The 144,179-nt window shown below is 38.5% G+C and overlaps 1 long non-coding RNA gene across 1 annotated transcript; it reads right to left on the minus strand.

The window, feature by feature from the left end:
* Nucleotides 1-31,815: 31,815 nt before the first annotated feature.
* On the minus strand, nt 31,816-107,236 carry LOC128089424 (uncharacterized). The gene is made up of 3 exons (XR_008210507.1): nt 106,937-107,236; nt 58,717-58,862; nt 31,816-32,177 (listed from the first exon to the last, which is right to left on the minus strand). It is a non-coding gene; the product is annotated as an uncharacterized LOC128089424 (long non-coding RNA).
* Nucleotides 107,237-144,179: the final 36,943 nt, after the last annotated feature.

Genomic DNA, 144,179 nt, shown 5'->3' on the forward strand with positions numbered 1-144,179 from the left:
CCAAATCTTTACAGCTCAGGCTCTTCTTGAACCACATATAGCCTTTATTTAGTCAGCAAGTTCCATCAGGTTGCCTAAACCTTTGCAGCTTTCTTTTGGGTGCATATTTTCTCAGTGTCCACACAGTTTTTTGGCTAGGGGATTGATCCTTAGTTTGAAGAGAACTTCTTTCTCTTGCCAGTTTTCAATATGACATCTCCTAGCTTCTTTATTTCCTCCAGAGAATCCAGTAGAAGTTAGACAATATTAATTCTTCCAGTAATGTTTATAATTTCTCTGTCCATTTATTACTAGTATTCTTAACACTATGATATCTGATGAGGCACTTTCAGATCTCCTTTTGGTTTCCCAGGGACGTATTAGGAAACATAAGTGCTTTAATCCATCTGCATTCAGTAATAAGGTTGTGACCTTTATTCTCTCAGGCAGATCTCAAAGTTAACTAGGCATATTTGACCAAGAGATTCAATTGCAGCTAAGAGCTCTGAAGGAATTGCTCTCACAAAGCTCAATATGACAGTGCAAAATATATCAGACAGTGATGTGGTAGATCTGATACCACAGTTCTGTAGAGACATTAAGTTTCTCTCTGACTACAATACCCAGAGAAGAGCGAGGGGGAAGGATTTAATAACAGGTATCCTACATGCTGGTGTTTAATACATTTTTCTTTACTATTTCAATTAACAAAGTTTTCAATTCACAAATATTATTTCTAGGATTTGCAATATCACTTTATGGTTTAGAACTGCAAATACATTTAAAGTTCACTTGCTACTGAAATGGAATTTTTACTTTGAGAAAGCACTGTTCTTTCTGCTAGCAAGGCAGGCTGCATTATTAAGTGTTAATACACATTTAAAAACTCAGTTCTTTCCACATTTGTAGAAAAATGTATATGGCTAAGCCCCAGTATAAGAGAAAAGACATTTTCAAAAGTGAGTAGATTTAATTTACGGGAGGTGTTTGGAATCTCCTTTAAAATCTACTACATGACTCTAACATCTCTTGGGATCATAAACTTAGCCTAATGTACAGAAAACAGCAGTGATTTGATCAAGGATTTTGCTTTAAAATATTTGCTAGAGGTACAATCACTTATTGGTATTTTAAATAAACTGTCAGTCTTCACTATTTCCTAAAGCCTTTATTGGGTACTTTGTTCAAAAGATCATTTCCTAGAGGCTTTTATCATGTCTAGAAAGAGGGCATATTCACAGAGCATTATTCATGATTTGTCTTTAAGGTACATTCTATTTTTTTGAATAACGTCTTCTGTAGAAAAGTAAATAGTTCAAGACAGAGTACTTTGAACTTCAAACTGACTAAATTTCCCCATGCCACATGACAAATAAGTCAGCCTCATGTCTTTTGCTGTAAATATTTCAAAATATTCAGCAATGACTTGACCCATGAACAGTTCTGAAGAAACCCAGCTGCTAGTAATTCTGGCACTACAAAGTACTTTGCACCATTTCCCATGAAAATCAGAAGAAAACCAGATCTCAGGCATTAGTCTACATTCACTGGACTACAAAACCAAATCCTGAAGAGAACTGACATGACATCAGCAAGGAAATGAAAATGGTCATATTTAGCAACAGGCTCAGGACTCCATGTATTGATGTGTCATTTATAATGTACATGTCAAAGCTCAGATTTTAGCACTCATTGCTTTTCATCATGGGTCCAGAAGCTTAAAAATAATTCTTTTATTTTTTCAAATACCAAACAACTAATTTAGAGAAAAATCAATAGTTTACTCTTACCTTAAATATATGATCAGCTGTGTAGGAGCTACCCAGACATTTCTGAGATTTTTTTTTTTTTTTTTTCATTTCTTTCCCCATTTAATGGAAAGGATGTATAACTATTTGTTATGTATAACTATTTAGCTGTTCCAGAATTTGAGTAAGAAGCAGTAATCTACAAAATGAAAGCTATATTGCAGCAGATGGACAGAGATGGGAGAGAATGCAGGGACACTGAAGGTATCAGATGTACTTCTGAATATCTTGCACGTGTATGATGACTACCTAGCAAGTGACTTGTGCATAGGAGAGAAAACAAAATCACTCACTGAAGCAGGCATTGCAGGCCAAACTGTTCACTGTAATTCTGACTGAAAAAAAGAGAGAAAAATTTGTCTACCATTTTAGTGGCGAGAAACTTTACTGCCTTTGTTTCACCTGCAAGCATCACTGAGAAAAACGAGTCCATCAAACTAGCTTGTTTGGGGCTGACACCAATATAAACAATCTCATTTAGTTGATGGACTGGGAGGAGAAATAGACAGTTAGATCAACTCTAATCTTTTCCAGCCCAGAAACTGTATTTTACCTATGGTTGTCATTGAGGATATATGTGTCGTGTCATGGCTGAACATAAGGTCAAGTTGGTTACCAGGTTGGGAGTTGCATGTACACTAGATTAAATCTTTTCTAATACTTAATATAATACAAGGTTATGCCTTATCATATTATAAATAATAATAACATATTAAAAAAATCTCAGTAGCAGCAGTATTAAATGTCTTTCCAATTGTTTGTATTGTTCAGAACAAAACTTGCAGCGATCTGTTATCAGTTTTCTTTAGTGAAAGACCAGCTCCTCAAGCTCTGTAGCTCATTTGTGATCAGTGATCAGCTCATGTTGCATAATGTTTTTGTTCCTTCATGACTAAGCAGAGATTTCAGAAGCAAATGATCCTATGTGATGACTTTAAAACAATTTGTTAATATTGTACACCAGTTTAAAATACAAATATCATTGCTATTAGATATTAATCAAAAGTGATTCTACTTGAAAACCCGCAATCTCACTCCATATTTCAACCCTACTTTAACTTTAATGAAGGATGTAGCACAAAGGTAAGTGAAATCAGCTTGCTAAGGTAAAACTGATGTACAGTAGGAAAGACTTGTCATTACCAGAACTGACAAAATAGCTGCCATAAATTAAGCATTTATTGTGAGAAGTCATGAGAATTATTTTGCCAATTGTCAGCTAAGCATCGCGCATTTTCATGCTAACTTGGAAATAGCAGTCTCCATTGAGAAACCCCAGCAGCTGAAATCCTGCTATTCACAAGAAAATAATAAGAAAAAAACCCTTAGTAGACAATATTACTTTGTATTATCTACCAGACCCTATGCATAAGCTCTTCTCTTGAATATCCCCACTTTGTTTCACACTGATGTATTTAATAGCCTCATTTGTGTATTAGTTCACATTTTCATTATATTTTGCCATTTAGTATTCTCCATGATTGTGTTTTATTGAACAGATGCACTACAGTTTCTCTGCAGCAAATTCTATGATCCATAATTAGATGTCAATATGTTTTCTTGTAATGCTATTGTGAATTAAACACATTTTTAGTTACACGGACATTAATTAAAATCATATGCTGAATTGTTACATCTTTCCAAGCCAGTTGGAGAAAATATATCTGGTTTACTTCAGTGCTATAGAGCATTCCTTTTTATTTCTTCATTGCTTACCGCACTGGAAGATTCTACCCCCATCCCACCCCAAATGACGCAGTATTAACGTTTATAGCAAGATAAATCCTCCTGTGATGAGTGGATCTATGTGGTAAAGAATGCCCTCAATCATGTGCATTTACATGGGAGGTGAGGACACCCTCTCTAGGAATGGAGACCCACAACTCTTAAGGACGACAGAGGGAAAGGAAGATCCAGAGTTTGCCTTTTGCCCGTGGGGCACTGCCTATACAGGGGCACAGTGGTGAACAGATGCATAGGAGCACTGAAACATGAACTTAAGTAAAGAAAAATCTGGTCTTTAGTCCCCAGCTAACAGCCTGTAAGCAAAGTTTAGAAATCTGACGGCTGTTAACAGATAGGAGAAAAAGAGAGAATACGAATAGTACTGAGATCTTGCATAATCATTGACATGTTTTTTATATTAAATGATGTATTTTTTTTTTGCCTGTAGGGGAATCAGTTTTGATGGGCAGGAGCTAAGAATTTTCTTTAAAAAAAAATCTATAGCAGTAAGTTTTGGAGGAGGTTTCAAGCAGGTCCCAACAGAATGAATGGCATAAGGCTGGCATAAGATGTGTGAAATAACTGTAAACAGCTAGTGGGATGTGAGCTAGAGAGGAAAAGAGCAAAGAACAGCTTAAAATAATAAGGCGAGCCAGTGAGAACCAATATTCTTCCCTATTATTGTAGGTGGCACGTTCTTCCAAAAACACGCTTTTGGTTATTGTAACATTTATTTCAACTTCCTACTCACTGAGGGCAAGTTTTGCCTCCACTTCGCAGCTGCCAAAGTTTCCAAGGCATACTTGATGTGATTTTGCTCCAGAAGAATAAGAGAGAGATGAAGAAAGAAAGTCAGGGTTCATCTTCTCCTATGCTTAGTGGAGTTTTTCTCAGTGAAACATACTGTTAAAGACTGCAGAGCAGAAATAAACAGAAGAGGTGCCCTCTAGAAAATAAAATAATTAACTTGGTGGTTCCTTTACATAAACACCCCATGTAAAGCAAATTCTGTTCAAAATTGTTCAAAAATTGTTCAAGAGGAGGATTCTGCAGTGCCCTCTTTTACTTCCTTGCGATGGTACCTTCCCTGTTGCTCAGTTCTAGTTCTACAGTCTAGTTGCAGATGTGAATTTGCTCACAGAAAAATCAGTGACCTAGATAGCAGCCTACTACTAGCAACTTTTATGTGCTATTGTATGATGCACTACCATAAAAACATATACTGCAATATCTCAGTAACTTCCCAAGAAATGTCTAAGAGTTTTGGTAGGAACGTATGGCAGAACAAACAGGTGAGAAAATAAGTGAAACTAATCCAAGCTGCTACATGAGAATCTCCCATTTGTGGAAACTTAAATCTTTCCTGTGACATTTTAAAAGACCATAGGTGTTTTTCCATAGTGTGAACTCTTTGCTACTTGGGTACAAAAACAGTTTTCCTGCAGCGTTCTTTGTTCTCTGTCCTCCATCACTCCCTCCCATATACATCTGTATAGGAACATTTATAACCAGAAGTTGTAGTGATGGGCAATGTTCAGTATTTTCCAGAAGGTGGTAATTGATCAAAACTTGAATGATTAAAAGTTGGATATGTACAAATTGAGAAATTCAGAAAGGAAAGTAAAAATATCTTTATTTTATTTCATTGTAATTTTGCTGAGAAGTTCAAATTCTTAGCTTTCAGAAGATACAGAAGAACTTTTGTTTAAGCATAAAACTTGCGAGAGGCTGCCTTTTTCCAAGTTTTCAGGCTGTGAAAGTTAGATTGCAATTTCTCCTCCTGACTTAGCTCTATTTTCAGAGAGAGCACATGCGGTTCTAATGAGTGCCATTAGGTCCGTGACAAATTTTCTGAGTATCAGGACTACTTATGGCAAAACACAGACTTCACAAAATTAAAAATAGTGTATTGAGTTCTTAGGAGATTGAAAGGCAAACATTCTGAACTGTGAATAAGTCAATTTTTAAAAACCTGTAAGAAATCTCAAATTTAGAGAGGAGCTCAATTTGCATGCAAGATTTTCTGTAAATTTTAAACACAAATGTCATTGAAATGTTCACAGAATTAAGTTATACAAAAGACAGCTTCTGACTGAAGATTCTCTACTGTTTGCAACTATCACATAGGCAAATAGCTTAAGCAGTTGTAGGAGTTTAAAGTCTATAGATCAAGGCTTGGATTCTCTGAACACATCAAAAGTCTCATAGCAGCTCCCAAGGTTCTGCTGATTAACCCAGTAGGATATTAATTAAGAAAACATCTGCCATCCATACTCAGCATTCTCTTTCACCAATTAGGAGAGATCTGGGTAATTCAGACTTCTGAAGCACAGCTTTTCTTTTCCTCTCTCTCTCTCTTTTTTTTTTTAAATGCAGAATTAAGTCTATACAATACTAACTGAAATTAGCCAGTTTACTACTAAAACAGACTGTAATACTTACTGGAAGTAGCAGAATTGGAGAGGGAAAAAAAAGATTATCATTTTAAAAATAGTTCAAGCTATCTGACCCAGTTTTGTGTAGCTGCTGGATTCTCAAGCAGACATCTTCCTTTGCCACACACTGGAAGAAAAAAGGGGTTATGCAGTCACTTCACAGAGAAAAGTTAGAGAATAAAGCAAAACAATATAAAAGTTCAATGAAGCCTTACAAGACTAAAACCTAAATAAAGTCTTTTTTTTCCTGAAGTTATAGAAGAAGGGGTCAAATTTGGAGATGTGCTAATTGCTTCTCATGTTCTTTATCTGCCTTCATGTGATCCCACTGCTTTTATAATATTGATAGTGGCATTTGCAAGACTGCATCCAAAGGTACAGTATTGTTTTTATTATGCCTTTGTTCAAGAGATGAGTACACTTTGCATAAATACACACCTGAACATAGCAGATTGCCAGCTGGTCATTTTACAGCTCCCTTTAGTGAAGAACCTTGTCCAGTTTCCCCCTTTCCATCTTGACTACTCTAATCAAGGTCAGTCTTCTCCACTCCAACCTATATTACTCTCCCAGTGCTATCCCTAGTTTAACACTGATCACAACGAGTTCCTTGCAGTTCACATGCTCTTCTTCAGCCTTTTATGATCTTCAATATGTGTTCACCATTTCCATGGCTTAACCATGTCCCAGTTATCACTTCCCATACACTGCTGAGATGCTAAGGACTCCAATCAGTAAAAAACAGACACTTCCTTTGTGCTTTCACTCTCATTGCCAATGAGAACACAGGTGTCCCTGTAAACACACACACATACACATCCCAAAAAAACCCCTTTGTTTTCCTATTTTAAAACTAACCTTAAAAATTCTCCTATGCAATGATACTTTCTGAAAATTGTCCATGGTTAAGCATCTGGTGTGCCGAGACCACTGCCTACTGTGCCAGTCAATTTCCTCTTATTTTTAACATTCCCCATACAGGACCAGCCATCTGTTTCTTGTTCTATCCTTTGATTGCAATCTTTTGGGGATGGGTTTATTTCTGTACAGTTAACACCAGCCAGACTGGGGTCAGTGAACCCAGGCAGCCCCATTCAGTAGTATATAAATACACAGTACAGTCCTTCATACAGCAGTTGCAGAGATTTAGTTTGTTTTCCTTTTGCCATTGGAACAGGAATTAGTCCAACATTTTTCATTCAGTTCTTTTTATTTTTTTTTTTAATTCGAATTTTAAAAAAACAACGCCTCATACACAAAACAAAAAAAAAACAAATTATATCATCAGCTTTTTTTTTTTTTCTTTTTCACAGGTATGTCATATGGTAATACTATTTAAGAACACAATTGGTTACTGAATGCAACAATTTTGCAGTACACCTGTCTCCTTCTCCCAAAGCAATGCATGTTGCCTTAGGTTTAGTTGCTTAATTCTTAATTATCACTGAAACAGAATGTGTGGAACTGTGATCAGCACTATAACAAAAGAAGGAAAATACAGAAGAATTGGAGATGAAAAAAATCCCACTGTAAGTCTTGTAAGACTTTCTTCTAGTTTTTCTAAGGTAGATTCTAAAATGGATTAATGCAAATAGTTGTACAGAAACACCTGCTTTAAATCAATGAAAGATCTGCAGTTACATACAAATAGTACCCTCTGGGTTGGTACCATCTGAATCATTGCTAGATTGTAGGTTTTTTCAAATATGTACCAAGATTTTTCAACTTTTCAGACTTCACTGTCGTCAAAGAGGTTAATATTTTGTCTTCCTGCTTTGTATGTTAGGAGCATGGCAGGCAGCAGACCATGTTGTTAATAGACACAATTGTGGAAAGTGAGAAAGGCAATTTCAGACTTCTCTCTGACCTTATGAAGTTTTAATGCATTTTATCATGAAAGTGCTTTAAGTACCCAGAAACTGCCATATTTGTTGTGAAACTATGCCAGTGGCTTCTCCTTATGCTTTTCCATTACTTCATGGAGAATCAGATAGTTGTACCTCCAGTTCTACACCCTTCAGCAGTGGGCTGCTGTGTACTGTGTACCAGTCCTTCAATTTCCCTGTAACTTGTCCAGAATTCAGCATATCTTTTCATGTGAGAAAGTGTAGAAATACCTACTTTACAAGTATCAGAAGACTTTAAACATGTTAGTGAGCATTTCTCAGAACTGAAAAGTCTTAACTCAGTCCCAGTCACACCCGGATGTGAGGCTCTTACACAATTTTACTTCTGAAAGAACAGGATGGGAAAGATCTAAGTTTCAGAAGTTCCATGCTGAGAAGGTGGGTTTAATCATCGGAATTTTGGCCTGAGGTAGAGAATGGAGATTAATTGCCTAATCACATCATTTTTTTGCATCTTGTTATGTACACAACGTACTTCCATTACTAAAATCATCTTGTAGAAATGATGGCAGTATGGTATATGTAATATGTAGAAACAAGAAAGGTTAATTAACTAGTAAAAAGAAACAAACAAGCAAACAAGGAAACAAACAAACAAAATGAGTAATACAGAAGAGAATAGAGAGATGGGGGAAAAATAAAGCAGTGGCTAGTATGTCACTAATCTTGCTGTTTTTCTTGATTGATGAAATTCAAGAAAAAAGGATGCAAAATAATCTGTAGCTTGGATATTCACAGGTACTCTACTATACTCTACTCTGCTATAAGAGATGCCTTTAAGAATTTTCAGAGATTACTTCTCCCATAACTCTCCTTTCAATTTGAGATTCGTGAGAAGGAAAGACTAATAAAACTAGCCAGTCCACACTTGTAAAAAATCATTTAACATATCACACATTCACACAGCAAATCTCAAAACACAAAGGCACAATCCTGCAAACATTTGCTCAAGAAGGTCTTATTTCTGTAAAGACAGTCCTAGAATACAAATGCATATTATTTCACAAACACAACATATGTACTGCTTCATATCTGGAGCACTCTGGAGCAGAAGCTCAAATGTTCCAAGTTATGTGGTACTTTCTGTTGTAGCACATGTCTGCTAGCGATTTATAGGGGAAAATTTCGCCTTGTCAAGGGCGACAAACATGTACTAACAATACTTTTCCATCTCAAACATTCATTTTTCATGAGTAGATAGGGACTAACAAACTTATTCATTGGTGATCTAAACCAAAACATGAGCCCAGAAGTGAAACCCACTGTGCCAATAAATGACTTTTCCTATCCCGAATCTACAGGTTACAGAATAAAGGAATTAAAGCTATTATTCATTTTGGCTTGTTCCTAGTGTTACTGCATGAAAGCTATAGCTGATTAGCAGCTGCATCATCTTGGTGCAAACTCAGTGAATTTGCCCCAACATAAAGACAAATCTCTCCAGTTATTAAGAGCAAATACAAGCAGTCACTAGGAAAGGAGCTGATTATTCTACCATATTATACTATTCTCTCAAATGTCTTGATTTTGTTTGATATTTCCCCATCAAGTGCCAGAAAGAGTTGGCTGTCAACAACTCACAGGTTCCTTCTACAAAGCTGTAGATTTTCCAAGATTATGCACTAAACCAGAATTTGTGATGATTTACACCCACTCATGCTGTACATGTAGAAGGAAATCTGAACAATGAAACAAAGCCTGTATATATCCTTCCATTTGTAACTCAAAGTCACAAAATGTGGAGCACCCATCTGTAGAAGATGCTTTGTACAGGCTACTCTTTAAAGATTATTCTACAGCTCTCCCCTCAAAAAATTAATAAGTAGAAAAAATAGCAAACAAATAAATGATGTATCTAGTTCCTGACATTACTTACCACAGAAAGTATTCTATCCTTTTCTGAAAAGTAAGATGATTTCCTATGTGCTTTGGTGTCTTTCAATCTTATTTCTAAGTAATGAAATATCTTTGAGGTTTGGACAATGGAGAAGTCACCATTTCCTGTCTCTCAGGTTACACAATCTGTAGATGGCTTACTTCTTATCCGTGCTGATAGGTAGAAGCAAAGAAGCAAGTTTACCTTTCCTTACATATGCCACATTTGAATGTCCGGAGAGGGGAGAAGCAGTGTTGAAGGTTCCCCTTCAGAAAGTTCTTGGCTCTGGTTTTCATCAGTTTTCAGTCAATTCTTAATCTATTGATACTTAGAGGGACCCAGACCCATATTGTCAGGCTTTTCCCTCCTGTGATGAATGAATGTTGCTGAAGAATGAGGTTATACTATAAGCTATAAATCTAAGTGGATGAGTGCTTCTTAGCCAGCTGAATGTAGTCATTCAGCACATTACTAGCATAATAGACACAAACTTGCCCTAGGCACTTACCTGGGACATTTCTGAGTTTCTTGGAAAGAACTAACAACTTCTTGTGTTTTTTTCAGCTTTCTCAGGTATCCTATAATACTCCATCACCACTATTTGGTAATATCCCTGCTTTATCTGTTTAGAGTGGCACTTCACACTGTCTAATCCTAGACAATGTTTCTATCTGTATTATTCCAGGATTCAAAAGAATCACATGAAATAGAACTCAGCTCACAGACTTTGTTTCTGAAATGCAATAATATTAACATCTATTTTATATTACTATGAATAGTCAAACATAAAAAGCAGATTAAATAATTTAGATCTCTGATAATTATTTGGTTCACATTCCTATATTTTCCATAGATGTAGGAAGTGAGGAATGGTCATATATTTAAACAGTATCTTAATGCAGTCTTAATATTCCCAAGATTAAAATGATGACACTGAGTTAAGTAAATTGTGCTAAAGAGTGCTATTACATCTAGAAAGAGCAAAATATGTAATTCCAACCAAAAGTGAAGCAATTCCCTGATTCAGACTCTAAAGCACTCCATACTTCGAATATATTAGATATATCAAAAAAAGCTAAACAACTACATTTTGTATATCCTTTCTATTCTGAAATTATAAAATATTTCAAATATTTCAAATTCTGAAATAAGAAAAATCAAAGACTTTAAGTCATGGGAGATGTCAATCTAAGGTACACATATACTATAAGGATTTTCACAGCAATGACCATATCTACCTATGCAGAGTCCATTTCAAAGACCACCGTATGTCTGTTGGATCTCAGGATCAGCATAACCTAGGCTAATGTGGAGAAATCTAAGTGAGAAAGAGCCCAGATCCGAAATACTCGATATTTACATATATAGGCATTTTAGTTCAATGTTAAAAATGTGCTACAGTTAGGCTACGATGCTTATTATACTAAATAGGCTGTAAACTGATGTTCTTCATCTTGTCTAAGAGAGAAAGCCTGTGTTTAGAGAAAAACAATAACATTGAGTACTTAGAGTTTCTATGCCTGAAAGGTATTCCACATTTCTGTAACCCAGCTGGGGTGTGCACGTATTTTCTTGTACAGAAAAATATAGTAAGTACTATATACATTATACTATATATATATATACTATATAATAAGAACTAACGAGATATCAGAATATGCTGGTAAAAGGACACCAACAAATTTGACAGCCCCAGAGGTCTCTCTTTATTCTAAAGTGATGGCCCAATCATATAATCTATACAGAAGAAAAATTTTTCTGGGTACAATCATTGCTTCTCCTTTCCTTTACTTGCAATTCTACATGTCTACACATTTCTGGGAAGATTTGTCTATACAAGGTGCTGTGCTAGGAGGAATCCGCCTCAGCAGTGTGCAACACAGCCCCACTTCTCCTGCACTAGAAATGGAGAAGACTTTCAGAAGAACGAATTTCCCTTCCCAACGCATAAAATAGTAGTTGTTTATTCACTATCATAATCACTTTTGCAATTCTTCCTCACTCGGTTCTCTCAGTTTCTAGTCCATCGTCATTTCTCTGAAGAGACTTTTAGTACTTTCATAGCTTTTTGTATTAACTTGCAGTCTTTGGACTGTGGGTTCTTCCTGTGAAAATCAGGATATTGTGTTATTTCCTTCTGAAAGCTATTTCTTTCTGTCTGACAGATTGCTGTCAATGCGTGACAGTATTCTGAACTGGAAGAAGTTTCTATAGTTCAAAAAGCTGTTGGGTACCTCCCTCGTCCCTGTGCCCGTTACCACAATTTATTTTCACAGTTTGGTTTTTTGACTTTTTTGGTTGTATTTTTTTCCTGTGTTATTAGTGTTTTTTTTTTCCTTCACCTAAACATATCTTTACAAAACTGAGATTATAAAACAGAAAGGTGTTTTAAGCATGCTTTCATTATGTGCTGAGTCAGCCTACTTGCATTGAAAGCAGTTAAACAACCACAGTAAATTAGTAAAAGTTGTATACAAGAGAAACATGTAGATTACAGGTAGTTTTTGACTACATTCTGCCAGGGCAGTTAGGAAACTTGTCTGCATTGTGAATTTATGTCTTGAGCACCTAATTTAATAAAAAGTGGATAGTGCCTTGATTCATACACCTACCCTTGTCTCCTTAAAAGACTAAATACTATCATAGACCTCAACTCTAGCCAAAAGCAAACAAGTTCAGAAGGTCACCATGCTCTCTTTTGTTGAAGGACTTTATTGCAGATAATAAAATTAAATACATAGTACAGAAAGAACACAAAGGTTGTTTCATCATACGCAATCTGTGGGGATGATTGTTTAGTGTGACATTTCACAGAATCACAGAATCACAGAATTGTAGGGGTTGGAAGGTACCTCCAGAGATCATTGAGTCCAACCCCCTGCCAAAGCAGGTTCCCTACAGCAGGTCGCACAGGTAGGCATCCAGGCAGGTCTGGAACATCTCCAGAGAAGGAGACTCCACCACCTCCCTGGGCAGCCTGTTCCAGTGCTCCGTCACCTCACTGTAAAGAAGTTCTTGCCACATTTGTGCAGAACTTCCTATGCTGCAGTTTCCGGCCGTTTCCCCTTGTCCTGTCTCCACTCACCACTGAAAAGAGTCCGGCCTCGCCATTCTGCCCCCCACACCTCAGATATTTATAGACCTGGATCAGGTCCCCTCTCAGTCTTCTTTTCTCAAGGCTGAACAGATCCAGTTCACTCAGCCTTTCTTCATAGGAGAGATGCTCCAGGCCCTTCACCATCTTTGTGGCCCTCCGCTGGACTCTTTCCAAGAGATCCCTGTCTTTTTTGTACTGGGGAGCCCAGAACTGGACGCAGTACTGCAGATGAGGCCTCACCAGGGCAGAGTAGAGGGGGAGGATCACCTCCCTCGACCTGCTGGCCACGCTCTTTTTAATGCACCCCAGGATGCACGTTGGCCCTCTTGGCCACAAGGGCACACTGCTGGCTCATGGCCAACCTGTCATTTGCTTTTTATATACATATATAGGCAGTACATAATGCTTTATGAGAAAGAAGGGAATTAATTTCATTTTGTGAGAGCCTTGTTAATTAAAAGACAATTTTTTTTCAGTAATATTTAGATGCAGTTTAAACAACTCATTATTAGTAATGTCAATAAGTAGGGAAGAAGCAGCTTCTCCATCCCTTTGCTGCTGTCAGAGCAGGACATGGGTGCAAGCAGACATCAGCAGTCAGTGAGTAGATGATAACATCCTGCTTTAAAACAGGTTAACAAGATAGTATTATTGATCTAATGAACACCATGAAAGATATCCAAGGAAGCCTTCTACTTCTTACTCTTATCCTTTCTTACAGTGATGACAATGAGCAATTCAGGACTGAAATCTATGTGGATGACAAAGCAGGAAGTTCCACTTCAAGAGAATTTTGGACTGGTCATTTTTAGCCAGCCACAAACCCATGCCTTGTGCAGAGAACTGCAGAAATTCCTACCCAATGGCTTCATTAAAATCAATTAAAAAAAAAAAAAGAAGTTTGTCTCAGATTAGTTTTTGTCTAGCAAGGTGTAAAAATGCTATTGATCATATATGTCATTTTTTTCTAAATATGCTAGGTTTCAGTAGAGGATTCCTCTGAATTAAAAATTGGCAATTGATCTGATCTTGGCTTCTGAAAATGTGTAATGAAATACACATTGCACAATATGAAAAGCAACCACACTGGAGGCAAAGCAGGGGAGGGAAACACGTTTGCTGTTGTATATGAACATGCCAAACTGGATAGACAAACAGTGAATTTTCTTTAAAAAGATCATGATTTCTTTAGGTTTGCAATGGTGAAATTTTCATTTCATTTAGACAGAGACAGACAAATGTGCTGAAGGGAGTTAGAGAAACTTGGATATTGAAGGTACGGAAGCAATGTTTTCTTCTGGGAACGCCTTATTTTTTTGAAATTTATGATTTACAGTATAGCAATAGCCAATAGCAGTAGTATTACCACCATTTTTGAGTGCACAAAATTGTAGTGTTGTATATAAGGTTGGTTTTCCCATGAGACTGAAAGAGTCTCCTTCATCAGACATGGTTTCAACAACTAGGGTGAATCCTTCCTACTGGCAATACTGTGTCCAACACTTCCTAGTCACATTTATTCCCAAGCCTTCCAAATTCTTACAGGAAAACAAGTTGAACTACTTTACTATTCCAGTGCTCTGCTGTCAAACATCACCACATTTTTACCAACAGTAATGTCAATGTGAAAATTACCAAATTTTAAGTCAAAAATTTCAAACCCAAGGTTTTTTCTTTTACAAAAGCATTTAAAAAGCACTCAGCAAAATAGCTTTTACCCAATGAAAAGTATTATGTCAAGGAAAATCCTGGTCTGGTCTTTACCAATCTTTAAATATACTGAAGATAGTAGCAGGGCGCTATCGCCAATTGTATTCCATTCTTTCTTATTTGAATTGAATGATACAAATGCTTTCAGCTCTTCCTCTGATATGGTGCTCAGTGTCCCAGCTCATCCTTATCCATTTTCTATTCGATCAGTATTATGTTCCCATGAAGTTTAAAAAACTCCATTATGTAAATAAACTCATTTGTGATCTGATGTGGTAGAGGACAACGGTAATACACATTATTTAGTCTCGATTTAACAAAGCAGGCTGGATCATCTGCTAGGATTTATGGCTTACTGGTGCTCATAGTGACTCCAACAGATGAGCCCACTCAAGATAACAATTATAAAGAAACTTTCAAGGCTTGTACAATTGCTTCACTCATTTCACCCAAATGAATCAAACGTTTGATACAGAAAATATTGAAGAGGATTGAGTGGAGAAGGGGGAGAGCCAGAATTGCTCTTGCCAGGCATTGCCTGCCAAAAACAATAGGAAGATTTCTCTACATCTAATATTAGACAGCAGAACTGGACCTCTAGCTGCTGTCTCCAGAAACGCGCCCAGTGGGTACGAGCCTATCTCTGCAGGAAGTGACCTGAGGGCACACGCTTTGTGCCAGGCTATCACCCCGCCTCAGGCACATGACTGGAGATGATGCCAGCAGCTGGGTACTGCTGGAAGCAGCGTGCTTCACTTGCTGAAGTGACGCTCCTTTGGCAAAATACAGCCTGCAATGCTGCCATGGTTTTGAAAAGGTTTCTTTGATGCTGCCGGGGGGTAGGGCTGAGACAATAGCTCATTAACTAACTCTCTAAAATATATATAAAAAAATAGTTTCTAATTAAAAAAGATGCCAACTACAGAGAGAATGATCTGAAAATAACTCCCACTAAATCTCCCCAGCCCCCATTTCTTCAAGTTTCTTGGCTTTAAGACTTTCCACACTCCTCTCTCTGCTTCCCCCTCTCCCACCTCTCACCTCCTCCCCCTCCAATCTGGCTTCTCCGCCTCCCTTGGCAGGCTCTTTAGCTTTAATTCAATAGTCAAAAGGCTGAATCAAAAGTTGTATAATCCGTTTGAACCAACTTTAATTTCCTATCAGAAAAGGAGCAGTGGCTGAGGCTAGCCCAGCTGTGACTGAAAATTAATGGCAGTGACAAGCATGAGCTGCCGATATTTTTGCCTTATTTTGCATGTTTTATTTTCTAGCAGAGACACCCTACCTGCTCCACCACGTGCAGTTCATGGGCATCTCTGTGATGGGCGTAGAGCAAAGCAGAACTGCTCATCTGGCCACTCTTGTCTGAAATGTAACTGCTGTCACAGGAAACCTGGAAGTGGAAAATGTTTTAGGTTCAGCAGAAGGTGGATTTTGAAGAGAAAAAGACTGAATAAGTTAAGGGAGGGAGAGAGGCAGATGAAGAGAGGGTAGGCACAATTATGAAGAGACAAGAAAGACTGCCCAGTTTTACTCTTCTTGAATTATTGCTGAAATAGGTGCAGAACACACAGACAGGAATTAGAAGAAGCCTTTAAGCAAGAAAGACCAGAGGGTGCTTTGATGAGCTTGATAACAACTCTGATATGTGGAATGGCTGTGGTGTCTAACTGAAAAGAATGAATGCTGGTGGAGAGAAAAATCTCTTGGAGCTAGTAGATGGCATTAATGCAGAAACAAGTATAAATTCACTACAAATATATTTGGACAGAAGATAAGGAGTTATGTCATTAGAGCTGGGTGATCTCTGAGCAGAGCTACAGGAACAGGAGTTTACTACCTTTAGGGCATGGGTCAGTGGTATGCTAACAGACGTCTCCATCATAAGAGAGCAGAGTGAAAGACTGACTGGAGGGCAGTAAAGGAGAAAAGAGCTGCAAGGGCACGAACCAACTGGATTGCATCTGACAGTGACATGGTTGTCTTCAGCTCCAGTGTGGTGTGAGCCAGCTCCAGCACCCTGCCCTCCACATGCTGAGATTGATAACAAATTGTTACAGTCCTGGTAACACTGATAGTTGAGGCAGTCACAGCCTTGTCACAGGAGAAGCATAACCTTGTCTCTATCAGCAGCTGAGTAATTAGTTGTAACAAGCGTTGACCAACCAGGTGACGCAAACAGGAGTCTACCAGACAGCAGAGCAATGCCTGAAACTGCTGGAATTGTGTAGCTGAGTGCTGCCATGGGCTGATTTCATTGGTGGTCTATCTAGAAACTGGTACATATGATTTGGGGCTGGAAAAAATTTATTTACATGAAAAACCTTCATAGGTTTTAAATAATAATAGTAAAGTTATGCTGTATAATTCTATTAAAAGAAATAAAAACACTACACAGTGATTTTTCAGCATGTCGTGGAGAGCAGAGACAGGCTGATTTTTTCTCAAAGGCTAATATTGCACCATTTTAGTTTGATTTAATTAATTAATCTTGTGTGCTTAAACTCTTAAATTCAGTAAATGTTTCCTTTCACAAAAAAAGAGTCACACATTATGAGTAGTTGAGCCTGTCATCAGTTGTCTTTTAACTATGTCTTATTAGGTAAACGTTAAAAATAGAAATCTAGAATATAGGAATTCATTCCTTCTGCTCTTCTTGGTTGTTTCGTTGTTTTTGTTTTCATTGCTATGTTTTGGTTTGGTTCTTTTTCCCCCATCTATTTGAGGGTTTGAAAATGAACCGGGCATACTGCATCACTTGAGAAAAAGAAACTCTTAGATATAATGGGAAAATTTAAATTAAAAAAAAAAAGTAGGTTTTTAAAACCTGCAAGAGCATATGGCAATAGCACACACATCTTTACATGCATTGAATGCTGACACTTACGCAAGGCTGAATTTTAGCTGTAAGGGAGACCGTGAGAACCTTCTACTCTCCATGAAATGAGGTACACACCACAGCAAAAATGCTATTAATCTCCCAGATCTTCACCAAACCCAGACACATGGTTCTCTTGCTTTCAGTCTTGTGCAACCAAAATATTCAAATTACATATACTCCAAAACTCAAACTAAAGAATTTTACAAGTTGCTATCAGTACCACAACTATAATTCAGCCATTTCTTCTGTATTTCTCTGGATTCTTTTGACAGAACACTCTTGTTAAATGAAGTAACAAAATACAAATTATAACTTGTTATTTTTTGTGCGTGTGTGAGGTAGTGAAAAAAAAAAAAAAAAAAAAAAAAAAAAAAAAAAAGAGTACATTAGCTTAGAAAACACCTTTAATTTCAATAGTCACCATCACCCACAAAAAAAAAAAAAAAAAAAAAAAAAGAGCACTCCCACTCCTGCCCCCTCCTGCCAACTCCTACCCCCCCCCAAAAAAAAGATAAAAAGAATCCATGTTGTCATTACAGAGGGTTTTATGGCAAAATAAATAAATAAATAACTAAATAAAATTACATTCATTTCATCTCCCACAGTTCTTTCTTACACAATATCAACTCCCCTTGTGCACACCCATCCACCCTGCATACAGTGAGTGCATATGGGACATTGGAATAGCTGTGGGATAAGTGCAGTATTAGCACAGTATGGTAGCTTTGATATGTGATGCTCTGCAGGGCTGCCAGCAGAGTGACAGTCTCCTTCCTCTAATGCAAAGACTATTCATCTATTCAGCTCACTTGTAATAGTCTTATGTTGTCATTAGTGGCATGAAGCAGATTGTGCATTGCAATAGAAAGCTTTGCATCCCTGAGGATTAGTTCTTGCTTTTGAGTGCCAGTTCTGAGGCATTCAACAATTTTTATCAAATGAAAATAAGGGTCAAATACAAGCAAACGAAAAGAATAGAAAACAAACAGGCCAAAATAATACATAAGCAAGAATTTGTGCTCCTACTATATTCCAATGGGAATTTCTGTAGTAAGGTATTGTTCATATCAGCACAGTTAGGAGCTTATCTCTGATCACAGAAGAAAATCTACACTTTGAATTCAAATGCACAAATTGCAACAGTTAAACAATAAATGCTTTCTCCTTGAAAATAATAATAATAAAGGCCAGGTGTTGCTCCATGGAATCGCTTAGGAGCATTTAAATCCGTAAATTTTACTGAATTTAGGTAGTATAAAATTGTGAGAAATAGCTCAGAAAATAAAGGAGATCTGAGTGCCAATGACCCAATTCTGGTACCAGCACTCATGGTAAGTAGAATTTTTATTTGAGTGGGTTTGCAGATTCAAGGAGAGAAGGTGCCACAGAATTTGTCAGAGATGTTCCTGCTAAGGATAGAGGACCATTGTTCTAGGTGATACAGAAAAAAATCCATCTGGAAGGTTTACATTGCAAAGAAACCCCACATGACAAATAAGTAAGTTGCCTCTAGTAAAGCAGCAAGTCAGTGTTAGATCCAAGAACAGAGTAAAGGTCCCCAGTCCTAGTCTAGCAGTCTCTCCTTCCCCCTCCTTCCATGCCCTACTATGATATTACTGTGTTTTCAAGGACTAAATTTTAAGGCTTTGTATACCTGTAAATGTGGAAACATTCTGTGTGGAGGAGTGCTGGTAAAAGGCTATTTAAAAGAACAAAAATACCATATGCTTCCTGGATTAAACTTGAAACCTAACTAAAGTCAGTATAAAAGCCTAAGATCTACCTGTGATTTGGTGTGAATTTTCATTTGATCAGAGAGGAATGATATTCTTGTAAACAAAGTTGCTAATTTAACCCAACCCAGAATAAACGTGAGTGTAAACATGAAGTAATAGCACTGTACCTTGGGAGCAAACAGCCTAAGGAGATGCTGCCCTCTGAGTTTACTAACCTTAAATACTAATGGAAGCACATCAATTACTAACACAATAGAGAATGAAGAGCATTCATATTCTCCAGCCTCATATAAATGGTTTCCTCCTAAACTAGCAGCCATCTCTCCTGACTGGTGGTTTAAAACAGATGCCAGGCATACAGGCATGAATGAGAAAGTGTCAGTAGGGGTAGTAATCTTTGTGTCTGTTAACAGCAGATTATGTATTAAATAAGGCTACTATATTCAAACACTGCCATTTTATTCTTACTGCTAAGTATAGAAAATGTATGAGTAGCAAAGGCTGAGATTCCTCCCTGAAATATTCTAGTGACATCAGCCTTAATCCCTCTATTGATGAAGATCCAAAAAAAAAAAAAAAAAAAAAGCAGAAATAGAGTAATATTGTTAAGTAAAACCTAGTGACATAATTGTACTTCAATATTGGTTCTATAAATAGAATTATATTGATCTTAGTGAGCGCACACTGGATTTGTACGCTTTGAGAGGGGAAAAAAAAACCCACAAAAAAAAACCCTTTTAAATTCCAACCCAAATCCATAATACTCAATTTTCAAATCTCTGGCACTTATTTTCATGTTAACAAAACATTTTTCTTTCCTAAGGAGTACCAGAAAAAAAAAAATCAGAAAATTCAGAAGATATTACACCTGTATAATTTCTAATCTCCAAGGGTGTATTTCCTTGAATAACTATCCCAAAACTCATAACTTCTATTATTTGAAGACCAAGCATATATAGGAATTTAATTTAATCCCACAGATCACAGAACTATGTTTGATGCTGAAAAGATGGGCAAGAAAGGACACACATGATCAAAATTAATATATTTGTTTCTCTTAAACATTGTTTACTGAAAAATTGTCTTAATATTTTAATCATTAATAAGAGATTGGACCTCCTGACTTCAGTTTTAAATTGAATCCTTAAAACGAAAACTTCTGAAGTAATAATTAGAATAAAAAAGTACAGAAGGTGTCAGGTGATGAAGACAAATTTGATTTAAAATACTGCCAGAATCATAACTGGTCAATGTTTCTAGCATTCAAGTTTATGTGTATATGTATAATTAAATTTTTAATAATACTTTTACATTCATAACAGCTTGTAAGTTCTGTTTGTTAAATCTATAAGCAGCTGCACTTTCAGTCTAAAAAACATGGAGTGATAAACAGAATTATCTTAAAGAAATCTGCAACAGAGCTAAAGTTTTCCCAAGGAGCATATAGATGTTGGACATTTTTTTATAAGACCACCTCACTATTTCTTAGCACCTCTATATTTTTCCAACTAATTTCTTAAAAAAAAATAACGTAGGATAATTCCATTTGCTTCCAAATTTCTATCTATCCATGTATCTATCTATCTATCTATCTATCTATCTATCTATCTATCTATATAACATACACAATATATATATTTGTCCAGGATATGCTAACTTAGCCATGGCAGAATCATTTATTGCGGTAAAAAATCACTACTTTCCCTATGTAAGTAAATTTCATTTGCATTCAAGAATGAGGTCTGAAGGAAAATACTTCAACAGACCAATCCGATTGACTACACTTAGAGATTTGTTGTATTAGGTCCCCCTGAAGTCCTCTAAGATGCAATTCAAAGTGACATAAGATACGTGCTGTGAATATATACATCTACAGGTCATAATCTTGAACTCAAAACATCTGAATATGGCAGTATCTTGTCATCAACTGACAACTCTGTAGTTTTGGTATAAGAAATGTAATATCAGCATGAACTGCAGCTGTTTGATCTTCCTGACAAGCCCAGTTCTTTCTCATTACATATGGAACTTGTGAAAAATTTCCTCCCTAAGATCTGTAATTTGGGGCACTACACTGAAAGTTCATGGAATCTTTTCCAATATTTCCCTTTCCCTATGAAGCAGTTTTCCTTACTACAGCTTAAGTGTTTATTTTTTTACCTACTTTGTGCACACAGGTAAAACTTGTCACCTTTCATACTGACACAAGATTCTTCAAAGATACAGAAGCCCAATTCATTCAGTCTTGCATAGTAAGTCATATTTTCTCAATCTCCAGTCACTTTTCTTTAATCAGTCATGATTAAAGACATTCTTGGAGGAAGGAATTAAAAATTGGACTTTCCTTCAACTATGATATCATCATCTGGAATAGAATGGTTTCCTCATTTCTTATAGACAAGCTTTGTTTCATATAGATTTTCTTTTTCCTTTTTTTTTTTTTCCCATAAAAGGATAATGCAGGCAACTCTTTCCAGCTGACTGACCCCTCAACACTGTATCTCATTCTCCCCAGAAAGAAGGCTTGCATAGATATAGGATAACATAGGTTTCTGAGATTATCTTTGCTGAATTGCATCTTGGTTTTTCAGCTTAGCCAAGACTCTTTTCATTTCTGAACACCAGCCTTCAGCATACATCCAATCTCCCAATGTCATGCACATAACTATAGTGAACACAAAATGTGGTCATCTAAGATTTCAGAATTTTCATTAATACCAGATCACAAGTGAGACTCATTTTGACAGGAATTCATTGGCACTCATTTTGAATGTGATTTATCAAATAGATTTGATGCCTGATGCTTCAATTTAGAGAAATTGTAAGGAAATGTTAACAATCTCACTGTGCTCATGAGATATTTCTGCAACAATTAATGCATCTCTTGGTCCTTCTCCTCTAGCCAGAAGGTTAGCTACCTTACTATGGAATGGGTGGTCAGCGTGATAAAAAACTTGTCCCAAATTGTTTGTTAAATTAGAAAGCAGAAATTAAAGCCTTCTCTTCCCTTCTAAAACTGAAGAGAGGAAATATTTAGGAATCAAAAAAATAAAAATAAAAATAAGATATAATATTAAGATTTTTTTTTGTACCAAGAAGTACCCGGTTCTGTCCAGTTTTGAGTGGAGAGCTGCTGATAATACCACCTCAAGAAGAGATATGCAAAAGAAACTTTCAAAATGCATATGGATTTGTAAAGAACAGAGAAAAAGAAGCAGGAGAATTTCTAATTGAGCATGTTCCAACAAATGTAGGACAAGCTCGCAGTAATGGGAGGTTGGCAGGAGGGAAAAGAGAGGTGAGCAAACAGTCTAAATAATATACATCAAAGAAAGACAAAACACACTGCCACAGCATGAATAGGCATTGCCTCACAGGAATGCTTATTTCTCTGTATGTACCTAGGACACAAATAAATATATGGATAACAGAATAACCATTTCAGAATTAAAAACTAGAAATAAAGAGAAAGAACATTTTTGTTCTAACTTGATCAGTCAGTACAGGAGAAAAAGGGAAAAAAAGATTAATCAGCACAAACATGCCAAAAGTATAAACAAAGAAAAAGTATTTTTGAAACATAATTAACAGCTATTTGGGCATTGCTTTAAATGACTTTTTTTGATGAAATGTAAGCAAACATGAGGTTAAGCCTAATTACCAGTTCTTTGTAGATAAATCCCAAAGCCATTACCAAGCTTTGTTGGATTTAATCTACATAACTTTTCAAGGAACTCTTTAAGGAAATGGCTGAAAATGCTGCATGTTCCCCACCCACTTAGGGGGCCAGCAACACAAGAAATCACAGGACACATTCAGCACATATGCACTGGAGGATTTCCTATAGACAGATAAAACTGGGATGTTCAGAGGCTGTCTGCATGGACAGCAAACATGTTCTTGACTGTATCTCAAACACAAAAATAGAGATCCATCAGCAAACAGCAAGGATTCTACATGTTTTTTTTTCAAAGAGTCTGAAATTTGCCCCGCCATCCTTTTTTTCAACACAATCCCTGCTATATTAATGCTCATCTAGATCTTAAAATTTCTGGTGCTGAAGATCCAACTTTTTTTTTTTTTTTTTAAGTCTTATCAGTTCTCTTGAGCTATATAAATAATTGACAGTAATTAATTATTATTATAGCTACCCAAAAAATGAAGACAGTGATCTATATCCAAAAGTGGAAAATTACTATAAAGGCCATATGTCAGATAAAAAATAATCTCTCCTTCTGACTTTCTTTTTTTTCCCTGTGCTTTTAATTTTTTTATGAATGTATTAAATAGTACATTCTGCACCAAAAAATTTTACCACCCATTTTCACTGATATCCTGTTACGCAAGCAGCACCTGTCAGTACTCTCCTGTTGAGAGCCTCTGCTTGTAACGCCATGTATGCTTCAGAGGCTGGGATGATACTTCTTTTTGAATCTATAAGGAGTGTCAAGTCCAAAGTCACCACAGCTTTTCATTTTCATCTCCAGAACTCCCAACATGGACATTTTTAAAATAGAAAATCAAATGCAATTATCTCACAGCAAGAGGTTTCTTCTTTGCTAGAAAGAATGCAAGGAGATGCTATCCCACCAGGATGCTACCAAAGGGAGACAGAGACACAAACTACCTAAAGACACATTTCAACTAGTATGGGCATCTAAGTCATACTTCATTTACCATATTTGCATGCTAGTGCCTTTAGAGTCACATGGGATTCAGCTAAATGGAATTCACAGGAAAATTTCAGATAGTCTTTGTACTTTTCACAGTAGCACAGTTCCAGAACTTTTTCACAAAGGGTTTTATCTATAATTTTCTCCCAAAGAAACATGATGCAAATAATACTATGCTAGTGCAAGAACTGAGATTCTGCTAGAAAATCCCAACACTGCATACTACCAGAACAAAACTGTGTATGTAGTCCAGGTTTCAGAAGCCTCTTGCCTCTCAGGACAGTTTCTGCTCAGCCAAATCTACTAAGCATAGGTACGACTAGTAGAGGCGTGTACAAGGCAAGTGGAAGTTGAGGTAGACCAACAGAATCACAGAATCACAGAATTGTAGTGGTTGGAAGAGACCACTGGAGATCATCAAGTTCAATCCCTTGCTAAAGCAGTTTCCCTACAGTAGGTTGCACAAGAAAGTGTTCAAGGTGGGTCTTGAATATCTCCCAAGAAGGAGACTCTACAGCCTTTCTGGCAACCTGTTATAGGGATAACTATACAATCTTCTTTTCATATTTTAGACAATAACCAATTGTGTTCTCCGTGCTAAGGAAAAGTACAAGCATCTTCGGAGCTATTTACCTTCTGTGTATTTTGTGAAGTGTTTGTGCTCCCTCAGTGCTAAAGATTAACAAAAGATAGAGACATAGTTATTTTAATTGCTATGTATGCAGCAGAAAGCCCTTTGATTTCTCAGTGGTTTTTTTAAGCAAAATTTCTGCGTTGGTGTAAGGCAGATTTTCCAGGCTTCAACAAACCAGATGGCCATCCAAAAATGCGATATGAAATTTTTATAGGAAGCTAAGAGCTAACCCATCTCAGGGAGAGATTTTTCAGAGATTCCAAACTTTTAAAAATAAATATTACCACAGGATCTTATGTATCTGCATTTGAACTATAATGAATAAATAAATAGCCCCAGTGACAATTACCTAAATTTTATATTTAGAAGGGAAAGAACACGTGCAACAAACAATAGCACACTGTGATATTAATGAAGCACTTGCTTCCTCTAAATGTAGAAATTCAGCAATTATCACTAGAATTGGCATGTATAAAGGTGCTGGTGACAATTTTAAAAAGGCATATTGCTTATCTGATAGACCAGAATGCATGCTTTGGACCCGAAGCATTCTGTTACAAAGTGTTCAGTGACACAGTCCCACACGCAGCCAAGCTTATTCTCAGCTCAGAGATGGCTGTGGTGGAAAGAAAGAGGTGATTGCAAGTCTTCCTTCTGCTTGCCCCAACTTTGTGTTGGCTGGAGGCCAAGCCAGCCATCAGCACAAATTAGAGTTGCTATAAAGATGTTCTACTTTACACCAGCTAGTTTGGACCCCTGAGGAGTACAGCACTCAGACATCAGAGTTCATATTGAACTTCAGACCTTTCCCATCAAACCTCTGTCAGGCTCCTTCCCTGCTAAAAGGTAGCAGCTTTATGCTCTCAAGATTTTTGCCCTGTGCTTTTAGAGCACATCAGGAAAGCTGACAGAGCTGACCACACCAAGGTGAAAGGTCTCTGAGTCACAGGAGTCTTCAGTTGCCCTCTAAAGCTTTAAGGTCACTGCAGTGTAACCAAAGATGTGGCGTGGAGATCTTGCCAAAGAAATGCCTTCTGGAAGCTTTTCTCTCAAACAAGCTAACTCTACCTGAATCTCTTGTCCCAAGCAAACACAGAGCTAACCCGCTTTGCTCCCTCTTGAGCCTACGTATGCATCCTTAACCCTCTCCACCCCAATTTCCTGGGTGAAAAACACTGCTCTCCCATTTTTCATCAGACTTCTCAGTGCAGACCGTTACCTTGTGACCCTATTCTTATTCACTTGCAGAAAAAAAACAAAGTTAGCATGATGTGGGAAGGTGATAATTTACCACCTGGCTGACTACAAGGTCTCAGCTTTAGCTTTCCACCCTATTATATACCAAGTAAAGATAGTCACAGGATGAAGAATTTAGGCAGCAGATGAAATCTTTAAATCTCTGAGCAGTAAAGGCTTCATATTCAACTCTCTGCTTCCCAGTACACTTGTATAGAAAACACTGTTGAACACTGCTGAACTGCTAGGCCAAATTTCTTTTAAGTGACCAAACTGGAAAAGGATCTTGTGGCACATAGCACTTCACCCCAGCAATATTTTCAAGTGGCCAGAAAGCTCTCTTTGTATTTTGGAATTTGGCACAAAATATACAAGGAAATTAATTACTGAAGCAATCAGAATATGTTTGTTCTGCAATATAGACATAATTGCTTGTTCCACTTCTACAAATGCTCCCAGGAAGGAGGACACCTGCCCCATAAATCCACGTGTCCTGTACACACATATTGGTGCAGTGGCAGGGACAAACAGTCCTCCTGTGATTAGTAATCAGTCATGTACTCCTTGTACTCATAAAGTTCATTTGATTTTTGCCTGGGGAAGAATCAACAAAATTGGTTCAGAAGTGTCTTTGTTGATAGGTAGTTGACAACTGTCATACACCATCAGCAAGAAAAAATGCAGCATAATTGAAAGTTTGCATTATTGATCCTACAAAAGAATTAGGGAAAAAAAAGACAACACAGCACACAAGGAAAAATTCATGTAGCCGTGGAAAAAAAAAAAAAAAAAAAAAAAGAATGACTAGAATGACTCCTGCATGTGCTTACCTTCTCCAAGAGGTAACACTACTAAAGTTTATGGTGTGCAAAAAGCCCTCAATACAGTGGCATCATGACCAGTTTTCTAGGTGGAGTAATTGCACTTTTTCCACGTAAATTTTCAGAGATAGTTCAGAGATAATAGTATGTTGGAGTAAGTCCACATCACCAAGACTTCAGACATCACTAATGTCTTTGTTCAGACATCACTAATGTCTTTGTGGGTACAAACTGCTCACATTATTTGGTCCTGTAGAATAGGCACTCTCTGGCTTGCAAGATTATTAAAAGAACCAGATGCTCTCAGCAATTGTACTGCCTCTGAGATCCCCACCATTATCATACAGTGCCCCTTGCCATTAAGGACCAGGCTGTTAGAAATAATTGCCATGAGCACAGGAGACATGCAACCTCTATCACCTAACCTCATGATGAACTTTCTACTGCAAAAGTAGTTAAAGCATAGAAACAGTGGCCAGAGAGCTGTTATCATGGCAGCCAAAAATTAACCACTCCTCTCCCACTATGACAAGTCTATCCATCTTCTAAATGAAATATGGAGCTTCTTGTTCCAACAGTTTGTTGAACCCCTAAAAAAATAAATATATGCCATCCCAGCCAAATAACTTAATAAGAAAAGAAATTGCTGTGTCACAGAAAAGCAGACTTCAACTACATCTTCCTGTTTTGGGCAATAATGACAAAATATCCACTGCATGGACTTTTATCCCTGCTTTGCATGCCATTTGATGCAATACTGAATCTGCATATGGACTGCAAAGCAGAAATATGATCTAACCACTTGTCTCAACTCTTCTCAAGATGCTCTTTGCTCACTCATGCTCTTGTTGTGTTTTCCTCTCAGCAGCCGGATGACTGTGTACAAAAACATGCAGTTATAAATGAACACACCAAATGGTTCTCAACACTGAGCAGAACAATCAGGCGGTGGAATGCACTGGGAAATTCCCCATTCTGCGCCTTTTGTTCCAGGCCTGCTAATGCGTTTTCCATGAGAATTTCTTCTGCAATGGAAAAAAATAAACATCTCTCCAAATGTTAGGCAAACAACTTATTTATTATTAGAAGGAAAGGCAGAAAGGGGAATCTAGTAGAGCTTTAAACAAGAATTTACTATGCGAGCTGAATATTTTTAAAATGCAAAATTATATTTCAAGAGTCATTTAGTAAAAATTGTGACTCTAAGTCCTTACAATCCAACTCTTCTGAGATGTCATTAAGATTGGCTGCTCAGTGATCTTGGTCAATGGTATGTACTTGCACAAGGATGCAGAATCAAGTCCTTATTGCACCATCTTAGTGATTCTTCTCATGACAAGATCTAATTCCTATAAAGATGGAGACAAACAGTAGAAGAGACATAACAATCTGAAACGTGGTAGGCTAAATTTACCATTCTATCAGGCATCAATACACTGGTGCTTTCCCATAAGAGATCATCCAGAAGGCATTTGGCTGCAGAACAAATTTCTGAAGCTCTCCAAGAATGGTCTGGGTTCAACTTTTGTCCAACATCCTACCTCTGAAAATGAAGCAAAGAAAGTAAATAGTAAAAAAAAAAAGGGGAAAAACAAAAAGCAAAAAAACAAACACAATAAGAATTGATGAAGAAAGGGGAGTAATTATGTAAGTAGATTAGTGGTAAGGGATAAGTGTGATACATGGAGAAGATGCAGGTTATAAAAAAGGGATGGTAAAGTAAAAGAGTTGTCGTGGGAAATTCTGCTGCTAAAGAGCTACAGCTCCAGGTGTTTTTCAAAATATCCCTCTGGCAACACAAGATCTATGACATTTGTCTCCTAATCCTCTCAGCATGCCTAAGCCACACCATAGTCTATTGATTGAAATTCTGCAGCATTGACCATAATCACAATACCAACCTCCTGCTACCTTCAACAGCCATAGCCCACGAAAATAAAATCCCCACATACGTCATATACAGGAGGATTAAATTTCAAGCAGCAGTAGCTCTATAAACATGCTATGTGTTTACATGTAGCTGTCAAACAAAAATCTTTGCTGCAAGAAGTACATAGCTAAGGGCTGCATAACATCTTTTAACCTTTCTTTAGAATTTCTGAAGTAGATTTTTCTTCTGGCTATTTTCCTAAGGCATAATCTGTTTTTAGGCTATGCAAATAAAAACAGTTTTGCTTTTTTGTTCAGGGGAAGCAGGGCTTGTGGTGGCTGAAAGGGCAGTTGAGGTGAGAATGATTGGGCCCTGTCTCTTCTGCGGTGGCATTGTGGTTTTGCTGCAGGGACCAGCCAAATGAAAGAATTGTGTGTCTTAATAAATACAGACCTGTGTAATGCTCTCTGTGAACATGTGTACTGGCCTTATGAATGTGAATAAAAGGGATGTACATTGCCCATAATTGATTTTCTTGTGCAGTTGTCTGCACTCCCCTGTACCTCAACCACACACCCTTCTGTAGCAATCTTGTGTTGTGCAGCTGTTTATCATGAGGATTCAGCAAACATATACACAGCTGAATTCTTGTACAGAACTTGATTTATGGTCATAGAATCCATTTTTAATGATCCCTTTCCCAAAATATCAACAGTGTGTTTTGATTTCCAAGAGCAGTTTAATGGTGAGGGGAAAAAAAACACGCACATACACACAAAACCCACCCTTCTTGCTCCTTCACTTAGGAATGCCACAAAGGCTACATTTTCTTCCAGCTTTAAATGGCACAGTAGATAGCATTACTCTGCCATAGGAAGACTACCTGCAAGTGTAGCACAGCTTCAGCCTCAGAAATCTTCATCTCCCTAGCTGCTTGGCAGATGGAGGTAGGTATTCAGGAGAGAGGTACAGTTCAGAAGACAATGCTTAGTATTTGAGAGCTGCCTTGAAGGATCAGTAACCTGACAAGGACTGCAGACACTTTTTACTCTCAAATCACAAGGTCACAAAAATTACACCCTATATTTTAAATCAAATAATGTAGAAAATGCTGAACAGCATGTCTTCTTTTCCACCTTCCAACATTTATGGTCATACATACATAGAGAGTGCCTTGAGGTCCAATCAGCATCTCACTAATGCTTGACATTCTGTGAGCATAAGAAGCTGCTTTCTCTTCAGGGGACCAAAATATGGTGTATGATGATGAATAATAAAGATGGTTAGAGTTTTCTCTATCACAGCTAGCTTGTCCAGAGGCAAAAGAAAATCTTGTCTTACATTTTTCATTCAAAATATGTGTAATATTGCTGTGCTTTAGCTGAAAACTGGGTTGGGAAAAAGTGATTCCTCTGGTTGCATGATCAATGCGTTATTTAAAACACAGTTTGGTTATATCATCTCTGAGACTAACAACAAAATAGCTCATATTTTTTAACTGCTGACTTCAAAAAGGGAGATACCTCTCCCTCCCATCTGAGACCTAGTTTCTTTCAATAATTATATTTTTTCTAAGCCGCGAATGTCCTGACAGATTGCTGCAGCCCCAGAATAATCCATGCTATTGGAGACCCCACATTGGAGAAGGACTAAGAGGTGCCCACTACATCACAGTTATGAATGCATCACGCCAATATAGGGCAGATCAACTCCATGGGTCAGCAAACAAGGACCCTTCCATCTGTTAGGACAGACTCATATGTCAAGCTCATGGTAAACACAGCTCATGTGCATCCACTAAGCAAAGGGAAGCCTGGCTTCCCTTACAACTTTCCTGCAACCATATGCATGTTAGCCTATTGCCCTTCTTTCAGCAAGGACCAAATTATCATTTCCTAATTAGACAAATCAGTAATTGTTGCATGCAGACCTTCAACTACAAGGCAAGAAAATCAAACTAGAAAAAGGGCCTGGCAGAGGCTCCCATAAATACAGCTGCCAGTGACTTTTTCCTCTCAAGAATGTGTTTATAACTGCAATAGAGTGAAAATTCAGCAGAAGACTTGGCATTAACTATTACATTGAATCTGGCTGTGTCGCGTTCATGAAAAATGCATCCTCTCCGGCCACAAGACACAAGACACAAGAAACAAGTTCTACTGAATTAAAATCATCTCTAATTATCAATGATAAAGAAGTCAAAGGAAAAAACTCAAACTTTGCAACTGTAATTGGGTAATGAGTTATTGTTTCAAACGTCTTTAAAAGAAGGTTGATTCTAGAAGATCGAAAATCTTCTAGATACTTCATTATTTTAGTAGCTGAATTATTATCTAACAATTGCAGACCAGCACTGTACCACAAGTTATTATCAAAGGATCCATAGGTACAAAGTGGATGCTTTTCATTTATGGGAGAAATAATATGCTATTTTTCTGCCTCTTCCTTAGGGCATGACATATAATAAAAGCGTCTGCAAAAGCAAGGTTCATACACAAAAGCAGAAAGGGTCTGGAAAAATTGTACCCTTCTTTATAAATTTTTAACTGGCTGACTAGAGAAGGCTGTACTGGAGAGGGGAAGGCTGTGGGGTGATCTCATTGCAGCTTTCCAGTACCTAAAGGGAGCCTATAAACAGGAGGGGAGTCAATTCTTTACAAGGGTAGATAATGACAGAACAAGGAGAACAAGGGGAAAGGATTTTAAGTTGAAGGAGTGAGGATTTAGGTTGTATATCAGGGGAAATTTCTTTATAGAGAGAGTGGTAAGGTGCTAGCACAGGCTTCCTGGAGAGTCTGGGGATGCTTTGTTGCTGGAGATGTTCAAGGCCAGGTTGGATGAGGCCCTGGGCAGCCTGGTCTACCAGTGTGGAAGTTGGTGGCCCTGTCTTTGGCAGAGGGGTTGGAGCTTGATGATCCTTGAGGTTCCTTCCAATCCGGGCCATTCTATGGTATGATTATATGATTATGATTCTATGGTAACTATTTTTGAAGAAATCCTGAATTAAAGACAAGAGTGAACTGCAACTTCTATCTATCCCTGCTCCTATCATCTTTCTTGTTTATTTTCCATGCTTTCTCTTGTCTTCTGACTTTGAATTCTCTTTTCCTTTCCTTTTCTATCTTGTTATTTTCTTTCTTGTTTTGATAGCTGCCACACCAATTCACTTGTTGAGACTGTGACATTTAATGCAGGAATTGAAGAGTTTTTTGAATACCTGGGTTCTTTTCTGATGCACAGGAGTTTTGTATTCGTTTGATATGTTGGCACCTAGAATGTTTGTTATGAAATAAATTGCAAATGTTTAATAAATAATATAGTTTAAAAACATTTCACCATGGAAAAATATTTGTGAACTATTTCGGTATGAGTATCTTAAGGAGAAACAAACAGACGAAGTATTTTCTTTCATTATGTAAAGCTGGAGTTTTGATCCTCGAAAGCAAAATTTGCTTTGTAATTCCGTCAGACCCAGAAATCCAACGAAAAGAGGTAAGGGGATTGTGTCTTAGTGTGACAAGGAGTGAAGCAAGGAGCTTCTTCTCTCTGCAGTCACTTACAAAATGACCACACCACTAGCAAGCTAGAGCTTCTGATCATCTCATCATGGCCTGCAGCATTTGCTTCAGTTTCTCACCTCTTAAAACTGCTACCTCCAAATCTGTTAACTTCATCCAATCTTGAGGAGCTCTGTCCAGAACACCAGAGACTTCTCACTCAGTGTCCAAATACTCATTGTTGAGCTGCCACTGTTTCATCCTCAGACTAAACCAAAGCACAGTCATTGATCTGTAAAGACAGTATGAGATAAATGCAAAATTAATTCAACATTGTGCTGACCAAGTAGTTGTGAATAAGGAAAAGTAAAAACAAAACAAGAACAAAGAGTTTATTCAGTTTACTGTCTCTGTGAGTAGGGATTAATGATAACACTCAGATGAAGCTCCAGAGGCACCATGAAATGTGGTTTTCAGAGAAAGTTTTCATTAAAATAAGGAAGTTACACCAGCAATCTCTTGAGTGCTTTTGAGTCAGCTGTTTTTGTCAAAGGCCCTATTTTGGTTTCATTCAGGAAAGTCAAAATGTTACATGTGGAATGCGAAGTGATTACAACACCCAGAAACCCCATAAGCTATTTATTTTTAAAGAGACTTTACAATGTAAAGTGCCAGGCTACTCTTGAGAGTGGGAGCATGCTGCCTAGATTCTGGTTCTCAGATGTGCTTAAGGAAGCAAATAGACACAAAGGTCTGCCTGTCAGTGCCTCAGAGCCTCCTTCCAAAATTACACACATCTACATCATGACACTCACACAGCGATACAATTACAGATTTGTGAAAATGACATCTGACATTTGTGGACTGAAATATTGGCCTTCACCTGTGATTTGCCTCAGTTTTTTGCAGTGGGGAAAAAAAAAATATATATATATATATATTCTGGACATGGTACTACTTTAAAAGGAAATCATTAAACAAAATGCCTTGATACATTTGAAATGTACACAAGAAAATCAATTTATCTGTTCTGATGTTTCTGAATGATTCCAAGCTTTGTTCTTCATACAGCCTTTCACCTCTTTGCTATCTGCTTTTTAGATATAAAATAGTAATAATAGCAGTCCAGCACCTGTACTGACAAGAAGATCAAGATTTTTCTTTTTTCTTTCCTCAGGAAACTGTTTCTCCATGAGCTCTCTCCTGCTTAGGTGACAGCAAAAATGAAACATCTAACGGGTTTACTCCTAAATCCCAGTTAAACCCACAAGGTCCCTGGATCTGCACAATTAATACTGGAGAAACATCGCAGTCCTGACACTGAAATGGCTCTGCCCATTCTGTTTTGAGACAAAATTGCAATGATGTCTGGAATGGAAATCGTCAAAATCAACCTCTGCAAGTGGATAAAGTGTATTGTTTCTGTAGCTCTCAAGGAAGTACTGTCAAAATAACTATGATGTCATTCACTTACAGCCAGAAACTGTAGTAATCTGGGATCTGTTATACACCACTTTGATGCATTCCAACCATTTGCAGAATCACAGTCACAGAATAGTTCCTACTGATAGAGACAACTGTTCCAACTCCAGGCCCATATCCAGGCAGCTTTTGGAGATCTCCAAGGAGAAGATTCCACAGCCTCTGGGTCCCTATGCCAGTGCTCTATCACCCAAACTGCCCAGAAGTGCTGCATGATGGTCAGAGGTAACTCCAGGTGGTGCTCACTGACTATTGTCCTAGCACTGGGCACTACTGAAAAGATCTTAGCTCTGTCTCCTCTGCACTCTTCATTCAGGGATCTGTGGACACAGATGAGATCCTCCTGAGCCTCTTCTCCAGTCTTAGCTGTCCCCGCTTTCTCAACCTCTCCTGATAGGAGAGCTGCTCCAGCCTCTGTAGCACCTTGGTGGCCTTCTGTGGAAGTCCATGCAGTATGTCCAGGTCTTTCTTGTACTATGGGGCAGAACTGGTCCCAGCACTCCAGGTATGGCATCACCAATGCTGAAGGAAAGGATCATTTCCCTCATTTAGCTGGAGATACTTTGTAAAGTGCAGAAACCCAGAATATAGTTAAGCTTCTCAGCAACAAGGGCACTCTTCTGGTTCATGTTTAACTTGCCATGCCCACCAGGCCCTTCATGTTCCACTGTCTGGGGATATTCTTCTCTCCTTGTTATGAGGTTCCTGTCAGACACAGCCCCCCATCTGTCCTGGTCCCTCTGAATGGCAGAATAGCCCTCTGGTAAGACTGCTATTGCCCCTAGCTGTGTGTCATCAGTGAATTTACTTCAAGTGCAATCTATCATTGTCCAGATTGGCAAGAAAAATGTTACACAGCAGTGAACCTAGTCTTGGCTGCTGGCTCTTCAAATACTTTTTGTACCACTGACCTGCACACCTGACAGTGTCCTGGCTAAGGACATTCAGACAGTTTTCAGCTCACTTCACTATTTGTTCACCCATGCCATACACTGAGACCTTTTGTATGAGGATCTTGCAGAGGACAGTGTCAAGGGCCTTTCTGAAGTCCAGGAAGATCAGGCAGTCCAGTCAATGCTTTTGTTTCTCCATTTTTCTCCTCACAGTAGTCAAGGGAGAAGGAGAGTATTGAATGAAGAGATTTATCTTAAAAGTCATTTGACCAAAAAGCTTTGAGTTATCTCAATATGTAATACAAAATTTTAGGAACCTTGTTTTACTTCGACATTTTCCAATAGCCAGGAATTGTTTTATGAAAAAAAATGTGATATTATACAAAACTGAACCAAAAGTAAAAATTGCAACGTACCCTCCTCTCATATTCTCACTTATCAATTATGTTTGTAGGTTTCACTATTTGGAATTTAAATGGAGATGAACTGAGAAATGGGAAATAACATTTAGTTTTCAGTATGAAATATAACCTGTTTATTAACAACAGGCAATCTTTCATCTTTGGGATTTGAGATTTGCACAGATTGTGCTGCCACCTCCTAGCAAAATATGAGTTCATGGGAATGACCAATACTAATGATCCCTGAACTGTTTCCCACAGCAAAATGACAGCTGTGATTCTTAACCCCAGCTCTCCTCCTTAGAGCTGACTCAGCAGTAAATTTACAGCACTTCCTCTTCAGTGTCCCATGCTGGCCTTGGACATTTATCACCCAACCTTATCATTGAAAGATGTGTTTTCCCCACAGTTCACAGCCAAGTGCCCTCTTCATGAGACAGTGGGTAGCAGGGAAGGCAGGTCTGGGTGTATTTGGGGAGATGCCTGAAGCCTTTATCTTGTTATCATCTTTCTGAAATGGAGGATGAGTAATGGTGGAACTTTGTGTAAAGCATGGGGAAAATGTCTGAAAACATGGGCTTAGAGAAGCGTTGAGAATTTTTGAGTGTGGTTACATGTAAATAAAAGAAATGACATCTTGAACCTACTTCAGGTTCGAAAGCTTTATGCTGCTCATCTCACAGTTCATGGGAAATATGTATGTCCAAGAGCATGCATTGCCCTAAGACCATTAAAGTGCTGTAAAGGTTAATAAGGAGTTACTTAGAAGACATAACCAAATCTATGGCAGTTAACAAAAAAATAACAAGTCCATAACTGATATAGTGTTTTCTATCACAGTGTTCTGAAGAAAATATCATTAATACCTTCTCTGTCTCAGCCTTTCCACCTTTAGAGGTGGAAATCCTGTCCAGAAATGGATTTCATTAAGCCCTAACCCAGATTTTATTCTGATTGTGTTCTCTCAGAAATATCTGGTGGATTGGCTAGTACAGGTTTTTAAACTTGTGTGAGAGTAAGGCACTAACAGCAGAAATTTCTTCCAGGTTCAGACGTGGATTTCAAAACTCTTCTTTTTCATTCTCCATCGCAGCTTTTTCAGGCAGAATTTTATTTTTAAACGAGGGCAGAACCCAGTGTCTTTAACTTCATAACTTCTTGTTCAGAAACTCTAGCAGTGTGTGATAGTCTGGTTAAGAACTGTTTATCCTGCAGCCATGCCAGCAAAGCAATGCACCCTTGATCTTTCCATATGAGCTGTTACACATAGAGCAGGTTTCGCAGCAGGTTCCATGGCACAAAAGACATCACGTTGCAGAAATAATGCTCCAAACAGCCAGACACATTCTCACTTCTACAAATGTCTGAGCAAACATCCGCATCTGGTAGTCTGTTTTTTTTTTTTAATTTTTTTTTGTTTGTTTTTGTTTGTTTGTTAATTTTTATTTCTTGTTTTGTTTAAAATCAAGTAAAATCCTAAGAATTACCTTTTGAACCTTTCCACCTCCAGACCAAACAACGGTGATGCTGCTTTGGATTTAATTCATTGAATTAAAAAATGAAATGATTAAATGGTCACTGAATTAGATGCACACATTCAGCAAGTTTAGCACAAATTACTCCTGAAATGCAACCCTTTTTCTCACAGTGGAAGAATCCAAGGATGAACTTCTCAAAATAAGGCTATTGAAAAATCAACATGATTTTCAACATTCTGTGGGCTACATTTTCAAACACCATTTTGAATTGTACTGAGGAAAACACTTTTACTCGGTTTTTAAATATCACTAAAATTCACATTTAAAATGTAGTTACTCTCTCTAAGTAATCAAAAATTAGAAAAGTAAATCCTGAGCAAACATTTCAGATTTTTGCATCTCACACTGGGAAGACAAATTTTAAAATTGCAAGTAGTGGATAAATAGAAACGTTCTAAAATGCAAATTAATTGTTACCAGTGATATAAGGCTAAGTCAGCAAAGAACTCTCATTAAGAATCTTAATGGAGGCCATAGATTTAATTATCGAGGGCAGTTGCACAACTCGTTCTGACCTTCTCAAAACATTTTTGGTTAGCACAGATGGGCCACAGAACTGTCTCTTTCTTCTGTCTTTTCCATTTTCTGGAGCAGGCAAATTATTGAAATACATAAGTATTTTGCTCAGCAAAACTCTCACCCTTGCTTGTCAGTCTTGAATGCAGCATGCTTTCTGCTGGCAATGGAGGTGGAGATAATTTTCAAGACCTCAAAATCCTTACGTTTTGTTCCTTTCTAATTATTATTCTGCAGTTGATTAAGAGAAATGCAGCCTTGCTCCTTTCTCATTTTCTACTCACAGCAGTAGATATCCTACACACTCAAAACATGTGCTCCATACACAGAGGATGTAGTACAAAGACAAAGCTTACACAGCTGGCTTAATAAAAGTGGGGCTTCAAATGTTTCACAAAGTATATGTGGAGTGTATCATGCTTTCTGCTCACTCTCCAGGAAATAATGAAGTTAGGAGCTGCTGGAAGAACTTATACTATGCATAGGCTTGTTGGTGCAACAGGAGAGCAGACATTTGTCAAAGATTTGGGGTGATTTTTTTCCTGAGAGAAATAGTAATATTGACCAAGAGCTGATTGCTGAAAAGTATAAGAAATAGGGTCCTGGAAATTTCTTCAATATACTTGTGCAATATCTCAAGTGAACAAAATTAATCATGCTTATTGGAGTGTGATAACTGCTGGATGGACTTCAGAAATAATGTATGTCATCTGTGCTTCTACCAGGAGCCCCTGCTCATATCAGTCTGGTAATTCCTTTGGGTAATCTGCTTCCTGTGATCTGTATTTCCATTCTGACACCAGCTAACATATTAAAAGATTACATTACTATTCAATCCTTGTAAGAGTTGCCTTAAAAATTTTGGACAACTGTCAGCAAAATTCTCCATTTTGTGTTGTGGGCAAACAAAATCTTGTGTCTCTCATCATCTCCAGGCCTTTATTCTTGGACACATAAGCATGAGTCCTCATCTCTTCTCTGCAGAGTGAAAATTTCTGCTTTACTTCTATTTCTTTTGATGACAGACAAAGAGCACAGTGAAAAGCACAGCTTCCCTCTGTAGTTCTGTTTAACTGAATGAACTGCTTTATAACTTCATCATTTCTCATGCATTAAAAAAATATATTTATAAATTAGTACTGGAAATACACTGTCAGTTAATGAATGTGTAGGATTTTAGGACTCTTCAGATCTTGTTTCTGGTTGTTTTTGTTTGTTCGTTTGTTTAAGACAACCTGTCTTGCTTTTGCCTTAACACATTCCATAAGCATGTTAGTTGCACTGCTTAGCAAAGGTTAAAAGAAAGATCTTCTGCCTGGACTTATAGCCCCTGACCCGTGCCACACAAAATGTCAGGGCATCATTGAAGTTTTTCCACAGAACACAGTTGTGACTAGAGTTGCCTTTAGCATACTTACTCTTTAATAACAATTTTGTTGACATTGATGTATCCATGTACTTAAGTTACAGTTAGCATCACATGGAGGATATTTCCTTATTTCACAGCTCTAATGTTCAATTTCTCTTTGAGGCATCATAACTGCATTTTACTTTCACTGATCCTTGGTGCCAGCCAGCCCTAGTTTTCCTAAGTTTCACACAGTGTGGCTGCATTCACTGTGCTAATCTTATGTTACATACATTTTTTTGTCACTCCATGTGTTTCTAATTGGTTTCCCAAGCACCCGCAGCATTACAGCTGCTTTATTTGGCAGATGCAAGTGCCTACAAACCCTGTGTCTTCCTCTTCTCCACTGTTTTAGGTATTCTCCTTTGGCATTAAAGTGAAAACAGTTGTAATCAGATGTAGAGTATATATATATTTTTTTAAAAGTATGGAAATGTGGCTTTGATATTCCAAGAAGAGAAAGATCTTTTCCTGCAGTCTGGCTGGTGCCCCACCCCATCTCATGGAAACTGGCGTCTCTATGCATAATCTGGAGATATTACAAGAGATTACAAGCATAGTAGGGATGACCAGAGGATCAGTGATCAGGATTGGACAAACTTCAGTTGCCAATGGACAGAGAAGAGCAGAGAGGCAGGAATGGAGGCTCTTCATAACCATGTCCAAGCATAGGAAGAGGGAGCTGCCCTATTCTCCCAAGACCTGATTCACTTTCTCTGTCCGTACAATGGGATACTGTACATTATTTCTCTACAGTGGGAAGTGGGAAATGTAAATACTTTGTAAAATACCCATATTCTTGGATAAAAGGACAAATAGTTTTCTTTTAAAGTGCTATGTTTTATGACTAGCAGGTGGGTAAGCACACAAAGGTGTTTCATAAGCTGCCTACAAACAAGCACTGATGAAATGCAGTTGCTTCTGTATTAGGGGCACAGCACAGAGAAGTAGAGAAAGCGCAGAGAAGTTAGGAAAGCACTACGTTATCTTTAATGCCTGTACAGAACAGATTAATCTCATCTTGTCATCTGTGATCCTATCTGAAACACATACAGACCGAGTGAAAAGCCTGATGCTTATTTTGGCTGTCATGCAGATATGAAGAGTAGACTCAAACCCATCATCATTTGAAGTTGTGGTTCAAGGAGACCAAGGTATTTTAAAACCAATGTCTAAACCTTGGATCTATCCTAAGTGTAGAAGTCCTAAGGTCATGGATGGCCTTAACCACAAGCACCAGTCCAATTTCAGCCTAGGAACCAAACTGCTCATCCTTCAGAACGCAGTTGAGAAACTGTTCTGTGTCAATGGCTATCCTTGCAGTCTTAATTTACTTCACTAAATACTCCAATAAGTCTTTAACATGAGTTTCTCAAACAAGTGAATCACTGTTTGTGTATAGAAAGGGTTGGTGAAAAATAATGAGTGACTCTCAATCCCGTGTTCATTTTTCATGGAAGCTCCCAGAGGAATGGATTAAAAATAGGCATGCAGGACAGCAAAAATTTTTGCTTAATAAGATGAGGGTGCCCAGTCTACACATGTAATCCTTGTAATGTTTCTGCTAAATTGAGCTTTGTATTGGGGTAGGAAAGAACTCCTACAAAATATGCTATTGCATTAATTATAAGTTTTCGTTTGACAGCTTAATTAAGAAAAGAAGAGTTAGTGTAAGGCTTGCAGAATTGGTGATGAATCGTATAGACTTCGTTTTCATGTTTCAATTATACACATTCCTAACTGATGAACAGCAACGTAGCATTTTCTGTTTAATAAATGTGATATCTGTTGGAATTGATAACATTAGTTCAGTAATTACTGAGCCATTATTGTCAGGCATCAGGAAAAGAAGTGGAAGGATGCCCCAGTTATTAACGTTTAGCATCAGCACTGAAAAAGAATAGTGTGGGGGTTTTACCTACAGGGCATGATACTTAGCAGAAGACACTAATAGAAAGTGCCTATGGACCCAATTAGGAAACAAGGGAGAGAGGAACAATAGCTTTATGACTGAAGAGACAGACAGAGAGTTGGGAGATCTGCATTTAATTCTTGTGTCTATCACAGACTTCCTGTGCAGTTTTGGTAAAGTTATTTGATCTCTTTATGTCTCAGCTCTCTATCTGTAATAAAAGTATATACAATGATACAATATGCTCTTCTCCCATACTGTTGTCTCCTCTTTTCAATCGTAGTAACTTAACTGTTGGGACTATCTTCTTTTCTGATAAAATAGCCTTCTAATTTTACAGAGACTCACCAGATATGTTCATAGCACAAATAAAATGTACAAATAAAATGTAAAACAAAATGTCTTCTAAATCACTGAAGAAAAAAAAGACCATCTTTTATGCTGACACTCTGAACAACAGAGTTACAGGAAAAGTAGGAAAGCACAATCTCAGGCATTATTTCTAAAACAGTTTTGATAGAACATTTTGTATTGAAACTTTCCAAGGAGAATTTCCTTTTTCTTCTTCCCAGATACTGTAAGAAGACAATGGAATTTAAGAGTGGGCAATACCTTCTTCTAGCAGAGAAGACAGCTGAGAGTTACTGTGGGTGATGCTGCGCTCAAAAGTTCAGCTAAATCATTCAGTTTGTTCCCAGAGCATGACTGCTTTTTCTGCTCTGGGAATTTAAAATCTGAAAGGGTTGGGCACATATGCAGATGTCAGGGGTCCTTTTCTGATGGCTTTTTTACCATTTGCAATAACAGCACCTTTAAATCAAGTTCAGATGTTTATTTCCCCAGTGGCCGATACAAAGCCTCTCATACTGCCATAAAGGCAACTGCTTACATGTAAAAGAGGTTTCTGCTATAATTAACTTTGAATGTATTCATAATTATCTCTAACAAGATTACTGATCAAGAGCCTTGCCTGAGAGAACAGCTGGAAATGGCTCTTCATTCAACTTGCTAAGGAGCAGTGTCTGCTTTATTTTATCTCCTCATTGCCAGAGAATGATAATAAACAAAGCACCTGACTCCTATTACAGAATTATTTATTATTTATTATTTTTTTAAAAAACACAATCTATCTTCTGACTTGATGAGATGTTCTGTTTTCATTAAGTAAAGCAGAAGGACATTTAGCGTCTGGAACAGCACTAGGTGGGAATTTTGCATGTCAAGAAAAGAATGGCAAAAAAATTTGGTCTGACATTTGAATGTATAGGGAAAAAAAGAAAAGGATGAAGGAGAAGACGGCTTCTTGGTCCACCTGAAAATTCGTGTTGCTTAAGCAAATCTGAATGGTAGAAACGGAAATGAATGTCAAGAAGCAAAGAGTTGTTTCCTCACTATTTGGTGCAAGGATTTTGGCAGATACAATAAATTCGCACTGCTATAAGTGCTGTGAACTCAACCTGCCGTGGTAGGTTGTGGTTTTCAGCAGTGATGCATTTTCACTACTAGAGCTGTTCTCCAATTTATCACCTTGTGGCTAATTGTTACTAGAAACAACTGCAACTGTTCCAATTGAATGTTTTTGTATTTCTTTTTCCCACTGGAAAATGCTGATTTGACAAAATACAGCTGCTCCATGGGAACAGAATGATTCTGAAGTCCTGGTTGAAGCCAAGAAAATTGGCAGCTGTGCCAGTTTTGAAAATCTCTTTCTTGGGCAGGTTTCTAAAATTATCCCCTGTGAGTTTCTGCCTATTCACCTGATATACTGCTAAGGGGACCAAGCTTAGATGCAGGATGACCAGATCTGGAAGTAGATCCTTTTTGGTGCTACCACTGGAGCTTGCCAATACCTGGGGAAGTTCAGAAATAGATACGTTGAGGTTGTTCAACAAGACAACATTTAAATTTGTGTTAAGTAGAACTGTGGATCTCTTACCCACGAAAACATTTTGAAGTTGTGTTTTTGTTCAGTTCTGAAATTTTTCACTTAACATCTGAAACCTAGCAGAGTATATTTCCATGATTTGTAATTGTAATTCCCACTGAGAAACATTTAAGCAAATCAGAATAAGTACATTAGTTCTGATAGGCTTTTTCTCAGCCCAAGTGGCACTGTGAAAGTATCTACCAGAGGAGATGCCTTCATCTCTGCCTTGGCTACATAAAGGCCTGGACAGTTATCAGAAGACACTTGCAACTAAAGACACTTGCAACTTTAAGATAGCTACAGTTCAGTGTGATAGGCTCTGTTGCTAAGCATACAAAAATAAAATAATATAATAAGTATTTTTAAATTTTTTTTTTTTAAAAAAAGAACTACAGAATTGGAAGAGATTAGGCAAACTATTATAGCCAGACACAACACGGTCTATTGCTTATTGTGCTTTGAATGTCCAGGTATTTTGCATGCTGAATACTAAAAAAAAATAATCAAATTTGTTGTACGAATAAGACTCTGCATTCTCAGCTTAGTTTTATTTATAGTATCTGAAACTATTAATGTAAACATCACATCACAATTTTCTTGGCTATTTGGAAATACCAAAACAACAGCTTTCACATGGCTTCTGAAGTCCATTCAAAAGTAGTTGCATTTTTTATGTTTAAAAGTCAATGTAGTATCATCCTTTTGCCTTCCTCATGTTTTTATTGTCTCTTCATTGTCCTGGAGGACTTTGTTGTGCGAAATATATTTGTAATAAGATAGGTAATTTGTGTAGAGACTTAGATGGTGTACGGGCCTTTAATTGTCTGAAATGATTGCCAGCCCAATAACTTCCTTTCTTTGTAATCTATATTTTAGATTACTCAGTGTCACCAGGAAGATCTGTTTGGTTTAGAAGAGGAAAATCCTCAGTGGCTACTTTTTGAAAGATGAGACAAGCCATCAGGATGAAATCCACTTAATTAAAGGGAACCTACAAACAGAAAGGGAGCCAACACTTTACAAGGGTAGACAATGGTAGGAAAATGGGAAAGGATTTTAAGTTGAAGGAGGGAAGATTTGGGTTGGATATCAGGGGGAAGTTCTTGACTATGAGAGTGGTGAGTGCTGCAACAGGCTGCCCAGAGATGGTGGATGCCCTGTTCCTTGAGTTGTTCAAGGCCAGGTTGGATGGGGCCCTGGGCAGCCTGACCCTGAACAGAGGGGTTGGAATCTAATGATCCTTCCAACCCAAGCCATTTTATGGTTCTATGTTCTAAGAACTATCCCAGCAGTAAGAGGCCCTGGAATGGAAACTGATGATCACGTAACCAAACAAGTTGGAAGCATGAGAGAGCATGAGCCTCTCCCAAACACTTTTCTCAAGGAGCCTCCTCTTTGTGATGCCTCTGCAGTACAAGATCCTGCACAGAGATCTCTTAATTACTCTTAATTTCAGATACTCAGGAGGCAGCAGAATCATGCAATTCAATTTTAATGCCTTGGTGGAAGTTAGCTTTGTGCATATCCATACTTGTGTAAGCAAAAGCAGTGTTATGAGCATTACTCACTGAGTACAGTACTAGATCACAATGTATTGAATAAAAGTGGCTATATTTCTCTACAAATGTTGCCTCATTCTGTTGTTAGGCCATCACAGGTCCCACCAAGCCATTATGATCTGTCAGCACACTGAAACAGTATGATTGAAAAGCAACTCTCAGCAGAACTGGAACAGCCCCTTCATTTTTTACTCTTTACTTTCATGTGTGTGAGACAGGGAGAGAGAGTGAGAGAGAGACTACTGAACTTTAAACTTCCTGATAAGCTGTATTGTGGGAAAGTGCCATTTTTAGGTTTACATGAAGGAGCTACCTCTGAGAACGGCCTTTTAGCCTGTGAAAAAAAAAACTAGAAACATCCCAGGAAGCCTCTGAAACATTGTAGCACTGTGAGAATTTGTATAAAAATAAACATTGGATTATTTCAGTCCTCCTCCCCTGAGAAAATCAGACCAAATTACTCAGGGCTACTAACATAATCTTCACAGAGAATGGGAAGTTAGCAACTAATACCAGGGCTCTTTGTCTTGTTTAGGGGTTTTTCCCCCGTCCTTTAAAATGTGAATACTTGGAGGAGCAGCAGAGGCAGGTTGTGACTGTGATTGGAATGGGCTGGGAGCTGAGAGCAAATCCAGCAGAGCAAGCCAAATCAGAAGGAGTGCTTTTAAAAGGTGTAAACTGGAATTCACAGAAACATGAGAGCTTGGAAAGCAGCCACTGACAGACACAATCCAAAAGCAGACAAATCCTGGTCTCTGGAGTTCAGAGGATTTTTTAAAGCTTTTGTAAAGCATTTTTCTCAGGAGAAATTAAGATGTGAAAGGCACATGAGTCAAGCAGGGTCCCATGCCACTGCAAAAGCTGTTTCTAAGCCTGGTCAGAAAAGGCCTTCATTTCATGGAAAAATTATTCTGATTAAATTGTCTTCCCATCACAAAGGTCTGAGAAACCCACAGACTAATAAACTCACATGTCATTCCTCTGAGGACTAGTAAAGGAAAGACCACAAGATGTTGTGATTTCCATAACTGACAAGTGATTTCCAAACCAAGGGAAAAAGCAATGAGCAGGAAGTCTAGCACAGGGATATCTGAAACCATAGCACAGAAAATGAATGTGTAAGAGAAGTAGAGTGAAGGAGACTCCTCCACAGGGACACTGCCAGACCTGCTGACTGCTCTGCAGCATTGATCATGGTTGAGCAACTGCTTCCTGGAGAATGCATTGCACCCTGTCAGCATTTGCATGCAATCCCTGATGAACAGAGAACAGGGGAGAGCACAGATGGTCCCCATCAAAGTACAGTATTTTAAACCGAGGAGAGACTTCATTACTGATAAATGCATAGCAAAAGCATGGCACAAGAGATCTGAGCCTAGGACTCGAGCATTCTCCTATGCCCCTTTCCGTGCCCTGTATAGGAGTGAAGAGACAGTGTTCTGCCTGCTGTCTTGGCTGATACTGAATACAAGAGTAAAGAAGTATTAAAAAAAAAAAAATAATAATCCCATTTTTGTCCCTGGACATGCAACAAACTCATATTTCCCTGAGGTGAAACACAAACAAGAACATTCAGCAAATCTTGTGTAAGGACTGCAGAAATAGTTGCTGCCACTCACATTCCTTCCTACAGAAATCATTCCAGGCTACTCACAAGTGGTAGAAGGTCCGTTTGATATCAGATTAGACAGTAAAGGAAAGCAGAGGCAAAGATCTCCAATAAGAATAAAATGAAGGCAAAGAAGTGTCTTCTAGACATGTGGAAAAAATCAATACCTCCAGAAGGAAAAATATATATATATATTCTACATTTTTTAGCTTTGCTGCCCAATCAGGTTAATAAAAACCTCGAAAAAATCACCATACAACTCTATGATATCTACAGAGAAAATTCAATATCTGCTGCCATTAACAACATCATTAATAACAAATGTCTGTTTAATTACTCATGCTAAGATTAAAAAGGCCATTATTCTTGTAACTCGAAAAATTCATTAGCTGGAAAGTCTGTTTAATGCCAAATGCACCCCCCTTAAAGGAACATATCTTAATATTGAGAGGTATTTCTGACAGTTAGGCATTTGTGTTCCTTGAAGACGAGCTACCCAGCTGGGCAAAAGTTCATGCTGTGACAGCAAGCAAGCACTGCTGCATTTCAGAAACCTGGATGAAACTACAGGACATTTTATCTGACCTTCTTTCCTCTAGAGTCATTAAAATGTACAGGAGCAGTATAGGGCTATCAGAAGTACCTTAATCACCTAGAACCCTTCATCCATCTGAAAGTGAAATAAATACTTCTGGAAGTCGGGCTTACGTAAATGCGTAATCCCCTAAAAAATTCTGAAGAGATTGTCCAATAATTTAATCTGTACAACTTGACTTTCACTCATTATTTACTGAGAAGGTCTTGTACTAGCACCATGAATCATGCTTAGGTTACAAGCACTGCATCTTCCATAACTGAATCCTCAGCATACCTAGCACAAGTATTTACCATGCTATTGAATAGATGAAAAAGCAGAAAATGCAGGAAGCCCTGTTAACACAGTCATTTGGATGATATCCATTTTTCAATGGCACTCAACTCGTAACTCACATTCCATCTCCAGAACGGAATGTGATTATATAAGCAGGTATAAACAGAGCAATTACCTCCTTCTGGAACACTATACAGATTGTTCAAATATACAAATTGAATACAGGGCAGGCAGAGGATCTGGTCTGTGGCAGAGATCAACATGAAAATTTAAAAGTTTCCCTCCTCTGAAATCTATAGGTGGAGCAGAAAGGCCATAGGAAAAAAAAAAAAATGCAGTTCATAGCAAATATGGATAAGTTTAACACTGTAATTCACTCCAAAGAGAAAAAGCTGAGTAAATGAGAAGGTAGATGATCTACCTTCCAGGTAGATGATCTAGGTAGACTCCATACTATGCAGGTTTTGTCATGTTCAGTTCTGTGCTCTCTGGTACAAGAGAAGCCTGGACATAGTGGAAAAAGTCCAGCACTGGGCAACCAAGATGGAAAAACATTGACTGTCCGACAAACCTATTCTCTCAGGGTTTTGCTAACCACTGTCCATACACCAATATAAATATTTTATATATTTCACAATAATAGAATTAAATTTCATGTAACATACTTGTAATATTGGGTTGAAGGCACTAGAAAATGATGAAATTGCAAAATTCACCCCCACTAACAAGTCCAGCAACTTATCTTTTCTTTCTTTTCTCAGAAAGTGACAACCCACGAAGTTACAGACATCCCAGCTGCTGTGGTCATTGGCATAAGGATAACAGCAAACGCTAATGAGTTCCATTGCTACTGTATATGATAGTAACACAGCAAATAGACTGTGCAGTCACATTCTAAACATGCTACCTGTAGCTCAGAACTTAAGAAGACCTTGGAGACTCTGGGTACAATTTTTGATTTTGTTTGTTGTTTTCTTGCTTCTGGCAGAGACATTCTCTTACAAACATGAGTCTAGTCTTTTTAATGTTGTAGTTGTTTTAACCTCAAAACCTTTTTCTCCTGCTGAGTCGCCTCCAACCTATATCTGCTTGGAGTGGAATCAATTTTTTTTTCCATCATGTTGCTGAGGCAGCCCAACTAGAGCAGAATATAATCTGCTTTCTCTAAAAAAATAATAAATTTACACTAATAACATGTTCATGATTACCAGGTACAGCTCAAGAATTATCCTTATATATGACACAACAGATGCTTTTACATCATGAAAGTAGGTAGACTTGAAAATACAAGGAAATAGTTGTAAGAGAACCTGACTAGTAGCTCTCAAAGTCTGTTTAGTTTGGCTCCCAAATACGATTATATTTTGCTTAACTTATAGATGTTCAAAAGCCTTGGGTTTTATAGTCCCTCTCTAGGAACACATAAACGTGTCTCCTTGACCCTGGGCACCACTATGTGAGCGTCTACCACAAAGTCACAAACAGTTGTTAAAATAGCATTTTATAAGCACTTCTTTCCCATTCCTAGGTCATGCAAGAAGGTATACTAATTTAGCGTGAAGAGTGGTGGTATTGTGGGTCAATAATTATGCTAATACAAATAATGATATGTACTTGTATTACAGATGTTTTTTCACAGTTAATTTTATAGTCAAGCAATTGCTTTACTGTGTTTAGCTTCACATTTGGGTAGAAGACGAAATAAAATGACAACCATAATTTTGGTAAATCAGGAGCTCCACATGAGAGAAATGAGGCATTGTTTCCAAGCACATGGCCCTAAGTATTTTCTTTCCAACTCGTTTTCTTCCTGCCTTGTTCTCTCTCATGGACCCTAATGGCTGGATTCAAAATGCCATGCCCAGCCTGTTATATCTTGTTTATCTGAGAAATTTTACACCAGGAGCAAGAACTGAGCTCCAAAGAGTGATACAGCAAATTAAATTGTTGATGTAGTGCAGCTGTTAACTAAAGTTTGAAAAATGTTGAGGCACTCTAAAACCTTGCTGGGTCTATCACAGAGGTGAGCCTGTGATGGTTGCTGGCACGAATGAGGATAAAGGTATTAGGGTAAGAATGATTTTACCACCCAAGTTTCTTAAAAGGTAGGCACAGTGTACATGTTTCTTGTGTTTTAGTATGAGGGGAACTAGAGTGAGCTCCTGCCCAACCGCCCAGCTCTTATATACAGAATTGGAAAGTCAGGTTGCCTAGTCTTCCTTTTTGCTTTTAAACATAAATTTTAACTTTAACTTAAAGTAAGAGTTTTAACTTAAGTCCAGAGATGATTAGTAGAAATTTCAGCTGCACTTTTCCTGTACCTGTCAGTAAATTAAATAGTTACATATGAATGTCACAAAAGGGAGAATAAGTTAGCAGTGAAAAACTGTGATACACAAGTATGTCTGCTGCATCCTTTTTCTTCAAGAGAAGTGTGATAACCATGCACAGCTATCACACAGGGTTAAATTAAGCCATGGTAGAGCAAGTCCAAATGATATTACCCCATGGGTCAATCCAGCCCATCACATGCTAACTACACCTCTGAAAATTAACACCCTTTTTTTTTTTTTTTTTTAAAAAAAAAAAAGGCAAATAGTGTTTTCTAAAATTATTTTCATGGAAAACAAGTTTTGTTTGTTTTTTCAAGAAAATTACATATTTGCAGAGTTCCTGGATTTTTTTTATGATATTACAAGTTTCATCTGTTTTTCTCCACTGCCATTACCCTGGCCTCTTTTAAAGGTGAAGCTAATTCAGGGTAACCTGAGGTTCTGAGTGAATTCCATCTGCCCAGGAAAATCCAAGCCACAGGGAACACTTAGGAAGGAAAATGCTGCCCACAGCCCAGTGCTGCCATCCCAGAGAATGTGCAAGAGATGTGAGGCAAGCATTGGCTCTGGGTTGCTGCCATCATGCTTTAAACATTTTATTCCAGCTCACTTTCTTCTCATTCCTGTCTCCAAAGGGGGCTAGAATGGAACATAGAACAGCCACAAGCTTCCAATCAGGGGATGATTTTCTGAAGTTTTCCCTTCTCCCTTCTCCAGCCCATCATCACATTATGGAGGATTGTCACGGAGTTAACTACATTAATCTATGCCCGTGACAGGGGGGCAGTAGGCCCCTGGGCCATCCCTCTCAACCCCACAAAATGGGAAGGGAAAGGCGAAAGGGATAAGGAGATGGGAGCTGGGCTTAAGGGAGGAAAAAAGTCAGCAGCAATGATCTACAGAGGAGAACTTATTTTATTAACTATGATATCAGAATGCAAGATAACACAATATAATATAATCTAATTGAAATTGAGATTAATAAATCAAAATAAAATAGAGAGAGAGGTCCTGAGACCAATTCAAGCCTGAAAATCTTGGTACAGCTAGGAAAGCACCTTCCAACACCCCCTGCAAGGCAGTAGAAGACTGCCCAATTCAGAAGAGCCAGATCCTATGACTTCTGCGAGGTACAGGGACAGGTACCCAGCATTGGAGCACTAACACTTTAACTCCCAGTGCACTACACGATGTGGAACACTGAGAACCAAAAATCACACAACCGTGACAAGGATGGACAAAACTCTTCAGGCTTAAGGCTCAGCAAACGTTCACCCATCCTTTGAAACACAGCTTCTGTGCAAAAATGTGTCTTTTTCCAAAGCAAAATGCCTGACCTCTCTGCCTTGTGCACTTTTTGATGGTTGTATCTGCTTTTTTTCTTATTAATTGGAAGAGTGAAGAGTGTGTATTTCCACCTCCTTTAGTCTGGATTGGCATGAGAATCATTTACACATGAGGAAGCCATAACTCTGGTTCACTTATTTGTTGTACTTTTTCTCTCTCCTTTTTCTTTGCTCAGTAATTTCATTGTCTTTGGTATAACTAGAGAGTTGATTGCTAAGCAAAATTCTTAAAATGAGTTTTGCAACTGACTTCAGTGAAAGCAAAGAAAGTATAGAAACTTATCCCTTATAAGAAGACATAATATTAACTATATAAATCTTAATATAACCTTTATACCATTTGTAGTGATCTAGCATGAAAACCACCAATATCACTGTAGCTGCAGGGCAGTTTCCATATGTAAAACCTTATTTTATCCCATGATAAAAATCCTTGTCTAAGACACTTGAATGTTCAACACAAATTACAGCCTTATAACTGAAGAAAAGACTTATGTTTCTGCCTCGTATTCCCATAGTTGTAGCATTTCAACTTATATGTTTAATACTTCCTTATCAAAAAGTAGTCCACACATAGGTAAAGGTGAGAGAACATAAACAGCCAAAGAAATATTTCACTGTGAAAAATTTTGCTCTGAAGAAGCATCAAGAAGCAATTTATTAAATAAATATGCCAACAATACTTCACCCACTCTCATATTAGAGAGTGTGAACAGGCATGCATGTATAAGTATGTCTCCAAGCAATGTGAGGGTCTGCATAAGTAACATGGGATTGCCTTACTGTCCTGTGGAGGGTTTGAATTTCTCCATGAAATGCAACCCCTTCTTTCTCTGTCCCTCGATTTTGCTTTCTAATACTCTCTTGCAAGACTCTTGAAACCTGTGTCCTGACATTAAAAGGAACATTTCAAGGATAGGACTGATAATCACTTTTGACTTTTTTTTTTTTTTTTTTACGTTCCCACTTAGTCTCAGAGAGCAAAAGTAAATGTCCCAGAACCAGACTAGTCACAAAAGTTTTGTACCACTTTTCCACTCACTCACTCACTCACTCACTCACTCTTCTAGTGTTGGCTGAGCCCTGCTTTGAGCTTGTAGCCTTCTTACTGGATGCCAATTATGTTTAAATAGTAGAGGAAAGCCATGCTTTGTGATTCTCCCTTGTAATTTGGACAAATTGCAAACTAGTTATTCAAAAACAGGACCACCTTTCATTTGAGAAAGCAATAACAAAAAGGTTTTGTCTTAAAGTAGCAGCTCCCTTTTTTTGCTGATAGATGTATCCTACTCATTAGGATAGAACAACAACTTTGAAGGCTGCCTAAAAATTTGTTTTTGTGCCATGTGGAGATATATGCTGCGAGGGAAATGAAGTGAAAAAAAAGCAGAATTTTGATGTGCCTAATATAATGCCTTTTACAAATACTAGCTTTTCAATTCTCTAACTAGCCATCTTACTTTTTAATAATCTTCTTTAAACTAGTTTTTCTTAACCTTTTTAAAGATTATTTAAAATAGCCTCAATAATTTAAAGTTAAGCCTAAATTTGTATGAAACACTTTCTGTGCCTATTGCATTCCTGTCCTTTTTTTTTAATTAAGGAGATTCCAGCAGTCATTTCTGACTGCTGTCGCATCGTTCTGCAAATCCCTTCTGTAACTCTGCTACACTGAGGTTCATTTGTGTCATTCAAATCTTTGCTCTTTAAATATCCTCTTATAAATTTATTATGGCAATACATTCATATCTTTAAGTTTAATCTGAAACTTCGATAACAAGCAGGAGATGGAATAAATTAGTAGAAAGGAGACCAGATAAAAATTAAAATACAGTTCTGTCATTGCCCATATAAACTATTAGGGACACTGACAGGATGGTATTTTAATTTTATCCTGTTCCACCCCCTCTCTATGTCCTCTTCACTCTTCCATCTCCAGCTTGTTAGCAATGCCTGCAATGAAGTCCAGGAAGATGGTACCACGTGAAACATGCACGGGAGATCTTCACAAGCAGGAATGTGAATGACACCAGGTAGAAATCAGAGTGCCACCACACAGCAGAAAGGACCTTCTCTTTTGTTAATTAGACATTCCTGCAATCCTCACAGAAAAACATCTCTTGTTGCCTAAATAACAATAAAATATCATCAGCAATTAACCCTGACGGAGATTTTCAGTGATATTATAGGACCAGTTGCTTTTTCCATGATCTACATTGAAGTGTTAACATAGTAGCCATAGGCAGGCCAGTTCCCAGCCCTCTGCAAAACACATGGTTCATAACTGCTCCCCATCTGCAACTAAGAACCTGAACGTTGTTGGATTTTTCAGCATTCAGGTGTGACCGTTTTCTCTTTTCTTCAGTTAAGGGAGAAGAAAACAAGTCTTTTTTCAGTTTTCTTATTTGTTGAGTATCCAGGTAACAAACTACTTAAAATCAAGCAAACAAAACTTGATAATTGGCCCCTATCCCCATCTGAGCCACAGATGGGAGTAACCATGGTAACGTATAGTTTAGAGCAGACCATTTCGTGTACCTTTCAGAATTTAAGCTTGTGAGAATCTATCCATTCCTAAGTAAAATTATCACTCCGGGAGCAGTTTGTTCTTTATTTTAAAGGATGGTTAAAGCCGGGTCCAGAAATAGTCCCTGACAATGTGCTCAGGTGCAGGAGGGAAAGAAAGGGAGGCCAATATGAATGTGCACATAAAAAGAAAAGCAACAAATGGGGAAAAAAGGTTCCTCTGGGCCAAGAGACAAACAGGAATGGGCACTGAAAAATACAATAATTAAGGATGAGTCAAGCACAGTAGGTTGTCAGAAAGCTCTGCTGCAAATGTGTTTTCTCATGAGCTAAGAAGCCTGAAACAGTGTTAGTCATATCCCAGCCCTCAGGTCCAGTGTCTCCTTCCTTGCTTTAGGGAACTGTTACTGCATGCAGATATATGCTTAAAGAAGACTACGGACATAAATTTTTTTAAAAATAACTATAGGTTTTTACAATACAGGAACTTTTTAATCACGCAGATTCAGTATCAGAGGATGCTAAGTCAATTCGGTACTTTTGAGCATTTTTTCCCATTACAAAATATTTTCTGTGTTTTCCATTATCTGTGTAATCCAGGTATGACATTTCCTTCCATTCCTGTGTGTTTACAACAAATGCCCATGTAATGCTACTGACTGTATTCATAGAGCTGTATATATTATTTTGCTTTCTTCCTGCATGACACAATTAACTTTTATTTTTTAATGCAATTAAGAGTGTGTCTTGTAATCTATCCTGCTAATGTAAGTTTTTTTGTTCTCCTTCTCAAACAGAAACTACAAACACAACAGACTGCAGCTGTCTTTTTTTACATAAGACAAGTTGTATTGTTTAACCAGAGCCTGATTAGGCAAATCAATTGACACGAGTGGTTCCACTGAAGAGGTAGTATGCTACACAAGGCACCGCTCAGAGTTATCTTGACATGGAACTCTTAAGGAACAAGTTGTGTTCATATTTGAAAGAAGTTAGATTTCAATCAGAACAAAAATATTCTGAGTGAGAATGAAACATATTCCTGTATTCTCACATATTATCCTTCTGCAGCATATTAAAGGGGAAATAGCATTATTTGCTCTCCTTTTCAAGAGTGGATATCCTTTCAGTGGACAAATTCCAGGCCCCCTGCAGGGCTCTATGCCTGAAGGAGAATTGGCTGAATGGGTGGCTTGAAAAACTGCATCACAATCCAAAAGATACCATAAAATGTAGGGTACACAGAAGCACTCTCTTCTGACAGTACAACCACAGCTAGTGCTGCTCACATCATGTCCCCTGATTAGAACATTTTATCCTTTCTTTCTCTCTCTCTTTTTTTTTTTTTTTTTTTGTATTTTTGCGATTGATGATATCTCAAATGCATATTCTATGCATCTTTCTAAAAGTGAAGTGGAAGTTTACCATAAAAATATTTGGGAGGGAGGAATTTATACTCAGGCCTGCAGTCAGGGTTGCTTTTTACAAGGTACCTGAGATTAGGTTCTAGACATTTAGCAGAATAAATTCTGTATACCATTTCTCTAATTTCATGGTGCAATCCATAAGCACTCCAGTTAATTCATGATCACCATACTCTTTCCAGTTTTACTGCCACTGCTATTGCTATTACTATTACTAGCACTATTACTACTTTTTTTCAAGGAACAAGCAGGATTTTATTTATAAGCAAATCAATATTTCTTGCTGTTTAATTTTATCCTCAGAGAATTTTGCATCTTGCACACTTTGATAGAAATATAAGCTCATTAACGGAATGTTTTTTAACCAGACCATTATGACTTCATTTTGAATCAAAGCTCATTAAAACAATTATAATCAAATGTTTCATTTTCTTTTTCCCTTGTGAGGAACAGCTGAAAAGGTTATGTTTGTTTTTCTTAATCTGAATCTCTAGGGCTATATAAACAGACTACACGGACTTATTTGTGCTCCTTCTCCTTTACACTTCAGGGTTTGAACAGCAGAGCATGTTCTTAGGGCACTAAGAACTTGAACAGCAGAGCATGTTCTGAACAGTGAGCACTGTTCTTAGGGTCATCCACAAATTGTTGCGGCTCAAAGAATTGCAAACCTGACCACAGGAATATCAGCAACATTTCTTGTGTCAGTGCCCAGTGTAGATTGGCTCAGTACCAAGGCTCACCACCAATGGTCCAACCAGTAATGATCTCTTTATTCCACATCCTGGACAGATATTTAAGACTGTGTGCAACAGGGAAGGGGCTGTGAGGTGTTTTCCTTTTCTTGGTTCATCTGTGGGACAGACACTCTTATCAGGAACAGCATTTCTCTGCATGTCTTTGCATCCGTGCAAAAGGACCTGGAGATCCTTGGCTGGATCTGCTCATGTTTGGTAGGTTGAGGAATCAGATGTAGGCAACTGCATGTTGACATTACTTAGCACATACCCTACTGAGTCTTAACATTCAAAAAACTGTGCTTAACTCCTTGGTTTGGGAATATGACTCTCAACACTGAAAGAATATTATCTTCATATGGGAAACAGTGATTATTCTTTTAGCTAACAGATAGTTAACAAATATACAGCATTTGCAAGCCAAAAGAACAGCCATTACCTACAGGAACTCCTGCATCACTTATTCCAAACATTAACTGTTTTTCAGTCATGAGACAGAAATTGTCTAAAAGCTGAAAACTCCATATACAATGTTTTATTTCCTCAGGAAGGACAGCCTTGTCTATTTCTACTGATAATGTGAATCTCTGCTGCCTTGATGTAGCACAGTATTTCTTTAGACCACTCTAACCAACATCCACAGGAAACAATCATCCAATGTACAAAGTTGTACAATGACTAACCATCAGTGACGCAAATGTGAAAAGAAAAATGTCATCTTAAACTAATGCAGTGTTTTGTTCCTAGTAATTGACCTAGAATCTGACCTCTGATAGTGAAGGAACAGAAAATACATTATAAGTGGCTATATTTTGAAGTAAATTATAGTTGAGGAGTTCCCTAGTGACAGACGTATTTATCACAGACTGATGTTTCCCACACAGGTGTTTATTACCCCAGAATTTCCAGTGTCCTTCCTCCATTCAGAAGAAGAGGAAGGTCAAGAGCACCAGCATTCAGTTCATTTTGTAGTCAATCTTCCTTCATACCCAGAGTTACATTTCTCTTTGCAATTGGGCCACTTAAGTGGAAAGCAAAAAAGGACCTTTTCTTCTAGACTGCTAATGGTTAGTCCCCCTGGATTTGGGGGTTAAAACAAATGCTTTCTGCTCTACAACCTTTCTCTTCAACGTAGTCTAAACAGATAAGACAAAAATGGGCATAAAGTTTATGTATTTTCAGCACTGTGAAGGACTGAGTTGTTCACTCTGCTTTCCTAGAACTGCTACATGTCCTTTTCTAATTTTCAATTTATGGGCCATTTTATAGGTTATGAAAGTTTGGAGCACAATCTCTCAGTGGTAGGTACAAATGTCTTTTACAACATCCTCTGAATGATCATATTCGCTAGCTACAAGCATGGATATGTAATTCCACAGTTCCATGCTGTTGAATGCTATATTGGTGGTATTATTACTTCAACCAGGATGATTATGACCTTTTTTTCCCCTTCTTTTCCTTTTATTCTTTTCTTATCTTAAGAGAGACCAAGAGATTTCAGAAACACAAACCAGAAGTGTACGTGGATCTCACTGCACATTAATGGCAACAGGAGCTATGCTAATTCTAAGTGGCAAAATATTTGATTGTTTTACTGTAGACAGCTCTTACAATGTTGACATGTAAAAGTCAGGTGGGCAAGCAATGCTGTTTTAAGTGACTTCACCTCAGTATTTAATAATGCACTATCTCTGAAAATCCAGAGAAAGCTGTATCATGAAACAAAATTAAAAAAAAAAATAATAGTATTAGGAGAGGGATAGTCTACATTTACTGTGTCTTTCCTTTGATCATTTCCAAATGCAGACCTGGAAACCAATGGATATTAAATTTATTTCAGATTTGAATCAGTTTGTCAATCAGGTTAAAGCTGTCAGCTACACTGTCAGTCATACTTAGTACGCTGTCAGGGCTGGAGAGAAAAACAGCAGGATGGGAGTAAGGGAAGAAATAGCAATTTGGAGTATAGCTTCTTCTGCCTACACTAGTCTTTTCTTTGGTCCCTCTTCAGTGATAAGCTGCTTGCCAGAAAAAACATGTGACACGTGACATGAAAAGCGTCAAACTAGTTTTTTGTGTGTACGAATTTAGTTATTATTTATTTTTAAACATGATGTTTGGGAGGTCTGTAACTGGAGGATTTGGCAATGGCTAAATCTAAGGACTGTTTCTTTGACAGCAGTGGGTGGTGATGCTCTATTCACACCTCTGCAGGTTCTGCGAGTCAATGTCATTTTGTCCACTCACCAGCTTCCAAATGCAAATCTCTTGCCTCTAGAAAGATGCTTCTCCCTTCTGTCAGCTTTGCCTGGAGGATCTGACAAAACAAAGAACGCAAACCTATTCTTTCTTTGTTGTTGCTGTTAATTACTTGTTTTAAGGAAGGCAGCAATCAAGAAAGAAATGACCTACTTGCAGATGCTGAGAGCATTTAAAATGTTTAAACGTAGGCAGTATGGCCAAATCAAGACATGAAGTTCATGGATCAGGCTCCACAAACATAACCCATAAATAATGATATTAAAAAATATATATTATTATCTCATCTGTCTTCTGACTTCACCAATTTTTCAGTACATGAGAGCAAATCTTCAAAATTTCTTCATCAAACACAAGTACTTGAGCCTCTCCTCTCCTCTCCTCTCCTCTCCTCTCCTCTCCTCTCCTCTCCTCTCCTCTCCTCTCCTCTCCTCTCCTCTCCTCTCCTCTCCTCTCCTCTCCTCTCCTCTCCTCTCCTCTTCTCTCTGAAAGCTGAGGCTGTTAAATTTTTTTGCATTATGCTGGGAGCTTTGGTTTTCAAGAAAAACATCAAATATTACCGGACTTCTGATAACATCACAAGAGCTGGCAACAAAGGAATAGTATCTATAGATTGAAATAGTCTTTCCCAGGCACTTTAATAAGGCTTACACATCTTATATTCTAGCTGTGCTTTAATTAAAACCAGTTATTTTCCTTTGTATGAAATATATTAAACAATTCAGTACTTAAAAAAGAAAGCTATCAGGATGCTTTTCTAACACTGGGTTTAAAACCAGTCATAATCAAAATTTATTTGTACAAATCACTTCAGTGGGAAAACAGCCTCCGAATTGTGCATTCAATTAAGTATCATACCAAACCTTTGTTATCTTCATGTTAGACCTGGCTAGTGTCTATGTACATTGTTAGTCAAACAGAACAATATCATAATCACAAATAATTCTTATTTCTCATGAAAAGTTGACTCAAAACAAAACCCTGGAGGTCTGCATTTCTGCTGGTACTTGTAGTTGTCTGAAAGCAAAAGCAACTTTAATATTGCTGGTTAAATTGAAGTAAAATATTAACTTATGAACTTTCTTTGACTTCACAAGATCATGTGGCATTTTTGCCTGTTATCTGAAATCCTTAATAATGCATTAGGCGAATGAAATTTCAGAAAAATTTGTTTGAGATTTCTTCTTTGGCTTCATCTGCAGTTCTCAATGAGCAATGCATCATCCAAACACATTATAGAAATTAGAGTCTGCATTCCATTATGCATTCAGACATTTATAGCAGAATGATAAACCTGTCTGTACCTCAGGGAGTTGGCTTTATAAATCAAGGCTTCATATAAAAAGATTACATTCCTATTTGAAATTATTGGGGTTCTATATCTTCTTTCTATATCATATTATAATAAGCTTCAGAAAAGGAAAAGGGAACAGAATAAATGAGGCGGAGGAAGTGACGTGTTGTTAGAAGCAAACTGTACTATTATTTTTTTTTATTTTCTGAAAAAAAGCCTACCTGAGATTTCTAGAATTCTAAATTTCAACACTACGATTCTAGAGCTTATACAAAAGAAACAAACACCACTTATCTTTCTATTTTTGAAACATAACTGCTTCTGTAGTACCAGAAAACTTCAGAAGGTTTTCATGTATTTATCATCACTGAACTCCACTGAGGGAGGCAGACACTGCTATCGTTAGTTACACATGCACTATAGAGAGCCAGTGTTAAAGAGCAACTGCTCAGGTCTATCAGGCAAGCACTGATAGAGCAAGGTTTTAAGCCAAAGTCTTCCAGGCCCCACAGGAGCTGAATGGGAAGAGCAGCCACAGAAGCATCCATTCACCAGCAAGCAGAACACCAAAGGTCAGTGAACATGGAAGGTATTGGGTAAGATATTTTCTGATATGGGAATACTAGAGGTGTTACAGCACGATGTGTTCCATTCCCATGTGAGGTGTATAGCAGGCTAGATACACCTGCCAATCTCAAGAATTGGAGATAAGTTGGTAAATGCAATGAGAAATTAGTTCACAAATATGCACACTCAGCTGAAATTTTAGCTCCTTAGACAGAGAGTACATACTCACCTGAGCACATCCCTATGTCTTTTTTCCACGTCAATTTAGACATATCTCAAAACTAGCCTTGCAGTTCCTGAGCTGATTATCCTGCAGTGTATGGTCAAACTGTGATGATTGCCACTAGGTGAATGGAGGAGCAGAATGATATTCTTCTGTGTAAAAAAAAAAAAAATAGGTCTTCATTATGATTTCTGGTTGGCATAATGCCCTGTAGAGAACATTTGGTAATTTTATGTTAAGAAGGGGGTTTACATGGAATGATTTCCTAGGCTAAGACATTTTCTAATATAATGAAAACAGATGATATAGGAAATGGGAGAGAAAATGTAAATATACCTATACTTTTTTCCTTATACATTTTAACATTTGGTTTCATTTAATTTACAACGGAATTAATTCATAATGCAGTCTGTTTCTCAGCAAACTTGAATATTTGCTGAGAAGCTATCACAAAATTTATCTATATTCTGACCATACCCAATAAACGAAAGGTAAGGGATGAAGTTTAGGATGGAACTTCATCAGCATAGTAAATATGGAGATAGGAGAATGTCCAAAGTCCCCTGGACTACTGCTGACTAAAATGTACATGTAAACTGGTAAAATTTCTTTTTTTTTTTTTTTTTTTTTTTAATTATTATTATTTAGAATTCTGCATCTTAATTTCATAACTCAGAAAAAGAAAGAAAGAAAGAAAGAAAGAAAGAAAGAAAGAAAGAAAGAAAGAAAGAAAGAAAGAAAGAAAGAAAGAAAGAAAAGAAAGAAAGAAAGAAAAGAGAGAAAGAAAGAAAGAAAGAAAGAAAGAAAGAAAGAAAGAAAGAAAGAAAGAAAGAGAGAAAGAGAGAAAGAGAGAAAGAGAGAAAGAAAGAGAGAAAGAAAGAAAGAAAGGAAGGAAGGAAGGAAAGGAAGGAAGGAAGGAAGGAAGGAAGGAAGGAAGGAAGGAAGGAAGGAAGGAAGGAAGGAAGGAAGGAAGGAAGGAAGGAAGGAAGGAAGGAAGGAAGGAAGGAAGAAAGAAAGAAAGAAAGAAAGAAAGAAAGAAAGAAAGAAAGAAAGAAAGAAAGAAAGAAAGAAAGAAAGAAAGAAAGAAAGAAAGAAAGAAAGAAAGAAAGAAAGAAAGAAAGAAAGAAAGAAAGAAAGAAAGAAAGAAAGAAAGAAAGAAAGAAAAAGAAAGAAGGAAATGCATAAACTCCTGAACTGCTTTTCTCAGGGCTCTAATAACTTTGTCCAATGAGTGGCCCAAAATATTATTGAAACAGAATAATCATATCTTCTATGTCCTTGAATTATACCATTGGTTTGTGTATCTATATGTTATTTTATTCACTGATTTAAACAGAAGCTCTTGAGTACTGCAAATTATACAAGCCCTAACAAAACCAAAGGATTCCATGGATCTGAAAACAGCCAAAAGACATTGGTGCATATGACACAAGACCTTCAAGTCAAAAAAATCTGGTTTCCCAGCTTCACTTTTTGGTTTTCTTAGCATTTCATATTTCTATATGTAGAAGAAAAGATTTCATAGAATCTACTTACTTTTTTAAAAACTCGAACTACTTCTTTATTGTATGACACTTAGATACGTTTTGTTAAATGTAACTTGCTATCATATCACCAATAGCTGAGGCTGATAACTGATTTGATCAATAGAATTAATTTATTCTGCATTGTTCACTTAATCTGGGATTTAGAATCAGAAAGTCGTGGAAGCAAAGTCTGCATGATGAATCCTATATTACAATCAATAATCCTTACTCTTTCCTAGTTCATTACAATTAGAGTTGTAGCACAATATTGATAAGGACTCAGGAAGTGTAACATATACATTATTGATTTCCTTTTGTGCTTATTTTTTTTATTTTTACAGTACAAAATACTCCCAAGGGATGCAAACAAAGACTAAGGAGGCCAGAAGTAGATGCTGTACCAGCATTACAGAACAAAATATTTCCGAGTATGCAGTCTTAAAACCATAACCATTAATCTTTCGATGAAGTGCATCTCTGAGTGTGGACTCATAAAGCATATAATAAAACACAGATACACCACAACAACTGAAGGCCTGCCTTTTCTCAGCTGAGGGACTTAAGACAGCAAAATAAGAACAGAGAAATGAGCACTGGGTAAATACAAGAATAATAGACAGCAAAATCACTTTTTGCTCGTAGCCCTTACATTCCTTTAATATTTTGAGTTTTCCAGGTAGCATTCTTACACTTTGGTTGACCAACATTGCCTACTATCAAGCATAATTTAATTGCCTAAAACTTTAAGAACATTCTTTTGTCTGGGTGAAAATCTTCCACATGAATTCATGAATATGGATACACATACGAACAGAAATGGCCATATCTGAAATGGGACATGTGGAAAGCAATAGCTTCTTTTATTTTATTTTTCACTGAAGAAATGACCAACGTGTGTTCCCTGAAAAGTTGCGATTACTCAGCTTCTAAGAAATGTGACTGATGGTTGACAAAGGTTGGCACTTACACCACATGTGTGGCATCTGCTGTTCTTGGAAAAGTACACCCAAATTTTGACAAAATCATAAACCAATTTTACAGCTCACAGCTGCCAACAAATTCAGCGGATACTGAATTTTTGTATAAAACTACTAAAACAACAGAAATCTGCATACCTGACTTCCAACTCTGCCCCATATACACACACAGGTAACATAGCTTTGTAACCTTCTTTTTCGTGAAGCAATGTTGAGGTTCAGATGAGGGAATATTAAAAAGTAAATAATAATGTATTTCAGAAAAGTCTTAAGCAAAGCGAAGGTGACATACTGAGGAAAGAAAACTAGATACCAGATATCATTAATTACCAGCCATCCTGTGCACTGAATGAGATAGTCATTTCTGAAATGACTATGATGTGGTCATATAATTTAAGACCGAATAACAACATGTAGGCATCTTTTTTCTGCTCTTACCCTACTTTAAAGTGCTTCACTTTGTGATCTTATCACTGTATTCTTAATGAAAGTGGCATGGTAATCATAGCAAACAAAAGCCATCAGAGAATCTGGATTTCTGTGGGGATCATTCATTTCAGCAGGCAGGAACTGGGCAGACAGGCCTATAGCCTTGCCTCTCTGATGCTCTTTAACACAGAATGTGTGGCGTGTGTGTAACTGATATATAAATAATATAAGAAAGACGTTGTTCTTGTGTGAGAGAAAAATCCCATTGCAGTATAACATTCCCAGATGTTATTTTTCTAGCGCAGCTAGTATATGCAGAGAACAGCCTCCCCTTAAATAGCTTGCAAAACTTCTAGTGCTGTTCACTGCATTTCTTGTTTCAGTCACCAGAAACCAGCCAGAGCAGCAATATGTATATAACTAGGTCTTGCATGTTTGTGTATTTTTAGTAAACACAGTTATTTGGTACCCAGCTGTGCCCCTGTGGTTTTTTCATATTGTTTTTGTTGTTTAAAGATCAAAAAGCACAGGCATACACCATGCATTGTAAAGAAAGGAAATGAGGAGGCAAAACTTAGATAATTTAAAAATCTCTTTGGCACTTCTCCAAAACACAAAATACAACTCTAGAGATATGCTTGAATATTACATTACGTACCTTGTGCAGAGCCTGGATCTCTGCCTTGTTTGGTTTACATTATTCAGACTTCCAGATAGCAAAACTCTCAGCATTGGCTTCCACAATCTTATTATCTTCCGTACCATCAGCTACATAGGCCTCAAAGAAGCAATTTTTAACTTTCAAATGTGACTAATGTAACCATTTAACTCTAAAAGGCCTTTTGTTTCATGTCTGAATGTGAAGATGTTTTTCTTCTAATCTTCTTTCCTTGACAATAATGTGAACTGTTTCACAGACTGTCGAGAACTTTGGCTCAGTGAGGAGTTATTACTGATTTTTCCATTTACTCTGTGGGATCTTAAATCACATGAAAATATCTCACAAAGGAAGAAAAAGTACTTTATAGGCCCAGAAAGGGATTGAGATGTGTAAAGGCAGTATCTGTTTGAAATGCTCTTCATTTGAGCAAAATGGCAGGAACAAGGAAGTTGCTTCACATACATACATACAGCTCAGAACTGAGATGGTCCTGACCAAGGAGTTAGAGGTGAAACCTTAGCGAAGTTAAGCCATATGAACAGAATTTTGATAGGGACCAACAACAAGAACAGTAGACTGCAGAACAGCTGGTTATGAGAGGAAAACAAGTCAGAAAGGTGTATGAGGAATAGTTCTGAGTTTAGCATAGGGGAGAGGATGTCTTTGCATCCAGTGTTCACAACAGGCAAACTCAGATTTATGAGCAAAGCAATTCTCTATTGTTTGTTTCTGCTTGGTACCAAAACAGATGTAAGAGCAAGAAATGTCTCATCTCTACTTCAAAATCTATATTTCCTGAATGAAATAACGTTTCAGTTTTGAATCTAATTTTTCACTTGAGCCAAAAATGAAAATACTATTATGATGGAGTTAAACATAGAAAAAATAGATGCAGCTCCGTGGTGCTCATTTCCAATATTCTTGAGAATTATTTTTTATAAAAAACAGAGTGAGCACAAGACAGCAAATCCTTACATAGCAAAATATTCAGTGATGATTTCTGTGTGTGGTCCACCTGAGGAAAGGTTTCTGGACGTGGGCATGGAAGCCGTTTTTACTGTCATATACTCCCCCATTTAACAACAAATAACAATAAAACAAATAAATAAAACACATGAGGATGGTTGATGCACTTCCCTAAATAATGCAAATGCCACAAGTATTACAGATTATCATATCTTAATCTTGGTAAGATATTTGTAGATCAAGACTTTTTCCAAGTAAGGTTTCACATAAAAAATGTGACCTCAAGATGCATACAAAGTTCCTGTTGACAACAAAGGAACCTGACTGCAGAAGGCAAGATCTGAACCATGATAAAGCCATGGGAGAAACTCTGACACTGGTACTGGATTTATTTAAGTTCATTAGTACACTGAGCCAGCTATTAAAGTACAGCGTGTGCACAGGGGTAGAGAGAGAGATGCACTGAATAGAATGTGGAGCAAGTGCTCTAGAAGAAAGATGCAACGCGACATGTTAGAAAAACAAACATCTGGCATACATTTAAACAAAGTTGTCTGGATGAACTGAAAAAGCAGTCACTCAGAAGAATCTGGTGTGTTACACATAAAACAGCCTTTGAAATTCTGATGAGAGGACAGAGATTAAAATCCTAAATAGTAAAGGAAGGTTTTGAGAAGCTAAATTTTGGGTGGATCAACATGAATCCTAGCAGAGCAAAGGTATCTGATTTTTAATTTGGAAATCTTGTAGGGAAGAACAATAAGTTGAAATATGCATTCATTCAAATCACCACATTCTTGTATACTTCTGTATAGCATAGAAGTCTCATTGAGAGTTATATTCCTTTAAATATCTATCACTCTCTAACACAAGTATTACTAGAGGAAATATAACCACCGTATTTATTTTGTATTCCACTGAATGGAAGCTGTCTTGTTTGAAATGTGGAAAGCAACTTAGAAGGTATGTATGTGTGTGTACACGTGCCATAAAAACTGATGGACAGATACATATGCAATATAAGAATCAATACATATCCATGAATTTGTATCTACAGTAAAACAGAATTTTAAATTTATCTTACAGTAGCTTCTAAGTAATATATGCAAGAATATATTGCTTTACAGAAATATCAGTGTTGGTAGTACAGTGAGTCTTACATTTCCAGCAGATGAATTCTGAGCAGGATGTCTGTGAAGTACGTGGTGTAATCACTAAGAGTGTTGGCATGAACTCATTTTTAATCATTTTGTTCCAAATGTCCACATTCAAAAAATGTGTCCACACATTTTACTGCTACTCCAATACCATTAGTGCAGACTGCCTCCAGCATCCTCAAAGCAAGTGTATTGCAACTCCTACCCAAGTATTTCCACAGCAAAGCACATTGAGAGGTGCTATTTATTTAATGAAAGGATAACATGATGATGCTTTCTTTCCCAAATCAGTCTTTGAAGAAGTCTGTCTGTCCAGCATTTCGCAGCTGGAGAGTGGGTGGCTCTGTCCACACTTCCCAGACCCTAAAATCTAAATCCTACCCTGCCATGAAGAAACAACTGAAGAGAAAAACACGGGAGTCAAAATCAGAAGAAAATACTCAGTGGATTGAGAGATTTCAGTCCATTTCAAATGGATTTCATGAGAGATTTTGGACATATATATCTTTTCAACTAAATATAAAAAAATAAAATATTTTTTCAAAGAAATGCTGTTTCTTGGAAAAACTTTACTAAATAGAAAATGCTTCCACAAACATTTGCATGAAACACGTGTCCTCATGAGCTCTACTGGAGACAGTTTCAGTGGGGTTATTCCCTAATTCCTTTTCAGATAACACTCTCAATAACTTTCCAGCTAGTAAAGTTTCAAGATTTAATCCTGAAAGTTAAAAAAAAAATGTATTTTGAAGGATTAATCTGTCAAATTTCTCTACCCCCATCCCTCATAATCTACAAATATTTACAGGCTGAAAAACAATAATCTGAGATGATTTTATGTACTGAAACAAAAAATATATTGTTTCCATCTGTCAATTAAGACCCTTGCTTGAAGTGAGCAGTTAACTTCTAGGTAACACTCTCATCAATTGAATAAAGCCAAATATATTTGCTTGCCTATAGTAAAAATATCCAGAACCTACTTCATATTAGAATCAATATAAAACCGTAAGACTTGTTATTCAGTCCAGAAGGTTTCTGTTACCATTTCCTTTATCCTGCATTTGTTTTTAAGTTCCCTATAGAGTCCTTCTAGAGATCAACTCATTTACTGGGAGTTTTGTTTTTTAATCAGTTATTTCCTAATACAGTATTTCATTTAACATGCATGATTTTCTTGAACAACCTTACAATAAAAGTCTTCCTTTAATCATTTCAGACATTTTAGCAGGCAATCATTTATGTATATATGTATGTACGTTAGCAATTAAGGATAGCTGTAATATTAAACTAATCAGGCTCCAGTTTGTGGTTAGGTAATCATCTCTTTTACTTCAGTGATATTCTGCTTTTTCTGCATTTTACTTAACACATATACATGCATAAATAAAATGAAGTGTAATAAAGGACAAAACAGTGTTTCTTTGGTGAGGTATTTTCCCTGTTTTCGTAAATATCTTTTCAGTTTGTAAAACAAAATGCATCCTCTTATATTTTGACCATGCTCAAAAACAAGAAAAAGTATATGTTCATTGTTCCAAACCTCCTTTCTATTGACATGATGTTCCAAATGCTAAATGAAATATGATATTACAGGAAGCTGCAGATGACTGTTCACTAGTTTCTCGACCCAGAAGTCTAGCTAGACCAGGAACCACCATAACCACCATAACAACCAGCAGGATACAGAAAAATGAAAAAGGTTTTTACAGAAAAACCCCATGACCATGGAGACCTGAAATGACACTTCAGCACAAACACTGGAATTGCTGCTGCTCTTCTTCAGAGAGGCAAGATCTACAACATGAGGGATTCTCTGACTGGCAGAGGAGAAATAATCTGCAAAAGTTGTGGGGAGTTACAGATAACTTTACAATTGGTAAGCCAAACCTTTGGCCAAGGATCACCAGACCAAGGCCTGGAAGACCAAGATTTTATCATAGAGGTTGTTCTTCATGATCATGTACTAACTTACTGGAAAGATGGAGACAAGATGGATGCTCCATTGCAAAAAAATTTGTAACAGGTGCTGAGTTTATTTACATTTCACTCTACCTCTTTCTCTAGGCATAAAAAGGCACATTACATTTCCCTCAGAATCAAGCCTTTTATAGAGGGAAATAGTTCATTCTATACACCGAAAGCATCATTTATTTTCTGTCTAAAATAATTAGAGGACAAGGAAGGAACATAGGGGGAAAGGAAGGAACACTTTGAAAGGATAGCATTATTTCATCATACAGACTAACACCTTGCTTTAATGCAGTTTGGAAATTCTTGATATTGGACAGATAAATTAGGAAGATAAATTCTGGTGACAGAGATCTGATCAGAGTCTGAGGACCATGGCATGCATGTTTTATCTCCATGAACACAGGTTTTAATACTTGTGTTTTATTTCCATACAAAATGAGGCACTGTTACCTTTGCTTAGAAGACATAATCGTCTTTTCTAAGAGAAAAAAAAGTTATAAATTCTGAGGGAAATGTAATATCTTTTAACATAGTTTTAGGCCACCCACACAGCAAGCTATGGAAACCAATAATCCTAGGCCAAGATACACTTAAATCACTGAACAAAGCTTTTGCCTTTTTACAAATCTTGTATTGTCTAATAAAAACAACATGAGTTGATTGTTTATTTAGAATTTTTGAACCTCCTCTTTTGTCCTGTCTAAGATGCAGTTATTAGTTTTCCTTTTTGTTAAAAATATGCAATCTAACGTATTTTAAAAACAGGTCTCCAATTCTGAAGGAAAAATAATGTGATCTATTTTTAGTGCATGTCTTTTAATACCTGATATGAGTTCAAAATCTACTCTCAAGTTGATAAAATACAAGGATGTAAGAGTATATATTTACTTTTATTAGAGCCTGTTTTCTTTCTTTACCTAAAAATCATAATTACTGCTGACCTGATTCTTAGCACTGACTTTAGATTGCTGCTGCAGAAGTGACACAGCACTTCACAGCATTAAGCTTGCTCTTAACACTTAAAAAGGTATATTAATCACCATTTTCTCCCACTCAATGCTAGTCCCTAGCAAAGGGAAATTTTAGTAAATGTAAGTGTGAAGTCAAAATCAGTTCCATTCAGACAAGGAAAGTCCTGAACTAAACCCACATGAAAGCGTCAGAAAAGGTTATCCTGAATTCAGATGATCTTTTGACCAGCTTCCTAGATAGCAAAGATCATTAACAAAAGAGTCTTTATTTTTGAAGATTTTTACATAAATAGACACAAAATTTAGAAAACAAACTTTCACTTTTACACAAAATATTCTGAACACAACCTAATTACAGACAGGATCTGATTTACCAACTTTATCTGCGAGCTGTCCAACTGGTTTTAGAAGAACTGTAAGTGGAAGAAGCAGCCAGAAGTTTAATGCAGATACAGACTGCAGACCCTGGCACTTTATTTCCCTTCACTGTTTTCTTTGAATTGCCTAAGGAATACTCACACCCTTTAGAGCAGACAAGGAAAGGAATGGTTCCCTTTTTCCCCTTTTGTTCCTGCTGTACACAGTACTGATAGCAATAAAAGTATTTCCAACAAAAATGTTCCAACCCTGTACCTGAGGTAATTCTGGAAAATGTTTTTGCTTGCCAGAGCTGTGGCTTTGCAAAAGGTAAGGAGCCCTGTGCTCTCTGCATTTTCTCCAGTAACAATGCTTTGATTCAGTCAGAAACCAGCTTGAGTTGAAAACAGTGATTAAGCTTGGCTTAAGTTGTGAGAATCATATCAAATCTCCTTAAGTTCAGTCCAAACAGTGGAATGAAAACATACCTTTTCCTTTAATAAAAAAATTATGAGTTTTTAAATGGAGCTTAAAACAAGTGTTCTGAATTAAGTTTTACTTATGACCTCAGGTATTGATCTTTTTTCTTTTAAAGCCTTAGATTTGCAAGTTCTTTGGCTAAATTTTCAGTGCAAGCTTGTATAAACCAGATTTTCAAACTCATATTTTTGCACAATAGGAAAAATTGGGTTGAGTGTAAAGCCTCGTAAGAGAAAGGAAAGGTACATGGGGCAGTAGCCCTTGTTTTCTTTATCTCTCTCAACCAGTATGTTATTTTAGCAGAAAAGAGGACTTCCAACATATAGGGTAAAGGAATTGTGTGTTAGAAGAACATGTCTGTCTGAAGTGAGTATCGTTTTGTTTTCTGTGTATCTTCTCTCAGTGAAAACAAAATCTTCAGATAACATCCCCATTTCCCACAGGTGGGGTGTATCAATCTTAAGAAGGTTCAGGTGCTCGGATTGAGCAAGGAGTAGATCAGCCATCTTCTGCTTTCAGAGAAGGCAGTAGACTGCCTCTGCCCTGAGTATCCCTGTCTGAAATGCCACTTGTGGAGACCAGTATCTTCTCATACAACAGCTAGCTGTTAAAGATGAGCAGGATGGTGTGATCTGCCTCTAGAGAAGAACTGCCTGGCCAATGTGCAGGACATTGCTGCTGCAGGTTCCCTGCTGCCACTGCACAGGTTGCACAGAGCTGAAGTATGGAGCTTTTGAGCATTCCCCCCCCTACCCCTCCCCCCCCCCCCCCCGCCACCCCATGAGGCAGTCTTCTCAATCTGCAGTGAAAATAATTCTAAATGAAAAAAGTATCTACTTCAAAGCAGATTAAAATTTTAAAGCTGGTCATCTGCTTCCACTGCTTCTCCATTCTATCCTCTCCTGACATAAGGCAGAATTTACTTGGTTTTCTTTTTCATTTATTTGGAGGCTTGAATCAGTAACCAAACTGTTTCGCTACAAGAAACCTTTGTTTTTGTGGGACAGCTAACATTTTGATGGTTCCTATCTTCTGACACATTGTAACTCTTGGCATTCCTTTGTCTCTAGCAAGTGCGGCAGAAACCCTTCCCACGCACTGACAAAAACTAGCTCAGTTTAGCTCACCTCTGTGTAGCGGAGGAGACACCTCTGTGCCACAAAGTATCTGCAGAAAGACAGACACAATTCTGCAAAGCTTTAGCCCTCCACAGTCCAATGCTTATGTGGGGTGTAAGTATATTATACCTGATAACATTTAAATGATTTTCTGGTGGGGAGGCTTTGAGGTATACACACTTTTGTCCTTCTATATAGAGTAAGCCCATATAGCCTTTAACACTGATGCATTACTTCCGCAGCACTAGCTGCAGGACCAAAAGAAGGCACTTCAAAGTAGACTGCAGCAACGCACAGAATCATAGAGTCCAGCGGATGGGTTGGAAGGGGCCTTAAAGCCCATTCAGTTCCAACCCTATGCTATGGGCAGGGCTGCCCACGTCCCATCCCTCCAGTTCAGGCTGCCCACGGTCCCATCCAATCAGGGCTTGAGTGCCTTGACAGATGGGTCATACGTAGCCTCTCTGGGCAGTTGTGAGGCCCTGGGTCACAACTTTCTGAGTGAAGAATTTTTTCCTAAAATAGAATCTAAACTAATTTTTCCTCTTTTAGTTTAAAACCATACCCTTTAGTGCTGCTTTCAGAAGTGTGGGGCATCTTCTGAATTTCTGTCTACGTGAGAACTTGTTTACAGAAGTCTTGCTGAGATTAAATGAGCATAATTTTCTTAGGTACAAAGAAACTCACCTGTCTTCAAAGTAACATCTGATGCTAGAACTTCTCCCACTGAAAACATCTTGTCTGATTTCAGCAGCTAAGAGTCTGTATCCCAGACAAGACTAATACCCAGGTGTAAGAAGCTGACCTATCAGAAGAGCAGCCCTTCAGATTTCAACAATGAATAATTTGCATCATTTCAATCAAACATCTCCTCTCCCCTTGCCCACTATCTGAGAAGCCAGAAACTACTGATAAGCACAGATTTTTTTTCTCCCATCTTTTGCCTGTGGTTTTTTTTTTAACAGGACTGGAAACGTTACTTTGGCTTGCATTCTTAAGATTTCACAGTGCTTCACCAACCTATTGCAGTTTTTATCCTTTGCTTTGCATTTTTTACGTGGGACAATGCTACACTGGAAATAGGGAGGTTTTAGGGTACAGATCTGTTAAAAAAATATTTTAATACAGTGAAATCAATCTAAAATCTGTTCTAGGCAGGCAAGTGGCAGGGGATAACATGAGCAAAGGGAATAAAAAGAGCTCTGAAGAGCCCATACCAGTTGCTAATACTTAATCTCTTTAAATAATGAATTAGCTGCTCATATCTACTGTCGCTGCTAAGAGAAAGCACTTTCTTTGTGAAGTAAAGCTTGAATACCCATGAATTATTCAATATAAAGTGTGCCAGTTAAAATGCCTTGATATTGGAAGTCAAGTGTAAGATTATCTTTTGTCTGTCAGAAAGCATCTCTCCCATGTTACTGAGACTTGAGGGGGCGGAAAAAGGAGCCAAGCTGTGCACAACACATCATGAAAAATAAGAGAGTTATGGTAGTGAAACACAGGACTATCTCCACTTATGGATGAAATCCATCATATGCAGGAATAATTCTTCTGAGCTTTGTTCTGTGTACTGCTACTGTTCTCCTTTGCCTCTGTGATCACTCTGTGATCTGTGACTCTCAGGGAATCACTGGTGATGCAGCAATGCTGTTCCACCATTTCTTCCTGCAGACAATACTAGCTGTTGATCTATCTGCCATCACTGACGTGGAAAAATATATTTCCTTACTCAGGTTTCTAAGGCTTCCAGAGTGGAACAATGACCTCTGCAATATCAGAATGTGTAATCTAGAAGAATGTGCCTTGCAGGATGATCTGAGCAAGAGGCACAGAAAAGGAGTCTTTCTTGGGAAGCTTTAGGTTGCCCAGTTCTGTGCTACAATACGGCTTTCTAAGGAGACAAGTAATCAGCTGCTGTGTTACATCCAACAAACTTGCTCAACTGGACAATATGAGACTAGAGAAAAGAAAAAGTATCTGGATTCTTGATAACACTCTATGAATCTATCTCCCTAAGGATGATCTCTATGGACAATCACTTCAACTAAAAAGATAAAAAGATAAAACAGAGCACTGAGAAGTATCCAAAATGTAACAGTTGACATTAAAAGGATTAGACTGCAAATTGACTCACTCAAACTGGAAAAAGACGGAAGAGTTACTACACAGTTTTCAGATATACATTCAAGCTGTTTTTTCCCTGTATTTAAATAAGATTTTTAGTGCTATAAATCAGTCTAAGCTTAGACAAAATCCTCAACAGATGAAAGTGGTTTGCCTCTTTGTCTTAACATAAACACCCATCGCAGATCCCCCTGTCCATCTGAAGCACAAAGAGCCAGATTTCTTAGCCAAACCACAAGCTCAGGCTTGTGTTTGTCTTTCAATTTCACCTGTACTACCCATATACTGCTAAAGAAAGCAATAGTTTTAAAATGTTATTATTTTTGTTTTCTTGACCACCCTTCTTCAGGCCAGAGGCTATGTAAGTTCATTTTGGAGCAGTTATTAGTCAAACAGAGGAAAAGAAGACTAATGAATTTATCGTCAGCCTCAAATATATACCAGAGTGAATAAAATCTGAATAAACTTAGGAGATGAGATGTAAAACAGACAAACCTAGAATTCTTTTCTATAAACAAAGACAGTTTGGTGATAGTGTAGCTTCGATGTGTCTTATGTCAGAAATTTCTCTTAATTCAACATCAATACAAATTAATACATGGAATCTAACATAAGAAGAATCAGAGTTGGGAAAAAATATTAATTCCCTTCTATTTAGGGAAGACAGTTGCACGCTGACTTTTAAAATATAGCTTGCAATGTCTTCATTCAATAGATTAGGAATATATAACGCGTTGCATGACAAATCTAGGCACAGTCTTTGGTGTCTTTTAAGACTGATGTTTAGCAACAAATGAAAACCATTTACCATTCTCCCCAGAGAAATTTTAGAATGAAAGATTAATTATCCATATTATTATGAAAGTTACATCCAGAAAAACTTTCTTGGTTTACATCTTTTGTTCCAGAAATTAATTTAAATGTCTTGAAAAGATTGTTCAGAATTTATATGGTGCCTTTCCTCATTAAAATCCACAGATATAAATCTCACAGCATTTAGAAGTATAGAGATTTTAGCAGAAAAAATTAGAGGCTTGTCCCTTTTGAATGTCAGGGACCAGATTATGGTCTCTATAGTATGCATCTAATTCCCAGTGAAATGAATAGAAATCCCGTGTATACACTGTTTTCATAATCGGAACCAATTGTTTTATTTTGTATCACTCAGCCTGTATGAATGAGAAAACAGAGACCAGGCATTGCAGGATAATGTCATGCCCTGGATCTCAAAGTCTTCAATACATTAGGTCTGATTTCACTTGTGTGTGGTTTCATGTAGAGTTAACAAGGTTTTTATTACACTACCCAAGTTTTTAGAATGAGAAGAACCTCCTTAATTTCACACAGTTCATCGTTCTTTATGCTTTATAGAATTAGTACCATTTTCAATTATTATTGTTCAGTACGAGATTTTACTTGAGTAAATATGCTTCTCTGCCTTTAAAAGTACATATATGAGGAACAGGCCTATATATAGGCACATTAACTCCATCACCTTGATGTGCAGTACTGAATATAAATTGTTTCATGTGTGGCATCTTTGAAACCTGCCCCCAGAGCATCTGCAACCTGTACTGTAAATTTTGAATTTAAGCAGCGCGTGATCTATTTGCAGTATGGGGTTTCTTGGTTTGGGGTTGTTGATTTTTTTTTATTTTTTGCAAACTGACAACTGTTCCTATTTTACACACTGTGCAATATGTAAGTCTGTTAGAGTGACCTAGTTCTTCAGGAATAATGCCAGATGTCCTGTGCTTGAAAATACCTACACTAATGCTACAACCACCACTATCACTGTTTGTTTATGTAGTAATCAGCTGTCATGCTGTCTTTTTATATCAGTGTTTGTATTGTTTTGTACTGAGGTTAGAAGAGATAGGAGGAAATAATGTAATTGGACTACAAGCATCCTTGTAGAAAGCATTAGATAAAACTTGATTTCAAAGTACTACAGCACTCAGTTTTCTGCTTTACCTGCAAAAGAGGTCAGATGCACTTTTAAGATACTCATGAACACTGAAGGACAATGCTTCAAAATGGAGATCTGGAACATTATTTTTTTCATAAGGCCATAGGTTAGATTTCTGTGGTTTTTTTTTTTGTTGTTGTTGTTGGTTTTTTTTCTTCTTTCTACTTTTCCTTCAGCAGGTACAACTCAGATAATTGCACATCCAGCTATGGGAAATCAGGAGTTATTCAGATCAACTTATCAGACAGAGTTGTTCTTCATTGACTTATTTGACTGCCCCATCTCTACTGACTCCTAAGCTGTAAACTGAACATTTCAATAGGAAGTTTATTCTGGGAATTGGAAGGAGTCCACAAATAGCTTTAATGAGATACCAAACACTGTGTTCGGAGGGATATTGTAAAGGGTTGCAGCTGCAGCAACAAAAATGTTTTACTCACCTTTTCTAATAAAAAAAAAAAAATTAGACAAATATCCTTCCTCAAAATAAATTCTAGAAAATAAATCTCAAGAATTAGCTGAGTTTCAAGCACTTCTTATGCTGGCATAAAAACTCAAGGTGTGTTGGCGACTAAAATGAATCTCTACTGTTTAAAAACAAATGCCACGGACAGATAAAACAGTATCTACCAGTAGCTTTTTGCCATTTAATCTGCACCCAAATAAAATCCTGTGTAACTTGTTACACCGGTGTAACTGCATTGCTTTCTGCGGATCTTTATCCAGGTTCATATTGTGAACTGGCTGTAGCTGTTACAATTATTCACTTCATTCCTTCCTTCTTATTAACCTTCTTTCTTAGGTTGAGGATTCCTTTCCATCTTTCTTCCTATTTTTTTCCATCTCTCCCCCTCTCTTTCTCTCTTTTTCTTCTTTTTTTTTTTAGTATTTCAGAAAGCAACATATTAAACCAGTAAATCAAGGAGGAGACAATAAACATGCCCACTCTATGCAGGTACAAAATACAAGACAGCTGGTTAGCCGTCTCCTTAGGGCTAACTGCTCTAAAAATCACTACTTTTCTTCTATTCCTTTTTTATTTTTTTTTTTTTATTTTTATTTTTTCCTTCTCACAGCACATATCCAGATACAGAATCTCTGAGCTAATTATCAGGGCTGGGATTCTCAACTTAATCATCACTACCAATTCTCCGGAGTATTGTGGCATCTAAGAGCTAACCCCTGCCGTGCTGAATCACAACCACAAAGATGAAGAGCCAAAACTGAGATTCTCAAATGAGGAGTCCTGTACACATACATAATACAATCTTCTACAATTGAAGTGTGAACTAGGAGATACTAGCTGATGAAATGCAATTAAAAGTTAAAGGATGAATGTTACAGATTATTAGTCTAACCAGGCTTTGGGGAAGAGAGAGTCCATCTGTCTGATTCGTCTAAAAGTAATTCTGTGGTGGGCTATCTCTGTGAATTAACTCCTGCTATGTTCTACATGAATGAAAAAAGGTGGAATGATAAATAATCCGTTGACTAAGTGGTTGTAACTGTGCACAAAGCATTCGGCTTCTGGTTAAAATAAGGGCAGAGTAAGGTAGATTGCAGAATTATTTCTCTCCATCATCCTCATTAAATTTCATTTCAGCAGGGAATACTGTCACTGTGGCTTCAGCTATCTCTTATAAATTCAAACTGATATTCAGCCCCAGTATTCTATTCCATGTTTGGTACTGCCTGTTCTTACAGGTACACAGAGAGGAGTGCAGTTGTGTGATGCTGATAAGTGACATGATTAATTGTTTTGTAATTATTCCACGAAATAATTTATTTTGCATGAATAAACACAAGTGCTTTTATTCTCTGCTGGTGTAGATCAGCATCGTCCCACTGATACTAGTGGAGGTGTTCTAATTTATGCCAACTTCAAATTTGGCCTGGTTTTTTAAGGACCTGAGCTATTTGTCAAATACTGCATAGGCACTACTGAATTGTGAAGTTTCCTCTTAGGGCATTTCAGCAGTAAATTACATTTTATAAAGAAACTTCAGCTGTCTGGATGTAAAATCTTCCTGGAGTAACTGCAGTAAATTAGTTGGTCTGTCAGATTAATACTATTTGCTACACCACTTGCAGATGTTCAGTCTTGTGAGATTTCCTTGATGCAACTGCCTATAACAAGCACATATTTATCACACTTATAGCTGTCCAGCCCTTAACTAACACTACTCAGGTGAAAGATGCTTTTTTTCATGAAATCTAAACTATATTAATATTTTTCTTAATGATTAGGCCATCCACAGCAATGGCAACTTACAAACATTATTGCCCATAATGCAAAGTTTAGTGGGTTGTTGAAGGCTGCAGATTCAGCAGTTATGAAAATATGTCAAAATTTATGCTTCATTATGCATAAAATTTTTCTAGCATACATCACAATGTAAATAATTGAGAAAATGTCCCTGATGGGCATGAGATACTGGAAAACAATAATTTAAGGAAATTCTCCCAAAACATTTTGTATTTAATTCACTATATGTAAAGTAATTTCAGAATTTGCAAACACCTTACATATTGATTGATTTCTAATTTTGGCAGCACTGCAGTAATATGCTTTGTTTTACCTAAAATTATAATGGAAAATGTGAATATTTTGGCTAGAAACTGTAGTGTAATTTAATGAAATTTCAAATTGAGTGGAGCAGCCATAAATACACTGGCAGGATTATGTACATCTAAGCAGAATATTTTGAAATGAATGAAAGCTTAAGGGGCACGAAAGGACAAAAACAGCTCTTAATGTGATTCTTCATATCACGACAATCACCCTTATCCTTATTTTGTCTCTCTCTCTCTGCCCAAAAATTAATAAAAGCAAGATTTCTTTATCACCATGGATTTATTCACTTTTGAAAGACCATCTAAGAATGAGGTCGATCATGTTAAATGTCATAACTTCAAGAAGTATATACAGGTTTTGTAACCCCAGAGATAGCTGTTTATCTGCATGTCTTCAGAACATAAACCTTTAACTTTCATTGTTGCAGAACAAAATTGTCCTCAACTGTTGCTACTTGAAATTGTTCAGCAGAGTTCTGCAGTAGTCAAATTGAAGTATAGGAATACTTTTTCAAATAGCTTTTAAAATGCTTCGAAAAAACTAACAACAAAACATTCCTGTTTATTCCACATTCTGTCTGGCTTGTTTCAGTAATCATTTCAGTATGACATGCTAAATAGTCAGAACAAAAACCTTGGATAGATTATAGTAACTCTTCTTGTATATTTCTACTTCTCTGTAGCAGCATGCTTGTTCATTATAAGCATAGTTTTATTTAATTTCATTCCTTGTGCTGATAAAGGAGCTGACCCCTCTTTCCTTTAAATAGGACAGGGTGGAGAAGTGTCAGCCTTATTTCCACTCACTTTTCCGTCCTGGGCACATACTAACAATCCAAAGGTTTCTCCCAGCTTCTCTCTGAACTAGGGACTTGAAAACATTTTCTTCACTGCATGGTGTTATATCATAACTGAAGAGCAACCACAGAGTACCTTTAAAGGACATCCTCCCGTTGATTATTCTGGCCTGACTTCAGGCAAGCTGAAATAATAGGATCCAACATTCTTAATGAAATGTATCATATATCAAAATATTTACATATATTAAAATGAAGTCAAACATCCCAGGAGGTACACAAGAACTCTCTGTCAGCTGCTTCTGAATTTCTGCTTTCTGAAATTGTTCCTACCTCTAAAGTAGTAGAGCCAGGACTGAACACATATGAAATAACGTCTTAATCCCTTTAAAATCATATGATCACAAATCACCTGTAGAGAAAAATGCTGAACCTGGATCACTTACTACCCAATTCCTCATTTGTATCGCAGTGTGTACAAAGTTTAACTGGGGAGATTTCCTGATGACATTGGTGCTATTACCTGCACATTTACTGCAGAGCATAGGCTGTTCTTGCCCTCATTACTTTATGCAAATAGTACTGATTTCACAGAACGGATTGCTGATGAAGAAGTCTCCTTAAGGGATTCACGTGAGATTGAAAGCAGTCTCATCCATTTAAACATAGCTTCCAACTATACTATGATCTTAAGTTTATATTTTTAATAGATTTTCTAAACAAAGTATGATTAAAACTCAGAATTTGAGAGCAGATATCCACTGTATGAAAATTCACCTTCTGAGCATGAGCTGGCAATGTGACTTTGCCACTAAGAAGTACCCTGGTCAGTATTAGGAGGAGAGCTGCCAGCAGGTAGATGAGGTGATCCTTCCTTGGTTTCATCATTGGAGTCCTAAATTCTGAACTTTCCTCTGAAAGAGAAACCTGAACACACTGGAGTATGTTGGGCAAAAGGTCACAAAGACAACTGATAGATTGGACCATCTTTCCTGTAAGGCAAGGCAAGGAGATCTGGGACTGCTCAGCCTGGAGAAGAGGAGGCTCACAAGGATGTCTTGTCTGTCTGTAAATACCAAAAGGATGGCGGCCAACATTTCTTCTGACAGGTTCCGGTTCCTGATGATACCAGGCAAAGTAGTCACAGTTAGGCCAATAGACATATACAAAAAGAGATGAACTCACCCTGGTAAAGGGGATCTCTAGCTATACAGCAATCTTTCTTAGAAAACAGCCCAGGACAAACAGATGCTCTCTCAGTGGTTGACCCTTATATGAGCCCAAAGTGGTTACACCCCTTTTTGTCTCACAGGAAGCTCAGGTGCCAGCACTTTTCCTGTGATCCCTGGGCCAGTCACACTCTTTCACAAGGTGTTCAATCACCAATTCAAGCCATGACCTAACAGTTCCCTTATACTCCACATCTTCATAGCATGAATAGAGGTTGAGCACGTTTGGAGATGAGCCCATACATTGCATTTACAATATATACAATCAACAGTTCCTCTACAGAACACACAAAAGTTCATACATCAATTTACTTATGTGTGCAGACTTTCTAGTTGTTGCATAGAAATTGCTGGATTTATTCAATAGATTTTTTCAGAATGTCCAGAGGTTTTTTTTTCCTTCAACAAAGTCCACCGTTGGCTGCTATTGAAGAGCAGAACACAAGAATGACTCTTCAGTGATGTTGGAAGATGTCAAAATTCAGTGGTTACTCCTGCTACTGGTGTTGTGGGCTGCAGACATTGGGAAGTAAAACAGATGCTGAACAGGTTCCAGAACAGGCAAGTGCACCCGCCAAGGTAAAATACGTCCAGTATTATGGTCCTGGGTCAATATTTCTTCCTGAACCTGAATGCTGATTTGTACCACTCCCTTTGGCCTGATACTGATGGCCCATCAGGTACCAAAGGAGGATTCTGACCTGCCAAAGCAACAGTTAGTGTTTCCTTTACAATGAAAATCAGTGTTTGCACTATAATTTCTGGGATCCATGTAATCTTCAATGTCATTTTTCTCAGCCCTCTTCTGTACCCCTGTACCCACAAAATGATTCCTGGGCCACTCAATTATCTAAGAGGTACTCTAAGTTGCCATCAACTTGGTGGGTGCCTTGATGGTATAGAGTTGATTTGTTTGAGGCATTGGATAGGCCTACAGTAGTCTACTCACTGTATCAACACAGGTCAGAATGCACCTGGCCCCTCCAGTCCAAGGGGGTGAACATCTACACTCAGCCTGCCACCTCTGTAAGGGGTTGTCCCCTCTGGCAACATCACATCTGGTAGCAGCCTTGGACACATTCTGGCACAACCTTCACATTTGTGACATGCCTGGAAAATATCTGACATTCAGACAGGCAGTCTCTGTGCTTTTGTTACTATCCACCCACATCATCTTTTGTCTAGCATGTTGCAACTTTTTACATATCCAATGACCAGAGATCTATGCTGATGAACCTTCCAGCTATCTGCCCAAGTTAGTGTGTCAGCTTAGTCATTTCCAGGTAACTGGATGGGCTGATGTTTGTATGTACAGTAGGCATGTATCCAGATATTGTCTTATGCCTACCAAGGTTCCATATATAAGTCCACAATGGATAGTTCAGTACAGAGAGGCTCACCATGCAATCCAATGTGTGAGACCTCAGTAGAAGGCCAGCTGCCTGTGCTGATGTTCACCACACTATCATCTGGCTCTTGCATTATAACCATCCACACTGTTCATAATTCAGTCCACTGGCTACTTTGCCCATCCTCTTCTTCAAACCAGATTGTCTTGATTGAGGAATGGTATGCAACTGCACACTGCTTATTTGGATTTCCTCTGCAGGATGCATCTAGGGATCCTCTGGAACTATATGTATTCCCTCTTGTACAAGACTGTTCTCTGGTGGAATGGCAGTGCATTACTATAGCCTGTCACTAGGCCAAGTATTTTCTGCAGTTCTTCCTTCAGTGGCAAAGAGGACAAACTGCATTGTCCCAGATAGGCAACCCAACATGCTACTGTTTGGGCTTGGACCATTCCTGTCTTAGGAATACAGGACAGATCTTTCACCCATCCTAAATAGGAATATTTGTCTTTACTATTACCTCCATTACTGTTTGTGCTATTAGTTTTCCAGCCTGCAATGCAGAGTAGGTAGCCAATACACATTTCTCGAACATAGTGCATCTCTCTTCTACTCCATGTTATACCTGAGACCAAAAACCAATTGGGGTCAAAACAGAAACCATTCCACAATCCCCAGCTCAACTCCTTCTGACTCACATGTATGTTCAATTCCATGGGAGAGTGAGATCAAATGCACTAAGTGCCTGTGCTTATTTAACAGCTAACTTTGGCTGTTGAAAAGTGGCCTGTTCTTTTGGTCTCCAATCCCACAACTGGCCTTTCTTGTAGAGATCTTATGAAAGGGATCTCTGGCTATGCTGCACTCCTTCAAAGAAAACAGCCTAGGTCCAAGAGATCCTCTCCTAGTAGTGGCTGGCCTTCATATGAGCCCAGAGTGATTCCAGTCTGGGTCCACCCCTTCTGGTCACATGGGGAGCACAGGTGCCAACACTTCTCCTATGATCCCTGGGCCAGCCACACCTCTTCACCAAGTACTCATTCACTAATTTTGACCTAAGAGTTCCCCAACACTATCCATGTTATAAGAATGAACAAGCATTAATATATAGTGAGGTGTATTCTCTTCAGGGGAAGCATTACAGACGTGGTTGGGAGACAATGTGTCTCCATCTTTTTGCATATTTGTAATGTAGCCTTTTAAACACAGAAAAAATATTCTGCTTTCCTTTATTTTTCACAATGGCAGCAGCCATTCCTTTCCCACAAAATCCTGCCTGATTGTGTTTTGTATCACAGAATCACGGAATTACAGAATTGTAGGGGTTGGAAGGGACCTCCAGAGATCATCGAGTCCAACCCCCTGCCAAAGCAGGTTCCCTACAGCAGGTCGCACAGGTAGGCATCCAGGCAGGTCTGGAACATCTCCAGAGAAGGAGACTCCACCACCTCCCTGGGCAGCCTGTGCTCCGTCACCTCACTGTAAAGAAGTTCTTGCACACATTCATGCCAAACTTCCTATGCTACAGCTTTTGTCTGTTTCCCCTTGTCTCCATGTACCACCAAAAAGAAACTGGCCTTACCACTGTGGCCCCCACACCTCAGATATTTATAGACCTGGATCAGGTCCCCTCTCAGTCGTCTTTTCTCCAGGCTGAACAGACCCAGTTCACTCAGCCTTTCTTCACAGGGGAGATGCTCCAGGCCCTTCACCATCTTTGTGGCCCTCTGCTGGACTCTTTCCAAGAGATCCTTGTCTTTTTCATACTGGGGAGCCCAGAACTGGACACAGTACTGCAGATGAGGCCTCACCAGGGTAGACTAGAAGGGGAGGATCACCTCCCTCGACCTGCTGGCCACGCTCTTTTTAATGCACCCCAGGATGCCGTTGGCCCTCTTGGCCACAAGGGCACACTGCTGGCTCATGGCCAACCTGTCGTCCACCAGGACACCCAGGTCCCTCTCTGCAGAGCTCCCCTCCAGCAGGTCATTTCCCAACCTGTACTGGTGCATGCAATTATTCCTCCCCAGATGCAAGACTCCACACTTACTTTTGTTAAATCTCATCTGGTTTCTTACTGCCCAGCTCTCCAGCCTGTCCAGGTCTTGCTGAATGGCAGCACAGCCTTGAGGCGTGTCAGCCAATTCTCCCAACTTCCTCCTATTATCAGCAAACTTGCTGAGAGTGGCCACTATCTCCTCAACAAGGTCAACGATCAAGATGTTGAACAAGACCGGACTTAGTACTGACCCCTGAGGAACACTGCTGGTTACAGGTCTCCAACCAGACTCTGCACTGCCAATGATGACTCTCTATGCTCTGCCAGTCAACTAGTTCTCAACCCACCTTACCATCCACTCATCTTTCCCACACTTTCTCAGCTTTGTTATAAGGATGCAATGGGAGACAGTGTCAAACGCCTTGCTGAAATCAAGGTAGACTACATCCACTGCTCTCCCCCATCCACTTAGCAGCCAGTGACAACATCGTAGAAGGCTACCAGTTTGGTCAAGCATAACTTCCCCCTGGTGAACCCCTGCTGACTACTCCTGATCACCTCCCCCTCTTCCAGTTGTCTGGAGATGGCATCCAGCACAAGCTGTTCCATCAGATTTCCAGGGACAGAGGTCCTGTAATTACTTGGATCTTCCTTCTTGCCCTTTTTGAAGACTGGAATGACACTGGCTATCTTCCAGCCTTCAGGCAGCTCCCCCATTCTCCAAGACCTCTCATAGATGACAGAGCAATCACCTCTGCCAGCTCCCTCAGCAACCATGGATGCATCCTATCAGGTCCCATGGATTTATGAACATTGGTGTTGCCTAGTGCTCTTGGACCACCTCTTCCTGACTAAAGGGAAGTCTTTCACTCCCCAGACTCTCTCACTAAACTCCTTTTTCACTGAAGACAGAAGCAAAGAAGGCAGTCAGTATCTCCGCCTTCTCAGCGGAGATCCTTTCACTACTGCTTTCCTCAAAAGTTTTTCATGAAACTCCATAGGAATAAGCATGTTTGTTGGTTCAACTCCAGTGTGTATTACTGCTTTTTTTCACTATAATCTGTTCTACTCTCATTTTAAAGAAATTTAAACTCAGTAACTCATGCATGTCTAGCTGTGAAGTACTTTCTTTTTTCCCACTTCTTTTCCCTTAGGCAAGCTAATAATGCATATCATATAAATCCCATAACAAGCACAAGTAATATGTTTGGTGTAGCTCAGTTTAAGCTTTGGTATGCAGCTATGTCCTTTTCCAACCCACTGAAGTCACTGTCACTTCTCAAAACTGCAAAGGAAAGCAAACTGGAGGCTTTAGCACAGAAACGAACATGGCCTCAGGGAACACTGGTAGCAGGCACAGTGAGTCTTGAATTGTCAGCAAATTTGGGAAATGTGGAGCAAGGAGCAGCAAACACCAGGAGCTGCAGCCAGGTGAATAGGGTAAGAAAGGGGTGCATGAGCCCTGGTAGAATTCCAGTTAGTTTAGAGAATCAGTTAAACTTCTGGATTTTCACCCGAAACACGTTTCTGTTAACATCACTGGCACCATTTTTCATCTCACTTGTCTAGCTACAAAATGTCATGTTGTTCTTGTAGACATAATTATGTAATTGTTATTTGAATCTTCCTAAACCTTTTCACTGTTCGTTTAGCAAGTTACCAGAGACGCTAATGACACTCAAGAAAATTGCTCTGATAGGAGTTGCCTGTATACTATGATGTATCATAAATATAGATGAATGCAAAGTAAGATGCTAGGCATAAAATGCAAATGAGCCAGGAATGAGCTTCAGTTGTTCACCAGAGATTCAGATCTTGATGGAGAAGCCTCTGTAGGGCTACCAAGCAAAAGACAGGCTTATGTTTCTACTCCCCAGCTGCAGCTGAGTAGGGACAGCAACCTGTCATAGAGCACTAATTGAACAGGATGCTGCTAGAAGGAAATATGTGTCAGTGCCAATCCCCCAGAGGAAAGCCATAAGGCAGATTCATGGAGGAGCAACACACAAAGAACAGCTTGGGCCAAAAATGCAGCTTTGAATGCAAAAGAGTCAGGAGGGCAAGCAGTCACAGGAGAGCTCTCCTGTAGCTGAGAGAAATAAAAAAGGTTAAAAAACCCCAAAGATTTAAATGGCCTCAGTAAGAGAAGCAGCAGGAAGATCGCTGAAGGGGATAAACAGCTGTCATGGGAAGCAGTAACTCAGTTCAATACAACTTTATTTCACTTTGCATCCTTTATACAAACTCTTACACACCATTTCACAGCCTTAAATACTCCATGTCAGCAAACTCCAGCAAGAATTAAAGAGAAAACAGGTGCTGCTTCCCAATGAGCCCATTTCTTCAGCGGAAGAGTGTAGAGGGAGGTGATGACCATGGACATTTCTCACCATGGAAGTACCCAGTTTGTGGCAGCTCCAGTGGGCACGCTGGCCACTACCAAGCAGCCTTGCAAAGAAAACCTGAGGGCTTGTCTGCCACCTCAGGAAGGGATGGGCATGGCTGGCCTATCCAGGGCATGGCCTCCTGCAAGCCTCAGGCTTCAGATGCTCTGGCAGACCAGAACACTAATGGGCCTCCTTTTAGTACTCATGACGGTCAGCAGAACATCTCCTAAGAACCACATTAGGGGCTGCTGACTTTCCAGAACTGCAACCAGTTTTGCTTCTGTTATTTTTTTAATTTCTGTTATCACCTCAGTTTTTCCAGATTAGAACCAATGCTCAAAATACCAAACTCTCTAAACACCTAAAACAGCCTATGATACCTGAAAAGAACCTACATTTCAAAGTCTTTCCCATCTGATTTGCAAATCTTATAGCTGAATAATAATCAGCAGTTTTGCGATGATAGGGGTTAGTATGCAGTGGGTCTAAAGTTCTTTTGTCAGTCAAGTCTGAAATGACTCATTTCAAGCCAACAACAGCATTTCTCAAATGAAGATATGAAATCTTTATATCTTTTCATGCCTCCATCTCTGGGCAGACTGGATACTCAGCTGTGTTTAATAACTATGAGGCACGACTCACAGAGTTGCATGCAAATATTGAGAAGGGCAGCATCTTAGATGACAATGAGGACACTTTAGAGGTCAGTTTATTCTTTGTTAGTACTGGTATCATATAGTCTGAACACTTTGTGAGTTAGCATTTAAGCAATTAAATAGGATATCATAAAACATAGGATGTCATCTAGATCACCATTTAAAAAACCCTTCTGTTTCCATTTGTCTGGTGCATTAGGCATGTTGCTGATGGTCAGAACGTTCATTCAGTTGTGTAAAATGTACATGATGGTGGTTTTTTTTTACCACTAATCCAGAATCTCCTTACTAGATATTCATGGGAAGCTTTTCTCCCCCATTCACTTAAACATCACCTGTAGTAATCTTCTGTATCCTCCAAAGCATGCTGAGCTTTCCAGAGAGACATCTGAAGGGCTAGGCACCAGCCCAAAGGCAGTCTGATGAAACTCTGCCTCTCAACACAGTCCCAAATGTACACAAATGTGTGCTCAGTTTTTCCACTGGTCCCTGCCAGATCCTGGCGTATACTGCAGTGAAAGTAGGAGCACAGAATAAATTAAATAGATGTGAGGAAAAAAGAGCCTGAAATGATAATAACAGAGAAAGAATAGTTTGGAGAAGTGGTAAGAGCTGCAGGAAATAAAGTAACACAGAGCCTGGAAAAGAGACAGATGAGGTGTGGGAAGCAGGAGCTGATACTTAAAGGGAAAAATGGGTAATACGGGGTAGCATGATGCTTTGAAAACCCTTTCAGCTGGAAAATAAACCAAAAAAAAAAACCAACCCAAAAAACTAAACATCTGACTCTGAAGTAAAGTGTTAGTATCATTGTTTAGTATCATGGTTTCTGCTAAGTTTAATATTTCTCAAACAGATTTCCCATGTAATTCAGATAATTGTTTATTATTACTCAACATTCTGTCATTAAAAATCTTGTCCTAGAGAGATCCTAGGAGAAGTCCTGCAACAACTTTTAGTATGTGAAAGAGTTTACATATTTTTTATATTTTTTTCTGCTCCATATAGTCTATCAGAACTCAGATAAGTTCCTGGAATTGCCTTTATTGCTAGAGTATTGGGGAGAGGCCCAGGGAGATCATTTGTGTTTCAGTTATATGGAAAACTATTTCACTTCTGAATTCTTTTCCTTTTTGAGGACTGCCTTGCTAAACTCCCTATCAGCGTGCTACAGAAGAAAAAAAAAATCAACCATGAGTCTATTTGAAAGAGCACAGTACAAAAGAAAACTTGGGAAATATGGAAAGATATTTTTCAAGGCCCATACCTTTTCTGAGCTAGCAACTATTTGAAAATGACTCTTCTGCAAGCATCCACAGATGTGATTTAAAAATAAAGACCCTAGGAAAATACCAGTGGTTTTCATTATTTCTCCGTTGGGAATTTCTGGCTTCGTTAGTAGATTCAGTTTGTTGTTAGCAGCCAAATGCTGAATACTAAACAAAGCATTTCCTCCTAAATTAAATGAAGCTTTTGAATTATGTAGTTATAATGCTCACTCCACTGCAGAGAAGAAGGGGTTAATAAGCATGAAATATTACCTCTCTGTGCAAGAGGAGGGATTTAATTTCAGAAGGCAAGATCTTACACCATATCCTGAGTCAGACATGCTTTTACTGATTCAGCCATAGCATTCACATGGAAAGCTTTACATCATGGCCTTGGCAGACTCCCAGGCTTTCCCAGTGCAGGCTGCTATTTTTCCTTTAGCTTACCAAAAATAGCAGTGCACAGATTTAGTGTACTTGGTTTGCTGGTGTTTACAGGCATGCGAGCGTTGTCAGTATTGCTCTGGGCAGGCAGAGACTATTGCAGGTCGGCAAGGAGGGAGGAAAACACCAATTTTCTTGGCAGGGAGGACCACATGCCCTGTAGACCAGGAGACATCTGAACATCCAATCTGAGCCTTGTTACATTGGCACCATCTTCTGCAGTTGCATTCCCAGCTCAGGGACAGCCTTTCTGTCCATCTGAGGTAGTTGCAAAGGGGCTTATTTTCCATAATTCTAACTGAAAAATGATGGCAAGAGAAAAAACAAATAGCAGTGACTTCCTAGAAGCACAGTTCTACAGCAAGATGTGCCCAAGTCCTTCCTTTAAAATGTTGAACAAAGTAAAATTCAGTTGCTACAGGAAGGAATGAGTATCATGAAGACATCCTTGCATGGAATTGCTGACCTGTTTCTAGGCCTTTTCCCAGCATCCAGGAGGATAGAGATGTAGCTGTTATGACAGCTGTCATACACTACAGCTCCTAGGCAGGCAGGGATGCAGTCTGGTTCATGTTCTGTTATGTGAAATGATTGACAAATCCCGGTGCAGAGGATTCTTGAGTATCTATCACAGAAAACTGTGAAGGATAGCCATTCAGATGTCTAAACCAGGACAGCCTCAATTTTTATCTGCCCATATGGGCATCCACAGAATATTCCTTGTCCACAAGGCACAGCAAAAAAGAACACCAGCATGTCAGCCACTGCAGGACCTCCATAATCGACTTATCTAAAAGGCAGTGCTTCTGTCAGTAGATAGCAATTTTAAAAGAAACACACAATTGTTCCTTGACTGTAGAAGGAAGCTGGCAATAGAAGTGAGCTCTCAGAAAGGTTTTCCAGGGATAACTTAAATAAAACAAATCACAATAAGGATTGCAGCAATAATTTAGCACATGTTTCTGCTTGAATTTGCTATCAACTAGCTCTATTACTTTCCTACCATGAATTCAGGAGGCTGACATGCTCTTCATCAAAACCTATGGTTCTTGCAATTATCACCTCTAGTAGAAAATTGAAAGGAGCTGATGGTAAGGTACCTTTCAGATGGAATTTTTTCAGGTAAATTATCCATAATCATCTCAAATTCTGGAAAGCTGATGAAAATTATCGCTGAAGAGAACAGGTACAGAATATCACAAGCTGTCCTAACTCTCTCCACTTCTTGAACTCCTTGTCTCACCAGACATCACCAACGAAAACCTGTGGCAGAAAGCCAGGCAGAAAAGAAGACTAAGACATAACAGCCCTGTGATGTGCCACCACAGCATACCTGCTCCACCCTTTCTTATCTTTCATGAGAAAAGCACAATATCAAGCATTAGTTTAAAACAGGCTTCACACTTGAAGCCTGAGTTCTGCTGTGACAAAATTAGTGTAAAAACCTCACACATGCTTACCTGTAGCAGATAAAAATGCTGAGCAGATCTGGGTTTGGGAAGTGATTTGCTATTGGAGGTATTAAAAGTCTAGAGGAGGGATGAGAGACACATTTAGTGACTGGAGTTTTCTTTGTTTTCTGGTGTCCACCGACAGTGAGAGGAAGTTCACTTCTTGCTTTATTTAATCATAGAGTCTTTCATGTTAATTTGCAAAAGACCTCATTTTCCAAGTAGACAGAAAGGCTCACATATTGCTTTGTGATATTGCTTGTATGCATACCCATCTTGCTGCATACTCCTTTCCTAACAGGATGTTCTCTTTCCATCATTTGACACTTTCCTTTGTTATTTTTCTTTCCTTTTACTAGGCGTGGCTGTGAGGGCTGGAAAGGATAGGATTTTTGGGAAACAACAAAAGACAATGGATTTCACTTAATTCAGTATACAGAATTGAAGGCACTATACTCATCTACATCTATATGCACATATGCGTGCACACATATTTTCTTTTCAGAACCCTTTTTAAATAAGCCCTTAAATGCTTAAATGCTGACAATGCAAAACCATCAGCACTATGCAACTCCGGCAAATTAGAAAGTGTAGGCTGGGCAGCCTGCATCAACCTTAATAACCAAAAATAACTGCTTGGGTCTGAACCAAGCATTTTCTCATCAATATGCAGCACCAGAGTGTAGGAGGAGGAAAATGAGGAGTGGGAAGATATAAAACAAACAGTGAAAAGGAAAAATGTCAACTGTGCTCTGGCCTTCCTCTCTGCTTCTCACAGCCCACCCTAAGCAAAGTAGTTGTGATATGTGATGGGCTGTGTACAGAGCCATAGCACGCATACAGCCAAACACATCTGGTGAACAGTTGTCTGAGCTTGTGCTGCGAGTCAGTCAGCGGCATCCATGTTTCTCAGCTAGCATTCTGCCATTGTTGCAGAGTGGTTTATGACTCAACTTTTTCCTTTGTAATAGGTTCAGCCCCCTAGACAAAAATATTGCTGTCACTCTTTCATCTTTGCCTCCTCACTTGCTGCAGCCTTCATCCACACATCTATCCATACAGTTAAATTCAGGATGACTGCATTAGAGAGCAAATGTCTCAGGATTTGATATGAGCACTTTATCTGAAATCTTAACCACCTTCCCTTCCAAAGGTCATTCCCTTCAAAGCAAATCATATTTACTGAGGTGTGTGATATCAGCTTGCAGGCCTGGCTTTGGCATCAAGGTAGAAAACTGTGTTTTCAGTTCTTCCAGCTACAACAAAAGAAGTACGTTAATGCTATTACTTGAACAAGCTGTAGTCTCAACATAGAAAAGTGTAAGAAAAAAGCTATTTTTTTCAGGTTCCCCTCAATCAACAAGGAGCAACACATCTGTCCTTTCATTCTTCTCTATTGCCCATGTTATCAGAAAAGCTGCTAGGGACAACTTACTCCTCTCAGTGTTTGGCTTAGTACAGTAGAAATGAAGGGAGGAAAAAATCCATTGTGCTGACTACCACTAGTTTTTGTTACCATTTTGGTTATTTCTACTGTCCAATCCTGTGAAGAAACTGTGGTTTGAGCAGGGCTGGGTTTTGGCAGGAGAAGCAGGAGGAAAATTTAGATAAAGAGAAGAAAATATCTAGACACGCAGACACGTATCAGTGAGGTGTTCCACAAGTACCACAGGAAGAAGGGTTAGAGAAGAGACTCTCCCTAAACATTAGGGGTTAGTTCAGACAAAGAGCAGATATAGCCATGGAAATAAGTATCAGTGTGTACTGGAAGATGTGATAGACTGGCAAAGTCAAATTTCTCCAAGCAAAATTACCTGTGATTACTTGATGCAAGACATCACTCAAACCAATCAAATTGTTATTTTGGGAAATTTTAAATTTGTATCCAGAGTCAGTTTGTCACTCATTAAAATCTTACAAGAATGATTAGGAAATGATCTTAATAAATAAATGTTCTCCTTTTTTCGTTTAATAGCTTAAAATACAAGATGATCTCACATGGCTCTTACATGACCCCTGACCAACTTGTGGATAATTATTTTTATTCTCATGCTTACTGCTAGGATTGGGACCAATTTACTTCTTTTTGGAGCAAGCTTAGCTAAATGTTATGCCATTGTCCCTATGTGGGTGAGGACTATTGCCCTAGAATTATATATCCCTGACTTATTTCTGCCAATTCAGTTCTTGCTTCCCAGAGTAAAGGAATGCTGCAGGCACTATGAAGCAACTGAAGCAAAAACGAAGAGGAAACCTTATAAAACAAATGAAAGGGGTGTGATTTAGATCACCCTTGTGATTAATATCTACTATAAGGTGAATTATTTTGTCAGTTACATCTAGTAGATGGTTGCTTAGGCCACTTCTACCAGCCTTTCTGGCTCACTTGAAAAGCTATTCTTGCTAAGGAAATCCCCTGCAGGAGAGGCTTCACAGATCAGTTCAGTAGTTTTCATGTGTGCTGCATATCAGTAGACTCAAGCTGGGAACCTTATTTTATTTTAAGGAGCTTCTGTAAAATTCCTGTTGTTAAGATATGCAGAAGTAGGCACAGTCATTATTGGAGTATCATTTAAACTAGACTTTGAAAAGGGGACTAAAATGTGTATACTTTCTTCTGATTACACAAGGGTATATTTTGCCCACATGCATATGTTGGATTTCTAAGTGTAAAAAATCCTTTTTTTCCAAGAATTATTCTTGTGAAATGATGGACTGGGTCTATCCATGAAAGAAATATATACAATTTTCTACTCTTAAAAATAACAGGAAAACAATATTGGAGAAACCATAAATCAAATTAACCAGAACACAAATTTAAGAAGAAGCATGTTGTAAAATGCAAGTGACTGTAACATGAATGCAGCAGAGAATTCACTTTACCTTTAAATTTTACTTTTTCTCATATGGAGCTACAGGCAATTGAAAAGCTGTTGAAATCTGTACTTCTTAAGCCTCCTTTTCAATAGAATAACTACAAGAAACCCAAGAGATTCAAGTGCCCAACAGGTTAAGAGCAGTTTTATTTAATACATTGTCCTGCTTTGCCGAAAGAGAATGGTGATCTCTTTAAGAGACCTTTTTGATTTGCTTTCAGCTCATTCCTGCTTCACAGTAAAATTCTCTATTTCTTTCTCTCCATATCTAGGAAAAAAAAAAAAAAAAGAAAAAAAAATACTGCCAGTGTGACACATTTTCAGAAAGTGACAACATGGTTTAGAAATTGTCAGTACCTAATGAAGCATTTCAGCTCTATTATATAAGCTGTGATTATCATGATCATTTTACTGATACATATATGGATTTGACATCTGCACCCTTTAGCCTTTTAAATAATGTGGTCAGCAAAGTTGCTAGTATGTAGGTCAAGTTAACCATTTCTTTTTAGGTTTTCTGGTGCTTTCTCAGTCTCATGCTTAGGATACATTTTGTTTCTTCTCTGTAGGGAACAAAGCAGAGAAGACTTGGAAGATATTCAACAAACTCTATTATAAACTCTGAAATTTCCTATTGCTTACTATATTTGTTCAAGGCAATGCATCTTATAAGTAACACTGACAGAAAGGCTCTGACCCAAGAATTAAGGCACAGACCAGAACTCTTACCCCTACCACCATTAGGTTACAAAAATGTTTATGCAATTTTAAGTTGTCTTATACAGATACTGAGAAGACAGAACTGATAATGTAGCTGTAGTAATGGGGAAAGGAGTAGGCAATAAAATCTACAGTAGAAAATGCAACCCCAGGGATTACAAGATGGACAAGCATGAGGAAAGAGTATATTTAAGATTTCTGAGGCTGGAAGCCTTCCTGAAAGTTTTTTTTTTCTTTCGATCTTTCATAATCATTTATTTTGCTACCATGGTCCGTATTGTGCATAGGAAAGGCCCATGTCCCATGTCTTTCTGTCTGTTTCTGCATGACCATTGCTCCCCTTTCATTAGCTCAGTGGAAGGAGTTTGGTGTCCTGGCAATGCTGGATGCAACCAAGCAGCTGCCAATGTAACATGAAGATGGAGAAGGTGCAGGAGCTGCGCATAGGAAAGCAGGGAATCATAGCTGAGCAAGTCACAAGCACCTCACTGGATGCAAAGGCACAAAGCAGTGGATATGAGGGCAATTACAATTTGGGTTGGAAGGCAGTGAGTATCAGTTAGATTGCAGAGAGGCTTGTCCACCAATACTTACTCCGGTTTTGATGGCTCACTTTTGCTTTTGCTCGAAGACTGCTGACTGGGGTCCAAGTTTGACCATTTTCAAGTGACTGCAACAGTGAGTGAAGTGCTTCAATATACAATTCTCCTTTAGGTAGACAAAAACCTAGTAAAGTTCATGTACCTTCAAAACACACCCATAGAGACTCAGGCTGACCTGATTTGATGTGATGACTGCGTCATCTGACATACAGCGCAGAGGAGACCTCATCAACAATTTATTTATCTGTTCATAACAGAAATCCTCTAAACACTGATTAGGCAGTGTCAGTATGTCTTGATTACCAGAAAAAATGTGCTTTAGTCTCAGTAAATTTTGCTTTATTTGCTGAAGGATTTTGTTTGTTGTAGAAAACTAGGGGTTTTATGCTGCAAATATCCAGTTGTTACATTGTTCCATACTACGGATATGTAACTACACTTACTCTCTACGCAATTTTGAAAAGCATTTGTCAGAGCAAGGTTAAAAGCTTCTGTCTGTGTATATTTGTGATATGATTTGCTGGTTTTGAGATGGCTCTGCTCAGAAGTACTGTCTTTCAATGCAAATAGGTATGTCTGTTTTTTTGCAACTCGAAATCAAGGTGAGTACTCAACCAGACAGACACAAGGAATTAGTACAGTAACACGAGTGCTGTAAATGAAGATCTCAAGGCAAGTGGCACAGCATTTGGACTCTTGTTCTGGTTCTTCATGCAGTTGATAACATGCTTTCCTACACCTACAAAGTGCTAAAGGTAAGTCTGCCACAATGTGTCACAAAATTCAAGTGAAAGCTAATGATTCATGTATTAGAGCATGTGTGCATACACGCACGTACAGAAAACAAAAAAATACCAGCTAGATCTCAGCAACAGTTTATAGGTAACTGCTTTCTGCAAAGGCTGATTTGTGTCTCTTCCTGGAAACCACCTACAGCTAGCCAAGAACTAAAGAAACCCTGAAAACTGTCATAGCAACATTGAAGATTACAGTTGGGAAGCCTGTGCCATATTGGTGCCTTGTTTCAAAACTGCCATCCAAAAATTCTCGTTTAAAATCAAGCACCTGTTCGGTGCTTTTCTGAATCACGGCCATTCACAGTAATCATTTGTTCATGCTTTTGCTGCACTACCAACTTTTAGATCTTGAGACATATTCTCAATAATAATTGACCAGTCGAACTACATTTTCATTATTAGTTGCCATATGAGCATTCTAGAAATAAAATATGCTCTCTCTTTTTCACATGAAATTATAACATAATCTTCCTAAGGCAGAACTCACAGATGGGAACCCTTTCCCCTTTTCAGTCTTCTTTGTAAACAGATTTTTCCTATAAGAAATGAAGAGATGAAATTCATTCCAGGAACAGCGAGTACAACCCTGTGTCAGATCTTGCCCTTGTTTGTTCAGTTACTGTACAGATGAAATAATCACACATGTACAGTGCACAACTACTCCTAAATTACATGTAGTTCACTGCACCACAGAATTTACAACTTTTTAGTGCAGTTTATATAGGGATGAACAATAGATTATCTGCTAACTAAGGACTAGACATTCATCTAAAAATGAGACTCTGAAAACACACTTTTTAGACAACATAGTGGTCTGGTTACAAAACTCACTAATGGATCTGTGATTTAAAGGAACAACATCTTTCATTTTCAAGAAGTAGAACCAACGGATGAAGATGGGGTTACGACTAAAGTGCAAGAGATTGGGATAGCACATTGTTTAGTTATACAGTTTTTTGTTGTTAAATTCTCCTGAATGTCTCTTTTCCTGTATTTTTCTTTCATTCTGACAGAATCAAAGCAGTGATTTCTGTAGATTTCTTCTGGCCAAGAGCTGTGCATTGCTCTGCTGACAGCAAGCCCTTCCTATACAAGAACCAGCTCACCCATCCTTGCACATTAATACCTTCATGTCCTCAGCCTAAAGTCTTGTCCACAGCTCTGCTTCTCCGGAACATTTTAAATAGCTTGAACATTGCACCCAGTTTATTCCACTTGCCATCTACCCCCACAGCTTCACAGGTGTAGTTTCACATACTTTTAGGCTCATACTTGTAACTTAACAAGCTCCCTTTGCCACACACTGCCCATAACACTGCAGCTGCTTTGTGTCTCTTTGCTGTTAGTCATGAAACGACTAAAGCATGCAGAGGTCAAGGCCCTTTCTTACACTTTGTTACTGTTTTTCAGAAAGTGTGTGCTGGTCTGCAGCTTTGCTCATTGTCACGGCTGAGTGTAAGACCCTGCATGAATCGAGAAATTGTAATCTCTCACTGCTTTTTGATGTCAGATTTTCTATATTCTTCATCTTAAAAAATATTAATTCTCTTCTGTACTTGTAATTTGTTCTTTCTCTACTAACCCTAGTTGTAGAATCTTGGCTTTCCAGCTAGTATTTGTAAAGAAGACTCATCAGACAGCAGAAGTCCGCACAAACGCTTGTGCAGGAACTTTGTTCCAGAGAAGACGTCTCAAAGGAGCACAAACACTGGAGAATTCCTTTGGGTTCCTTCATCCCATTGATTCTGCTGCTCTTGGTCAGACCCGCTTAAATTTACTGCACACAGTGTTTCTGTTCTCTGATGTTTGCTGAAGGCTTGCAGACAGAAACTTTATGAAGCCTCTGTACTGCCTCTCTTTTCTGCGCTCTTTTTCTCTCTCACACAAACCAAAACTGAGACACACGCGCACACACACAGTCACAGCTTGTCAACAGCTTTAGCAAAGTAAAATACAAATGGTAATTAGAAACATGTGACCCTGGAAAAGCAGCAGAGAAACTAAAAGGTCATCTTTTTTCCAAATGACCTAATTAGAAAAGCCTGGAGTGTTGGCTACAATATAATGGTTTTACACAGCATTTTAACATAGACTTCCTGTTTTAAAACAGCACAATTTAGTCAGTGCTTTTGCAAAAGAAAAAAAAAAAGGAATTGGCATTTAATGCCAGGGAAATTAGGCCCCACAACAGCACCTGCCTCGAACAATCTCAAGCCCGTTAGATTTCTGTCACTCCATGGTGACCATTCAGAAGAAAGTGCCAGGACCACTGCCAGCTGAAAGGGGAGACTGATATGATGCTGCAGCACCAAAGGGAGCATGGGAAGCACACAGTCAGCTGGTCAATGTTGCCACAAGTCTGTTACACTGCTGTGCCTCTCAGGCATTAAGTGAGGGGCAGAGATGGAGCAGGAATGGTGAAGTGCAGAAAAAGTGGAAAAAGGAAGACAGAGATGGGGCATGAGGGGAGGAATGAATGGAGGCTTCTCTCCTGGAGTCACCCCAAAGAGAATAACGTGGGTTACTCCTGGAAAAATTTATGAACCTAGTTTCACCTCCTCGTTGCTCCATGTACTCATTTAATAATTTTCTTTGTTCTGGTGAATGTGCATGCCACTGATTTCTGCAAAACTATTAATCCCAACTAGTTCATCATCTAGCAAAGCTATATTTAGTTTATGGCTTTTCCCCATAAATCAAACCCTGCAGGCTCCTCAGTTTTAAACATTTTAATGATGGCAGCTATTCCCAAGCTGTAGGGCATGTCCCTGCTGTGGCGGGAGTGCACAGGGCTGTGAGATCGGCTCAGGACAGCAGTGAGCTGGCTCCCAGACTAGAAGCTGGACAGCCAGGACACCATGGATCAAGCTGAGCTAATTAGAGAGAGGGACAGAGTTCATGAAGGAAGAGAGAGCTGGAGAAAATAGCTTGGGAAGTGCTGATTTAAGGTCTTAGCATGCCTCCGGATTATGAGAGGCAGCCAAAATAGGTTTCTGTGAATTCAGTTGAGGAAAAACCCTAGCTTTCACATGGCACAGCAGCTTAGTTCTTAGCAGCCATCATAAAGGTGGGAGGGACATTCATCTGGTGTATTCATGTCCCTGGAGACTGAGAAGTTCTCCACTTATAGTGGTTTCATTGGGAATCTACGGCATTGCCCATTTCTCAGGCAGTCTCTGTGTCCCATAGGATTGAGCTGGATCAGGCAGCATGGAAAAATGATATATACTGTGCATGTAATGTGCTGCTTAACAACTTTTTCCAAACTTATGTAAGCATGTGATCTTCATTGAAAACTGTGTACATGCCAAGTTTTGAGCTTTACATTTAAATTCTCTTTGAGAGTCTGTAATGGGGGAAAAAAAAAAAAAAAAAAAAAAAAAAAAACGCCATAATATTTCCCTCGTTTTATTGTTCTGAAATGACTGGATAGATTTTATTCAGCTCTTTTGTTATTTGTTTGCTTTGGTTTGAGAGGAGCAGATGTCATTTTTTAATCTCAAATGTAAGTTTACTATGAAAGACACTGAAAACAAATGTTGAAAAATGAAATAATTTTTGAATCATAACAGTGGTAGTGATGGTAAAATTATATTATGTGCTAATTATAGTTTTCTTGTGGTAATAATACTGGTAATGATGGATATCTCATCTGAAATTAAGCTGGGGCATTCAGATGTTCTTGGTTCTTCCTATACGCAGCCTAGAAAGAAAAAAGGAAGCATCAGCAAGATACCATATCATTCGTAACACAAGTTGTGTGAGTGCTTAAGGTTACAGAGTAGCAATTTGCATCTTCCATCTGTCACTCCAAAAATGCAGCCATTAGCTTGAAGACCTTACTTCTCAGCTCTGCAATGAATGTCTCTCATGGGGAGAGAACCCGGTCCCTTTAAAGCATTCACTCCTGCATGGGGCTGTCTGTTGATCTGGGGAGAATCAGGTCACTAAGACGTAACTTGGTTTCAAAGACTGAAAGGTACTAATTTTATATGCCAGTAAATCCATCAGATCACAAGGAGACTGAGGAAATGCTTTTATCTTTAAAATGACAGGCATTAATAATGTTACCAGAATTTCCCTTATATATAACTTTAATAGTTCAGGACTCTTCAAGATCTGCACAATGTGAAAGCTTCTGAAATATAAAAGGCAGTGTCCTCTTCAGAATTACTAGCATTGCCAGCATGGGCGTGGGAAGATGAAATATGTTCTCAGGAAAAAGAAAAGGGTGGACAGAATAGAGGAAAAACCACAACCATTTAAAGAAGGGTGTTTTATATAGATGCTTGTTCTGCCCAAATTTTAGCTGATTCTGAAAGGAGAAAGACCAGCTCCAGAGTGGAGCTGCAACCACTGGACCTAGCAGGGAAGACACCTGCTGAATTTCCACTTGGAGGTGCACACACATACATGAACTCTGGGAAGACAACATTCAGTTCTGAAAAAGCAGTAGGCATCACCCAGCTTTTGACACGCACATAAGTGAGGCTGCCCCTGGCATCCACAGCCAAATAACTGCATGACCACAACTCTTGATGCACTTGGTGTATAATAAAGAAATTTCCAAATAGCTGGTGCTGGCAGTGGGGAATTTACTACCCACTACAAAGCAAGGTCATCAGTATGCACTCTGGGAAGTTCAAATCACAAACACTGGTATGATAAGGATAGGAAATCTGCTTAGATGGGCTCCTGGGAGCCAAGTGACAGAAAATGGCTGCTCAATTTTAAACAAAAAGTGGATAAATGAAGCACTCTGTTTGGATTGCAGGCCCTTTCTTAATAATGTTAATGGGATGTCAATCTTCTCTGCCTCCCAGCACAAGAAAAATGTTTTCTTATGACACTGCTGTTAATGGAGTTGGGTACTGTGTAATTCTTATACATACATGTTCGGACTGAGTTAGCAAGTTCATGAGAAGAATATGGTAAACCCAATCAACCTCAAGGCACTGATAATTTCCTAGCAAGATGCTGAGGTTCATCTTAGTGGGATTAAGCTGGAGCAAGCATGCCCTGACCTGAAACAAGGCTAATGACTGAGTGAACTGCACCCAGGATGAAATTCTCCCCAAACACATCTGAATTAGCAGGGAAAAAGCACTTCCCAGGCAGAATATAATGCACCAATAAGTCAAGTGGACTGGCTGAACATCCCTGCAGGTAGTGCTCAATGGTTGCTCCATGTACCCAGCATTTAGCAGCCCATCTGGATCGTTAGGTTTTTTGCTTTTTTCTTCCCAAGCTAATGGAGTTCCTGGGAACAGTTCAGTAATGGAGCTCTGTGGGGAGCTAGTGTCACTGCTTTTTTGTCTTCTCACCTTACTTAATCACCTATCTAATCTAGGATCTGTATTAGCTACCCGATATAGGAGCTGAATCCCTGCCAAAATATGGCAAAACTCAGAGAGTGGGGAAAAGACATCACAGGAACAGCAAACCACACAGCTTTCTCGTTTTGCAGCGTGAATTAGGCACTACTACCCCACACCTGCTTCTCTTTAAAAATCAATGAAAAAATATCTTGGTAAAATGATACAGGTGAGTGGTCATATTTACTGAAGTTCCTGTAATCTGAACTTCTGTTCTTTAAGGTACGTTTCATTAGTACCATGTTAGTAAAGCACACTGAGATTTTTACAATGGCAGCAGCGATTCATTGCCTTTGTTAAAGGTTATTTGAAAGCGTGCACAGAACAGATCTATAGACAATCTACAGGATATTCCATTTGGTTCATATGATTCAAGCTCACTGCAGACTGTACAGTCACAGCTTCCCATTTCTGCTGGAAATACTACAAGCTATTATACTTTTTATTAGCTATAATGTGCAGATATGGAAACTGAAGGATACCCAGCTCCTTCTACTTCTCACTTCCAGTCGCCCACTCTCTCTTTCTTTCCTTTTCACATGCACGCTTCATTGATCTGAATTCTGCATTTATTTTCATCAGAGAACACATTTGGTTGATCACAGAAGTTGCTCATTCCAAAGTGGAAAGATTTTTGCTTTGTTTGGCAATGGGAAGCATTTTTAACAGGTTTGGGCTTTCAATTTCACATTTTATAAGCTAGCTGCATGATTTGACTGAGGCAGTGAGAGAAGAAAAGGCAAAAGGGTATGCACAAGTAGCACGGTGAATCAAAGTTCTCATGTTGATTGCTTTACTGCCCCACTATCAGCTTTGTGAAGTTTCTTTATCCACAGAAATCCTATTTACAACATTATTTTTGGTTTTCCTCTCAGTCAAATTTTTCTGACTTTTCTGCTCAGTGAGCACCAAGCCAGAGACCTGGTGGTGTCTGTCATTCCTGCCTGATTACTAACACAAGCTGTAGGGCTTAGCAGTGTCTGCAGAGGGACTGATTCACTTGCACCAGAACCACAACATGCCCTACACAAACATGGAGAACTGAGCATCAGCTGCAGTGAACTAAACTCTAACTCCTGGATGGAGCATGCCATTTGTGGCTGAAAAACAAGGCAACACTGCAGAGGTTATTGCATTCTTGAAGGCAACACTCGATCCAGGAATTTGCATTTTTGAAGCTGTCACTCAGGGACTACTGAACATGAATATTATGACTGTAGGAGAGAGTCTCAAAAGTGTGGTGTGCAAGAAACTGAGTTCTCGCCAACGGCTGGGAGGAGAATAATTCAGAAGAAAATATTTCTCTTTTCTCTGCTGTGTTTTTCTTTTTTTTTTTTTTTCTTTACATAACCAACTCATATAGGAACATTCCTCATCCACCATTGAGGACAGAACTAGGTCCCAGACTGTGTAAGGATGCTGCTCCAGCAAAGTCTTCCGCCACTGCAGGAAATGTTACCTGCAGATCTACAACGGGTGGGAGTATGGTGCTCCCTTGAATAAGCAGTCCCACTTGGAAAGAGTATATTTGGAGGTGATTACTGGAAGGCTTGCTCCAAATTTTTATTTATTTATTTATTTATTAATTCTAAATATTTACCTTAGTAGTATTTGGACGGGAACGGCATTTTGTTAAGATAAAGGGCAGATTGAATGGAACATGCCAAAGTGAACGCACACATGCAAGTTAGGGTTTGCTAATATTTATGACAATATTTTTCTGAGTGAGGTCCTGGACAACATAATTGCAGCATGCCCTGGGATGGGTTGGGTAGAATACTCATCATCTTCCAGTGGGAACTTATCTCTATTACTCAACAGCATCTACTGTCCAGGACCTGCCGGATCACCTCCACTTTTCATTTACTAATTGTTTTATTATTTATTAATTTACTAATTATCAGCAGCAGGTTTTTGAAAAACACTTTTTCTTTCCATTATGCTTGTCCCCTATCTTTTCTCAGAAGCAGAATTGAATATTCATGTGTAAATCAAATCACTGTTAATTTGGCTTGTTGCTATTTTTTTTCAGATAGACTGTAACCCCATCATTTTTATGGCACATATACAGTATTTGCTGTATTTTTAGAATCTTCACTGGTCTGTCTAATTACTTGGAAGTTGGTTTGGTGTTTTTTTTTTTCAAAGCTAAATAAAAATTTTGTTCCAAATCAAACATTAATAGGTTTGGAGACATACACATAGCCTTTTGTATCTGCACCTACAATTTTGTGGTTGGAGTCAGCTGCACATGATAATTAGGCATTTGGGTTTTCAGCACTTTTTAAACCAATCTTCAAAATTAAGCATCTGTCCAGTCATGAGTACAATTACACAGTTTGCACAGGTAATTATGATATTTCAGCATGAAGACTCAGGGTTCAGTTCCACTCTGTTTGGCATCACAAGCAAAATCCCATTGATTCCTAAGGCAGAATAAAGTTATGGAAATACACCACTCTCATAACTGGATGACCATAATTTTTAGGACCAGAAGTTCAGCCATCTGGTCTCACCTCAGTGACACACATGCTGGAGAGTGCAAACTGCACATGGCCAGGGCTTCCTTTTATCTCTGTAGCACTACACCACCACAATCATTACTGTTCACAAGACGCTTTGGCCTGATTTCCACTGTGCCAGGTACAGTGTATGCAGCAATCAGCCACTACACAAAAGCATTTATAACCCGAGTTGTTAATGAGGTTTTGCTTTGTTCAGCCCCATCCCAGCTTATTTATAGCAGGATTTAAGTCTTCATGTTTAGTGCAGGGGATAGGGTAGCTCAAATTGTGTGCATTGTCAGCACATTTGCTCCAAGGGCCAGCACAAGTCAGTGGGAGCTGCAGCCTCAGCCATACCATTTTGCAGACATCTTAGAAGCCAGTTTTGGGATTTTTCAGATCTCATGAGTCAAGGATCTTAATATAGTTTGTTGTATCTCTTAATCCAGTTTTACAATCTTACCTGTAAAATACATGAAATGGACTTTACACAGAAAATCAAGTACGACAAATGAGGAGATTTAGACTTTGGGTTTTGGGGTTTTTTTTATTTTTATTTTTTTAATTTTTTTTTTATTTTTTAAAAACAAAATGGAGCAAGAGGATCTTCCCCCCAAAAACAATTTTTATAAGTGGGTACCTAAGTCAAATTCTTAGCTCTACCAGAAATTTCTTGTCTTCATGAGAAAACTTCTCATTTCTCTCTGGTTCTCCTTCCCATCTTCCAAGTGACATAAAACCTTTCCCTTTTTCTCTCCCATGGGATAGAGCATTAATGTCCCCTTGGCTAGTTCTGATTCTAATAATTCTAATGCTTCCGGATGCCACCAACAAAAAGACAACAACTAAAGTTTTCATACGGCATCCTCTAGGCAGTATCTGGATCTGGTGGGATTGTTCCAGGACTATGAAGGAAGTCTTTGGGAACAAGAAGCTTTAGGAAAAAAATAAAAAATAATGAAAAAAAAATGTGAATAGCATTACTCTAGGAATGTTTGAACATTCATCTGGGAAAACCAATAAATTCTCTGTACCTCAGTTTCTCTCTATATATAGAAAAACAGTCTTTACCTCCTAAAGAAAATACCAACATTCATTCCCTAAGGTTCGTGAGGTTTTCTCTTAACGAAAACGAGCTCCAGAGAGGAAGTTGATCAGGAACAGAACCTAATTTTCCCATCTCATGAATTTCAGACTTCAGTTTACACAGAATCACAGAATGGCCAGGGTTGGAAGGGACCTCAAGGATCATGAATCTCCAACCCGCCTGTCACATGGAGGGCCACCATCCTCCCCATTTAATACCAGACCAGGTTGCCCAGGGCCCCATCCAATCTGGCCTTGAACACTTCTAGAGATGGGATATCCACAACCTCTCTGGGCAGCCTGTTCGAGCACCTCACCAATCTTTCTGTAAAGAACTTAAAGTTCTTAGTTCTTAGTTCAGTTACAACATTATAGTCCCTTCCTCCATGTTACCTAAATCTGGCATTAGCTTCAATAAGGCTTCTCAAAGCCCTTTTACAGCTGGAAAATAAAACCCAGAAAAAAATACAGATCAGAAAGTAAGGAAGTACTCTTAGGATATCAAGAAGAACTAAAGGAGAAGAAATGGGAGACAGAATCACATTAAAGTGTGTGTGTTCATAAAGAGATGTTCTTCTAAATTTTTCCTCAAAAATGTTAGTCTGTATAATGAATTTGACTAGCAGGTAAGCCATAAGTGTAGCAACTACTGTAAAAAGCCATAAAAATGATGGGTTAACAATCTAGATGAAAAAAATAGTAACAAGCCAAAATAACAGTGATCTTTCATGTGAATGTTCAGTTCAGTCTGCAATGAGAAGTAACATTAATGATGAGAGGATATAACAGTCAAAAAAAAAAGTCCTGGGAAAGAAACTTAATGGAAATGAAAATATTATTCAGACCCCAATGCTGGTAATAAGCAAATTATTACCAACTTTGATAAAATTGGACAATTAATATGTATAAGTGCCATAAAAGCATGTAGAGTCTCTAGCATGCAACATGAGCTGTTGCTTAATAATAGAGGACGTGGTTTAGTCTAAAACTTTCATAAACAACATCTCTTTATATTGTCCTTTTCTTTCAGAAAATTATCCCATTTTTCTTGAGATCTTTTCTTAGGATGTTAATAACAGAGTAAGAGTTTTTGAAAAGGCTTTTCAGAGATAATCTCAATTTTTAAGGAATCACTGCGCTTCTCATTTGATAGCAGCAATTTTACTTTTAACTGCATATGGGTGCCCTTGACTAAATATATGTCAAGGATGTAAATATTACGTAGGCATACATCTGTAAGGGAGTCTAGGGAGTACACAAACAGGCTATGCTCTGCACCAGCTATCCACTGTTATTCACAACTGCCTCTGCTGCTATGCAGATGTGCACCCAACTAATACCTGAAACATTCTCAGACATCTCTGGAAATGCACAACTGGTAATCCATAAGTAATGCAGCATATAGCAAACATGGTGCAGGCAGTTTTTAAGGTATCCTGCTGCAGATTCAGAAATGCTAATTCAAGCCATGTTGTAAGCTGACTTTGAAACCATCTTGCCTGACTTATCAAACCAGCTGCATTTTATGTCATTTGTGCTTGAAAAGCACAAAGTGTCCAGATATGTCTTCCTGTGCTCCTTTTTGTAGCTACTCTGAAGAGAATTCAGAAGCTGACCATGTTAGCCTAAGGTGAGTCTTTTTTTTTTGTCCTATTAGGACAATGATGAACATGTTCTTACGTGTTACATGCTTGTCTACAGCATGAGAACATTTCACAGCAAAGAATGCTTCTAGGCAAAAAGGGGCATTTCCCTGCAACAGCCTAAGATGGTTTCTATGGAAAATGGAGGACGAGGTACACTGGGGCTCACTAAGAAACCAGGCTCCCCAGGCACAACCCTGTGCTTCATTTCTCTTCACAGAACTGCTCCTTGACAAACAGTAAATGATTTTCTCTCATGACTTGGCAGGTAGATGGAGCACATAGGATTATCCATAAAAGCAGTATGACAGAGCAGCATCTGATACACGGAGTTACCTAAGATGTCTCAACAGGGGCGAGATCTGATACTAACCAGCAATTGAGGAAAAAGTTCTTCACCACCCAGGAAATGCTGCCAGAGCTGCAGTCAGCAGAAACTGAATTGTAAAAGAGATGAAGCCAGCACAGAAGCGATGTCCTTCTGTTCCCAAAGGCTGTAGTTTGGGTCTGTTCAACTTGTTTTTCCTCCTCCAACTAAAACCAGCCAATAAAGCACTATATAATGCATTCAGATTCCTGTGGTAACAGTGGATCTTTCTTTTTGTATGACATTTTTTCAAAGTCAGCTTTATGTATATGATTCCCGCCTGCCAAATATCTGCCCCATTTGAAATCTATATCTAGCCTGAAACATTGTGTTTTGCCCTCTGGTTGACCGTCTGCGCCTCTGAAAGACATCCTTGTGAAGAAGTGCCCCTTTGCTCCTGTGGTTACCATTACTGCTCCACACAGTTTCCAAGGGTGATGCTATTATATTGCTCCAGCCACTGTGTGCACCCTATTGAGTAATTTATTGGCCAAGATTCTAACAGAAGAATGGCCTGTCTAGGATTCTGTTGAATTTTAAAAGGTAGGAATATTGCACTTCATAACAGGCAGCCATTAATGATAACCAACAATATAATTCTGATGGAATTGCACCTCGCACGTGCACGAGACTCCCAAGCATAAGAAACACAGCAGCAATGACATTAACCTCTTGTTTGCCGTGCTTCCTGGAGCTTAATTACAGAACAGTGGAAAGAGCGTGACCCCGCAGCTCTCCAGCATTATAATTAGCATTCTCCATACTGAAGCCTATTGTCTGCAGGACAGTTTTGTCTCTTCTCTGTTCTGACTTGTGCAAGATTACACCCCTAAATGCGAGTTCATGGCCTTTCCTCAAAGTCAGCCTTTTGTTTTCAGCATAGCACCAAAATCAATGGGCTGGCAGGATGTTCAGTATATACCCATAGGGTCAGTTTGATGCTCATTCACTAGATACATACAGTGCATTGTAGAGATCTATACGAGATAACAATGATTTTCCACTTTCTAAGCGTAGCCACATGAGATTAGGTTATTCTGTGGAAAAAATGCTACCAGTTCTTTTTGTCATGCTATTAATGGCGAGTAGCAGAGTCTGTACATTTTGCTTGGATTACAGATAAAAACCTGCTCAAAATCTTCCTGTTTCTCTTCTTATGTATAAATGAAGCTGTGCATTGTACCTCATTAAAACAAACTAAGGTACCTCATTAACACCAGCCAGGAATTACTCTGAATGTCAGAATTGGAAGTCTGTATAATACTGACACAAAAACTGTTACTGAAGATAGGCTCTGTTTAATTAGGAAGATACTGACAGGTTTTAGCAAAAAGATTAACAACCTGAGGTTCAGAATTTTGCCTGGACTGAGTCCTGATGAAATAACATGGTCCTTGCCTCAGTCTGCTTTTTTCTTCACAATTTCTGTCTCTGTTAATGAAGAGAGTTGATTTTTTTTTCCTCTTTTTTTTTTTCCCCATTACGTCTTTTTTTTTTTTCCTCTACAAGGAGAATGAATGGACATACACAGGAAAAAATGTAACAGTGGGAAAAGTTTTCTTAAATTTGGTAAAAAAGAAAGCAGTCAGATTTTCAAAAGCAGTGATAATGCAAAGTTCTGATCCAGCTCAAGTTATAAGAAAATATTTCAGATAGGTCTGATGTTTAGGAAGACATTTCTGGCAGGACCTCACCAATGGGTGATAGGTTCTACTGCACCTCAGGCGTTGGTTTAAGAAGACAATAGGGATTAAGGAACATAAACCAAAACTCCTGTCATTGACAAATCATGCATTAGATGCGCACAGAGATGCTATATGTAGAAATGTAATCAAAACCTTCAGCTTTTTCTCATGATTTTTATTTTTTCCTGAAACAGGAGTGCAAGAAAATATGTTATGTAGTGTTCTCATAACTCCATTAGTTTTCATAAATTCAAAATATGTAGAAATATTCTCATCCAAAAAAGAGCAGCCCACTAAATCTGAGGCACCATTTCTGCTGCCTGCCCAGAAACACCAATGTTGTACATGGCACCTTTGTCTTGAGTAACCTTTCTTGTTCTTACGGAGATTGAAGTAGTGGCAGTGCTGCACCCATCCAGCGCTCACTGTAGCAGGAGATTAGTAATGATTTGCAACAGGATCCTGCTCCTAGGGTTGCGCGGCTTGCTAGCGAGGTGTAAGGCAAGATCTTCACCAAGCCAGGAACACTGTTTCTGCATGTTGGGCAGACGCCAGCCCCGCTTGGCCTGGGAGACGGGGGCACTGTGCTAAAGGCAGAAAGCTGCCCTCTGACTACTGAGTTTTTTTCCTTATATGGTGATTTTTGCCTCATTTCCCATCTTATTCAGAAGAGGAGTGGGGAGAAGAAACTGTTGTAAAAATTGAACACAACAAATTTAGTCTTTTTTCCTGCCCCACGAGCAAGTAGGAGATTTTTTCAAGCAAAATCCTCTTCACATTTATCAAGCTTATGCTGTACGGTTATGCGGTTTTCTTCATGTGAAAACCAGCACATTAGTCAGCCATTTTCTGAAAGATGATACGTGTTCTTCACTTGAGTCCAGTTAATGAGGACTTTTGGTCTTCTCTGTGTAAAGGCCAGGAGCAAGTTGTAGAACTTTCCATCTGTTTCCTCATCTTTATCTGAGGCAATATTACTGTTTTTTTCCAATTCCATAAGGCACAATGAAATAAACTTTTCTGGTTTGGGTCCTTTTTTTGGGGAGAGGGGGTTTGTTTTGTTTTGTTTTCCTACAGATTGAGCCACTGGCTGTGTTCTAAATTCCTCTTTATTCTATTCCTCCTTATTCAGATTGAAATAAGTCTTTTATTGTTAGTGTTTTTATGCAGTTACTTTTGTTTTTCTAAGGGATGAAGGAGTCCATAGAACATAGACCAACTTATTGCTGACAATAGACAGAAACTTTCATTATAAGTATATGTTAAAAAAATTACCTGTTTGATTAGTTTTAACAATGATTTCCAATAAATCAACCTCGATAAACATAATGTTAATTTCTTCTTAATTTGGAATCCAAAATTTTTCTGAATGCTCATTTTATTTTTTATCTGCTGTACTTGTATGTATCTAGGCATGTTAAATTCTTGCATTAATGATAAGAAAGTTACTGTTGTGTGCCTTTCATAACGTTTTAATAACAAATAGATTAATAGCCCTAGTTCATGAGAATTTTTAGCTATTATATGCAGGCCTCTTAAGCCATATAGCTAACCCCTCCCATATTTTCTCCTTTTATACAGATATATTCAGAGAAAATAGCTGATATTAAGTTTGTTTCCATTATTCAGTGCCAACTAAAAAAAAAATAAAAAAAAAAAGACCTCAGGGAAAAAAAAGAAAAAGAAAGCAAAGCAAACTGACCTGTTTTTTAGCATCTGAAGTTCCCAGTCCACAGCAGAAGTTAAATGTCTTTGCTTTTCCACTGTGCAATGCAGAGAATGTGGTGGGAACAGAATAGCAAGGCAACTCAGCTGGAAAATATCTCAGATAGATGAAATATTTGTCAAGCAGTTTTCTCATGTGAATATGCCTCTAGTTGGTATATGCCAGTCACCAGAGCATGGCATTTGTTTTATCTTCTGTCCCGAGGATTTATTTTAAAGGAAAAACTGCTGTGTAAGGCGTCAGAACTGTGGTGATAACAAAGCAATGTAAGTTTAACAAGAGCTCTATCTTTCATGAAGCTAACAGAAAAAAAGTCAAGTTTTAATAACCTCAAGGGTCCCTTTTTCAGATAAGAATTTTGTAACAAAGGGACCTTAAGGCAGGTTCCCTTTCTTCATCTCTGCTAGACTCGTGTTCATTACTGCCAAGACATCATTTTGCATTTTTTAAAGATGCAGACATCAACTATGATAGCACTGAATTTAAAATGAATAACAACAACTATAACAGTTAAAAACATGCTTTCCCCAGATGTGACGATGTCTCAATAGAATATGCAGAAAAGGAAACAAGGCACGTATAAGTGTTTATCAGCTTTGCAGCTTACAAAACCAATGTCCTGAACAAAGACAGCAACATATCCAGTGGGTGTTATCTGATCAAAAACATTCCACATGTACAAATCAAAGCTAAGGGTAAAAAGAGCCATGTAGAGATGAGATAGCCAAGAAGGCAGACACATTAGGATAGAGCCTCATTTTAAAACAGTTAGGCTTTAAAAAAGGCAAGATGAGAGCTAAGTGAATTCCCTCTCAGGGCTCATGTTCTCACAAACAGGTCTCTGAACTGGAGAAAGATTCATAATAAATCTGTTTTCAAGCATGACATGGGCAGTAGCCTTTCCATAGGGCATTTTTGAAGGTGGGAATGAACAAAAATAAGTAAGAGACAAACCCAAAGGTTATGTAGGTAGAATTTTATTCAATTAATGTTACAGTTAATATTAAAAAATATAAACATTTAAAAAGGAAAGAGCCTATTGGTCATCAATGTGTAATACCCGCACCATCCTAATTAATTGCTGACTTAAATAAAATCAGTGCCTCAATCTGCTGCTCATCTCCTGGACAAAGCAGTTGAGCAATGCAACTGAGGGTCTGCACTACATACTAGCAAAATTGTCATGGAAGAGTGGCCCAGTTATTAGCATTTTACTCCTCAGGATGATTGTCCTGGAGATTGGCTAGGTTTCTGTGAGATGTTTGTGCCTCTGATTAGTGTTTTTAACAAACAGTTGAGTCAGCACTGGAGCTGAAAAGATTAACTCATTTGCCTGTCCTCTTCAAACTTGCTTTCATGCCTAAGTTTTGAATTCCTCATGAAGATTTTCCCTTGGTGGAGAAATAAAGATGAATGCTGTCTATGTTCTTCGGGGTCTGTAGGATGTCCCACAGTACTGATGTCCCCACCTCCACCCTTGCATAAGTAGATGATAAGTAGATGTCCTACTATCTATTTCCATAAAGCATGCAGGTGTTTGATAACTTCTGATGTTGCATATTTATTTTTGAGCTTTACATTTATAGGGCTTTATCTCCAACCATTTTGTCCTGAAAATAAGATTACAAGCAATAAAAAATTACCTTAGATTTGCAATTTTAAAACATGCTATTATGCTATTATGAGTTTGGAGTTTTTTAAATAAAAGAATAAAATTTCGTAGAAGTTTTCATTGAAAAAAAAAACCACCAATAATGCTGGCAACATCAAGACAGTGTTTTCATTTTCAAAGAAGAAATCTTTCAGGAGCTATTTCTAAGTTTAAACAAAATAAAAATAATTACATAAATAAATAAATAAAATTTACAGTGAGGAATGACAGGACAAATCATTAAATGTGGAAGATGAAATTAGCCCTGAGTAAGTCTTAGGCTTATGTCTTCCCTTTGTACAACGTCATATTTCTTCCTTCTTTAAAGGAGGAAAAATAAGTAATCTGCTTATTAATTTCAGAAGAGTAGAAGAAATGCTGTTGAGACAGCTGAACCAAATTTGCTGGTAAGAACAAAAGGCCTGGATCAGCAAGTAGGTAGAACTCATTCATGGTCTTAAGAGTAATAGTACTTACTCATTTACTTGGGAAAAAGGATTCTTAGTTATCAGTAAGTGGTCTGGAGGGGCAGTATGCCAGTCACTGCATCTCTTCAGTCATCATATGATGGCAATCAGTTTGCACCACTCAGCAACCATACCCCTTACACTTCATCCCATATCTCCTGATTCTGTGCAATCCAAAGCCTAGGTATTCTCCCGCCCCTACATTCAGGGTCTGTCATTTAGGAGTACGAGCAGAGAATATGTCTGAGCTTCTCTGTGCAGAAGAGTGCTCTTTAATCATTGTACCTTTTTTAGAAAAAAAAAAAAGAAAAAGAAATTGTGGTGTTTGTTCACTTCCAAACATTTTTGTAATGGTTAATAGGACAGTGAAGATATAGCCACACCATTTGTGATTTACTGTTGCAGTGGACAGGGACTGGAAAGGCACTACAACATAAGGAAATAGGAAAATCAAGAAGTTATTACTGTAGTGAAAGTTCAGTGTATGATATAGTAAGGTAAGTAGGCACAATTTGTCTGACATGAGATTGGGCAGGAGTTCAAGTTTTATTTTGGAATAGCATTCAAAAGGTTGCATGTTTTAATACCACTTCATACTTGCCTTTGTTCCCTCAGTGCATGGGCATGACGTGCAGACACCTGATGTCACCATGTTGGAAGCCTTGGTGTCTGCAGGTAGGTTGAGCAGCTCTCAGCAAAGGATCCCCGAGCCACTGCCAAATCAGACCTTGTTTTCAATTATTTGTAACTCCGCCAAATATGCTTGCTTCAGTCTTTTTGGTACAAAGTATGTTCAATTTTCTTTTTATTGCCGCTGCTGTCAGATGAGTTGCCTGATTGCATCTGGAAATCTTAATCAGTCCAGTCTCTGTCCACAAAAGAACAAAGAAAAGTGAGTTTTAGTGGACAGAGAATATGAAGAATGTGGTACAGCTAGCAAGTCCTGGCAACTGGGTACAGGCTCTGCCCCTTTCTGCAAGTCTCCCACCACTATAGCCCCAGCCAGCTCTTGCCCAGTTTGCCTTAGGATCAGCACTGTGATTTTCAGCAGCTTTGAGTCAGGCAAACTACATGAAATGTTCAGCATTAGAAACAAGCATGCCAAACATTGCTGATGCACCTGTTTTATGTTGAGAGTGGGAAGATAGTCAAAGAGGAAGTGGCCAGCTTTAAAAGAGAAGCAGCATTTTCAATTTCTGAAAATAGCCCAGATACAGAACTGGGTAACAAGAATACGTTACTGAGTAAATGCCTGTTGGATATGCGCTTGGGCACTTTTTCATCCTCACACACGAGCAGCATGTGCTGTATTCTCAAAGCACAGATTAGTTCTCACTGCTCTGAAACACTCCTGGCTCCATCTGCCACTCGTGGGGCCAAGGTGCTGCTTGGTGACAATGGGCAAAGCCTGGCAAGAAACTGCAACAATTGCACAAATTGATTTGTCCTTCTTTCCCGGTTCACCTTAGTTCTTGCACAGATACAGCTGATAGCACTCGGGTTGCTGCAGTACACAAGACAGAGTCTTCTGGCATACAGATTTTCAAACTTTGAAAGTGATTTCCTGGGCAGCATATTAATTTCCTCAGTACTCAACAGGAACACTGGCTAAAACTGCACTGCAGGTAGGGAAATTATAACAGGTCAGAAACTTGTAGGAACTTTGGAGAGTATAGGAAAATGTTGGTCATTGGTAAAAGAAACCTCCATTAGAACATGAAAGCGTGCAATATCCTAGGATGTGAGGGACAAGGAAGAAAGCGTTTGGCATATGACATATCTGCTCTCCTTTGCTGGCTGAATCCAGTTAGATGGTATACAAAAGTGTCTTATAATGAAGTGAACAAAGATTTTCCACACCTACTAGGGTGGTAACCCTGGGGCTATGAAAGAAAAAAAAAAAAGATCTCTTAGAAACCGCAGAACACTTGTTAGTACTTTAAAAGATTGTATAAGCCAGGAGAAAAGGTTTTTATGTTGGCTAGTTGAAAGAGACAAGAGGACTTACTAAGAAGTGTGATATATATATATATAAATTTCTTTTCAGTTTGGCCATGAGTCCCTCTGAGCAAAGCAGGATCTGTGCAACCTGGGAGCTGGATTACGGAGCTCAGAACTAGGGGGAGAAAGGGGGAGGGGGGAACATGAAACATGTGGCTCTCACACTTGAAAAGAAATTTTGATTCACTCCCACACACATATAATGTGCCTGCACTGCACAGGAGTGCAATCATGGCATTTTACGGGCAGGTAAATATGAGATGTAAAGTACAAGCAGTGATCCCTTTGCTTCATGAAGCAGATGGTCACAGAGACACTGCAGATCTCTGGCATCTGCTCTGCAACCAGGTTCCTGAGCCACTGCTGGACATGGGAATGGTGCGAGGGAACAGTTCTGAAGGGGAAAGGACAAATCCCCAGGGAAAGCCCTTGCATCATTGGAGCTGTTGATCCAGCATACCATTCGCAGACCAATGTCAACACAGTGGGACACACAGAAAGACAGGACTGCATCTGGTACTGCTCCTTGCTGCAGCTATTGAGCTGAGAAGTGAGACCAGAGAAGTTTCATGCACCAAGGTAGTGTGTGCTGAACAACTGCCCCTTGAAAACCTTATTTTCCCTTTGAATCAAAATGCTATCCAATTTGATATTTTAATAAACATTAACTCCATATATGGAATTCAAAAGCAAGATTCTGCTTTCAAAGCACACACAGCATCTGGAGATGCTGCATACGGAAAAATCAAATAAATATCTGGAGAGAAAGTGTTTAATGTAGAGGAGATACATGCCTAGAGTTTAGAGCCCCACTTTCAGTTCAGGTCTACCTTGACTTCAGAATTTGCCACCTGAGGATTCCTCTAGCCCTTAGGACATGGGGTGGGGATCAAATATTTGACCCACTCCCTTTACACATATAAGTACTTAAATACCTTTCCCTGCCTATGTGCTTAGTTTCCTATAGGCACATAAATGCATAATTACAGCAAGAAGGTCAGCAGCTATTCATCACTGCAGTTCTGGGATGTGCATGGCAATCTGTCGAGAAGATGCAGCGCTTCCTTGCATAGTCCAACCAGTCCAAAATGCAAAAAAACGTGATTTTTTACTAAAAAGAGAAAATCACACCTTCAGATATCTTTCCTGTGTTTGACATAGCTCATCAGTCTGTTCTTCAGTGAACAATATTCTACTAAAAACGTGACTTGTCAGCAATGCAGAGAGTGAGGATTGCAGTGAAATCTTCCTATCTATGTTCTCCAGTTTGTATCCTAAATTGCTATGTTCTCAATGTGTCTCTGAGAACCTATTTTGAGGGTAAGACAGCTAGATATTGTGTGTTCTTTTATCCAGACATCTGGAAAATCTGCTGCAATCCACTGGTATATGGGACTGTGCCTTTGTTCAAGGCTTTGGACATGCCTTTCTTGTTAACTTGGAGATGAAGAAATATAACTAATGTCCATTTTTAAATGATGTTGGAGGCCTCAATTTCAGGCTACTTTCAAGCCCTGAAATAAATGTTGATGCTTGAAACCAAAAGCAAGCTTGGTGTTCAGGAACAGTATAATCTTCATTGAGAGCATCATACGAAGAACTAGACCAATCCTTCTGTCAGCCCCGCGCTGTCAGCAGGTCTGGCCTGAGCTGACTCACATAGTCTAACAGTCCCATTCCAAATTCCAGATATCCAACAGTACTGAGAATCTCAACTTTGGGACACTCGGGTTTTATGTTAAATTAATCATTTTCCTGCCATTTTCTAATGTTAAGATAGGTAGCTCATTTGTAGTATTGGGATGTGAAGTTCGTCTACACCACAATTTCCATAGCTCACAGTTTTTTAAGACAGTCATTTGAAAAAAGAGTATGTTACTTTTACAGAAATACAAAATGTTAGAATGATGGTCATAGAACTCATTGTTGACTACATAAAAAGAACCATAATAAAACCAAATATTCTCTCATTTAAAAAACTGTAAAAAAGGTGATAATATAAAATGATCACATGATTCTTAAACACAAAAGGCCTCAAGAGCCTAGGAAAGTTCCCACACTTCTGACAAGTGTAGTTCACTCAGGGCCCTAAGAGATGCTCAAGTTCTGTACTGCTCACTCACACACAAGGCCAGCTCAGCAAGTGACCGGCATCAGCCACTTAAAAGCACTTCATGGTTCTTAGTGTGAATCACTTCTCTGCCACTGCTCCATATGCTGAACTATCCCAATGTAAGGAGGTTTCTTTGCCAGTGGTGCCTGAGCTCTGTGTGGTACAGTTCTCAAAGTCCTGAGGAAGAAAGGAAGGGTAGCAGTGAGGCTGGTAAAATGGAGAATAAGGATTTGGCACATGAGCTGTGCCAGGAGGTGCCTGTATCTTCCTGTGGTATGATGTGGCAAACAAAGCCTGCAATTACACAGAGGAATGATCCTTAATAAAGATGATAGCTACTTAATAGCTGTACTGAGTACAGCAAAAGAAAAGGTGGAGTGGAAAAAGCTGACTGCCTCAGATTATTTATTTCTGGAACCTACTTTATTCTTCATTGCATCTATGTATAAAATTGCCCACACAGAGCAAGTTGAATCCTCCCCAGATTCTGTGAGTAGTGGCTAGCATCAAGATATTGCTCCAGAAAACTCCTGCAACCCTGTTTTCTGTTTCGGCTGAGATTTCTTTTGCAATTACACCACAGTGATGGAATTAGCAGGGTCAGAGGAGATAGCATGAGAGGCAAAGACTGAGCACATCTGATAACCTCCAGGAGATAATATACATGCTCAGAGAGAAATGTTTCCAAAACTAAGAGCTCCAAGCTGCTGCGCAGGCATTCCCAGGGCTGAGTGCCTCAATGGCAGGGGGTTATTTGCTAGCCAATGTCAGAAGCTGGCTCCTATGGGCAGTGACTGTGGAGAGAACCTCAAGCAGCATTGTCAGGCTGAGTCCATCCCTGATTTTGTTGGCATGTACAAAGGGAGGCAGCCCAAGCAGAAGCCACCACCGGGTTTACCTCTGAGAAAAGGTTACAGACCAAAAAAGCAGCTTTCCGGCATCCTGATCTCTTTAACGCATTACAATGTACCAGGACAGAAAGAGTAGGTATAAGAAGTCAGTCTGCTGCTCTGGAGACAAGAGCCTATCTGCACTCTCCCATCCACCGACTTTTAAAAAATCACATATGAGGAAAAAAAAAAAAAAGAAATTAATTTTTTTTAAAAAAAAAGGAAGAAAAAACCAACATCTTTGCTACAGAGACATTTTTAACAAGTATTCCAGAAAGAGCACCAGCTATCAAAAAGGCTGCCAGGACCAGAAGGAGCCATCAATCGAACAAGTTTACATTTCAAAGTTTTCTGTGAACACTGAAAATGTCTTTACCCTCCTTGATGGGAAAACTGCAGTGCTACAGGAAAGCAGCTATTTGCTGCTTCTTAGTGACACATTTCTCTGAAGTGGCCCTTTTGCCCTAGAAAGGGTGCTGGAATATACAGACATATATGTATTAAGTAGATCTCTGGAGAGCCCTGCTCAGCACGTGGTGTCAGCCTCCCATCTCTCCCCTTTGTATCTGCCATTGTTCATCTCCCAAGCTTCTCTGTCACATTGGAGATGAACTGGTTAATTTTTTTTTAAAGCCCCTTCCTGATAGTGTTTAAGAGACGGCAGAATGCATCTGTCTAATTTTGACATTTATCAGATAATTCAGTCAAGTTCCCTCATGTGACACAGCTTTGTTCCCTCAAAAAGAACCTGCTGCAAACAAAAGGCCACAGTGTACCGTATGGCATTGCTGCTCCCAGATGTTTCAGAATTAAACTACCGAGCCTCTCTGGCCCCATGAAGCAGAGAGGAGCACAAAAAAACTGAGAGATTGTTAACAAGCTGCATTTTCTGTTTCTGTGCTCCACATTTCATCTCTGTGCTTGATTTTTCTGAGCCATTTGAAAATGATTAGGCAGCTCAAATAATTGTTTCCTGGGTATATTAGTGGCACTATAATTGTCATGTTTGGAGCTAAAGTTGGTAGAGATTGCAGTCTGCTCTAGAATATTCCAACTTCCAATAGATAACAGCTCAGGGATAAATATTTTGAAACTTTTATTACCCATTTCCCTCCTAGTTTTCCTTTGTTCCTTTGACAAGACCCCGTGCGGATGCAGTCTGACACCACTGCACATTGTTACCCGTGGCCAGGTTGTCAGCAGCCCTCAGCCAGGACCCCGCAGCTGCTCCCTTTGCTGGGTGCAAAGGCTAAACAAAAGACCTACTTTTTTCAAGAAACAATAAATGCTATCTAGTATGATATGTGTTTTAAGCCGGCGCAGTCACAGCCTCTGATGGAATCATTATGCTTAAATATTATACTGAAATTATAATTTAGATTAGTTTAAGTTATTTGGAAGTAAAAAAAAAAAAGTTATTGGTTACCATGCCAACATTCTTTGTAAATATCACCAGTTCTCAATGAACTCCTCTTGACCCACTGGTCTGAGGCTGCTGCTGTGTGATGTACACCATCCTCTCAACACTGATCCATTACTTCTGCTCCGTGTTGGGGGTCAGGCCTGTAGCGTAAAGTCAAAGATAATTAGCAGCCCTATCAATAACCAGCTGCAGGACTGCAGCCCAAATGATAGACCAGAAAAAACCCAAGGAAAGATGAATAAAAAGTGGAGGAACATGTGTGTATATTCTATAGTTTGAGCAGCTGCTGTGGACTATCAACATCATCAGGAGACCTCAGCACATTAGCATAAATTCAAATGACAAATGCACAGTGCTATTCAGAGACTCATTAATTTGCAATGGGTGCAGCGCTCATGACATATTAGTGAAAAATTCAAATGTCTTTGTAGCATCGTGAGTTTAGTAGCGGGACCTAAGCTGCTAAAATGAAAACGTGTGCAATTTTTTAGCAGTTTATTAAATTATGAAGTGTGATGACTATATCTGTGCATCTTTTTAAGCAGATGAGGTCCAGCATGCTCCAGCACCAAATTGCATGGTTTGTGCAGAAATTTCCCCGTCAAACACATTTCGAGTGAGAGCTGTAATACGGGCTGTTCTGGCTGCTGCAGCACACAGGCAGATATCTCCCCCTTCTGGGGGAATTGTACTGCCACAATTGTGCTGAGACGGAAAAAGAGAGCTGTTTTATGGCTTGCACACTTCACCACTCCAGTCTTGCCCAGCAGGACTCCAGCCATCGGCTGGGTGGAAGGCTAGTGCCCTCCTCCAGCAGAGTTGTAGCCTACTCGTACACGTGGGATAGCTTAGCAGTGTTGCGTTAATTGAGTCTCTCTCCTTAAGCAGTCGCTTTGTTGATACAAATAAAGCAGAGAGATAAAAGATTCATGCTTCCATATGGAGGTCATCCTGGCTGTAGTATTATTTCATAACACCTATCTTAGGCATTCAGCACTTTAAGTGCACTGCAGTGGTGCAGCTCTGACGCACTGCTGCATCTTTCTGACCCCTGTGACCAGGGCAAGCACCACAGTGTATTTCTGCTTCCTCTTGGACCTACAACCACATTACCGCCTGGCTCTGTCTAAGCGTGTTATTCTGCCCACCTGGCTGTCACATCCAATGTGGGTTTCCTTTACCAGGAAAATATACTGTAAGATAATTGCTAGTACTTTTTGAGGAATAAAAACCTCAAAGTGCAGGAGCCACAATACCTAGTTAGTAAAAAATAGCTTACGTTTTCAAAGAGACTAGTGATTTTAGCTGCAGAGCCTCTGAACAATTTTGAAGCGTTCTGGTATTTAAAGGGAGAGGAATCAGTCTATCCAGGTGCATGTCTAAAACATTAGTTGCTTTTGAACATTTGGGTGTCACTATAAAACACCTGTCATTAGGTACCACAATAATAAGAGCCTTAATAAGGTTTGTAGCATCTCCTAGCATATGTCACACCTCAGAGTGAAAGGAAAGCCATTTCTCACTCTGTCTTCTCATCTGTGTCATGCCACCTGCCACGTAGGATATGGTATGTCACAGCTCACAGGAAAGGAAAAAAAAGAAACAAGGAGAAAAGGCACACATGAATGCCTTTCCCATCCCTGCAAGGAGCAGCACACTCCTCTGTGTACCCCAGTATTTGGCCTCCTGTTAAAGCCAGCAGAATTCTCACCACACACTAACATCACATTATTTTCTTTATCTGGCCTTGTCCAAAACTGCCACAAACCTTCATCACTCCATATTGTAATGACTGCTGGCACCAGGAAGCAGTTTGAGGAGGAGAGGGCAAACATAAGAAGAGGTGTTTTGAAAGGAAGCGGTGAGCTTGAGTGGAGCCTTTGACCTTGGGCCTTGCCATTCCTTCCCTCACCAGGTTTCAATTGTAAGAAAAACAGAACATCTGGAGAAATGGCTAGGGCAAAAACAACAGTAATTTTAGGCACAGAAAGGCACAGATAGGCCAACCTGGGGTATAGCCAGGAATGAAGGAAGAGCAGAGGCACATCTCAGTAGTGTACCAGTAGTGTATCAGAAGGCAGGAGCACAGTAATCACCATCCATTTCTCATTTCCCACCACCACTGAGGAAAGCATAACAGCAGCACAAAAATGTTTTAAAGACTGACCAAGCAAAGGTTTGGTGGAGCAGGGCTCCCATTCCCAAGCAGTCAGCTATTGGGCTGACCCAAGAGCCATGGAGGAGATAGCTGTAGCTGAGGATTCAGCCCATTAGCTAAATGTCATTTCTGTCAGGAGAGGGTATTTTTTCCTCCATGTAGCTCTTGAAATCCAAGTAAAAACTAGCAGGGCTTTGGTTTCTTTTTTAAAAAATAAATAAATAAATAAACAGCCTTAAATTCTTCAAGGAACAACTTCCCTTCATTAATGCCACACAACAGGGCCCATTAAAAATATAACCATTAAGTTTCTTCAACAAACTTTGGAGTTCTCCATCTATTTCTGATAAATGCACTTCATTTGCACTTGATCAAGAATGCTGGCAGAAGCAATGCTTTACGTGAAAGAATTCATTATCAGTAACTGCAAAAGGCGAGATTTAATGTTTGTTTCAGAAAAGCCCTAGTTGTGTCTTGGTTGGTTTGCTGTTTTTTTGTAACATCACAGTCCTCAAGAGGCAAACTGGGCACACGATACGCAGAAGTGACAGGAAATAGTTTTAGGAGCACTTGCTAAAACGCTATCATAGATTTCATATGATGTCTTGATAACAGGACTAAAATAGGAAAATATTCCTTCTAAAAATCCTACAAAATGAGTGTTACTTTGGAAGAAACCCAACAAAGAGAATTTGATAAGACAAAGAGCAGATTAGACCTGTGTCTAAAAAACTGTCAGACCCAGTGATCTCCTGGCCCAAAAATGTTGTCTAGGGGAAAAAAACTCCAGTCTCAGCTACAGCTGCGAAAATCCAGTCAGCCTCCTAGCTTCAGAAGTAAAACTAGGTCCAGCGTGTCTGGGAAGAAAGAGGTGACAATATTATTAATCTTATGACACTGTTTGTGTTAACATCTTTTTTTTTTTTTGCACAGAACATGTTTGTATTTCAATTGGCAAAGTATTTACAATGAGACTAGATATACTCACCACCAAGGGCAATTAATTCAGGGTTATAAAGCCTGTGTTTTAGAACAGGCATGAATAATTCAGTGTTAGGTTGTTTAAGTGTGTTTTGCAAAATAGAGCTGCAGCTTTTGTTTTTCTTGAAAGCTTCTGGAGGAAAAAAAAATTCTTTTTATTATTTTTTTTTCTCCACCCCTGGGGAGGGCAGTGGCCTTTTGATGTTCCAAGCTGACCTGCATTTCTTGCTTGATTCCCATTAACTTGAAGAAAACAGGGCTTAATATGGGATGCTCACATGTGTGAGGAGTACAGCCTGATCCCGGGGTGTCAAAGCCCACCAAATATGCTGTGGTGCTTCAGACTGCTTTAATCATTACCAGCTCTGCTGGATTGCAAACTTTCACAGTGCTGATAAGCAGAAGTGCACATACATAAGTGCGGGGTACATGCTTTAAGTGCAAGCCTCATCTGACTAATGACGTTATGGAGCTGAGGGGAAGGTGTCTGTGCTGTGTCTCCCCATATCTGCTTCAGACTTGTTACACTGCAACCTAAGAAATGAGCCTGGGTAACCATGCTTTTTGTTTACAACAGACATCCTTTACCATTCAGACCCAAAAGAGAGCAAAAGAGTGGTGTCAGGTGCAGAGCTGCAATCTCCTTAATGGTTCAATCACGTTCTCTAAAACTTCATGTTTGCTTTCCACTGGGAATTATTTTAAATCAAGTAGAAGAAAGCAAGAAACAGTATTTTGGACAGTTTCAAACTGCTGTAATGAAGTAGTAAGGCATTAGCTCAGATAATCAATGGCAGTTATGTAAACCTTGCTGCAGTTGGTATCTTCACAGAGCTTAGGCAACTGCAGGGACTTTTTACTCCCAAATAAGTCTCAGAAGCAGAAAAATAAATACAGTTTGCCCCAGTAATCTGTGTCCCATCTTGTGCAGAGTGTTCAGTTATTCACACTGAAATAGTCTATAGCAAATCATTCAGGTGTACAAACTGCTGGAGGGCTAAGTATAATCTTTACAGTGTTTGAGGCATGCACTAGAAAGGTCGTTTCCAGTATCCAAGATGGAGCACTTTTGAGCAGTTCAGTAAATCAGGAAGGCCCTATAATATTCTCCCACAATAGTAAAGATTAGTCCTGTCATGCTAGTCTTGGTAGGAATTGTGTGCTGAGAAACAGACCACCTCAAATTGCCATCTTGTTGCTTTCACTGTCCACTCAGACTCAAAGGACAAAATCTGGTGGTACTCACGTGGTAGCCGAGTGAAGCCTCTCCAGGCTAGAACAATAACCAGTGTTAGAAGGAGGTAGACTCTGCATCTCTTCATATGCCAGAGGTGAGAAGAATTAATAGTACAACTGAGATGCTGAATTTTGTGCTTTTCTTCCCCACATTCTTTGTACAAGTAAGCACAGAGCTTACTTGTAAGGTCTTACTTGTAAGACCTCAGAGAAGTAAGGAAGTATGTTCACAACTCTTCTAATATTGTACAGACTGTGTCACACTCACCTTGTACTGTTCCTGTAGACCTCCACATCAAGGACATATTTGCTGCCATGAGATCATGATCTAGAAAGCTTATAAATATTTGCTCTATGTTTTCACTACATAGTTCTGTGTTTCTATAACCAATAAAATAGCACTGTGATCTCCACATCATCTTTTCTCCTTGGGAAATGGGTAAATGGTAAAGTCAGTGTTGAATATTTGCAGTAACTTGTGCAGTATTTACAGGCTATCTGCAAGGTTAGATTAAAGATCATTATTTAAAGGGAAACAAACATGTGCCCCAAACTGTAATTTGGAATGATGTTTCTCTTCAGAAAAAAAAAAAAAAAAAAAAAAAAAAAAGTACATCTTCATTTGTTACCTCTATGGTACTTGTTATGGTTGATCTATTGTTTTCCCTGGAGTGATAAACCTCTAACAAATGCTTGGATGCTGCACTGCACGGCAGCATTTAGCAAACTTGTTTCCTCGTTAGCGCTCTGTCTTTCTCTTTGTCTGTGCTGCAGCATGAGAGGCTGCCTGAAGCGCCCAGACCTCATGCATCCCAGGATCTCTGGCTGACGGAGGGACACACCAAGTGCTGTGAGAGTGTGGGAAGGGAACAAATTGACAGGCAGCCAATGGGAAACAGAGAAGAAAGCATTTTTACTGCACTGTGTTTACAACTTGTACTTTCTCAGATCCTAAAAAATCTGCTGTTTTGCCTACATGTCTGCAAGACATTACAGTTCAACTCAGTAAAAAATCATACATGCAGTTATGAAAGTAATAACTTCCTTGAACAAATGTATGCTGAAATTCAGATTAAGAGTGGCCTGTAAGATTTAGCAAAATGGAAAATTTACTGAAGGGATCCTCAGGTTGCTGAACTTGGATAGTGAATTTGCAGCCTGCCCCTTATTACTGTTTTAATTTTCATGCCGCAGTATTTTATCATCTTCTAAATCCTATTAAAGATCTCTAAGCTGATAATGGGTTAGCATAAAAGGGGGACACATATACATGCATGCATGTGTATGCATTTATCCAGCTCCCTTTTATCCAGTTTTGAAAACAGTTAATGTACAGAGCAGCCAGGAAATTACAGCAGAGACACTGCAAAAGTTATTCCTGGGTATGTCAGGGTGGCAAAATATCTGCAAAATTCCATCGTTTTCTCCTACTTGTCTCTTTGTTGAGGCTATTTTGCCGAAAGGGATTGCATGCCAATCCGCTCCCCATACCATTCCTCAGCAAGACAAGGATCTCCTTCCTCTCTGGGTTCTCTGCGAATGTGGTCTGTCCAAATTTTTTTTTTGCCTCAGACAGTTGACTTTACTCAAGGATAATGAGCAGGGCTGTATCAAATACACAAAAAGTACTTTTCTCCTGTGCTCATTTTCAGAGTTAACTATGTCTACTCTGCTTTGGCTCGCTGAAGCCAGCTAGAGCTGGTTATCTATAGAGCCAAAAGTTGTGCTTTAGTCCCACAGTGATCCATTCCTTAAACTGTTGGCTTTTGCTAGCAGCTACTGTGGTGAGTCTCAATGTGCTCTCGTGGTGTGTGCCTGGCAATTGCTGATGCTGTGGACCTTCCTTATCCACCAGGGAGAGTAGGGAGAAGCAGGCCCTGACAAACAGCTTTCTCACATTTTCAGACTTATTTATTTCTGGAATTAGAATAACCAAGACTCCAACTCTTAATAGATATAAAGCATTCAGAAAGCTTAATTTACACCCAACATATTTTCCAAAAATGGATTTGTATATGGTAAATAATTTACTACATACTTTATAAAATATTGACCCAGAGCTTCCTTAAGGCTCCCTTATTATATGATAGCTCACTTTCATGTATCTTACAGCAGTCCTCTCAGACCTTGTTCCACTAACAACGCCATTGCCTCTGTTTCCATCTCACATCTTCATTATATTATTTTCTCTTGTTTTTTATCTATATTTTGCTAATAACAAACTCTTCTGTGACTTGCAATGTGACAGAAATTTCTTAAATTTACAGTACCTCTGATAACAAACATGGTGCAGCGCTCACACTGCAGCCAACTTAAATATTACAACTATTACTTATTACAAATATTACTTTAATTAATAATATTACAAATATTACTTTAAATGAGTATAGTCAGCCCCAAAGAGTGAAATGCTGGGAACATTTACCATTAGTTGTAGTACTTCTGCTACTGGACAAGGTACTTGAAGAAATATCAAAAAAATTTATTGATGTATTTTAAAGTTTTGTAAAATGAAGATAAGGATAAATTTAAGATAGAATTAGTCATACCTACTGCTTCTCAGTTAATAAGCAATAATAAATCTGTTGGACTTGGTAGAAGGCTAGAGAATTTCTTTAGTCTCTAGGTGTTGTTTTTTGTAAAGACCTAAAGGCATGAGCTCACAAGTGATGAGCCAGAAGGGGTGCTTGGGCTTGAACTATCAAAACAGCAGCAGTATGTTGGATAATGCTCTTGTTGACTCTTACTCCCCATCCTTCCCAATGCAGGATGGCTTCATGCCTTCATAGGAGTTTTCACAGGGGATGCAAATCATCTTTGGTTTTAGACTTGAAGCAAGAAAATCATACTCATGTCACCAGGTTTTGGTGTGAAATTTCCCAGAAAATGTTGTTCAGTGAACTGCTTTAAGCTGCACCACTCTAGTCTTTCTGACCAAGCAGGTGATGCACCTTCTGCTATAAAAAATGGTTGAAGAATGCTACACTTGTGTGTAACTGGATTTAGAGTATAATTAGGCTAAACAACCTAGGGCTCCTTTCCAGGGACTTGCATGGCCTGGAGAGTCAGGCAGGATGGAGCTTACCTGGACACAATACTCATGTAGAAAATTTGAGAATCTACGCTCTTTCCCACACATGTGCAAGTAGGAGTGGAGAGGTTTCACCTGCTGTAGACCAAAGACAACCTAGAACTAGACCTAAGACTGGGTGGGGTAACGGAGGAGAACTTCTATTTATAAAAAGGAATTCTAATGCCAGAGGGGCTTTGGTTTTTCTTCCCTTTTCATCTAAGTCCTTTTGTCTACCAAGACTACACAAAAATGCTGCTCTGGAAGCAGACTGCATTTCATGCACTAACACCAGCTACTCCCTGAAGATGGTTCTTGATAAATAGATGCAGAAGATGATGAAGATAAAGGTTTTTTTTTAAAAAAAAAAAAAAAAAAAAAAAAAAAACTCTTAAATTCATAGAGAGGTATTGCCAAAAATGACCAAATTTTCTCCAAAACCTAGGTTCTTCAAGCCTAGTTAAAGCATTTAAATTGTGTATAAGTAAGTATTTTATTCATTTGTTGATGCTTTGTTTCAGGGAGAAAAACAGACAGCAAAGTTGCAAAACTTCCTTAGCCTATTCTTTATTATATAGTAGCATACATAATTGTTTGGAGCCACAAAATAGTCCAATGGGATCAGGTTATGCAAATACATTAAGCATCTCTTAAAATCTTCCAGAATTATATCATATTATCCACATAAAAATAAATATATAAATACGATTGACTTGTTTACATATGCATGGTCTTAACCATTTTCAAAATATGTTTTACAAAAGGAAAAAATGGAAAAGGATCAAGATACGTAAGTCTCAGTCCAGGTTACAAAGTTGGACTGTTGGTTTTCTCACGAGATATAACCCAGTGACAACTGATATTTTGTCATCTAACCTTACCACAGCCTTCACACAGTTGTCTCTTCCCCTTGAGCCAGGCAGACCTAAGCTGTCAATTAATAGATAATGTAAGTTTACTCAGTTGTCATGTAATGCTGTTATCCATGTGGAAATACATCAAATGTCCTAGTTTGCTCTAACTGCTATGGTGCTTAGTAAAAATCTCCTCCCATGGGAAGCCTGGGCTTGACAAATGCCCGAGGATTAGTCATAGAGAGCCTTCTCTTTGTGATGCAAAATGACATAATCATTGACTTTTTCAAATAGTATTACACTTCTACTTTCTCCAGCTAAAGAACTGAATGTTACATTTGCAAACTATTTAGAGCGTATTGTTACTGAATGAAGATGTCTTGCTAAGTCCGTGGAGCATAAAAAACACCAGCCAGAAGAGTTGCTTAGATTTTTTTATAAGCTCAGGAAAGTCTATAAAAACTGCTTTTTCTTTGATTTTTTTTTACATGTTTTTGTATCATATTGCTACAGTACCAAATAATCAATAATTTTGATCATTATCTTCAAAAATGACCTGAAAGCGTACCAAAGGGAAGTTTACAGAATACAGGTTGATAATTTATCATAGTAACTGTATACTTCATTTATTTTATTTACATTAAAGAGAGGCATAATATTTTTTTCTTAAGTAGGATCAAAATTCCATTTAAATGCTTATTTTTCTTAAATCCCAACATCCAAAACATATGGAAAAAAATTGCCTCTAGGTATTGACAGTTGTTGCCTTTATCACACTGTGCATCTAAATTCCCAAGAATGATTGATTTAACGAGGTTTGCACATTAAAAATCTTTTTCTTTTTTACAGTAGAGGAAATCACGAGAAAGATTAATGCCCTCTGCATGGTGCCATCGAATTAAAATGTCTTTCAAATGTCTTCACTCCAGGAACACTTTGCTATCCATGCCTGTACTTAGTAAAGCTTTTTTCAGTGTAAAGAATGTATTAGTCATGGTTGATGATGCTGGTGTGCTGTAACCTAAATACCTGGATTATGCATATATTAGACAAACTGGGCACTTTAGAAAGCTTTGAAGAAATGTTCATTTGCACATGTTGGCATAATGGATTTGATGTCAGAAATGCATGAGGCTATCTGAAGGTATGACATCCTATCTTGACATAATTTCCCAGTGCAGTCCTTGCTGTTTTCTGACATGAAGCAACGTAATATGCTCTGCCATAGCTTCAAAACTTTCTTATGCATAAACTTTCCGTAGAATTTTCTTTGCCTGATACAATAGTGTGTCACCCCAGCATTTATGGCACTGATGTTGTGCAAAAACTATATATATATATATTTTATCTCCTTTTACAATCATGAAAAGTATGCTGCTGATCCAAACACTTTCACTGTATTCATACATAGATTTGGGATATGTAGTCTTAGAGAACAGCTCTAGGGTAAAAGGGCACCAACCAGTTTCAATATGCACTGCTGTTAAAGCCAGAGCTTGCACCCATGCAGCATATTGACACATCATGGAAAAAAAATCTTTCCTATCATACCACACTAGCTCACACCCACCTTTTAACTCCGCAGAATCCTAGGTAGGATCACAGAAGCTGAAGCTGGCAGGGACCTCTGGAGGTCATCTGGTCCAATCTCCCTGCTCAAGCAGGCAGCTTTTCTAGATACGTGCCAAGTAGAGTGCAGTAATCACATCCCCATCTGCTGATTACACTCCTGCTGATGCAGCCAACAAACAGGTCACTGGGAATCAATCCTCAATCATAACTTCAGTCCGTGTTTAGAAAAAGTAAAAGAGCATTCATATGTGTGGCAGGAGTGTTTCCTTAAGGATTTTATGCACAGTTACACAAGAAAAATGTTGATGCATGACAGAGAGAATAAAAAGTGAAAATATTGACCAAAGCAAAATAGATGAGCCAACAAGGAGACATTAACAGAATATTCCAAGCTGGATAAGGCTGGGAAACGAAATGTCAAAGAAACAACTCAGAAACTGAGGGGTGCTTTCAACAACAAATACAGGAGGAATCAGACAGTATACAAAAATTTGGTGCTCTCTGCCATCTACTGTAATTACTAAAGCTTATTCATTACATCAAGTTTAGCAATATGTCATGAGTTCCACCCAGGCAATTTCCCATTATCCTTCATATTCTACAAACATATAGTAAGAGACAGCACCTGTCATGACAAGCCTTAAATGCATGAAGTAGAAGATAGGAGAAAACATGGAAATGAATCACAGAGAGAGACAAGTGATTAAGTTTTTTTAGATAATTGAAGTGATTTTGAATCTTTTCACACTTAAAAACAATACTCAAATAGCAAATAGCCCAAGAAAGCTGGTTATGTTACAAAACCAGATACTTGGCAAGTATGTTTCTCTATCCTGAGCCTTAAACAAAATCCCACATACTATAAAATACATTGATCATGAGGCAGGAGTGCAGCACTGCTGATACATGCTTGATGCAATTTCTTAAAATTATACTGTTCTATTTCAGGTACGCTTTTTTAAACAAAGAAGAAACAAGAGAAGCTGGTCTCAGAGGGACAGTATGGATAAGTGCCATCCTATCTCTGTTATTATCTCTAGGTTGAAAAAGAATTTTTGAAGCAGCTTCTGGTACTATGATCTCCATCAAAAAAGAGGCTAACTACACTGCTGAAATTTAAAACAATGAAAACATCAAATAAACCCATAATATAGCACACTCAATTATATTTAATTGACAAATGTAAATTACAAACATTTTTTAAAAAGCAAAAACATAGAAAGCTGTTGATTTTAGGCAGTAAGCTGTTTCACAGCCTTATAGGGAATTATTTTTCCTTTTCAACACCCTTGCTCTCTGACCAGCATGACAGAAAGACTGGAAAATCTGAAAACATCAGCTGTTTTGGTCTGCTTCTTATGGTGGTGAAGGGATGACCACCCTTGTGGCTCTCCTATCCACTCCTCTACAAAACCAGAACGAATTCACACAATGTTGAAAACACTGACTCTTCTGTCTTATCCTTTTGGGAGTGAAGGAGAAGAGATTAATCAATAACTGAAGAATGTTTGCCATCCATTTTTCAAAATGTTCCTCAGTAGGCAGCAGGAAATTTTGCCTTTCCAGTGTTAGCATAGGTGAAAGAAGATTGCAATCACCATTCATTAGATGATTTTTCAACTGTGTTTCCTATGCTGCCAAAATGTTTTTTGTTCCCCAAATATTTTTAAACTCTCCTTCAACTGAATTTAATTCTGTCCTTGCTCTGAGTGTATGGCCATGAAGCATAAGCAATTCATCTCTTCCTTTACCAAATAAATTTATTTTATATACAACTGAAATTAGTTAAAGGCTGTAAGCTGGTATTTCACTCATTCTGGCTGCAGAATTCTCCATTACATCTCAAGAAATGCCCCAGTATCTATTAGCAAACTCTCAGGATGTGATTAAGTGATTTCCAGGTCTTGCTTTTTTTTTTTTTTTTTTTTTTTTTTTTTTTCATATGTGAAGCTTGACTTTTATTCATTCAAGTTTTTAGAAATTATGTTTTCCATAACATCTTGCTTTGCTATCAAGTCTGTGACACAAAGGCTTTTCCGTGTGTACATATTTATCCAACAAATTCTCTTTTTTTGATTTCTGCCTACCCGCTTATCTCACTCATTCCCTTTTTTCTCTCAACATTTTGTTCTAATCTGGGGATAACAGTGAGCTCTCTAAAAATGGAAAATTGGCTCTTTAGCATTATGCTATCTACATTTCTACCTTCTCCCTGGCTTATCTGCATGAAGCCATGTCATGAACGTGCTTTATTTTCGTGTAGCTGGCTCTCAAACATGGTGACAGTTTCATTCCCAGTAACCACTGTCCGATTTTATGAAAACTTTTTTCACGATGAATTACTTCAAACTAAGTAACTTCCAAATAATACATTTGTTACTGTGTTCATTCTTGACATTTCAGTACATTTAGGATTGTCATCGTATTTTAATTCAGCATAGCTAATGTGTCATATGAAGCACTCAGAAAAGTGGTTTTGTATGCATTTCCAATAAAGCACTGGCCAGACAGCTTTACTCATTCTGTCTCAGCATGAAATATTGTCATGCCTGAGCTAATTCCTTTATGACAGTGATCATCCTGATAAGTGAGAATCTGTGAAACCATCTCTTGCATAGATCCTTGTGAAGATAATAAATGATATTTATCTTTTTCAGCACTGTTGTATACCCCTTGTCATTTCATCTGTGATGTATCTAGCTAGAGATCAATGAATCCAGCCATGACACTAAATAGCTAAACAAGCCATCACACTCAGTGTATGACAAATCTCTTGCTCTCTCCTGCTTGCTCCAATTTCTGCCTCTCTGTTAAACATTTTGTGTCTGGGAATGCACTTTCTGAAGACTGGTTTTAAAAAGTACCTGTATCCACACTTCCATCAACATTGCCACGTGATATAGACCAGAGCCTGAAAGAGGTTAACTTTTCAGTTTGGCTTGCAGATTTGAAGGGAGACCAAACAAATAATGGTAGCAGAAAGAAAGCTGCCCCCTGGATATATTGGACCATTTTGTCCTAAACTGTATTTGCAGTTCAGTGCACCATCTGAATTTCCCCTCATAGAAAGTACTTTCATCAAACTCAGAATTTCAGAAAGGGACAATACTTTAAAGTTCCTGTATTTCTGTTCTTATTTTCACTTTTCTCCTCAAATGACACCTGTTCTTCCCGTGTTGGTAGAAACACTGTTCCTGCTGCTGCTAGCTATGAAATTTATATTCTCTCACCTCCCCAGATACTCAGTTAACTCCTGAAATGTGATGGTAGAAACATGGAGGAAAGCATCTTCTGAATTTCACAGAGAAAAACTCTGCCCTCGTGTCCAGTGCCAGATTTCTGCTGTAGAGATAATCTGCTCATGCCACAAGTGAAAAGGCTGCTAAGCTATCTAGGAATGTAGCAGAAACATCAGGAAACAACAAGAGCTTTCCCAAGGAAGAAATCCCAAACCTACAGAACTTGCCTGATTATCAACTTGTCTTGATTGCACAAGTCTCTTCCAGGCTGATTGAGTTGATGCTTGTCTGCTAGTCTTTGTAAATTAGTAAGAAAAGTAATAAAAAGGAGAACCATATTTTCCATACTTTTATTCCCTAGTTGTTGACTTTTTAGCAATTACTTCAAGGTCACTGCCAAACAAACGCACAGTAATGTTTCTGTAGGTTAACAGAGGAAGAACAAACTTCAGAGATCAGCATGTTGTTGGCTTCACTTGAAAATGAGTAATTTGAACTTCCTGTGAATAAACTGGGAGAGGGAGGGGGGAACAAAAAAAAAGAGGAAGAAGAAGAAAACTAAAAAGCACAAAGACAAAGCCTTCATCTTCTGTTTACCATACTCTGTGAACAATATGGGAAAATCCTAACAAATTATATAATTTTCATTTAAGAGTAGCATAGTATAATCTGCAGTTGGAAATGTGGTGCCTTCCTATACTAATCAAAGAAAATCTAGTGCTGAGATGGCAACAATGCAGGGGACATTACTATTTTTTTTATAAGGGAGATAGGGAGGAAAATCTCGTTGTTTATTATCTTTTTTTCATAATCTCTATATTATGACCTTACTAGGGCATTCAAGCTCCTTACAGCATCAAATACACTTTATAAGAAACACTCTAAAACTTCCTAAGGGGGTTGTCATGAGGAGGGGTTTGGCCTCTTCCCAGGCAACAAACAGTACCTGAGGGAATGGCCACAAGTTGCACCAAAGAAGATTTAGATTAGACGTAAGGAAAAACTTTTTCCTTAAAGAGTGGTCAGGCACTGGATGGCTGCCCAGGGAAGTGGTGGAGTCACCATTCCTGGCAGTGGTCAAGAGGCATCTGGATGAGGAGCTATGACATATGGTTTAGTAGCTTGTGGTAGAAATGGTAATGGGAGGGCAGTTGGACTAGATGATCTTGCAGGTTGTTTCCAACCTTGTGATTCTATGGTTTTATAAATGTATTCATTTTTTTAATAGGTTTCTCAGCTCAGTTTTGGAATCCAGCTTTATAAAACTTACTCCGTAAGTAATTCCTGGCCAGCAGGAAGTTGCTGTTGGTTTATCATACAGAGCAGGATCACTGGAATCACTGGGCAGGGGCACAAGAGAACTGTAGAGCTGTAACCAGCCCTGCACTGCAGCCAAACTCAGCTGCTTGCTTGCAGCTCAGAAAGCATTTACATAGGGGAAATGTAACAAGACGAAGTCACCATGCAGCAGATATTTTCAGCATCTTCAGTGGTCAACAGAAAGGAAGGGTCACTTGCGCTGTTTAGAAGAAAAAATCCAGAAACATAGCAAGGTTTGACAGATATTAACTACCTTTCTTTTTTTTTCTTTTCTTTTCTTTTTTTTTTTTTTTTTAATATCTGAAATGTTTGAATGTTTAATGGCTGAAATGGCTCATTTTGAAAGTAGAAATTTTAAAAGGATCTAAGAATAGTTGTTTCCACCCAGAAGCAGTCACTACTAGACATCTCCTGAGATCTGGGTGGAAAATTTTCCATCAAGAGATGTTCTTTTTTACCAAAGCTTCATTGTCTGAGTGGTGACTGCAAAATGCATATCTGCCCAGAATTTGCATAAGTGGGAAGAAAGGGTGGATTTTCTCTGCAAATAGGCACCAGTACACCCAGATACTAAATTTGGAAGCACAGGTGTAAATTCTGGATGTGGTTTGTAGGTGGAAACAACCCCTTGTATCACTGGCAAGCCCTCCCAGCGCACCTCCCTCCTACAGATGACATCTGAGTCTTGGGATGCTGGGAGATTGTCTGGGGAGGTCACCAGATTCCTCTGACCACGACCTGCTGTTGGGCAGGGAAGTTGCTCTCCTCCCTGTAAGCTCTTCCAGGCTCAAAGTGCCTCATATTCTCTTAAAAGTGGCCGGTTTCACCATTCTTTCTGGCAGACTTCACAATGGAGTTCAGACACTTACAATTCAGTCTGATGGCAATGCATATAAAACTATTTTTTAATTGGGAAAAAAAAATATTAATTGATCTCCTCAGAAACCAATTCAGAGACACAGAATACTTTGCCTGGCCAGAGGCCAGTTTCAGCTGCTCAACAGGTATCTGAATTTAACTGAATAATGTTGTATTTACTAAGAGTGCAGCCTGCAGGGAGACTGTGTTGGAAACTAACTGCTAGGTGCTTTGTCTGCAGGGCCCATGCTGGCAATGCTGGCAAGGCTGTTGTAATACGGGGGAAGTTTTTCTATACCCAGTCTGTCCAGCCATTTTTTGCAGGTGGGCAGAGCATCTGAAATGATTCTGACACTTCCAGTGGAAAGATAGCACTACACCCTTGCAAATGATGAGCCCAGTCGCTGCTAAAAACACAAGGAAGTGTGATAATTCCCTCCAACTCATTCAATGCAATGGTACTTGGGGGAACATTAAAGTAGGGGTGTGATCACTCAGTTACTCATACAAGAAAGAAATATCACTGTGATTTAGCTATTTAAAAAAAATCAAAATGAATCATAAAACCTCACAATAACGAAGAATTCTACCTTATTCTGTAATTTAAGGAATAAAATGTGAAAGAGAAAGCAGGAGCCCTTCTCTTCCTACCACATAAGCCGGGAGACAGGGCAAGCTGAGGAAACTGGAAGGTGTCCGCAAGATATTTTAAGGCTGAAGGAACAGTTGTTCTGTAATGCAACTGGAATTAGCATAACCACTGATACAACAATAATTTACAGAAAAATCACTGGTTGTACAGATTTCTAAAGGCTTCCTTTGAATAGAAAGTAAAGGTTCTTAGTAAAAACTTCCACTCCTTTCAAGGGTGGATACTTCAAGTCAAAGTTCAAAGGATTTTCTTTCTTTTTTTTGGCAGTTGTTTTCTCAGTGTATAATTTTATAATGATGTAACTTGCATCCCTGTAAATTATATTCCATGTGTCAGAATCAAATGCTCTTAAAACACTCTCGAAAGACACTAAATATATTTCATACATTCCTTACTAACTCTATGTTATAAGGTAATTGATACACAGCCCACAAAACATCTAAAAATACTCTTTCTGCTTAAGAGATGCCTGCAATTTCTTCTGCTGTGCATAGCTGCAGACCACAGAAACCTATTTGAAAATCCAGTTAAGGCAACGTTCAGGAAGTTACAGGGGGAAAACAACTTTTCACAACCTGAGTATTTGCGTTACTTTATAGTAACTGCCAGCATGTTCACAGAGTTCAGGGACAGAATACATTTCCAGAACATCTTTTCCTAATGAAAAATATTTTGTCATTGTTCTTGATGTTACTGGGCTTTCTACAGTAAATGCTGTATAAATCTAAGTGAAAAAGGAGAAACAATTACATTTGACTTGCTATTAAGTTTTTTTTATTTCAAGCACTGTGCAATATATCTAGGAATATAAGCATTATTTCCAAAATATATAGACATCCATCACTTATTTTCTGAATGCACGCAGGATTGGGGGATTGTTCATATTCATTTCCTTACTACAGCAGTAATAATTATTGGCCTGTCCATTCCAATCCACCCAGATCTAAAGATCACAGAAGAGATTTCATGAAGGCAGGACTCATCAGTTCCATACTCCTGCAGCCTCAGACTTACTTATTTTTGTGACTTGCAAAAAGAAAAAAAAAAATTGTTCAGCAAAAGCAAAAGCATTAAGAGGAGTGCATTTGCTCCAGATGCACAAAATGAGGGTGTGAGGTAGGGGAGAATGATTCAGAAGCTCTGAGGAGACACAGTGGCAGCAGCCCATTCCTGCTGGGGCAAGAAACTGGAGAGGCTGTGCCAAACACACACTAGGGTTCCTGGAGCAATGAGGTGAAAGTGGGCGCAACACCGCCCAAATTCCAAGTGCTAAAGTCCAAATGCTTTTACAGATCTCTCCACAGTGCTATAGGCCAGCAAAGGTACAGCATTGCACTGACTTCTTTTGCTGAAAAGTTTTGGTCATTCCCAGACACTATGGAGGGAAGGAAATCACCTTGGTTGTCATTTCCACATCAGTGTCACCATCAGACTCAGATCACAAGTGTGATGAAGGGATCTGTTATTGTCAATAAAAGAGGAGTCAGACAAAACCTTCAGCATCATTACCAAGCACATTTTGTGTGAGAATAGGCTATTTTCTCCCTGCTTACTATGCAACGTGCATAGGATGGTGGAATTGGTGCTACTGCAAGTGAATCATTTAGGTTAGGAGAAACACATTGCTGCTGTCTTTGAGGGAAACACTGTTTGGCTTTCTCTGTCATTGTTTCATAGGATCATAGAATCTTCCAAGTCGGAATGGACCCACCAGGGTCATTAATTTTTTTTTTCTTTTTTTTTTTTGGGGGGGGGGGGTTGGGGAGGGGTGCTGGGTAATAATAAGTATATGTATACATTCAGGAACTTAGAAAAAAATAAATGTGCTGTGCAAGAGAGAATAAAAACTGTAAGTTAATAGAAAAGGAAAAAAAACCAAACCACACTGACTTTAAGTAAATGGGTAGAGTCCTGTTTTTTTGTGCCTTGATAAAATATTTAATATCGTACTGAATGGAAGTACACAGAATATCTTAGGACAAGCTGGTGTAAAACAATTATATAAATGGACTGGCAAAACCACTCAGAGAATTGATAAGTAGTATTTGGAAAAAACTATCTTGTGGGGACCAATTTAAACAATGATGTGCATTTTGTTTAGAAAGTCAAGGTTAAGAGAAGGTAGCAGAATCTGGCTAAATACGTAATTTCTCTTAGAAACTAGTTACCAAACAACTAAGCATTCTGGTTCTGAGCAAAACCAGCGTTTGTATTTGGGGCTTCTGGCTTCCCTATGCTCAAGTCTCATTCTCCTACACCCCTGTTCACAGCTGAACCCTAAAACATCAGATCTTTATGCTGTTCCTCTGAGGAGAGCTCAGCAGTTCTCCTCAACACAAGACTATTATCATCTTTCTTCTTCCCATTGAATACCCTGGAGGAGCTGTCATTCAAGAAAAGAAGCTTTTCCCCAAACAACTGCATTTCTGAGGCAGAGTTCTCCCTATCATATGGAAAACAAGACAGCCAAGTCTCTCTGCCTCTCCTTTTGCAGTCCCCCTGTCTTGTGCTCCTCGACCTCTAGCACCATCTATAACCCAGGTGAGTAGGCTGGTACAGCCAGGCTTTAAAAAGAGACAGGAGTATGCAGCATGAGGCAGACATTCGAAGTTTACTGCCTAATGACGTGGTCTGAGGCCTTCACAGCCCTACACCAAGGTGTTCAGATCCTGGTTTACCCAGCTGCCCAACCTTATCCAACAGAAATGCTACAACAAGGCCCTCATTTATTTCTTTATATATTTGTAACAAGCACCTAAGATAGCCTATCAGAATGATGTGAGAGGCACAATGTGCCTAAAACATCTCTTAGTGCTCCAGTATCACTCTTTGACATGTTTGTCAGTGTAGACATAGCCTTGGTATTATTGGAGGTAGGTACTATCAGGGACAGTAACTCAACGTAATAGTGATCTGACATGAAACCTCACTGGAAACCCTCACAAACAAGAACATAAACCAAGCCAGTAGTTAAGAAATGATAGATTTCTCCAGTTGTCCCCTTCTTGAGATTTTATAAAACTTCCACTTTGACAGAAGATTCTTTTAAGCTGCAAGAGACTTATTTGCATTACAGAAAGGGGACTTTCTATATGAAAAAAAAAAAATAAAAAAAAATTCTAATTAATCTAACAGTTTCAAAATTTTCTTACAAAAGGACTTATTCACAAAAATGTAACTGAAAGATCATTTTTAGAAAATGATTTTATTTTAAAATATTGTTTTAAACAGTTTCTACATTACTTTAAAAAATAAAGAAATCAGAAAACTCAGTGAACTCTGTTCTGGACTCTACCACCTATAGCAGGTATACTGCATGTGATATACATGAGACATTCAGTCACCAGCATGGGATTCATTTTCAGCTTATGTGTTAATCACATAGCAAGCACTGCTTTCAGTGTTGGCTCCCTCACTACAAGAAAGACATTCAGACCCTGGAGCATGTCCAGAGAAAGGCAACAAAGCTAGGGCAGTGTCTGGAGCTCAAGTCTTATGGAGTGCTATGATTGTTAATCTAGAGAAGGGAAAGCTCAGGGGAGACCTAATTGCTCTCTACAAATCCCTGAAAGGAGGTTGTTGCAGAGTGGAGGTCAGCCTCTTCTTCCAGGTAACAGAAATAGGACAAGAACAGGACAAGAAGGACAATTCAGCTTTAAGCTGAATGAAGTGAGGTTCAGATGGGTTATTAGGGAGAATTTCTTTTCTGATACAGTGGTAGTCTATTGGAACACACTAGCCAGGGATGTGGTGGAGTCATCATCTCTGGAGCTGATGATATATGTGAATGCAGCACTGAGGGACATGGTTGGTAGATGTGATGATGGTGGGCTGATGTTTGGACTGGATGATCTAAGTGGTCTTTCCAGTCTTCATGATTCTATGACTCTAGAGGTGTAGATTGTTACACCTTTGCTACTGTACTACTCAGGCTGCAATGGATATGTTCTCAGAGCTTCTCTGGGTACCATTTCAGGTTTATGCCACTGTGCATTAATAATTATAAGCAGCAGCCCTGCACGTACAGTGGAGAGATCTGAAACGGCACCTCTGGCAGATGAGAACAGCCAGCCCAACCAGTGCCTGCAGTGTTTGCCTCCTGGGGACTGGCAGGTGACAGGACAGGGGCTCCTTGATATGACAACACATTCAACACTTTTTTAAAATCCAAGTTTGTCAAAAAGCTGAAATAACAAGCTTATCTTCAAAAAAATTAATATTATAATTTTAAAAATATTTTCCTCAGTCTAATGTCCCTTCTTTCACTACTTTCACAAATACAAGAGTTTATTCCATAATTTAAAAACTTTTAGCAGTAAAAGCAGAGAAAAACAAGTTACTTCACATGCATTTAGCTTAAAATGGAAACTTGATGTTGGCAATCAACTTCACATTTATTATAGGTTAGTATGTTTCCCTCTTGCAGATTTTTCTCTCATGTCCCTGTTTCCTCTTGTTTCTGCTATCATGTAACTTTTTGACCTTGTGCATGGTAGCACACATCCTAGTCTTTAGCATCTGTTTCCGATCAGCCCCCTCTCTTCCTTCCTGGCTTGTCCCAGAGCATGAGATCCGGACACAGGTTGAGTAATTCGGGTGATATTTTATGTGTACATGTGTATTTGTATACAAGCAATAAATATATATATATATATATATATTCATGTATATGCCTAATTATAAATACGTGTGTGTATAACAGAATATGTACTGTGTATACATAATAGATGTATAATATACATGCACACAGTTCAAAGGTGACATACAGAAAAGAGGAAGTCTAAGCCTTGCATCAAGATACATGAGTTGTGCTTCATATAGGATGCCTCAGAATATTACATAGTTATTTTTTTCTTAAAAAAAAAAAAAAGGAAATTAAAACAAAACAAACAAAAAACCTGAAAGTGCTTTTTAAAAAGAGTACCTCTAAGAGCACATATAAATACATGGGCTAGAAGCCTTCAAAGTAGACCATGACACAATAAACTTAACTGCTGTGTTTATGGGCTAATGCGTGAAGAATTCCTGTTTTAATAACTACTTGATTACTCATTTACTCAATCAGTGATTATTTTGTGTTTTCTGGTAAGGATCAATGGTTAAATGCATAATTAAAGAATTACTGCCATATTCATTATCGGGCTTTCTTCTTCAGCAAGGAGAACAACAGAACACAGTTCACAAAGTTGAATGCCAGAGGCAACAGCTACAACAGACTACACCCAAACAGCGCTCTAAACCAGACTTCAAGAGTCAAAGGCCACAGCACTTAGACAGAGGCTGAAATGCCTAACCAGACACGTAAGTTGTTGTCCTTAAAAAAATAAAAATTAAAAAAGAGGGAAGCAAGAAAGGAAGTGAACAGTTTATAAGTGAATTAATGTTAGAAGGTCAGCCCATATTTTTAAATGAAACATCCTGATTTATGTTAATTTATATACAATACTATTTTTATAAAAATATAACTTCATATTTCCTAAATTTCTACAGCAAAGGTAAAGTAACTCTGTTAATAGAAAGTGGCAAAACTGGCTGGATGCTCCAATTACACCACTGTTGTGATGCATGTGGAGTGCTGCACCGTAATCTGCTTTCATATATACTCTTCAGCAACACTGTAGTGGGACAAATATAGGCACTTTGCTTCAGCTTCATACACTGATTCAGTGATAGAATAAAGTACTTCACAGATTAGCTTAGTCTGCAGCACTTAAAGGTCAGGATTTATTGTAATGTAAATCACAAAGCAATTTTATCTTGACAGAGATTACATACTGTTGCAATATTTCTCGCTGAATCTAGTGATGCGTTTGCTTTTTCTTTGCAACTGCTGTGCAAAATTGGACTTCAGCCCAGAAAAGAAAAAGAGATGGCGGCCTGTCTGGTTTTTCAGCAACAACTTAATTTCTCTTCAGATTTTTCAAAACTCTGAAAGAAAGCTATTAAAGAAAACAATAACAACAACACCCGTCCATGAAGACAAGCAAATCTTGCTGGATACATGTAGATTTTAAGTAAAACATCCAGTGAATTATTTTGCATTATAACCAGTACTTAATTCCTATTAGCTGGAACCAAATGATCTCATTACACAATGCTGAAGCAGCATCCTGTCATGTTATCCAAAATGCATTTATTAAAATAAATAAATTTAAAAAAAAATCACAGCATTTATACTCTAGCTAAGACTGCAGTGGCAGAGAGCCAATGCTCAAGTTGCTCTCAAGTGAACCACTTTGGGTTACACGCTGGCAGGACTGCAGGGCACCATCCCCTTCACATGAGCTGAATAAGCTATTTTTTATCATGTTCATGGACAGCGAATGTTCGTTATATTAATGCACTACTTAGTCACAGCATTCATTAAAATACATGGTAACTTGCACTTGTCCTCAGACTGGTATCAGACAGGCAAATCACCAGTGGTTTCTCCATGCCTCATGAAAACACAGCAAAGTCTGCCGTGTTCCTCAGATGTTAAGCACACACACACCTCCAGTTGATGTAAGACTAAACTTTTTCATGGATTGGATAGTGATGACTTAAATACAGCTAAAGAATATGATAAATGGAACCAATGGTGCTAGCAGAGTTTCTTGGGGTGAGATGCTGCTTGTACTACTTGAAGTCAATGCAAATTTGCCTCAAGTTTGAAAGAGAACAAGCACTTCCTTCATGGGATCACAGAATGGTTTGGTTTGGAAGGGAACCCAAGACCCACCAGGCTTGCCTTGGAGCCTGCAGGGATGAGGCACCCACAGCTTCTCTGGGCAGCTGTGCCAGGGCCTTAAACATCTAATCTAAAATTCCTCTCTTTTAGTTTTAAATCATTCCCCCTTGTTGTGACACACCCTTGTAAAAAGCCCCTCCACAGCTTTCTCACAGGCTCACTTTAAGTAGTGGAAAGCCACCTCAAGGTCTTCCAGCTTGTAGCCTGCTGGAGATGTTAAAGCTTTGCTGCTTTCCCACTCAGTCTTTGAAAGGTTAGTACTTCAGGGCAAACCAGGCATTTCAGTGAACTCCTTTCAGTCCAGAAAGCAGAAGGGAGGAGGACAGGAAAACACAATACTGGGTGGAGAAACTTGGAGAAGGACAGCAGCACTTTTATAGGCTGGTGTAGTGCAGCCCCAGATTGATGTGGTGACTTGATAAGATGTTAAGTTGCACAACTGTTTCCACAGGCATACTATCACATTAACTATGGGCCCATGTATGCTGCTAGACTTGCTCACCTCAGACAGAGCTAGGATAAACAAGCTGCTGTGCCAGTGTACAAATCAAGTCTGGAATTTAGAAAGTCATTAAGACAATAAACATGATGCTAAGTTTACAGATTCACTTTTCCAACCAAAATCACACTTTAGGCTATATTAAGAAAGCTTTCTTTTTCAGTCAAAAATGCAGAGCTGCATATAAAAATACAGTTGTACAACTGCTGTGCATATATTTATATTTACATGAAATGACAAGTTAGTGGATCCTGATTTAAGATCTAGATTCCTTTCACTGAATTTCCACCTTATGAATTTGTTTTTCTTTCATCAAGTAGGATTTTAAAATGCAAATATAGGAAAGTTAAATCCATCACATGCTCCTGGCCTCAGCTCTGGCATGTCTACTCAGCCCCAATCAGTATTCACAAAACTTCCTTCTAATGAGCAAAAAAAGCAGATGCTCCTGGAAAACAGCAATATTTAAGTAACTGCAGTTTATGAAACTTTGCATTTATTTCACTATGCTGTTAAGATTACAGTAATTGAAATGGGGGATCTTTGAGCCATATAAATATACATCTGAGAGTTTCGAGTGTCGGATACCAAGAACAGCCTATAAAAAATAGCAAGAGTTCACAGGAATTATGTTCTTGTTTTTTCTTTTTTTTTCTTTTTTTTTTTTTTAATTGTGCACATGGGGCTGAGTAAACCATGCAGTTGACCTGGCTAGTTTGGATTTAGGGTATACCGCTTATTTAAACAAGGATTTGGCAAGCAATGAAAAACTGAATAAATGAATAATGAAATAAACCTTCCATATGAGTTTGAGACCACTCTATTGGCACCAACTCAATTTTAGCCAGAGAAAATTCATTTTAATCAATCTCAGAACATACAAGTTTGTTTCGCCCCCTTCTGATACAAGGTTCCTTAGTTGATTAATTTTAGCATCGTTACCGTTGCATGTAAATACTTCTTTCCAAAGCTGAAAAGGAAAGCAACCTCAGAAGCAGCCACTAGGCTCCTGTGTTTTAAAAACTCATGTTTTACAGACTGCTGTCAATGTATGTTAACAGTATATTTAGGTAATTTTGATTTTCAGATCTGCTAATACAAATAAATAATAACCCTTCAACAATCACAAATGGTATCTGATTTAAATATGTGCCCCCTGAACATTATTAGATGGTCATTTAGCAGTCAGAAGTACAAAGAAATGAAATGCAACTAGCTTTCACCAAATAAAATCTGGGCCAAATGTATTACTGCAGCATTATAGCTCATTTACTCTTTTATATCTCATATTCTTATAGATCACAAATCTTCACAGAAGCTTAACAGCAATTTCCACAGTTAGTAATTTCCTACTACGTTGCATAATCTATACTTTTTCTTAGAGCAGAATCACATTTCTTTGCATGTCAACAAATGAGCTCAGTGCTGACCCAAGAGCTCACTGCTTGATGCTTTCTGCAGAAGGGGTCCCACAGTAAGCCTCTGAACTACTGCATCCAGAAACAGTGATGGAGAGTCCTCACAATTTCCAGCACCACAAGAAGAGGTACAATAACTGTGCCACATGGTGTACTTCTCCAGGACAAGTCAGGCTGCAGGTACTTCAGTCCCATGACATGGTTGAGTCATCACAAGTCTGCAAATGCCAACACTGGGATTACAGATTACTTCACTGTGGGTCAGGAAGAGTCCTAGCACAAACAGTTATGGTAGTGCTGAGATGAAGAACCCCACTCCAAGCTTCTGTCCTTCAACAGGTTTTGTGATGGCAACAACACTGCTAGCAGAACTCATTTCAAATAACACCTTAGGTGGGAAATCTATCGCACCAAGTTCGCTTGAAATGACCCCAGTACCACAGACTGTAGTGGGAAATGCTATTCTCTGCTGGGCTGTGATGATGCCTGCATCTGACACTACTGAGTTGTGCTATAGGCACAAAGGCTCACAGAGAGCAGCTGTGTAGCATCTTGGTACCAAAAGAGAACTGGATGCAATTTTTTAATTTAACCTCACAAAAAAAAAAAAAAAAAAAAAAAAAAAAAGTATATATACCTGCAGCTACTGTTTTCATTCCCTGCTTAAGTTTGCATTGCATGCATAATAAGGAGGCCTACCATAGGTAGAATATCAAAATTCCTGGACAGGATGAAGGTTATGTCTGCAAATCCATGGGGAGCATAGGGAGAATTGAAGAGCTGAGAGTTTCTTCCTAGGAGGTTGGGGATTCTCCTTTTCCAATGACAACAAAAAAGATGTGAAGGTCTCGTGCATGTGAAGGACAGGGCCCTGGGCACTGAGATGCCTCACTCCCATGGCTTCCTGAAGCAGAGAGCTACAGACCCATCAGCCACAGGGATATGATCTAAATATTTCATCTCAGTGCTCAGAACAATGCCTCAGAAATGGCCACTAAAAGGAAACAAACATGCAGTTTGATGAAATGGTTTTTAAATGGTCACATAATACAGCTGGTCACCTGTCTTTTACTCTGAGGGAAGAAAGTTTTACTTAAGTAATCAAGATTTAGAATAAATTTTTATAAAAATACTCTTGATAAAAATCAGGTTACTGCATGGTATTCCCCTCAAATTTTGGTGGAGCATTTTAAATTTTAAATGTGTGAAATAACAAGAGCTAACAAATATTTATGTTCTTGTTCAGAAAAAGTATGGTTTCTAGAAGCTTTAGAAACAACACAAAAGGGCTTCAGTGCAAGCAGTAAGAAATAGTTTCCATAGTCCTTTGTTTTGGCACACTCAAGAAACAGCGGCAACACCTTGGAGATTGGGTGTCAAACATTTCCTGATTGAAGCCTGCAGAATGGTAGTGAGAATCATGGGACCAAGACGGGCACAGGAGAAGCAGAAAAAGTGTTGACGCTAGGATGAAAAGACTGCTGATCAAAAAGACACTGCATTCCAAAATACCCATCATGGTTTTTATTTTTACCTGCTCTCAGACGATGAACACTGAGGAGACAATAGGCACTGCAGCCTATTGGGCAGGGACCACCGGTTTCACGTTCAGCAGAGCACAGAGATACAAGCCCAGTGAGGACAAGGTTGCATACTTGAGGCAGGAAACAGTAAAGTTATGGGTGAGCTACCTGGTCGTCAGGACACTTCAAATGGTTGCATTCACCCCTTCACAGGCAGAAAGAAAACAAAATGACCCTCACATCTTCAAGTGAGTATAGATTGTTTTAGTAAAACCTGTACATCACAAGTAATTAATCTATTTTCTGTCTCTTTGCTCACTGCAGAATAAAAGTATAGGGTGATCCGACATAGTGTTGTGAGTTTTCTGCATATGATAAATGCTTTTTTTATTTCTGCTTTGTACAAGCTGCAGGTAAGTTGCTAATTTGCTTTTATATGGGTGGAATAGGCACACAAACTTACAAACTGTGTACACACATTGTAAGAGTGAAAAGATTTTGCTATAAAAATTCAACCTGACATTTGATTATGCTGTTGTCACTTCTGTAACTTCATATCATACTTTTTAATCATAACAACAGGTCCCTCTAGTGGGTGAAAACATAACTGAAAAATCTATCATAATTTCAAATAGATGCTTGTAAAAACGTGTGAAAAAGCTGGTTATAGTTTGTGCAACTTTCTGAAAACAAAGCACAGCTGGAGTGATATATAATTCTGTGGAGCTGCATCATTAAACAATCAAATCACAATTCTTCCCGTTCCTTCACTATAGTGGCACAGAAACTGTACCTCACAAGCATCAAGTTTTGAAATACGTATCTAATTTTGCTGCTAATGTTGCCCTTGCTACATTGCAATCCGTTTCTCTGAAAGAATTGTGTGGGAAAGACAACACATAATCTTTTTACAAAAAAAAAAAAAAAAAAAAGTCACAATAACACTTTTCCAAGTCATGATATTCAGTATTTCACAAACTAACAAACTAGATGCTGTTAGCACTAAGGCTGATTTTATAAATGTGGCAGCCATTATAAACAGATACAATTAGTTCACTCACGCAGCTCCAGATTTCAGATATTTTATTAGTGGAAGAAACATTACCTCTGGCAGTGGGAGCTATGCCTTGCTTTGCTAAAAGTAGCAGGGAATTATTTGCCTTCAAATGGAGACTGAAATGCTGATTTGCTGAACTCCTCTTCTGATGGCAACATTTTGAAGGGAATTATTTCTCATCATTAAGGATCATTGAAGAAAGTGGCTAGAAATTATATGCTTTAAACCTTCAGACATGTTCACTTCTTTTTGTTTCAAACAATTTTTTAAGGGAAGTCTGCAGCATGAGATGAATTAACTAATATACTTCTGTACTGATAACTTCTTGCTTTGTGTTTGTGTGTGATTTATTTTTATACACAGCAATCACAAGTAGTGTGTAGATATTTCCTTTTTGCATTCCTTGGCACAGCACATTGTTATAGTGTTTTGATCTATATCATTATAGCTCTATCTTTCACTAAACAAGAGAGCCCTGGGGAATTTCTTTCGTTTAATATCTTTATTGATGATTTGGTTGAAGGGTTTGAGTGTATCCTCAGAACGTTCACAGATGATACCAAGCTAGGGGAGAAGTGTTGACATGCTTGCAGGTAGGAAGGTCCTACAAAGCAATCTGGACAGGCTGGATCACTGGGCTAAAGCCAAAGGAATTAAATTCAACATGACCAAGTGCCAGGTGGACTTTGGCCACAATAACCCCAGGCAATAGTACAGACTTAGAGCAGAGTGGCTGGAGAATTGTGTGGAGGAAAAGAATGTTGGGGTCTTGGTCAGTGTTAAGCTGAACATGAGCCAGCAGTGTGCCCAGGTGGTGAAGAAGGCCAATGGCATCCTGGCTTGTATCAGAAATAGTGCAGCCAGCAGGATCAGGGAGGAGGTGGTTCCTTGTACTCAGTTCTGGTGAGGCCACATCTAAAGTTCTGTGTTCAATTTTGGGCCCCTTACTGTAAGAATCAGAGTGCATACTCAGTAGGTTTGCAGACACCAAGCTGAGTGCTGCAGTCAGTACAATGGAGGAAAGGGAAGCCAACCAGAGGGACCTGGACAGGCTGGAGAAGTGGACTCATGAGAACCAAATGAAGTTCAAGGTATTACATTTGGGCTGGGGCAATCCCAGGTATTTATGCAAAATGGGAGAACTCCTTGAGAATAGCTCTGTGGAGAAGGACTTGGGGGTCCTGGTAGATGAGAAGCTGAATGTGAGCAAGCAGTGTGTGCTTGCAGCCCAAAAGGTCAACCGTGTTCTGGGCTGCATTAAAAGAGGAGTGGCCAGCAGGGAGAGGGAGGTGATTGTCCCCCTCTACTTGGCTCATGTGAGACCCCAACTGCACTACTGTGTCCAGGTGTGGAGCCTTCTGCAAAGGAAGGATATGGAGCTCTTGGAGTGGGTCAGAGGAAGACCACTAAGATGATCAGATGGCTGGAGCACCCTTCCTATGAGGAAAGGTTGAGGGAACTGGGCTCGTTTAGCTTTGAGAAGAGAAGGCTCTGGGGAGACCTCATT

This window comes from Tympanuchus pallidicinctus, unplaced genomic scaffold, assembly GCF_026119805.1.
Source record: "Tympanuchus pallidicinctus isolate F22 unplaced genomic scaffold, pur_lepc_1.0 scaffold4, whole genome shotgun sequence".
Classification (NCBI taxonomy): domain Eukaryota; kingdom Metazoa; phylum Chordata; class Aves; order Galliformes; family Phasianidae; genus Tympanuchus; species Tympanuchus pallidicinctus.